The sequence below is a fragment of the Marmota flaviventris genome, chromosome X (genome assembly GCF_047511675.1).
Source record: "Marmota flaviventris isolate mMarFla1 chromosome X, mMarFla1.hap1, whole genome shotgun sequence".
NCBI classification, from domain to species: Eukaryota; Metazoa; Chordata; class Mammalia; order Rodentia; family Sciuridae; genus Marmota; species Marmota flaviventris.
Genome location: NC_092518.1, coordinates 52,515,141 through 52,637,967, shown reverse-complemented (window position 1 = coordinate 52,637,967; position 122,827 = coordinate 52,515,141). Strand labels below are relative to the sequence as shown.

At 39.8% G+C, this 122,827-nt stretch overlaps 1 pseudogene; it reads right to left on the bottom strand.

Moving 5' to 3' along the window:
* Positions 1-11,383: 11,383 nt before the first annotated feature.
* On the bottom strand, positions 11,384-60,577 carry LOC114081485 (protein LSM14 homolog B-like; annotated as a pseudogene).
* Between the last annotated feature and the right edge of the window lie 62,250 nt (positions 60,578-122,827).

Here is a 122,827-nt window from a genome sequence, read left to right as displayed (position 1 = left end):
CAACACTCTGACCCTGTGACCTGGTCACTCTCAGAGGACTTATCCAGGAAAATTAGTACAGTGACGAACCTCTACTTCCCATCCACCAAGCTTCAGCATAATGCAGATTCTCCTGTCCATGAAGAGAACCCACAGCCCACTTCAAATTGATTCCTCAAGCTGACACTCCAAAGCTGCCTTTTTCAACTCCTCTGCCTTCACAGCTCTGTGAAACTGGTTCCTTAAAATCTTTATCTGAGGTGCTGGGGCTGGGGCTCAGCAGTAGAGTGCTCACCTAGCAGTGCCAGGATGGGTTCGATCAAAACACAACATAAAAATTAATTTAAAAAAAAAGTAAAGGTATTGTGTCCAACTACAGTTAAAAAAATATTTTTTAAAAAATCTTTATCTGAACTGGATATGGTGGTGCACATCTATAATCCCACCCCCTTGGGAGGCTGAAGCAGGAGAATCAGGAGTTCAAAGCTAGCCTCAGCAATTTAGCAAGGCCCTAGGCAACTCAGTGAGACCCTGTCTCTAAATAAAATACAAAAATTGGCTGGTGATGTGGCTCAGTGGTTCAGTGCCCCTGAGTTCAATCTCTGTACCAAAAAAAAAAAAAAAAAACTTTATCTGAGCACGTACCATAACTCTTTGACTTTTCTCATTCCTGTGTGCTCTCCGCTTGTACCCTTAGCAAACCATCCTGTAACCCTGTAGCCTGTAGCCTCCTTTACCCCTTTTTTGTCCCTTTGTGACATATTTGTATGTGTGTATATACTTGTGTGAAGTATGACGTGTGAATTGAGAGTTATAGTAAGATTGGAATGAAATAAAAGAACTTTTGATTGCTCGGCTTATGACTATCAGGTGAACCAGAAGTAATTGATGAATTTTTTGCTACCAGTGAAAGTGGTGTAGCTTGTCAATTTCAGTAAATTCTGGCATTTTGTAAAGACACAAATGTGTTTGGTTTATGTTTGTTACCAAAAGCTCGCTCCTTCTCCCCAATGCCAATTCATGCCAATTTAATAATGAGGATACAGTTTTGAGAAAAAGGAAAAAGAAGGCTTATTGCTTTGCTAGCAAAGGAAAAACACAGGGGAATCTAGTCCCAGAGGCTATGGTTCTTCCCATCAGGGAAAACAAAGGGCTTTTAAAGAAGCTCTTCAAAAGCTACATGACAGGGGTCCTGGGTGTGCCATTTTGGTGTGTTGGAATTCACTAGTTAATTTGGGAGACAGTCACTTCCTAGTTCTAATGGTGACATCTCCTTCCTGTGGAGAACCAATAACTCCAGGTAATCTTGTTCCCTGCCTCCAGGTTAGGGAGGGGGAGAGGAAGAAGAGAAGAAAATATGTCCCTTTTAAAATAAGCAGCAAGGGTTATGTTCAAAAGGTAAAGTGAACCACTATTACATGGTGATGGTATAGCTTGCTCATGACACCCCCAACCTGATATTTCATCACTCATGATAATTGATGAAGTTTCTCATTGCCCGCCCATGATGGCTTGTCTTTAGAAAAGGTCTTATTAGGACAGTTTAGCAAGACAGCACTGTCTCTTTCTTCCTTCCCTTCAAGAACACTGTTGGGCTGTGGTTTTGGCTTATTGATAGTGTTGTAGGGACAAACGAGGCAAGGCACCGAAGACAGCAGGAAACAGTTTTATTTGGCTGCAGCCAGGTTCAGAGAACACAGCTTTTGCTGTAATCAATCAATCCCCTGAACCCCGAGTTCAGGGAGTTTCAGAGTTTTATACCCAGCATATAAGGGGAGGGGCTCAGAAGTTCACAGTCTGCAGAAGTTCACATAAAAGCAGCTTTTTCTTTCACTGTTCTGGGCATGTTAACTCTTCAAGGACAACACCTGAGAAGGGGAAAGCTTCTTCTCCCCTTTCTTTCCTCCCCCTGCCAGCTGTTACCATGGAGCCCAGTTGTAACTTATCTTAAAAATGTAGACATCTCTCTGAAGCCCAGCTCAAGGCCAGAGACCTTGTTTGCACATTTCTTCAAAGTACTATACTGGATACGTTTGTGAAAACTAGTAAGGGGGTGTCCAGCACCTGGAGTGCGGTGTCTTCTTGGCCAGTGGCCAAGTAAACAGGGTGACATGAAAATAGGAAGTTTATCTACAATGGACTCTTTTGCTGACAGTCCTAAAATCAGACATGGTGAAGAGGGCTTTTCTGTGGAGAAAGGGGGTGCCACTTCAGTAGAGCACTTCTCTAGCATGTGTGAGGCACTGAGTTCAATCCTCAGCACCACAAAAAATAAGTTAATTAATTAAAGGTATTGTGTCTATCTTCAACTAAAAAAAATGTAAAAGAAAAAGCAGTTAAAAAATATTCTCTTCTCCTTCCTTCCCTTCTCCCTTCCTTGTTTCCTTTCATCTTTTTCTCCCCCTTTGCTGCAGTGCGGCTGCAACAAAATAACCGGGGGTGGGGGGGGGGGGTGGGGTGACGAATAACTTGTAAACGTTGATACAGCAGGAGTGGGAGCCCTTTATTGCAGGACAGGAGCAGTATTTATACATTCCACACAGCTTATCTAATTAGCATAAACTAGATACATCAGTCAACCAATAAGGAATCTCCATACTTAATGGCTCGCTTTTGTTACTTCTCAAACCACTCCCTCTGGCATTTTGCCAGGCACCATCCAGACTTGTTTACGAACTCTAACATTCCCTTGGCAAAATGCCAGGTGTTATTTTGACTTGTTTACACACTCTAACACCCCTTTTTTAAAGACAGGGTCTTACTATATTGCTTGACTAACCTCAAAGACCACTATCCTTGATGTTTTCTTTTAATAATTTAGTAAAAATAATTTTGACTATTTAATAAATTTTAATAAATTTCCTTCACTCTGGTTGTTGGATATAAATTCCCCACAGACTTTCCCTTTTTCAGTGGGCAATCTCTCTTCTCTATTACAATAGAGTTGACCTCCACTGTATAGCATTTTTAAAAAAATTTTTTACAGATTAAATTGTATATGTCTATGGTGTACAAAGTGGTGTTTTGGTACATGTATACATGTAGAATGATTAATCACACTAACATGAATCACCTCATATACTTATGTGTGTTTGTGCATTAATGAGAAACTTTTCTGTTTGGACAAGATTTATTCTGGATTCTGAACTTTCTCCCTAGATGCATCTGTCCACTTCCTTGAATAATAAACTTTTTGCAAAACCCATGCTAAGTCACTTTAGCAAACCACTCCCACTTTGATATGGATCTCTGTTGATCTGATCAGGAACTGATCTTTCAACATTGCTCAAGTAATTCTAATGATCATAGCCTGTCTATAGCAAAAACGCTGTTAGATAAACTAATCAGAATCCTCCTAACTCTTTGATGTTTTCTGTTAGCAGGTTTACATCCCATGACCACTGCCCTGCTCCTAAGCCACAAATTTCCACTGTCTAATACTGTATTCAGAGTTGAACCTAAACTCTAATGAACCCAGCAATCTCTTTGCTGATGTCCCTATAACTATGGTTATGCTGCCAGTTTGTAAAAGGCAATTCATGAAAGTATTAGTGGTCATTTCTACCTAGGGAGTTAGGGTGAAATTTACCTTCTGATTTATATTTTCTGAGTTTCAAACACATGATTCACATGACTTTTGTAAATCTGTGACAAATAATTTAACATTTTGATGGTTAGGATGGCTTTCAAATTTGGTAACTCATTTTTCCTGGCCTGCTAACCAATTTGGATATTTGCCTTTAGATATTTGAGATACAATGATCAATGCTTCCTATGTGCATTGGGTAATTGAAAGATAATTGTTACAATAAGTTTCTATGGTGTTCTAATCTGCAAGATACTTCACTGCCTTCTTAAAATGTCCATAAGAGCTGTTACATTGATCTTATGCTGTGTGTGATGTCAAGAGTCGAATTTGTTTCAATTAAATGTTGTAGAATTTTTTTCACTAACTCCCCCCTCCCCTGGAATGAACTCAAGGGCATTTTACCCTTGAGCTACATCCCTACTCCACCTCCTTTTAAAAAATCTTTTGACACCGGACCTCCCTCGGTTGTTGAGTGTCTTGCAAAGATGCTGAGGTTGGCCTTGAACTCACTGTCCTCCTTGAATGGGCAGAATTAATGTTATCAAAATGGCCATATTGCTGGGTATGGTGGAGCATGCCTGTAATCCCAACGGCTTGGAAGGCTGAGACAGGAGGATTGTGAGTTCAAAGACAGTCTCAGCAAATTAGTGAGGCCCTAAGCAAAACAGCAAGACTCTGTCTCTAAATAAAAAATATAAAAAAGGCCTAGGGATGTGGTGTGGCTTAGTGTTTAAGCACCACTGGGTTCAATCTCCAGTACCAAAAAAAAAAAAAAAGCCATATTACCAAAAAGCCTATACAGATTCAATGCAATCCCCATGGAAATAACAATGACATTCTTCACAGAACATACACACAAATGGGGTGGGAGGAGAGTCCTAAAATTTACCTGGAAAAATAAGACCCAGAATAGCCAAAGGAATCCTGAGCAAGAAGAGTGATGCTGGAGGCATCATAATACCTGATCTCAAATTTTACTACAGAGCTATACTAAGAAAAACTGCATGGTATTACCATCAAAGTAGACATGAAGACCAATGGAACAGAATAGAAGAACAGGGAAAAATCCACATACATACTGTCATTTAAAACTTGACAGAAGTGCCAAAAATATATGATATGTTAGAGAGAACATAGCCTCCTTAATAAACAGTGCTGGGAAAACTGGATATCCAAATATAGAAGAATGAAATTAGATCATTAGATCTCACCTTACACAAAAGTCAAATCAAAATGGATCAAAGCCTTAGGAATTAGAACAGAAACACTGCAACTGCTAGAAAAAAAAAACATAAGGTCAACATTCCATCATACTGATACAGACACTGACTTCCTCCATAAGAACCCTAAACCTCAAGATATAAAACCAAGAATCAATAAGTGGGATACCATCAAATTAAAATGTTTCTGAATAGCAAAGGAAATGAATAAACGTGTGAAGGAAGTGCCTAGATATTGGGAAAAAATCTTTGCCAGCTGTTCTTCTGACACAAGATTAATATCCAGCATATATAAAGAACTCAAAAAACTGCTGGGTGTAGTGGCGCATGCCACTCAGGAGGCTGAGACAGGAAGATCACCAGTTCAAAGCTAACCTCAGCAATGGCAAGGCACTAAGCAATTCAATGAGACCCTGTCTCTAAATAAAATACAAAATAGGGCTGGGGATGTGGCTCAGTGGTTGAGTGCCCCTGAATTCAGTACACAGTACCCCAAAATAAGAGCTCACAAAACTTCCTTTTTTAATAAACACATAGGGTTTTTTAAATTAATTTTTTGTGGATATACACAATGTTGTGATTCACTGTGGTATGTTCATATATGTATATGGGAGAGTTGTGTCCAATTCATTCTACTGTCTTTCCTATTCCTATGCCCCTTCCCTTCCCTTCATTCCCCTTTGTCTACTCCATTGAACTTCTATTCTTCCCATCCCATTCTTGATATGTGTTAGCACCCACATATCAGAGAGAATATTCGACCTTTGGTTTTTAGGGATTGGCTTATTTCACTTAGCATGATAGTCTCCATATCCATCCATTTACCACAAAATGCATAAAGTCATTCTTTTTAAAGCTGACTAACATTCCTTTGTGAATATTTCCCACATTTTCTTTATCCATTCATCTGCCAAAAGGCACCTAGGTTAGCTCCATAGCTTTGCTGTTGTGAATTGTGCTGCTATAAACATTGATGTGACTGAATCACTTTAGTATGCTGATTGCAAATCCTTTATACCAAGGAGTGAGATAACTGGATCAAATGGTGGTTCCATTTCTAGATTTTTGAGGAATCTCCATACTTCTTTTCAATGTGATTGCACCAATTTTCAGTCCCACCAGCAATGTATGGGTGTACCTTTTTTCCCCACATCCTCACCAACATTTATTGTTACTTGTAGTCATCATAATTGTCATTCTAACTGAAATCTCAGTGTAGTTTTCATTTGCATTTCTCTAATTGCTAGAGATGTTGAACATTTTTTCATGTATTTGTTAACTATTTGTATTTCTTCTGTGAAGTGCCTGTTCAGTTCCTTTGCCCATTTATTGATTGGGTTATTTGCTTTTTTAGTGTTTTTCTTGAGTTCTTTAAATATCCTAGAGATTAATGCCCTATCTGAGATGCAGATGGTGAAGATGTTCTCCAATTCTCTAGGCTCTCTCTTCATGCTTTTGTTGTTATGTAGAAGCTTTCTAATTAAGGATTGGCTTATTTCACTTAACATGATAGTCTCCAGATCCATCCATTTACCGCAAAATGCATGAAGTCATTCTTTTTTACAGCTGACTAATATTTCTAATTTGATGTCAATCCATTTATTTTTATTTTACTTCTTGTGCTTTAGGAGTCTTGCCAAAGAAGTCAGTACCTGACCTGGTATGTTGGGGTGTTGGGCCTACATTTTCTTCTAGCTGGTGCAGGTTTCTGGTGAAATTCCTAGGTCTTTGATCCACTTTGAATTTTGTGCAGGGTGAGAGGTAGGGGTTAATTTACAATCTACTACATATGGATTTCTAGTATTCCCAGCACCATTTTTTAAAAGACTATCTTTTGTCTAAAGTATTCTTTTGTTTTGGGTTTTTTTTTGGGGGGGTGGGGGGGTGGGTAGCAGGGTTGAACTCAGGGGCACTCAACCACTGAGCCACCTCCCCAGCCCTATTTTGTATTTTATCAGAGACATGGTCTTACTGAGTTGCTTAGATCCTCACCTTTGCTGAGGTTGGCTTTGAACTCGCAATCCTCCTGCCTCAGCTTCCTGAGCCTCTGGGATTACAGGCATGCACCACCACACCTGGCTTAATGTATGTTTTTGGCACCTTTGTGAAGTATTGATGCTGGTGTTGAGGATCAATCAGGATCTGGGTTCCATTCCCCCAGAATGTTAAAGAATGAACACACAAGAAATCCTGAGGGAAGCATAGAAAGACAGTTTTTCCTCCTCCTCCTCCTCCTCCTCCTCCTCCTCCTCCTCCTCCTCCCAGAGATTGAACCCAGGGATGCTTAACTATGGAGCCACATCCCCACTCCAATTTTTTTTAAGTGGTGCTGAGGACTGAATCCAGGGCCTTATTATATACTCCAGCCCACTTTTTAATATTCTATTAGAGATAGGGTCTTGCTGAGTTGCTTAGAATCTCTCTAAATTGCTGAGGCTGGGTTTGAACTCTCAATCCTGCCTCAGGCTCCCCAGCTGCTGGGATTACAAACATAAGCCACTGCACCCAGCTCACTATCTTCTTAATATGTTTTTGTATGTGGCTTTCAATATTTTAATAAGAATTTTTGCATCTATGTTCATCAAAGATACTGGTCTGAAGTTTTCTTTCCTTGATTTATCTTTGTCTGGTTTTGGTATTAGAGTGATACTGGCTTCATAGAATGAGTTTGGAAGAGTTCTCTGTTTCTATTTCATGGAGGAGAATTGGTATTTGTTCTTCCTTAAAGTTCTGGTAGAACTTGGCTGAGAATCCACCTGATCCTGGGCTTTTCTTTGATGGAAGGCTTTTAATGGCTGCTTCAATTTCATTACTTAAAATTGCTGTTTTATTATTCTATATCCTCCTGGTTCAATTTGGATAGGTTATATGTTTCTAGGAATTCATATATATCCTTGAAATTTTCTACCTTATTGGAGTATAAATTTTCAAAATAGTTGATGATGATCCTCTTGATTTCTATTTTGATTTCTGATTTTGATAATTTGAGGTTTCTCTCTCTTTCTTTTGGTTAGTTTGGCTAAGGATTTATCAATTTTGTTTATTCTTTCCAAAAATAAAAACAGCTCTTTGTTTTGTTGATTTTTTCTATTTTTTTAAAATCTCAACTTCATTGGGCTCTGATTTTAATCATTTCCTGTCTTCTACTGATATTGATGTTGGTTTTTTCTTATTTTTCTAGAGTGTTGAGATGTAATGTTACATTATTTATTTGGGGTTTTTCTATTCTTTTAATGTATTTGCTCAATGTTATGAACTTTCCTCTTAGAACTGCTTTCACAGTGTCCCAGAGATTTCTATATGTTGTATCACTATTCTCATTTACTTCTAAGCATTTTTTTTATTTTTCCTCTGATTTCTTTTTTAATGTTTATTTTTAGTTGTAGCTGGACACAATACCTTTATTTATTTTTACATGGTGCTGAGGATCGAACCCAGGGCCTTACACTTTCTAGGCAAGCACTCTACCACTGAGCCACAATCCCAGACCTCCTCTGATTTCTTCTGCTATCCATTCATCATTCAAAAGTGTTTTATTTAATCTCTAGACATTAATTTTCATTTATTATCTTTTTTAAAATATATATTTTTAGTTGTAGATGGACATGATACCTTTATTTATTTTATGTAGTGCTTAGGATTGAACCCAGTGCCTCCCACTTGCTAGTTAAATGGTCCACCACTGAGCTACATCCTCAGCCCCTATTTTTTATCTTATCATTGATTTCTAATTTCATTCCATTCTGATTTGATAGAATGCAAGGTATTATCCCTATTTTTTTTTTGTATTTGCTAAAATTTGCTTTCTGACCTAGAATATGGTCTATTTTAGAAAATGTTCTATGTGGTACTGAGAAGAAAGTAAATTCAGTCATTGATGGATGAAATGTTATATATATGTCTGTTAAGTCCAAATTATTAATTTTATTTTTAAGAAACTCAAAAAACTTAACACCAAAAAGAGAAAAAAAAACAATCAATAAATGGGCAAAAGAACTAAATTTACACATCTCAAAAAAGAAGAAACACAAATGCCCAACAAATATATGAAACAAAGTTCAATATCTCTAGCAATCAGAGAAAAGCAAATAAAAACTACACAAAGATTTTATATTACTCTAGTTAGAATGGCAATTAGCAAGAACACAAATAATAATAAATGCTGGCAAGAATGAGAGAAGGCACACTCATACATGGCTTGTTTGACTGTAAATTAGTCCAACTACTCTGGAAAGCACTATGGAGAGCCCTCAAAAAACTAGGAATGAAAGCACCATATGATCCACTATTCTATTCCTTGGTATTTGTCAAAAAGAACTAAAATCACCATGTTATAGTCATACAGCCACATTGATATTTATAGCAGTGTAACACAATGTTATGTAAGCGCTGGATGATTTTTGTCTTGTACGCCCAAATAATGAATTAAGCAGACCATGGAGTGTGAGAATTTAGCAGCAGATTTATTAGAAGCAAGCAAGGAAAGTTCCCACAACATGAGACGGGTTCCAAAGAAGGTACCATTGGTGGCTCTCTGTCTAGGGGTTTTTATACTGGTTTTTTTTTTTTAAGAGAGAGTGAGACAGAGAATTTTTTAATATTCATTTTTTAGTTTTCAGGGGACACAACATGTGGTGCTGAGGATCGAACCCAGCACCGCATGCATGCCAGGCGAGAGCGCTACTGCTTGAGCCACATCCCCAGCCCTTTATACTGTTTTGATGAGGAACTAACCTTTCATTGGATAGTCTCTCTTAATTGTTCTCTTTTTCTGACTCAATTTAATTGGTACAATTTTAATTTCTTATCCCAGTAATGGAATGTTTTAATGTGTTTGTTAACCTGAGTTTCTCCTGTACTTGTTCCTTAAAACAAAATAATTGTTTGGGTTTAGATCAACTCTTTGGGGTTGGCTAATGTTAGAGGAGTCAAAGAAGTCTGTGGTAACAGCAGAATGCAGGGGCATCCAACTGTGAGTGGAGCCTTCCAGTCAGGCAGCTGAATACAAACAAACAAAAAAATCAAGCTTTAGCTAGGATTTTAATCTGTGTTGTGGGATTCCATTCTCTCAGGTCTCCATTTCTATCTCATTTCTATCTACCTATAGATACTCCTGTCTCAGCAGTACAATTCACAATAGCCAAGTAATAGACCTAGCCCAGATACTCATCAGTAGATGAATGGATTAAGAAAATGCAGGGCTGGGGATGTGGCTCAAGCGGTAAGGAGCTGGCTGGCATGGACTGGGTGCTGGGTTCGATCCTCAGCACCACATAAAAATAAAATAAAGATCTGTCTCTCTCTAAAAAAAAAAAAAGAAAATGCAGATATATATATAAATAATACAACAGTGAATTCCACCTTTATGTTTATTGATAAAGAACCAATTAAAAATAAATAAACAAGTGAAAGGAAGAGCAGTAGAGGAGGGAGAATATGGGGAGAGAAGAGAGAAGACTATGTGGGGGCCCTGGGGACTAAAATGGAGTAAATCAAATTCCATGCATGTGTGATTTTGGCAAAATGAACCCAATTATTATTAATAACTATAATGCATTAACAAAAAATTTAAAAAGGAAGAAGAAGAAGAGGAGGAGGAGGAGGAGGAAGGAGGAGGAGGAGGAGATGATGATGATGATGATGATGATCAGAACAAATCTTCTGCAATGTGGAATCCAAGATGGTAGGCAGATAATCAGCAATGTCTTCAGAGGAAATCATTCAGAGATGGGTGGAAATCACATGGAATCACTTGTCAAACATCACCAAAAATAAACATGTAGAAGGTTATGGAAAGAGAGTTCTTAGAAAAAAAAAATCCTTCCCCTAGATGGAACTGCTAAATATCCCAAAACTTGCCTCCTTCAAGAATAAGCATCTAACTGCTTATGTTCTAGTTCTGCACACTGGCACACTGATTCAAAAATGGACAGCTAGTCAGATGACATGGAGTCCCAATCCTCTTAAGTTTGAGAAATGAACTGCACAGGAGGGGTATAAAATAGAATGAATTTGGGGACCCTTCTAACATTGAGATCAACTTCATCCTGCTGACAGTAAAGGCGCAGGGGCTGCCCCCACCCTGGCTTGGGGGATGACAAGGAAGCTGAGAATGGATATTGTCCCCTGCCCCACCTGTCTAGCACTGGCTACCTAAGTCTACATATGTATGTTTCCTGCCTTTTCTCCCATTTGTCTGCCTCTTCTCTTTTAAAAGCTTTCTTTATCCCAGAGCCTCTTGAAGATAGAATTTTTCATGCTTTTATTAATGCATTAGTTACAGATAATAATGGGGTTCATTTTGACATAATCATATATGCATGGAATAAAATTGACTCTACTTAAGTCCTTAGTACTTTTTTCCTACCTTACTCCTTTCCCCTGTTCCCCTTCCTTGACTTTACTAGTCTTTCTTCTATTTATCTATTTATTTTATTTTAGTTGGTATTTTATAGGCATACATAAAATGAAACTCACTGTGTTATATTTGTGGAGAGCCACAGCCGAAGCGGCCTCAGCAAACTTCCAGCTGATTGGCTCCTCTGCAGTGAGGCTCATTGGGCTGTTTCCCCGCCCTTTCAGACCACGGAGCTGCTCATTGGGGGACTCTTTTGGCTCCGCCCATGCGACGCAGCCAATCGGCCTCAAGGGCGGGAAGAGGCCGGTTGAGAGGTTCACCAGAAGAGCCGGTGGTAGCAGTTGGGCTCTGAGGGAATTCCTGGAGAGCTCGCTTGGTGCCGGTGTGTTCTAAAAATAAAGTTAGTTCCTGCTTGACAACTGGCTCGTGAATTGTGCCCAGCCAGACTGCAGCATTATTCATATATGTGCATAGGATAATTTGGTCAATTTCATTCTGCAGTTCCTCCCTTTTCCCATCCCTTCTCCCTCCCACTCTATCCCCCACCTCTCATCTACTGATCTCTCTTCTATTTTCATGATATTGCCGCACTCCCAATTTCTTCCCCTTACTTTGCTCTAGCTTCCACATATGAGAGAAAACATTCAACTCTTGACTTTCTGGGTCTGATTTATTTCACTTAGCATGATGCTCTCCTGTTCCATCCATTTACCAGAAAATGCCATAATTTCATTCTTTTTTATGGCTGAGTAAAGCTCCATTGTGTGTATATACCACTTTTTCTTTGTACACTCATCTGTTCATGGGTACCTAGGTTGGTTCCATAGCTTGGCCATTGTGAAGTGTGCTGCTATAAACATTGATGTGGCTGTATCATTATAGTATGCTGATTTTGATTCTTTTTTATAAAAATCAAGGATTAGGTAGCTGGGTCATTTGGTGGTCCCATTCCTAGTCCTTTGAGGAATGAAGATGAAAATTTTGAAATGAAAACTTTCTATTATCTGCTTAAAACCTGCCTCTGAACAAAACCTATTTTCTAACCAATTTGACTCCAAATATTTGTACAACACCAAACAGTGAAGCCTAGCCTCTTCCCCCATGTAGTGCCAAAGAGTAACAAAACTTGGCATCAATGGGTGAATGGTTTAAAAAACAGTGGTGCCAGGTGTGTGCATGCCTGTAATCCCAGTGGCTTGGGAGGCTGAGGCAGGAGGACCATGAGTACACGGCCAGCCTCAGCAACAGTGAGGCGCTAAACAACTCAGTGAGACACTATCTTTAAACAGGGTGGAGATGTGGCTCAGCAGCTGAGTGCCCCTGAGTTCAATCCCCAATACTTCCCCCCAAAAAAACAGTGGTATAGCCATACCATGGAATATTTATCAACAATAAAAATAAATTAATTATTGATAGCACACCTTGGTTGAATCTCATGGGTATGATTCTCAGTGAAAAAAGATAATTTCATAGTGTTACATACTCTATTATTACATTTACATAACTTTTTTTTTTAGTTTTATGGGTTTTATTTTTTTAAAATACACAACAGCAGAATGCATTACAATTCTTATTACACATATAGAGTACAATTTTTCATATTTTTGTATATAGAGTATGTTCATGTGAATTCATGCCTTTATACATGTACTTTGTTTTTTTGCATTACAATTCTTTTTTTAATATTTATTTTTTAGTTGTAGTTGGACACAATACCTTTATTTCACTTATTTATTTTTATGTGGTGCTGAGGATCAAACCCAGGATCCTGCACATGCCAGGCGAGTGCTCTACTGCTGAGCCACAACCCCAGCCCCTGCATTATAATTTTTATTACACATATATATCACAATTTTTCATATCTCTGTTTATATATAAAGTATGTTGACACCCAATTCGAGTCTTCATACATGTACTTTGGATAATGATGTCCATCATATTCCACTGCCCTTGCTAATCCCCTGCCCCCTCCCTTCCCCTCCCACCCCTCTGCCCTATCTAGAATTCATCTATTCCTCCCATGCTCCCCCCTCCGTACCCCACTATGAGTCAGCCTCCTTGTATCAGAGAAAACATTCGGCATTTGTTTTGGGGGGATTGGCTAAGTTCACTTAGCATTATCTTCTCCAACGCCATCCATTTACCTGCAAATGCCATAATTTTATTCTCTTTTAATGCTGAGTAAAATCCCATTGTGTATATATGTCACATTTTTTTTATCCATTCATCCACTGAAGGGCATCTAGGTTGGCTCCACAGTTTAGCTATTGTGAATTGTGCTACTATAAACATTGATGTGGCTGTGTCCCTGTAGTAGGCTGTTTTTAAGTCCTTTGGGTATAGTCCAAGGAGAGGGATAGCTGGGTCAAATGGTGGTTTCATTCCCAGATTTCTGAGGAATCTCCATACTGCTTTCCATATTGGCTGTACCAATTTTCAGACCCACCAGCAATGTATGAGTGTACCTTTTTCCCCACATCCTCTCCAACACTTATTGTTGTTTTACATGACATTTTTGAAATGACAAAATTATGGAGATGTGGAAGATATTTGTGATTGCCAGGTGTTATGGACAGGGTCTTGGGGTAGAAGAAGATTGAGGTGGATATGGTAATGAAAGAACAACATTCAAGAAAACTTTGTGGTGATGTAACTGTTTTGTACACCTACTGTGGTGTTGGTGAACTAGCAAACCTACACATGTGATAAAATTACATAGAACTAAACACACACACATACACAAATGAGTACACATGTAACTAGGGAAATATGAATCATATGTATAAATGAATATCAATTTTCTTCTTGTAATATTGGACTATATACATTTGGAAGATGTTATCATTTGGCAAAATCAGATAAAGAATACATGTGCTTATACAACTGCATGAGAATCTACAATTATCTCAAAATTTAACTTTTTAAATTAAAACAACTTAGAAAAAATGTATGAAAATTATGTATAACTTAAGGTTTGAAGAGACTCAGCCAAATCAAGGGATCAAGTCACAATTCAACTACATGAAATTAGTAATAACTATAGATGGCAAAATTAGCATAGCTGGGCATGGTGGCACATGCCTGCAATCCCAGTAACTTGAGAGGCTGAGACAAAAGGATCATATGTTTGAGGACAGCCTTAGCAACTTAGTGAGAACTTATCTCAAAATTTTAAAAAATGAAAAATAAAAAGTAAAAAGGACTAGGGATGTAGCTCAGTGGTACAGTGCTTATTTAGCCTATGCTAGACCCTGGGATCAATCCCCAGTAAAATACACACATACATATACACACAAGAGTGAGCATGGGCTGGGGATTCAGCAGAGGAGCATTTGCCTAGCATGTGTGAGACCCTGGGTTTGATACCCAGTATGCCAGTACAAAGGAGGAGGAGGAGGAGGAAGAGAAGGAGAAAGAGAAATAGGAGGAGAGGGGAGAGGAGGAAGAAGAACAAAACTAAATAAGAATAACAACAACCAAAGGTGAGCACTTAATTTGGAGAATCAAGAGAGCAAAGCAAGTTGCAGGTACAGTCCAGGTTGTAACATTGGTTATCTGGGATTTCCTAAAGACAGGAACAACAGTATAAAATATTTGTAATCTCTTGACTCATAGATCAAATGGGAATATTTGAGTATAAGAAAGGTCTGGTTTACACTTGGTTTAGCAGCATATGATCATATTCCTAATCTCCTAGAAAATGATCCTCATACTCTAGTAATATATGTTTTATAAGATATGCTATTCTGCTGATGTTGGACCTCTTGTGTAATATCTTGAGGTCTTGTCACTGTAACAAGACATCTGAGAGAATCAACTTAAAAGGAGGAAAGTTTTACTTTGGCTCATGGTTTCAGAGGTTTCAGTCCATGGTTGATTTGTTCCATTCCTTTGGGCCTGGACTGGCACAGTTCCTCATGACTGGAGCTTGTGGTGGAGAAGACCTGTTCACCTCATTGTAACCAGGAAGAAAACATACAGGAAAGGGCCAGGTCCCCAAATCCCCTTCAAGTACATGCCCTCAAGGGCCTAACTTCCTTTCCACCATTTAAAAGTTCCATCACCTCAGGGAGGGGAATAAGCATTAACATATGTGTCTGTGAGGAATCTTTAAGAGCCAAACCATAGCAACTGGGATAATTCACTTACTATAGGAGTATGACCCTGGGCTAGATACTTAACCTCTCTCTTATGTGGAAAATGGGTCAATAGCAGTACCCAACTCACAGGGTTGTTCTGAGACTTAATACCTATAACATATTTAGAATTGTGCTTGGCTCAAAGAATTAAGTAAGGGTTAATACTGGTTGTCAATATATCCATCTAAACTATTAAAATAAATTTATTACTCAGTCTCTTTGTATCAAGTCTCTTCTCCTTTAGTTTACTGTCATACCTGGTAGGTCTGTAATGAGAAAAATATCATTAAGGGAGAAATCCCTAGGATAAAGCACTGCTTGGTTACTTCTCTTTGTCTGATTGTCTTTTTTTTTTTTTTTTTTTTTTGGTAATGGGGATTGAACCCAGGGTCTCCTACATGCCAGGAAAGCACTCTACCAACTGAGCTATATCCCCAGCCCTGTCTGATTGCCTATTTAACTGATACCTTTTCTTTTTTGTACCAGGGATTGAACCCAGGAATGCTTAACAACTGAGTCACATTCCCAGCCCTTTTTATTTGAGACAGTGTCTCACTAAGTTTCTTAGGTCCCAAATTGATGAGGCTAGCTTTGGACTTGCAATCCTGCTTCAGCCTCTGCAGCTGCTGGGATTACAGGTGTGTGCCACTACATCCAGCTATGCCCTTTCATTTCTATTTCCTGCTTTGAGGACTGTTTTAATGGGGGTTATAATGCATACTGCATTAACAGGAGAAAGAAAATGACCACAGGATGAAGTGGCAAGGAATCTAGCTCCAGTTCAACAAATATTCAGATAAGAAGAAAAATAGCTCAAGGGCTAGAGATATAAATCAGTTAGTAGAGTGCTTAACTTGCAAGCACCACAGGGGTGGGGGGAAGATAACTCAGATGGTCTATAAAATAGGTTTCTGAAGTAGAGAGGAAATTGGGGATTTAGGAAAGCCCAGCAGAAATGAATTCTACAGCTTTAAAACTTTTCCTCATGCTCCTGATCTCCTAGGCAACCATGAACGTCACCCTCTTGGGAGATATAATGAAATTATCAGGTGGTTTCAGGAATAAAACTGGGAAAAGTTATTGTGTTTTATGTCTGACTCTTTTTTGGAAGATCTAGGTAGGCAACATTACTTCCTGAATATGTGCAGGGATTAAAGCCCCCGCCCCCTTATTCATCTTAACTTTGCCCTTTACCCTTGTCCTGAAGGTTGAGGGACTCATGTTAGGAGAGAGAAGAAATCAGTTTCTTAGCCTTTAAAAAAAATTTTAAAACTTTTCCGCAGATGGCTGAAATATTCTAGAAGTGAAGGGCCTATTCTTTGTCTTGGCCAGGGTAAACTATTGCCTTTGTAGTATGATTCTATTACTATTTAATCAGTCTTTTTAAAAATTAGTTTGGAGATTAAACATTTGCTCCCAGTTTGTCTCTGTGTTTTTCACTGAAATTTCTATTTGTGTCCTTTATTTTCCTAGTGTGGTTTTATATTCTAAATATAAATCATCAAATTAGTACTATCATCAGCATCCCAGTCCAGAGGTCCTACCAGGTTGCCAACAGACTAGACTCAGTCACCCGCCCACATCAGAAATAAGAGAAAAAAATATAAAAAGGGAAAATGAATTTAATCACAGTTTGGCCCAAACTGGTAAGGTAATTAATCTGTCTCCCTCGGGAACTTTTCAATTTATGGGAACAAAAGTCAGGAAATATACATATGTAGATTTAGTCAGGCTGTGCTAGCCAGAGATAATGTTACAATTAGATTTCCAACCCTTGTTGGCATCTGGACAGACTTTGGGGCCAGTACCTCAGTTTCCATTCTCAGCCTGGGGAAACTCAGTTGCAGAAAAACAATTTATCAGGAAACTGGGGAGGCTGAGGCTTTTTAATTCTCAAGGGGCTCTGTTAAAGTATGTCGTACTTTGTGAAAATTCGAACAATTCACAAATGCAGAAGCTACAGAAACAGTAGTTGTTGATCAATCACTGTTATTATTTTGGTGGACTTTTATGGTGCTACTCCAAAATCATTTTCTCTATTTACAGGTTGGTCAGATAATGACACACACATGAACTCACACAACATAATAAAATGGTGCTCATACCATAGATTTCTATGTAATGTTGAATTAATATGCATTTTTCCATGTCATAAAATTCTTCTGGAACAATATTTCTAGTGGTTGACAAATAATCCATCTACCAGAGATCCACATACTATTCTTTATTTACTCATTCTCTTATACATTTGACTCTTTATATGTCACTATTATTAATAAAGTACAATAACTATTTTTTCACATAATTCTTTGAGAATGTGCTTTACTTTCTAAAATTAGATGCACAATAAGAATATTTACCCTATATCATGTACATAGCAAATATTTTTCAAGTTTTTTAATTTTTTAAAATCAGATTTACTTAAAAGGTAATATATTTACAGTTATCAAAAAACAAAAAATAAGAATAGTTATACAATGAAAAGCATCCTTCTCAACTTAATCTTCCATCTAGCAGTTCCCACTCACCCCCACACATGCACAGTTAACCACTCTTATTCATTTCTTCTGAAAACTTCAAGTACATTTGTGCATATTTGAATAAGGAGCTAACCTCCCATCTGTTTTTGTACACAATATGCACTTCTATGAATATGTTTTACTCCTATTGGGCTCTCCATGACATTATATGGAACAATTCTCATTCTTTTTTATAGTTTCATTGTATAATAATTTACTTAATAAGTACTCTAACAATGGGCAAGGGTTTCACTATTACAAGCAATGGTTCAGTGAACAACCTGGAACGTGTTTTTCTCAAACATGTATAAATAGTGGCATGTCTGTGGGATGAATTTCCAGAGGTGAAATTGCTGGGTAGAGGGCTGGGGTTGTGGCTCAGTGGTAGAGTGCTCGCCTAGCATGTGCAAGGCCCTGGGTTCGATCCTCAGCATCACAATAAAATAAAAGTATTGTGTCCAACTACAACTAAAAAATAAATATATAAAAAAGAAATTGCTGTGTAGAGGCTATATGCACTCAAAATTTGATAGACTTCTTAAATTGCCTTCAACTGGTGTGTCAAATTATACTGTCACCAACAATATCTAACAGTTACCCACTGTCTTGCTAACAGTATTTTATCAAACTTTTTGGGGAGGGTTTAATTATAATTGTTTTTAAAAATTACAGATTTTATTTTTATTTAAGGGTTTAAAGTTTATAATGGCCATTGGTGAATAGTCCTTGATTCTGCCTCTTCCAGCTTCTGACTAAATACCTAAGATGACCCACAGGGGGGAGAAAATTTTGCAGCAGCCTTGCAAAGTAAGACTGTCAAGGAACCAACAGTCAGAACAAGTGAAACATTTCCACTAACTCTAAAATGAGAAGTTTCCAATTATTGAATTCTCTCTCTCTCTCTCTCTCTCTCTCTCTCTCTCTCACACACACACACACACACACCCTTCTCCCTCAGGACTCTTCACTGTGATTCTGTATGTGGTATTATGAGCCATATTTGACAACTGAAGAGTTTGGCTCTGAAAGTTGAGTCACTTAGTTACCTATGGCCACTTCTTTGCTTCAATAACCAAAAGACCTTACAGGAATAGTTTTAGAAGAGGAAAAGTTTATTTAGTGGCTCATGTTTTCAAAAGTCTCAGTCCATTCCTCAGTCTCAAGCTCCATTCCTTAGAGCTTGAGGCAAGAATAAACATCATGGCAGAAGAACATGGCTCAAGACATCACACTAGGAAGCAGAGAGAGAGAGCTCTACTCAACAAGGACAAAATATCCTTTTTTTTTTTTTTTTGGTGGACACAATATCTTTATTTTACTTTTATGTGGTGCTGAGAATCGAACCCAGTGCCTCATGCATGCTAGGCAAGCGCCCTACCACTTGAGCCACATCCCCAGCACCAACAAGGACAAAGTATCTACTCCAAAGGCACACCTCCAGGGACCCACCTCTAATAGCTACATCTAATGGTAACCTACAGTTACCATTCAGTTAGTCCCTAACAGGGGATTAATTCACTGATTGGGTTATGGCTCCCATAACCCAAGCTTTTCCTCTCCAAAACTTCTTGCATTGTCTTACACATGAGATTTGAGGGGGGAGGCACATATCTAAACCATAACACTACAAAAAGGAAGCACAGCTGAGGTGCAAACACACACCTACCTGATCCCAAACTAGAACTCCTTTCTTCGATATACCTACTATAGAATTTAGCCCTGTCTCATGCTTTGATTCCCAGCTCAGAAATAGAAGAATCATAACAGCCAGAAAATTTGCCAACTCCCTTGAAGTTTATGAGCACTGACATATTTTATATATAATAGTGGAATTTATTATACCATATTTATACATGCATATAACAATTTGATCAATCTCATTCTCCTTTTTGCTCCCTCCTACTTCCTCCATCTACTTGCTCTATTCTATTGCTCTCCCTTCTATTTTTTATGATTATATTAATTAACACATTATAATCACACACACACACACACACACACACACACACACACACACACACAATCAGGATTCATTGTAGCATAATTTGATAGATTCCATTCCCCAGTACTTACCCATGCTCTCCCCTCCTGACTCTTTTATTCTCTTTCCACATTTTTATTGCTGTATTATAGTTGTACATATTGATAACATTTGCTATTATATATTTGAATATGCACACAATATAGCAATATAATTTGGCCAACATCACTCCCCAGCAGTTCCCCCTCCCTCCCCTCCTCCCATGCCCTAGTCCCTTTCCTCTACTGATCGATATCCCTTTGATTTTCATAAGATCACTACCCTTCTACCTTTCTTTTTCTTTTCCCTGTCTAGCTTCCTCCCTCTTAATCCCATTCCTTTACTCTATTTTCAAGAGTACTGATTTCTGAGGTAGTACAAAATGCTGTCTCTTCTTCTATTCCTTCCCACCTACAGTAACTTCCTTTCTATATCAATGGAAACTAGAAAATGGGAACTCAAAGGATATGTGCTCCATGGAAAACAGGATGAAGAAGTAAAAACGGGGATGCCAATTTATTGGCCAATTTATTCTGGTATAAGGAAAAAACTGATCCAATATAATACTGATGGTTAATATTCATTAAGCTTTTACAATATTCAGAGAATTTGCTAAATGTTTCCCAGGCATTAGTTCACTGCAACAGTATAATGGTGCAGGTACTGTTATCCTCTCATTATAGATGAGGAAACTGAATCTTGAATGGTTAAATTACTTGTCCAGATCTGCTAAAAATAGGTGGAGCTGGGATGTTTTGTAAAATGATCTTTGGCTGGAAGTCAGGAGACTTGTGTTACACTGCTGCTAGTTTACTTTATGGTTTTGTATGTCACTGGTTCTTTCCCTGTTTCACTGTTCCACTTTGCAAATTGTTTTCTTCTGTGACTTCTGAGAATCTGAGGTCAATGGGAGTAGAATTTTTAATTCAGGGGGACAGTCCAGTATGAACAGGACTGGAAGAAAACATTAATTTAGTTGATCTAGACATGAGCATCAGCTGCACCACCATATGCTATTGCTCTGCATCAACCATTTGTACTTGTTCTGTTAATGGCACTGACTCTCTTCCTTTACCCTGTGAAATATTCAAATTATAAGTCCCAAAGGAACTTAACACAATGGGAAAATGCAAGGGGTTGCAACTTTTGGGGATTACATTCTAAGTTCTTTTGGGTTCCAGCTAACTGTCAGTGTAAGAGTTGGGGAGAAACATCCAGGACTGCCAGAGGCTGTTTCAAGGAAATGGTAGTCCGGTAAAGTTGTGTTTACCATCAAGGTTCTAGGGCTCAAATGTACTTATATTATACGCTAGTGTCCAGTTGAACTTCCTCAAGAAATATTTATTTTAGACCTTGGACCTAGTGTCAACCTACAGATATGAAGCCAATCAAGTACCATATGTTTCACAGTTTTTAATTGTCTGGTGGCAGCGTTCATACCACAGACTTATATTTCCTATGAGACATTAGGCCTTTACTAATGCACCCTGAAATTCTCCCACATTTGGTTTGTCGGGAAGCCAAGCAGTCATGTGAAAAATATAGGGATGCTGTGGGGTTAGGAAGGAAATATTTGGCAGCTTTGGCTTTGAGGATATGTGTTTCCTCTAGAAAGATCTGGCCTGAGAGACAAGGGCTAGAGAATAGTCCACTGCAGTTGACCACTTTGAGGACTTAAGGAGTCTAGCCTGGGCTTCAGGAAATTTGCCTCTAATCCATGCTCAGCCACTAAATATATTCATGATATTAAGCAAAAAACTTCACCTGCCTGAGCCACTCACTTTCCAATATTCACTTTTAAGTAAAATACCCTATAATTTGTGAAAGTTTAAAATTACTGAGAGCCAAGCATGGTGGCAAATGCCTTTAATCTCAGTGACCTGAAAAGTTGAAACAGGAGGATTGCAAGTTCAAGGGCAGCCTTAGCAACTTCGCAAGGTTCATCCCAAGTATCTAAATAAATAAATAATAAAATAAAAAGAAATAAAAGTTCTGAGAATTGTCCAACTCAGGGTGATAGTGGTTTAAGAAGAGAAATTGATGGAATAGGTAAGTGTGACCTTCTTAAGGGACACAAAAATTTTCTTCTAATTAAGCACATAATTCCCAGTGTGGTTCCTAATTAACAGAGCAGGTGTGAGTCAGCCTTGTGATGGGCCTGCATAGATAGGATTCCAGGAAGATGGCAATAGCCCTATTCTGCTTCTACCTTGTCATAGAAAAGGAATGTGGTACTCAGAGCTGAGCTTCAGTTTTTAGGGGGGATACAAAGAGTCTGGAGAGGTTCTAGAACTGTGAAAAATAATAATGTTATATATTTCTGGAGCATGATGCAATGTTTTCAAATACATACACATGTGGAATGCTTAAATGAAGCTAACAAGCGAATGTATATCATGACTCATACTTTTTGTGGTAAGAATATTGAAAATAAGACTCATGGAAAACCTAAAATAGACAACAAATTACCACTAACTATAGTCAGCATTCTCCACAATATGTCACTAAAATTTAGTCCTCTTGTCAAACAGTTTCAGTTTGACAGTTTCAGTATCATTTGACCAACACCTCCCCATTCCTCACCATTTGCCCGACACTCCAGCTTCTGGTAACCATCTCCCTATTCCCGACTTCTATGAGTTCCACATATAAGGGAAATCAAACAATTCTTGTCTTTCTGTGCCTGGCTTACTTCACTTAGAATAATATTCACAAGTTTCATCCATGTATTCACAAATGACAGAATTTCCTCCTATTTTAAGGTCAACAATTATTCGTGGCATATATTTCCTTATCAATTCACCCACTGATAGACATTTAGGATTTATTCACAGATGTGCTTTAACAAAAGATGGCATGCACAAGGGATGAGTGAACTTACATAACCATGATATCTATCTTCCCATCAAAAGTAGATAAAGGATGAGCATGGTGGCACAAAACTGTAAACCCAAGAGCTTGGGAGGCTGAGGAAGGAGAATCACAAGTTCAAAACCAGCCTCAGCAACTTAGTGAGGTCCTAAGTAACTCAGTGAGACCCTATCTTTAAATAAAATACAAACAATTGCTGGGGATGTGGCTCAGTGGTTAAGCACCCCTGGATTCATTCACTAGTACAAAAAAAAAGCTAGATAAAAATGAAAACTTTGTAGCTGTGTTCAAATGCCACAAACCTTTACTACCCTGGGAACAAAAGATTTTGTTCAAAGTAGGAGCCAATTTCATTTTGACTAGGGCAGTAAAGGGGAAAAGCCAGTTGTGAGTAGGGCAGCCAGGGAGTAAGTTAGGTGTTAACCCTATAGGCCCTTACTGGCCAAGGGCTGGCCTTTTACTTCAGCGAGATCTGAAGCCTTTGGAGGGCTTTGAGCAGTTCATAAAATACATAAGGATGAAGATTTCAAAGTTTAAAACATTGGGAGAGAAAAGAAAGTCAACTCAAGGGACTTCTAATCAGAGGACTGATTTGAACAGAGTGCTGGCCAGAGGGTTCTACACATTGACCACTAGCTGGTCACAGATGTGGAGCTAAGTTTCTTAGCTGCCAAGATGTAAAGAGGGAAAAGCAAACCCAGGGGGACTCACAGCACCCCTGAGACCAAAGATGACTAACTAAGGCTGGGGATATTGCTCAGTTGGTAGACTTTTTGCTTGGCATGCATAAGGCCCTGGGTTCAATCACAAGCACCCCCACCCACCCCCTGCCAAATTACTAACTAAGGAAGAACAACTGTGCTTTTCCCTGAAAGAAGCATCTACCATGACTCATCCTAGGGAGGGAACCCTGTCCTAAGTAAAATTCCTCTTCAACTCAGTCCTGACCCTAAATGCAACAAGGAAATGCATGAGGTCTTTTTAATAAAAACTTTAGTGTAAGTGTAGTAAAGCCTGTCAACAGTATGCATTTATTTATGCATTAAGGTGTTTTCTTCATTTCTGTGAATAGCTATGTGACGTGTTACTGTCTATGCTGTCTTTTAAGGGTTTTTCACCTGTTGACAGTCATATGCACAAGAAATAATTTTCCTTGTTCTGGGACATTGTCAATGATACTACAACAACAAGGAGAAATTGAAAGGAACATAATTTTGTGAGGAAAACTCATAACTCACTCTCATTCTTCACTGGATCAAAAAACCAGCCAGGCCGGGTACAATGATGCACGCCTGTAATTCAGTATCTCGGGAGATTGAGGCAGGAGGATCACAAATTCAAAGCCAGCCTCAGCAATCTAGTGAGGCTGTAAAGCAACTTACAAAGACCTAGTCTCTAAATAAAATATTTTTAAAAGGGCTGGGTATGTGGCTCACTGGTTAAGCATCCATGGGTTCAATCCCCAGTACCAAAACAAACAAAAAAGACCAAAAAAAAAAAAATCCAGTAGAAATGAATACATATGTAGAGATGAATATACTGGATTTTTGTTGAATGAATGTATTATTCATTCAATAGATATTTACAGAGCAACTACTACAAATCAGCCTCTAATAGGATAAATTAGTGAACAATCAGACACCCAAACTAAAATCAACAAGAAAAGCCAGCTTCTTGCTGGGCACAGTGGCACACACCTATAATCCCAGTGGCTCGAGAGGGTGAGACAGAAGGATCATGAGTTCAAAGCCAGCCTCAGCAATGGTGAGGTGCTGAGCAACTCAGCGAGACCCTGTCTCTAAATAAAATACAAAATAGGGCTGGAGATATGGCTCAGTAGTCAAGTGCCTCTGAGTTCAATCCCCAGTGCCCAGCCCCCCAAAAAAAGAGTCCCAAGAAAGCCAAGTAAGAGGGAATCCTGTGTTTGATGAGAGAGGGGTGTGGCATTTGAAATAAGACATTTTAACAGGAGGTCACATTGAATAATAACATTAATCAAACACATGAATGAAATGAGGATGACATATGTAGGGCACACATCTAGGACAAGAATGCCCCATGCAGAAAGAAGAGAGCAAAAGCCTCTACCTCTGGAGCAACAAGGACGTGATCACAGCCAGAGCAGGAAGAAGGAGGACAGTACTAGAAGACAGGGTGAGAGAAGTAACTGGTACCCACACCACATATAGCCTTGTAGAGGACTGTAAGGACACCTGATTACCCTGACTGACATGGGGTGTAGGTTTTGAGCAGAGGCATTCCTAAGATCTAAGTATGTATTCACAGAGGTACTCTGGCTGCTGAATTGATCACCAGAGTGGGTGAGGGGAGGGTGAAGCAAGAAGAGAGTCAGCAAAACACTCCCATACCCTATGAGCAAACTTGAGGGTGGCGGGGAACAGGGTGGTACCAGAAGAGGCAGCAAGAAGTGGTCAGATCTCAGATTCTGGATCCATTCTGAGAAGAGAGCTTGCTGGATTTCCTGACAAATGGAAAGTGAGGGAAGAAGCAAAGTGAAGGGCCATCCTGAAATCTATGGCAGGAAGAACTGGAGACATAAGAGACATAAGAGATGCCCTTTCCTGCTTGGAAACTACAGGTGAAAAAGGTTTATGGGAGAAGATGGGAGCATTCAGTTTGGGGCTTGTAAATCTTAGTTGAGTCTTCTGAAATTTTCTCAATGAATAGAAAAGAAGGTTATCCTCCAGAAGTGAGAAGAGGAGGCAGTGTTGGATGTTTGAATGGAGAAAATAAGTTGAAAAACAGAAGGCTGAGTAGGAAGAGAGGTGTTAGGGAAATCTGTAGTTTGAACATTTAGACTGAAAACTTTGTGGAAACACGTTTTAGTTTAAAGAGACACTGATTTTTCTAAGATCAGGCAATGTTTAGTCTTTATGAATAAGTAAGAAAACTGTCACTTTTCCTGCACCTCAAGCCTCAGGATACAGGTTAGATCTTGCTAAAGAGAGTGGTATGTGCAGGTCTGAGAGAGGAAATGAGTGACCTGTGTTTATACTTACCTCCTGGGCCATGTAACTGAGGAACAGATTAGGCTATGGACACCATCCTCTTTGGATGTGGCATAAGAAACCTCAAGAGAGGCCCGAAAGGGCATTCAGAGGAGGAAAAGGTAAACCAGCAATCCCTACTCTCTTATATCTGATGAAGGATAAGCAGGGGTTGACTCACAAACAATATCAAAGACCTTCTAGGCCTGTTTTGTCCAAACTATCATATGGGTACATAGAGCTATAAAATACTTTGTCTAGAACAAAGGAACAAAGCAATGCCACTTCTAGAACACACAAGAAATCTATGACTATTTCAAGTATAAATATGTCTGACCTTAGGAAATTTGATCCTTTCCATAAATTGGAAGTTCTTCTCAAATGATAAAAAAAAAAAATATCTTGGGGTATGTATATCATCTATGTCTTATCTACCTACCTACCTACCTACACACACACACACACACACACACACACACACGGATACTCATACAAGTATGTATGGATTTCTCTTCCATGTTGGACTTCCCTCAAGTCTTCTCACTTATGCATTCACTGTTAGCAAATTAAACACAGTGGAAGGTGGAGGTACTGGTTGAAATATACTTCAACTTGGGCTTATGAACAAACCCCACACACAGGGTATTAAACAAAGAAACAAGAACACAAGGGAAGAGAAAAGGCTATTTGATTCACTGCCTGCCCAGTTTTCCCAAGGAACTCAAAGTCTGACTGCAAAACAGCCTATGAACTGCCTCCCCCACTAACCTAAACTGAAGCCAGGTGCCTAGCTCTACAGGTGGAGGGGCAGCCCTCCACACCAGGTTCTCAGTGGGTAGACCCATTGTCCCTCTCCTGAAAGGACCCACTTTCTCCCTTGAGAGTGCCTCCTTTCCTTTTTCCTATCCCTTCAATAAACTCACTCTTGTTACTGTGTGACATGTCTGAAATCTTTCTGACTTGATTGCAAGATATGGGGTTTGAAGGTGTTCTTTGCATTGCCTCAATTTCCTGGAATGTCCCGGGTCCATAATATTAGGTCCTTCCATCTTCTAAAGTCTTGCCTGGTGTAGTGGAGCATGCCTGTAATCCCAGAGGCTCATCATAGCCTTTATGATGTTGCGGTAAGTCTCTTCTATCCCTTGTTTCTTCTGTGGTTTTTTTTTTAATTAATTTTTTTTATTTATATATGACCGCGGAATGCATTGCAATTCTTATTACACATAAAGAGCACAATTTTTCATATCTCTCTTCTATGTTTTTAAACATGAATGGATGCTTAATTTTGTTAATGGCTTTTTCTGCATCTGTTGAGATGACCTTGTGACTTTCATCCTTGATTCTATTTATGTGATGAATTAAACATTGATTTATGTATATTAAACCACCCTTGCAAGCCTGGGATGAATCCAACTTCATCATGGTATACAATCTCTTCTTAATGTATTTTGCTAATATTTTATTAAGGACTTTAAAATAAGGGATATTTATATGTGGTTTTCTTTCCTTGCTTTGGCTTTTTCTGGTTTTGGTATCAGGGTGATACTGGCTTCATAGAATGAATTTGGAATTGTTCCCTCATTTTCTATTTCATGGAACAATCTGGGGAGGCTTGGTATTAGTTCTTTAAAGGACTCATAGAACTCAACTGAGAATCCAACTGGTCCTAGGCTTTTTGTTGGAAGGCTTTTTGTTACTGCCTCAATCTCATTGGTCACTATTGGTCTGTTTAAGTTTTTTGTAACTCTTATTTCAATTTGGGCAAGCAATGTTGAGAGCCACAGCCGAAGGGGCCCCAGCAAACTTCCAGCTGCCAGCAAACTTCCAGCTGCCGGCTGATGATTGGCTCACAGCGGCCCCAGCAACATCTAGCTGATTGGCTCCTCTGCGGTGATGCTCATTGGACTGTTTCCCTGCCCTTTCAGACCACGGAGCTGCTCATTGGGGGACTTTTTTGGCTCCGCCCACGTGACCCAGCCTATCGGCCTCAAGAGCATGAGGATTGTGGGAGGTGGGGAGAAGCTGGTGGGGGAGAGAGAGGCTTGTGAAAAGCCGGTGGTGGCAGTTGAGGCTCTGAGGGTTTTTCCTGAGAGGCTGTTTTGTTTGGCGTGTGTGGTTCTAAAAATAAAGTTAGTTTCTTTTGACAAGTGGCTCCTGATTGTGCCCAGCCAGACTGCGGCAAAGCAACATATGTCTAGAAATTTGTTAATATCATCTAGATTTTTAAATTTATTAGAATAAAGGTTTTCAAAATATTTCCTAATGATCCTCTCAATTTCAGAAATTAGTGGTGGTATCTTCTTTTTCATCTCTAATTTTGATGATGTAGGTCTTCTCATTCTTTCGGTTTGTTTGGCTGCGGTTTTATCAATCATGTTTCTCTTTTCAAAAAGCCAACTCAACTCTTTGTTGCATTGACCCTTAGTATTTTTTTTAATCTCTATTTCATTTATTTTGACTCCGATTGTAATTGTTTCCTATCTTCTACTAGTTTGGGAATTAGTTTGTTCCTAATTGTCTAGGGACTTGTTATGGACCATTAGATTGTTTATTTGGGATTTTTCTTTTCTTTTCCTTTTAATGTAGGTACACCATGCTATAGTCTGTCCTCTTAGAATTGCCTTGATACTGTATAGGAGACTTTGATATGGTGTATCTCCATTTCCATTTGTTTCTAAGAACTTTTTGTTTTGTTTCATTTTGTTTTGTACTGGAGCTTGAACTCAGGGGCACTTTACCACTGAGCTAAATCCCCATCCCTTTTATTTTTATATTTTTTATTTATTTTGAACCAGGGTCTCACTAATTTGCTTAGAATCTTGCTAAATTGATGAAGCTGGCCTTAAATTTGTGATCATCCTGCCTCAGTTTCCCAGGCATAAAAAAAGTTTTTATACCACCACACCTGGCATCTAAAACTTGTTTTATTTTTCTTAGTTTCTTCTCAGACTTATTATAGGATCTATTCTTCATTCAGAAGTGAATTATAGCAGGGCGTGGTGGCACATGCCTGTAAGCCTAGGGGTTTGAGGCAGGAGGATCATGAGTTCAAAGCCAGCCTCAGCAAAACCAGGCACTAAGCAACTCAGTGAGACCCTGTCTCTAAATAAAATGCAAAATGGGTTTGGGGATGTAGCTCAGTGGTGAGTGCCCCAGAGTTCAATCTCCAGTACCTAAAATAAAATAAAATAAGGCTGGAGATGTGCTCAATGGTTAAGTGTCTCTGGGATCAATCCTTGGTTAAAAAAAAAAAAGGATTATTTAATCTAGAAGTCTTAAAATGGTTTTGTTGTTTATATTGTTCTTTTTTTAAAAAAATATTTTTAGTTGTAGTTGGACACAGCACCTTTATTTCACCTGTTTATTTTTGTATGTGGTGCTGAGGATCGAATCCAGGGTCTCACACATGAGAGGCGAGCGCTCTACCGCTGAGCCACAACCCCAGCCCATGTCTATATTGTTATTAACCTCAAATTCCATTCCATTGGGATCTGACAAAATACAAGAAATAACCTGTATATTTTTATATTTTCTAAGACTTGTTTGTGTCAAAAAAAAAATATGATCTAGCTGGGCACAGTGGTGCATGCTTGTAATTCCAGTGCCTCAGGAGATTGAGGGAGGAGGATCATGAGTTCAAAATCAGCCTCAGCAACTTACCAAGAGGCCCTAGCAACTAAGGAAGACCCTGTCTTAAAATAAATAAGTAGATAAATAAAAAGGCTGGAGATGTGGCTCAGTGGTTAAGAGACCTGGGGTTCAAAACCCCAGTAACAAAACAAATTATATATAATATGTATATAATAGATTATATAATTATTATTATATGATATATAATACATATTATTAATATATTATATACATAAGTATTAGGTTCCATGAGCTACTAAGAAAAAAGGGTGTTCAGCTATCTTGGGGTGAAATATTTATAGATGTCTGTTAGGTTAATTTTCTTTATTTGTATATAATTTATAGTACAAGTGTGTTTTTAAATTTTATATATGGATGAACTGTCTCGTCTTGAGTTGGGTCTGTGGAAAACACCAGGTATTATGTTATTGAGGTTTATCTAGGACTTGAATTTAAGAACTGTTTGTTTTATGTAATAAGGTGCAACAATTCACAGGGCATAAATCTATTATATCTTCTTGTTGTTTTTTGTCCCTTTAACAGGATTTAGTGCCCTTCCTCATCTCTTCTGATTATTTTTTGTTTGAAATCTGCTTTGTCAAATATAAGAATAGCTACTCCTGTTTGGTTTTCAACTCCATTTACAGGAAGTACCTGTCTCTTTCAATCTGTGAATATCTTTGCCTATAAGATGAGTTGCTGGGGATATAGCTCAATTGGTAGACTGCTTGCCTTGAATGTACATAGGTCCTGGGTTCAATCCCTAGAGCCACACATATACAAAAAAAAAAAAAAAAAACTTATCCTTTTGCAAGCAGAATATGGTTGGATCTTGTTTTTGAATCTATTCTGTTAATTGGAGAGTTGAGACCATTTTCATTCAGACTTATGGTGGAGAGATATTTGTTATTTTCTGTCATTTGGATTGTTGCATGGATTTAATTCATTCTTTTTTTTTAAAGAGAGCGTGAGAGAGAGAGAGAACTTTTTTAATATTTATTTTTTAGTTTTCGGCAGACACAACATCTTTGTTTGTATGTGGTGCTGAGGATCGAACCCGGGCCGCACGCATGCCAGGCGAGCGTGCCACCGCTTGAGCCACATCCCCAGCCCTAATTCATTCTTAATTTTCATTTGCTTAATTGCTCTTCTGGAGAGCTTCATCTATTTGAGATCTCTGGGTTTTGTTTTTGAGTTCCTCTCTGTGTTGCATTTCTTTAATTATATTCTGTACTGCAGATTTGGTGGTCCTGAATTCTTTTAATTTATCCTTATTGTGGAAAGTTTTTTTCTTCTTCACTAGTCTGAATGAATGTTTTCCTGGATATAGCAATCTTAGCTGGCAATTGTTTTCTTTCAGAACTTGTATTATCTCATTCCAAGCCCTCCTGGTTTTTAGAGTTTGATTTGAGAAGTCTGAAGCGAATCTGGTTTGTCTACCTCTGAATGTAATCTGACATGTTCCTCTTCCACCCTTTAATATTCTATCCTAATACTCCATGTTAGACATTTGGATTATGTGTCTTGGAGCAGTTATCTTTGATCTGGTCTATATGGGGTTCTATATGCCTCTGGTCTGTGAATTTGCATCTTGTTCCTAAGGTTTGGAAACTTTTATGCTATTATTTTCCTGGAAAATTTAGCCCTTAGCCTGTATTCCTTTGCCTCTTCTATCCCAAAGACTCTTAAATTTTTTGGTTTCTCCCTTCTTTCTCTCTCCCCCCCACACCCCCCATCTCTCTCTCTCTCTCTCTCTCTCTCTGTATATATATATATATATATATATATATATATATATATATATATATATTGAATCCAGGTTGCTTAACCACTGAGCTACATTGCCTGTCCTATTATTATTATTATTATCATTATTATTATTATTTTTAGACAGGGTCTTGCTAAGTTGCTTAAGGGATGTGGCTCTGTAGTTAAGTTGCTGAGGCTGGCCTGGAACTAAATATATTCAGTTGTTGATGAACCTTTAATTTATTTATTTATTTATATATGATGCTGAGAATCAAACCCAGTGCCTCACATATGCCAAGCAATCGCTGTACCACTGAGCTAAAACCCCAGCCTTGGCCTGGAATTTTTGATGCTCTTGTCTCAGCCTCCTGAACTGCTAAGAATAGAGGCATGTGCCATAATGCAATCTTTTGTTTTGTTTTGTTGAGAGTTGTGGCCTTATAGCCCAGCCTAACCTTGAACTTGCAATCCTTCCACCTAAGCCTCCAGAGTATCTGGGATCATCGGAATTCCACTATTCTCAGATGTCTCCTTTTAATGATTTTCCATGGGCTAACCAGGTATACTCTGGTTGTGTACTATAATTCCCCAAAACCTTTCCCTTATCCAGAGTTGTGGTCAATCATTCTCTAGAGTTGGCCTCTGTGGTAATAGTGTTTTTATTTATTCATTCATTTATTTATTTGGTACTGGGATTGAACCCAGGAGTGCTTAACTACAGAGCCATATCCCAAGTCCTTTTTACTTTTTATTTTGAGACAGGGTCTTGCTAAGTTGCTTAGGGCTTCATAAGGTGCTGAAGCTGGCTTTGAACTCATGATCCTCCTGCCTCAGCCTCCTGAGCTGCTGGAATTGCAGGCTTGCACCACTGTACCAAGCTGGCAATAGTGTGTGTGTGTGTATATATAGAGAGATAGATTATATATTGTAGATGGACATGATACCTTTACTTATTGTTATGTGTTGCTGAGTATTGAACCTAGGGCCTCACATGTGCTAGCTAAGCACTCTCCCACTGAGCTACAACCCAGCCCCCCCCCCCCCAGTAATAGGCATTTATTTATTTATTTAAATTTATTTTTTAGTTGTAGTTGGACACAATACTTTTATTTTATTTATTTATTTGTATGTGGTGCTGAGGATTGAACCCAGGGCCTTGCATGTGCTAGGCAAGCACTCTCCCCTTGAGCCACAACCCCAGCCCAGTAATAGGCTTTTAAAAAATAGTTTATTTTTATTGACTGATAAAGAATTGTGTATATAGGGCCAGGCTTGGTGGTGCGTGCCTGTAATCCCAGCTGCTGGGAGGCGGAGAGAGTTGGATTCTCAGTTGAGTTCTATGAGTCCTTTAAAGAACTAATACCAAGCCTCCCCAGATTGAGTTCAGAGCCAGCCTCAGCAATTTAGCAAGGCACTAAGCAATGTAGTGAGACCCTGACTGTAAATAAAACTACAATATGAGGCTGGGGATGTGTCTCAGTGGTCTAAAAAAAAAAAAGTATATATAGTATACAAAGTGTACTAAGTAGTGTTTTGGTATATGTAGAAAATAGTAGAATGATTACATCACACTAATTAAATAATTTCTACTACCTCCTCTATTCATCTTTTGTTTGTGACAAGTTTTATTCTGGTTTCTGAACTTTCTCCCTAGGCCCATCTGTCCATTTCCCTATAATATCAACTTTCAGCAAACAAGCATGTTATGTCAGTTTTGCAAGAACCACCATTATGGCCACCCCTGTTTTTATGACTGTGGATCACTCTTAATATCTGATCAGAACCTTATCTTTCACCATTCCCCAAATAATGCCTAATCACTTTGTCCTGACTAAAGCAAGAACACTGTTAGATCAGTTAAATCAGAATCCTTTTTTTCCTGATGTTTTCTTGTTAGCAGATTTTCCTCCCATGAATACTACCCGGCTCCTTGACTATATATTTCCACTGTCTACTCCTGTTTTCAGGAGCCGAATGTAAACTCTGAAGATCCATGCAAAATCCAATGGCTGAGATCCCTATAACTCTTCTTGAGCTGCCAGTTTTTAAAACGCAATATGTGAAAATACTAGTGGTACTGCCAGAGAAGTGAGAGTGAAATTTATGTTCTGAGTACTCAATACACACTCAGTACCATGAGATTCATTTAGTAAGAAATGAAACAATACAAACACAAGACTGGGATTCTAATTAGAATAAGATGTACTCTATGTTTATATAAATTTGTCAAAATGGGGGCTGGGGATATGGCTCAAGTGGTAGTGCACTCGCCTGGCATGCGTGCAGCCAGGGTGTGATCCTCAGCACCACATACAAACAAAGATGTCCTGTCTGCAGAAAACTAAAAATAAATAAATAAATATTAAAAAGTTCTCTCACTCTCTCTCTCTTAAAAAAAAAAATTAAAAATAAATAAATAAACTTGTCAAAATATACTCGCTGTCATGTATAATTAAAAAGAAATTTAAAATAAAAGAATCAAAAAGCAGTTAAAAATAAGCCATTGTAGGAATCTTGGCAGCATAGCATTAAAAAAAAAAAAAAAAAGCACATGCGAGAAAGTATAAGCAGGCTTGTAATCAGAAAAACGCATATATATATATACTTTTTTTTTTTTTTTAACTATAACTCTTTCTTCCATCAGATTGGCACAAAGATTGAAGTTAAGGCACAAGTTTCCACCCCAGAAAAGTGCTCAAAGTCTTCAGAAAGGAATTTTCCAGTGAGAAGTTTGGTTTTTTTCAAAGGCGCAGGGCGGGGGTAGAGCAGAGCGCTGTGCATCCACGGTGGACTTCTGCCACCTAATGGCCAAAGTTTCACTGGACGAGGGAAAAACTCTGCGATGGCCTTCCGTTTCCAACCGACTCGTATTCCTTAGATCATAAGTAATCCAGTGAGGGAGCAGGTCAAAATAAATGGGAAGGATAAAGCCACAGCTCTCTGAACAGAGGGCCCTCCACGTAACCATTTTGTGTGCCCGGAAGTCCATTTGCTATTGTGGGTGCCTCTCCTGAAGTCCGACCTGGAAGCCATAGCAACCCGGGCCATTTATGGCAGTCATTCCGGGAACCGGGGCACCCTGGTTGTGGACAGTATGGAAGTGTTTGTCAGGGTTGTGAGGGATTTGGGGTACTCCTCCATATCTCCGTCCATTTTAATCTGTTCCCTGTGGTAGCCATTTTACTGCTACGAATGAGAGCAAGGAAGGGGAAACCCTTGGTTCTCGCAGGTTCTAGAGGGCTAATCGTGAGATGTCTTGCCTAGGCATGCGCATTAGCGCTGTACGGAACTTCCCCTTTCAATTGCGTGGTTTATACCACAAAACTACTTGGTGGGAAGTTTCTGCTGTGGTTTTATGCTGTGGTCTTGAGTGAGATAAAGAAACCGCCAGGTCGCCCTGGAACTCCTTCTAAGTGATCATCCACCCAGCTATGGCACAGCCCTCCTGTCAGTGTTATGAATCTGGAGGCCTGCAGGGTTGAGCCCTGACATCCACTGCAATCCTTTGGGTGCAGGATCTTGTGACTTCCTATTAAGAATTCCAGGGAAACAGAGTCATAAGCAAAAGTTTAACAGAATGAAAGAAGAGGGTTATGTACAGCATAGAGACTGCAGGGGCCACTTTGAAGAGAGGGAGTTATGGTGCTCACAGGTGTAGAGTTTTTAAGGAGATTAAGCCCTTTGTTTTTCCCTTGATTTCCCTGTCTCCCCTAAATTGGCTTATTACCCTACATTGTTTACTACCCTCTCAGCAACTTCCTTTGTGAGGGGCTGGATATTCTGATTGACAGAGTTGTTGTGACATACTTTTATTAACAAGGGAGGGTTGGTTGCAAGAGTTAATGACGGCATTTAGGTGAAAATCATAATGCCCCTTAAGGGATTATAATTTTCTGTAACTGGGGTCTTGATGTACCAGACCCCACGTTGTCCTGATACTTTTCTGTTTTAGTTAGGGTACCTTAAGCAGTATGAAATGCCCTTCTTTGTCCCTTCTGATTAACTTTGGCTTGAAGTCCACTTATTTACTTATTTTTTTATGAGTTCTTTGTATATTCTGGATACCAATGCCTTATCTGAGGAGCAGGGGGCAAAGATCTTCTCCCATTCTGTAGGCTCTCTTTCCATACTTTTAGTTGTTTTCTTTGCTGTGCAGAAGCTTTTAGATTTGATGCCATCCCACTTATTAATTTTTAAATTTATTTATTGTGGTTTAGGGGTTTTGTTTAGGAAGTCAAGTTCCTGTACCAACATACTAGAGTGTTGTGCCTACATTTTTTTCTAGCAGTTCCAGAGTTTCTGGTCTTTGATCCACTTTGAGTTTAGTTTTGTTCAGGGTGAGGATTTTGCAGGAATCTTCAAAGTTGAGATTCAATTCTGAATACAGGACTGGACAATGGAAATGTAGTGGCACCCCTTCCTCCACAGAAAATCTTAACTAAGCTTCTCCAGAAATCTTCACCATAATTGATTTTAGGACTATCAGAAGAAGAGTCTCTACAAAAGAGTTCAATGTAGCTAAACTTCCTATTTTCCTGTTGCTCTATTTTACTTGACCACTGGCCTGGAATAGATCAGCACTCCAGGTGCTGAACACCCTTTACTAGTTTTTCACAAACATTTATCCAATATAGAAGTTTATAGAAGTGTGTTTGCAAATGAAAAATGTTCACACAGAGGAAACAGCCTTTTGAAATGTGTGTTAGAAACCTTTAGGAAGGTTTTAATGGTAACTGTGGGGTGAAACTCACTCCACAAAGATTGCATACTCTGTGAATTAGAATGGCCCACCCTAGGTGTGGGATGACTACTGGAAGGATCTTTAGATCAGAGAGTCATTGCTGAGGTTCTTTTAATAGTTGTTGGAACCCCTGGACACCCAGACCAATTCCCTTATATTGATTGCTGGCAAGAGATAGTACAGAAACAGCCCCCTTGGTTGAGAGCCTGTCTAGATGGACAGACCAAGCTGATGTTAACCAGGAGCATAGTGGCCTATAAAACCCAGCGGAAAGCAGCTAGACAGAAAACCTGATGGAGGAAAAACAAGAAGGGAAACAGTTTTCCCTATGATACAGAAGAGGACCCACCCCCTTATGTGCCACTCTACCCAACTTTGCCAAGACCACTGGGACAGCAGACTGTCCCCTCAGCCACTTTGTCCTCAGAGGCAACAAATGATGCCCCCCGCCCCCGACATTGGCTATTCCTTCCTCCGTGATCTCCTCAGAGCCAAAGACTTCCCCAGAGCCTTTTACCTCCCAAGACTAAGATGAGAGATTTGTCCCAGGACCAGAGCTACAATTTAGATGAGAGTTCTCCAGATGCCCCTACAAGGGACTAAAGGATCTGCCCATGTTGACCAGAAGGGTCAACTTGAGAGACACAAGACAGTTTTGAGTGCCAGCCTTTTTCCACTATTGAGCTCATAAGCTAAAAAAATCTCCTACACGGAGAAACCCTGGGCCAAGATCGATCTGATGCAGCCCATTATGCAAACCTAGAATGGGGCCCCAACAAAGAAGGTCTAAAGATAAAGAGATATCAAGAAACCCTCATAGTGAAAGGGTAAAAGTTTCTAAGCTGCTTCTAAACTGCAAAGCCTGAGTTAAAATGTAAAAGACCGGGCATTGTAAAGTTCCTAAGCTGCAAGGCCTGAGTTAAAAAGTGAAGGACTAGGTATTGTTAAGTTCCTCTGCTACACCCAGAAATTCCTGAGGCAGTTAAGACTACGCCCTACTGGCCATTTAGTTGATTAATAGCCTAGGGCCCTGTGCGATCTTGCACGTAGGCATCGCAGGGCCTGGACCAATCAGTTTGAATGTGTACCCCGCTTTAGAACTGACCTATCACCCCCGCCCGACCTGTTCCTGCCAATGAATGAACTAATCATGTTTGGGAGTTGTTGTTTGATTTTCCCGTGGTGTATGATGATTTGTTAAAGGAGACTGTGATGTATGTAAAGTCCCCGCCCTCCCCAAAAAAGTGTACTTAAGCATTGCACAACCCCTGCTCTGGGCTCTGGGCTGCTCTCTCTTCTTGAGTGGGCACGGAGCCCCAGCATGCTGGATCAATAAATCCCCTTCTGCCAATTACATGAGTGGTCTCTTGGTGGTCTCTTTCTCCGACGCTTCGCTGCACCCTTACAATAGGAAGCCTAAAGAAGGGGAAAAGAGAGCAAAATTTTCCTCTGCACGCATGGGGCAAAGATTGCTTTGGCTTTGTCTTCACATCTCCATGCACCACCCTCTCTGGGGGTGCCTACAGGGACTCTGACCCTGCTGCACTGTGCCTGGCCTCCCAGGGCTTTGAAATCATGGTGGAAACCTCCATGAATCCCTAATTCCTGCTTCCTGCATTCCTACAGAACCAGCATCACGTGGTTGACGCCAAGGTCTGCAGCCATCTCAAGGACTCCAAGGACCCTGACTACAAGAGCTTCTGAATGCCTGGGTTGCTGACCATGTTGGAAAAACTTCCTAGACCCCGTAGTGCAAGAAGGGTATCCCACTAGCTCCAAGAGAATTTTTACTTTTATTTCCTTGAGCTGGAGATGGCTGTTGTCTTGCCAACTCCTGAGATGCCCTCAAGCCATCTTTCTTATTGTCTCTGGGCACAGTCCTTAGCATTTCTTTAGTGGAGGTAATGCCTTTAACAACTGCAACTTCCTTAGCCCCAGTTTCACACCTGCCTTTCAAGTCCAGATTTTTCAAATCTTTCTGCTCTTTCTGATCCTAAATATCAGAATAAGTCTGCCACTAGCTGTGCCCCACCAAGAGACATAATTCATTTGAATCCTTGAGAGAAAGCCAATTCTTAGATCTGCGGGTAGCAATCCCAAAGTCTGAATTCATTCCTATAGTCCACAAGCTCGAGGACAGATAACTCAGCCAAGGAAAGGAAAAAGGTTAATCTTGCCCCCCCCCCCGCCCCTTAAGGAGGGAGGTGGGGAGAAGAGGAAGAAAAAAATGTCAGTATTAAAATAAGCCACAGTGCCAGAACTAGACAGGTGACATTCAAAGCATGAAGTGGACCCCTCTTACAAATATGTAAATAAGTATAATTTTATGATTCTACAAAAAATAAATAGACCAAAACACCACCTTCTCCATCATGGATATATATATATATATATATATATATATATATATATATATATATATATATATATATATATATTGGTACTAGGGATTAGCTATATCCTCAACCCTTTTTATGTTTTCTGTTTTGAAAAAGGGCCTTAGGGATTTGCTGTGGCTGGCCTTGAACTTGAAATCCTTCTGCCTCAGCCTCCAGTGTTGCTGGGATTACAGGTGTGCACCAAGGGCACACCTGTCAAAACAACAACAACAACAACAATTTTTCAAATGCAGTTATGGAAGGGGTCAACTTTTGTACAATGAAGATCATCCAAAACTCCCTGAATAAGGGAAAGTCAGTGAGGAATTTATAGGTAACAACCAGAGTGAAGGTGGTTAGTCCATGGAAAATTACTGAAAGGAGTCATCAAGGATAGTGGTATTCCTGTAATCTGAGATACCCTGGAGATTGAGATGGAAGGATTGTGAGTACACCAAATATTCCGCCCCCCATCCCCCCAAAAAAACTGCATAGTGGCACAAACCTATAATCTCTTACTTTAAGACAGAGGACCGGGAGGAAGGAAAAGATAGTGGTAATCTTACTATACTGTCCCTATTAATATTCTTGCCAAAGAAAGACAGAGCTAAGACTTAGATATCAAGGGTGGAAGGGTAGAAAATTCATCAGATATCAGGAGTGATAATGTGAGGAGTAAGTTATGCTATCAACGTAGACCAAACATGTTTGGGGATTTCCACAAAGTAAGAATGGATTGAATATCAATAAACTCACAATCTACACCACTTTCACTAGTTGCAATTCACTGACTACCTGTGTGTCACCTGAAAGACAGAAGCCACAAAATCACAAGTTTTTTTTTAATTTTTTAAAAATTTCATTCTAGTTTTACTATAACATTCAAGTCACACATCATAATATATACATTAAGATCAGCACAGGGTTATAGGATGCCTATGCCTAGAGGCCTAGAGAACAGGGAGAGAGAAAAACAAGAATGCAGAGTCAAAGAATCACTGTAGGAGGTTAGATAAGGATTTGAAAAACAACAACAACAACAACAAAACAGGTCCACAATTATCTAGGAAGAGAATCCTGAGGGAAGGCAGTTTCACAACTTCTATTGAAATGTCAGCATGGGGTGCCAGATTGCAGTGGGCTGTTTCTTCACTGTAGTGATTTTTCCTGGACAAGGCTGTGACAAGTGCCCAGGTGATTGGATCAGAGAGTGTCTCCTTGTCCAGTCATGCAGCATTCCTCCTTTTAGGGGTCTGAAGTGAGAAGTTCATAGCTGGTTAGGTTCATGAGCTCCTGTCCAGGTGCTCCTGCTTTAGTTTGATTAGTTGGCATGGATAAGTGATTTATCAATTTGTGCCTTGTGGTTGTGCACACAAATAGTGTTTACTTGCAAAAACAAGGTGTAGAGTCATTCTACCTTGGCCCTTGTACACAAAATGGAATAAATAACTCATGGCAAAATACTGCTTTACACAATGGAGTAACTCAGGATTAGGCATCACCTGAAAACTGCTTTCTGTACATCATGGAGTAACTCAGAGCACAGCACAGCTTGCTCTCCACAGGGGAATTTTCAAAAAACTTATTACCTGAGACTCATGCTAAAGGCAGACCAAGTTTCAGGCCTAATATAGAAGCACTCAGGGAACCTGGAGCAAAGTGTGGTAAAGGAGTCATTGTCAGCAAACCTCATGATATATGCATCTTATTGTATCCTGTCCACATGGGCATACACCCAGGTATTGACCAATTTTCCCATTTCAAGGCATTTTATTATAATTCTCCATTTTAAGAAAGAGCAATAAAAAGATCTGTGAGTATAAAGCTTTGTTTTTCTATTTCACAACATGTTTTCAACAATGTACCCCAGACCAATAATACATTGAGTGTTAAGGCAAGCCCCTAAGAGCTGTGACAAGTGGGTAATAATATCTGATTCATTCTATTATCATTTCTACCCCCACATTCCTCCCCTCCCTTCACTCTATTCTTCCCTCCCCCCACCCCTACTCCCATTTTGAATTAGCATCTGCGTATCTGAGAAAACAGTCAACCTTTGGTTCTTTGGAATTGGGTTATTTAGTTTAACATGATGTTCTCGATTTCCATCCTTTACCAGAAAATATCACAATTTCATTCTGCCAGGCAAGCCTGCAGGTAAATTGCTTCTTGGAAAAGAAAGCATATGGGGATCAACATGGTGGCCCCATTTTATAGAATTATTCCCTTAACCTTGTGTTCCCACCACTCTCGTCTGTCCCCTTTCAGGATGAGCTTACTACCAAACAACTAACTAATCAGGCAAAAGTATCTCTCCATATTTGTGTGTAGGGCCCTAAGAAATTTGTATTTGGAAAATACCATACGCTTTCTATTGCTAAGTAGACTACCATTAAATAGCACTCACTGCTGGTTTCTAAGACACGTACGACTTCTGGGTAGGAAGATACCTGTTCTCCGTGTTAGATGTTAAAGAGGCCTTCCTTATGTTTGTGGCAAAATAGGACAAGGGAAAAAATGCAATTTTTTCTGTCCAGTGGTGGGGTTGGAGGTGGAGGGCTGCTAGGCAAATAGGGGATGGTGCACAGGCATCTCCATATTTCCTTTTATCTTCTTAAACTTCATGGAGACAGTAACAAGTAATGTGTAAACCAGTAGGAGCCGAGTTATCTGCAGGGATTTCCTTATAGTAGGCTAGAGAGTACAGGGTTATGGGATGCTACTCCCTAAATCTCCAGCCCTCCTGAACAAAGTGCTTCTAAAATTATAACTTGTATCTCCTTGGTTTCTGTAGAACATGTGGAGCAACCTGTATCCTAACGTAGAGCTCTTCTAGCCAACACTATGCTGTGGCCCACCCGTTGTCAGCTATTACAGTTGTCCTCACTGAGGTTCAGTAGCTACATGGGTCTCTGCTCTGGAGTGTGCTGGTGGAAATGGTAAGAAGCAGGACTCTGGGAGGAGCTCAAGGTAGAAGGAAACTACATCAAGCTCAGTGTGGCCACTGCCGTAGCTCACAACAGCACTGACAGAAGTGTGTAATTCTCCCTGGGGTGCCAGGAGCTGCAAGGGGAAGAGGGCTCAGAACTGTGGAATGTCCAGCCTCCCTGGTAAGTGCAACTCAAGGAAGAGACAGACCAAGAATCTCCATCTGGTGGTGAAGAGAAAGAAGGCACTGCCTGGTACACTGCACAGAGGCAGAGAGTAGTCCCAGGGGAATCATTGTGAGCCTAGATTTGGTGTACCCAATGAGAACCTGGTGTGGAGGGCTGCCCCTCCACCTGTAGAGCTAGGCACCTGGCTTCAGTTTAGGTTAGTGGGGGAGGCAGTTCATAGGCTGCTTTGCAGTCAGACTTTGAGTTCCTTGGGAAAACTGGGCAGGCAGTGAATCAAGTAGCCTTTTCTCTTCCCTTGTGTTCTTGTTTCTTTGTTTAATATCCTGTGTGTGGGGTTTGTTCATAAGCCCAAGTTGAAGTATATTTCAACCAGTACCTCCACCTTCCACTGCATCAAAATTAGTAGCAGGCAACTCATAAGTAAGAAGATTTGAGGGAAGTCCAATAGGGGAAAAAATACATACATACTTGTATAAGCATCCATATGTTTGTGTGTGTGTGTGTGTGTATATAGATAGATAGATAGATAGATAGATAGACATAGATATACACACCCCAAGATATTTTCTTTATCATTTCAGGCGAACTTCCATTTTATGAAAGGGATCAAATTTTCTATGATGAGACATATTTAGACTGGCAATAGTCATAGATTTCTTGCATGTTCTATAAATGGCATTGTTCTTCTTCCTTTGTTCTGGAATAAAGCACTTCATAGGATTTCTATACACCCATATGGAGGTTTGGACAAAACCAACCTGGAATCATAAATAAATGTATACTGTTGATAAACAGTTTGGTGGCAGTGCTGAGGGGTAGGAAACAAAGGACTTTGGTTTAACTACAGGGACACTGAGGATATTGTAAAAAAAAAAAAAAAAAAAAAAAAAAAAAAAAAAAAAAACACCTCCAAACTCTCCTTGTTGCATTTAGTGTCAAGACAGAGTTGAAGAGGAAATTCACTGGGAAGAGTGTTCCCACCCTAGGATGAGTCATGGTAGAGGCTCTTGACATGGAAAAGCACAGTTGTTCTTCCTGAGCAGTTAGTTATCTTTGATATCAGGGATGCTGTGTGTCACCCAGAAGGTCACTTTTTCCTTTTCTCATCATGGCAGCTAAGAAACTTAGTTCCATGTCTGAAGCCAGTTGGTGCTCAATGTAGAGAACCCTGTGGCCAGCACTTTGAATCAGTCCTCTGATTGGAAGTCCCTTGATTTGACTTCCTTTCCTCACCCAGTATGTTTTAAAACTTTGACATCTTCATCCTTATGTATTTTATGAACTGCTCAAAGCCCTCCAAAGACTTCAGATCTCACTGAAATACAAGGCTAGCCTTGGCTTACTTTGGCTGTGGCACTCGCACCTGGCCTCTCCCCTTCACACTTTTTTTTTTGATACTGGGGATTGAACTCAGGGGCAGTCAAACACTGAGCCACATCCCCAGCCCTAATTTGATTTTATTTAGAGACAGGGTCTCACTGAGTTGCTTAGTGCCTTGCTTTTTGCTAAGGATGGTTTTGAACTCTCCGATCTTCCTGTCTCAGCCTCCAGAACTGCTGGGATCACAGGTGTGCACCACTGGGGACCCAGCTTGCTTATTTATTTTTTATGTGGTGCTAAGATCAAACCCAGTCCCTCATATATGCAAGGCAAGTGCTCTGCCACTGAGCCACAACCCCAGACCCAGGACTAATATTTAGTGACCTATTGCATAAAATGGTGACTGTTTTTAATAGTAATTTGTTGTTTATTTTAGATTTTCCATGAGTCTTGTTTTTAAGATTCCCACCACAAAAAAGTATGAGTCATGATATATGTATTCATTAGCTTCATTTAAACATTCCACATTGTGTATGTATATAGAAACATTGCATTGTGCTCCAGAAATATATACTATTGTTACTTTTTACAGTCCTGAAATATCTCCAGACTCTTTGTTTTCCCCCTAAAACCTGAAGCTCAGCTCTGAGTACCACATTCCTTTTCTCTGACAGGGTAGAGCAGAATAGGACTATTGCCATCTTCCTGGATTCCTATCCATGCAGGCCCGTCACAAGGCTGACTCACACAAGGCTCTGTTAATTAGGAACCACATTGGGAATTGTGTGCTTAATTAGAAGAAAAAATTTCTGTCCCTTAAGGTCACACTTACCTATCTCATTAATTTCTCTTCTTAAACCACTATCACCCTGAGCTGGACAATTCTCAGAACTTTTATTTATTTATTTATTTGGGTACTTGAGATGAACCTTGAGAAATTCTTAAGGCTGCCCTTGAACTTGTGATTCTTCTGCCTCAACCTTTCAGGTCACTGAGATTAAAGGCATTTTCCACCATGGCTCTCAGTAATTTTAAACTTTCACAAGTTATAGAATTATTTTACCTGGAAGTGAATTTGGAAAGTGAGTGGCTCAGAGAGGTGAAGTTCTCTGCTTAATGTCATGAAGATAGTTAGTGACTGAGCATGGATTGGAGGCAAATTTCCTGAAGCCCAGGCCAGAGCTCCTTTAGGCCTCAAAGGGGTCAACTACAGTGGACTATTCTCTAGCCTTTGTCTTTCAGGCCAGATCTTTCCAGAGGAAACACAAATCCACAAAGCCAAAGCTGCCAAATATCTCCCTCTGACCCCACACCTTCTCCATATTTTGTGCATGATTCCTTGGCTTCCTGACAAACCAAACATGGGAAAATTTCATGGTACATTAATAAAGGCCTAAAGTCTCATAGGAAACATAAGCCTATAATAGATATACTGCCAGCAGACAATTAAAAACTGAGTAGGTCATAAGTCTCTAGAAATTTGTTTATGTCTCAAGTTTTTCTATTTTATAGGAGTATAAATGTTCAAAATAGTTTCTAATTATCTTCTGTATTTCAGTAGTGTCTGTCATCATAGCTCCTTTTTCATGACAAATTTTAGTGATTTGAGTTTTCTCTCTCTTCCTTACCATGGCTAAGGGTTTATCAATTTTATTTATTTTTTCAAAGAATCAACTTTTTGTTTTGGCAATTTTTTGAATTGTTTCAAATTCATTGATTTCAGCTCTTATTTTCATTATTTCCTGACTTTTACTGATTTTGGTGTTGGTTTGTTCTTCTTTTTCTAGGGCTTTGAGATGTACTGTTAGGTCTTTTATTCATTGACTTTCTATTCTTTTAATGAATGAGCTCAATGCAATGAACTTTCCTCTTAACATTGCCTTGATGGTGTCCTAGAGATTTTGATGATTTTTTTCACTATTCTCATTTACCTCTAATTCTTTTTTAATTTCATCCCTGATTTCTTCTGTTATCCATCCATCATTAAATAGTGTATTATTTAGTTTCCAGGCATTAAAGTAGCTTCTATTTTTTTATTCTATCATTGATTTCTATTTCATTCTATTATGTAATAGATGCAGTGTATTATCTCTATATTTTTTGTATTTGCTAAGGGTTGATTTATGGCATAAGATATGTCTGTTTTAGAGAAGGATCCATAGTCCTATGAGTGTTAGGGCCCCTAAAGGACAAACTTGTTTAAGACAAGTTTTAAAGGAACAAGCAGTTGGCAAATTCTCTCCCTTAACTCAAAAAACTATCAAAAAATTACTATCCTCCATTCTGAGTGAGGCCCAGTTCTCCCTCCAATTTTTTTTTTCAATTGGTGGTGGATCAAGACACCCCTGAAATAAACAGGTTCAAATTATTTCAATTAGGAAATTTTCCAGTTTGCCAGAGGGCACTTTGGATGGTGCCTTAGTGGTAAGTGTGACTCAGTATACTAGGCTTGTTCCTCTCATGGTTGCACATGGGACCCTCTGGTTCGTGGGAGACAAGGAATATTGGGAAAGGTTCCTACTCTTCCCTCTGTCTCATAGATAGGAAACCAGGGTTCTACCCCTCTGAAATATGGCAAAAATTACTCTAAATTTGACCCCGAACCTTGAGGAAGAAATGCCTACTGTTTTTCAGTACCATACCTTATCCTGATTGCCAGCTGGGAATGGAGAAAAATGGCCTCTGGAGGGAAACATAAACAATAATACTATCTTATAGCTAGACTTGTTTTACAAAAAGGGAAAAAAAGTGGTAAAAAATGCCCTATGTACAATTTTTTTTTTGCCTCTCATGCTCAAAATGCAGTTTCTTTGCTGAATGCCTGATATCAATCTGAAATGTAAGCTATGTGAGTAAGTACCCAAACCAATTCAAGCCCAGAGGAAAAAAGAGCCCCTCTTTTTTGCTGTGGGACATAAAAGACTATTTCCTCTTTTCTTCTATTCTGGGATTCTGTTCTTTCATCTTTCATCGAATTCCTCCATATCTCCTAAAACAAACAAACAAACAAACAAAAAAAGGAGATAAAGAAGAAGAAAATTCGTAAAGGTCAGCTGCACCAGACCCCACACCTAGCTAACACAACAAACTCAGGAATATCAGGGATGCCCTAATTCCCATGGGGATTTATCTTCTCTCCAGATGGGCACAGTGAAGAAAAATGAGAAGATCCAATATGTATTTTTTTTTCATAAAAACCTTTCCTTAAGGATTTCAGGGACTCCCACATTCTTTTACCATTTAAACTGACTGTAATCTGAACCAAAACTGCACTCTGGCCTGATAAAGATGTTCCATGTGCTCCTTTACTAGAGTAACTGTGCCATGCTATTTTTTCAAAGCCACTCTCTTCTGCTATTCTCAAGATTTTCTGATAAATTTCCCCCTGACTCTGTGCCTTATAGTCTTGTTTTTGTCCAACTGGAGTTTCTAGCCTTCTTTTTTTTTTTTTTTTTTCTGCTGTCTTTAACTCAGTGACCAAATAGTCATTGGTTAACTCTCAAATCCCCTAGAAAAGAAGGGGTCTTCTCTTTTGAAGAGTCCTAAGGAGGAAGCATAATCAGTGGTGATGATGATGGGAGTGGATCTGCCCCATAGAGGATGAGTGGCCACCTGACCCTTTGATTTCAATGTCCATCATGGTTTATAGCCTTTATTCCTTTTTTAAAAATATTTATTTTTTTAATTCTCGGCGGACTCATCTTTGTTTGTATGTGGTGCTGAGGCTCGAACCCGAGCCGCATGCATGCCAGGCGAGCTCGCTACCGCTTGAGCCACATCCCCAGCCCCAATAGCCTTTATTCCTAATGTCCTCAACTACCCAGGCCCTTCCCATGATTGAATCATACTGTAAATATTTGTGATCAGTTCTATTTTAATTTCTAAGTGGTGAAATCTGACAATTTATATAATTAAACATCTTTAGCTCTTTTGTTTCCTACCTGTGGAAATATAATACCTGGCAAAAAGCTATAAAATCTGTTTCCTGTCAGATTTTATGTATATTTTATGTTGGATCTTCATAAATGCTTGTTTGTATAAATCATGTACATGGTACCAAACTTGACATATAGGTCAAAGATTGCTCATAAATTTAAAAAGAAATGGATCCAAAAACTGTTCAATTTATTTGACTTAAATTGGCTAAATAAATAAGAATAAAGATGTCTTTAAAATTGCTAACCCACACATTTCTCTAGTGGCCAATCAATAAAATGTGAGTTTCTATAAAATGTCAAAAGTGTAATGTCTATTTTTTAAGTACTTATTTTTTTAGTTGTAGTTGGACACAATACCTTTTATTCCATTCATTTATTTTTATGTGGTGCTGGGATTGAACCCAGGGCCCTGCACATGCTAGGCTACCGCTCTACTGCTGAGCCACAATCACATCCCCAAAAGTGTAATGTCTATTGTGTCTAGGATTTTTCTTCAGCAAGAAAAATATGACTTAAATGTTAAGTAGACTTGTCAGATATCTTGGTTTGCATGGGCAACCTAAAGCTAAGAGCTAAAATAGACAAATTAGATTGAACACAAATGGGATTAATTTTCATAAGTGTTTGTTAGAAGAGACATCTGACTAATTTTACGAAGTTAAAATTCTTAAATACCGATTGCTTAATGTAAATCCAAGTAGTCTTGTTTTCTTGAATTCTATAAGAGCATATTTTGTTTACAAATACACATTTAGTGTAGACCCAGAGAAAAGGTAGTCTCAAGCTGCTTTCCATTAATCAACAATTGTTATTAAACCTAGAAAATTAGATTTTGCAGCCAGGCATGGTGGCACATGCCTGTAATCCCAGCAGCTGGGCAGGCTGAGACAAGAGGATTGTGAGTTCAAAGCCAGCCTCAGCAAAAGCAAGGTGCTAAGCAACTCAGTGAGACCCTGTCTCTAAATAAAATACAAAATAGGGCTGAGGAATATGGCTCAGTGGTCAAGTGCCGCTGAGTTCAATGCCCAGTACAACCCCCCCACCAAAATTTACTTGATTGTTCATTGAAGGCAATTCAAAGAAACCAGTGACTCTGCTATGTTATTCGTTCACACTTCAGTATTAATTTTAATTACTAAGTACATAACAAAATAAACTTTTAGCCACAGTAAATCAATTTAGCAAACCCCTTCCCCTGCTTTGATATGAATCACTCTTGATCTCTGATCAGGTTCTGATATTTCATCTTTTCCCAAGTGATATCTAATTACCATGACCCATCTTTGGCAATAGCATTGTTAGGTCGGTTATACCAGTTAGAATTTACCTTCCTCCTGATGTTTATTGTCAGCAGGTTTTCATCCTATAACCAACACTCTGTTACATGGCTATAAATTTTCACTGGCCAGTCTTTTTTTAAAATATTTTTTTAGTTGCACTTGGACACAATAACTTTGTTTTATTTATTTATTTATTTATTTATTTTGTGGTGCTGAGGATCCTACCCAGTGCCTCACATGTGCTAGGCAAGTGAGTTACCACTGAGCCACAAGGACAGCCCCAATGGCCAGTTTTGTTGTCAGAGTTGAATCCAAAGTCTCATGATCCCTGCAAATTCCCGTTGCTGAAGACCCTGTAACTATGGTTATGCTTAACTTTGTGAAAGACAATACATGGAAGTACTAGTGCTTGCTCAGTGGAGTGAGATGGGATAGAACTGACACCTCTCTCTCTCTCTCTCTCTCTCTCTCTCTCTCTCTCTATATATATATATATATATATATATATATATATATACACACACACACATATATAGATAGATAGATTTTTTTTCTTCCCTGAGTTTCCCAACACTTAAACACTCAGCATAATGATATCTATTTAATAGACAAAAAACAGTTCAGCCCTTGCAGAAGATTTGATGCCATGACAAAACTGCTGCAGTTCGGCTGCAGCAAAATAACCCAGGGTGGGTGGTGGTGGTGACGAGCAACTTGTGTACATTGATACAGCAGGAGTGGGAGCCGTTTATTGTAGGACAGGAGGGGTATATATACATTCCACACAGCTTATCTTAATTAACATAAACTAGATACATCAGTCAACCAATAAGGAATCTCCACACTTAATGGCTCGCTTGCATTACTTCACAAACCACTCCCTCTGGCAAAATGCCAGGCGCCATCTTGACTTGTTTACAAACCCTAACACAAAACAATACAAACCTGCAAGAAAGTACAAGCAGGGTTGCAATAAAACACACATTAAAATATTTTCTTCTCCTCAGCCAGGCGCCATGGCACATGCCTGTAATCCCAGCAGCTCTGGAGGCTGAGACAGGAGAACAATGGCGAGGCGCTAAGCAACTTTACTGAGACCCTGCCTCTAAATAAAATATAAAATAGGGCTGGGATGTGACTCAGTGGCCAAGTGCCCCTGAGTTCAGTCCCCAGTGTCCAAAAAAAAAAAAAGGAAAAAAATATATATATAATCTTCTCAGTCTTCAATGAGATTGGCAGAGATTGAAGTTAAGAAAAAGTGGGAATTAGAGGAGCCTTAAAAAGCTGTATTAGAAGATTTTTTTTCCATTTTTTTCAAACGCTTCGGGCAGGTGAAGAGCAAAGCAGAAACCATCTGTGGTCTCCTACTGTCCCCAAAAGGCCAAAGTTTCACCGGACGCAAAAGAATGTCTTTAAGGACATTCCCTTTGTACCTGATTGATTTCTGCTCTTTAGACCCAAGGAACCCACTGAGGATCCAGAGCCAGATAAATAGAAAGGATGAAGCCACAGCAGTCTAAGGAGGGAACTCAGCAGGTAACCAGTGGGGGTGCCCGGGAAGTCCATTTACATTGACCAGGAGCGCAGTCTCCTAAAGTCTGACCCTGGAAGTCATAGCAACAGTGGCATGAAGTTCCTTTGGCAGGAGGGCCATTGGTACTGAGCATTAGGGACATTTTATCAGGGCTGTGCAGGATTTGATCAGCTCCTTTGTATTTGTGGCCTGAGCTTATTTCGTGAAGAGTTTCTTATGTTTCCCATGGTAGCAGGTTTTTCTTTGACGAATGGGAACAAGAAGGGGAAGTCTTTAGTACTCATGACCCTCTCTGTGGGTTGTCTCTGGTAGTTATGCTGAGATAGACACGCCCAGTCATGCGTGGGCATGAGCATTAGCACTGTATGCCGTTCTTTTTCCAGCTCTATTTTCTATGGCTTGAAGCTGCTTGGCCTGAAATTTCTCCTGTTCTCTTACTCTATTGGTCAGGGCCCATGTACTTGAGAGGGAGAAAGAGAAAGCCAGCCAGCTCTGGAACGCCTTCTAAGGGCATCATCCACCCAGCTGTCCACACATCCTTTCAGTCATGAAATAGCTATTCATTGAGTGCCTTGTGAAGCAGCAGGCTGGGGACTCAAGACACCTAAAACCACAGGACCCTGTTATCAGAGACCATTCATTCTAGTGGGTGGAGACAGCAATAAGTAAATTATTCACCAAGTTTCAGACAGTGATTAGTGAGAGTGAAAGGAAAGAAAGCGAATGAAAGAAATATAGGTGGCTTAACAGTAACACAGGTTTATTTGGAACAAACCCACAGAGGGGTAGGTTATCAGGGAAGGGTCCTATTGTTTGTCACCTCTATTCTTTGACGCCTCAAAGGTGTCAAAGGTCACCTTAACAGGTCACTGTTTCCTGTTGAGCCAGGTGTTTTCAGGATTCCCATCCCAGACAGCAACTTCCTTTCTTTGTATGATGATGGAGTACTGTTTGGGGTTTCTTTCCATGATGGTAGAGTATTGTATGGGCTTTAAGGTCAGGATGAGTCAGAGTGTCTGTGAGGTGACTTTTGTCCTAAGATGCAGGCTATGTTTCAAAATGGCATTGTCTAGGTCAAGTTCTACTTAATATTCCTTCTTTTTATTTGATAAGAAAGGGGTGATGGGAGAAAGGGTAGCAAGGGATCTTAAACTACTTCCCACGGAGAGAGGGTTCAGTTGAGGACTCCTGTAGACACTGGTATGGATTAGTTATAATGTAGCTCAGCAGGAGGATGTTCTGGACTCTCTGATCAGTAGTGGTATTGATGGTCTTCTATAAAGAGGAGGTGAATAAACAAAACTAGGAGGGACCAACGGCAAGGCTAAAAATTTTTACAGAGAATTGGTAAGAGAAAAAGGGGCTAGGCAAGTTCCTGTTCAGTTAGTGGGTAAACAAATTTAAGTATTGTTTCTGCACAAGTTATTGTCGAGGCAGCCAGAAAGGTGATAGAAGACAACTTGCTTTTGCTGGAGGCAAAATATTTTTTAGGGAAATTTTAATGGAAGTGTGGCTGGTGGCCATGGTGGGCTTAGAAGTATCCCACATTGGAGGAGGAGTGCTGGCAGGGGTGTTAGAGCATAAGGTAAGGCATCTTGTCTGCATAAGAAGATAAAGGAAACAGGAATATAGGGAGCTATGATGGGAATAAGAAGGAATGGAGGCATTGAATTTGGTTAGGATATCTCTGCCAAGGATAGGAGTAGGGCATCCAAGTGTGAGTGGTGCCTTCCAGCAAGGCAGCCATAAACAAATGAAAAAGGCTTTTGATGAGGTTTTTAATCTGGGGTGGTGGAGTCCCATTCTCCCAGGTTCCCATTTCTGTCTGCCTACAGATAATCTATCTTCTGGCTCGATCACACCTCCAAAGAGTCCTTGATTGCTGCTAAAGGACAGGGGCCATGACCGTTCTTGCTTCTTTGAGCTGATGGTGGATGTTGGCTAGAGGGTCTGTCTAGTGGGCCTTGGTAGAAGTTAGGACGCAGCTCCATGGAGGGTCACATTTCCATGACCATTTGCATCTTAATGGGCTGTGGACATCTTGCATATCAGGGCAGTCCAGAGATCCATGATGACAGTTGACAGGTGACTGGACAAGGTATACATGGGGCAGGGATCATGCTAGGAAAACAATAAACAATACAGCAAAGCATTATTTTCTGAAAACAGCACAAAAGTAATCAGTGTTACCAGTCAGCCTCTGAAGACCACGAAGATAGTTCTGACATGTCATTTGTGAGTGAGGCTATTAAAGGCTTTAGAAACATTGGTAGAGTTGCTAGAAACACAACGTTTAATTTTTATAATGCCACAGGTGTCACCTTGAGCTATGGATCTGATGCCATCTGATTTCTCTTTTAGACTAAGGGATAAATATTAGAGCTAGACAACCATAAAAACAGATGGAGTTTACCTATATATGGGGTTAGGATAATTTGTAAGTCTGAAATTGAGAACAAACTTGTTACTCTTCTGCTGGGAGCCATTAGCCAAGTAGGTATGACAATTTCCTTGCCAGCGTACCCCATGTTGCTTAGTGGAAGGACTAGTGGAAATAGGACATTTTGCAGTGACATTGCATGTAGGTGACCTTGCTCAAGGACCAAGGCGGATCCGAGTTTAGGGCGTTCCCGGTTTAGGACTATCCGGGTTTAGGGTGGTTCCAGGTTTAAGATTATTCCTGCTGGGAATAGGGTGTATCCTGCTGCCTGAGTTCCCCTTGAGTTCTCATGGGATTCAGACAGTATTTTTTTGGGAGACAGAAGCCCAGTGGGGGTGGATTTGGGCAGAGAACGTGGATTTCCCCAGAACGTGTTTGTAGAGTGCCGGTGTGAGTTCGGGAATAAAGAATTGTTGTTTGAATCTACAAGCTGTGTGGTGGCTCGTGATTTTGTGCCCAGACAGACTGCGGCACTCTTCTATTGTCTTTTGTAACTCTTTCATTATATCCTCCGAGTTTTGTTTTGTTTTTGTTTTCTTTTTTTGTTGTTTTTTTTTTTGTGTGTGTGTGTGTGGTTTGTGTTTTTTTGTTTGTTTGTTTTTTTTTTGCTACCATGGATTGAACCCAGGGGCCACTTAACCACTGAGCCACATCCCCAGCCCTTTTTATATTTTATTTAGAAACAGGGTCCCACTTAGTTGCTTAGGGCCTCACTAAGTTGCTGACACTGGCTTTGAACTCACAGTCCTCCTGCCTCAGCCTCCTGAGCCACTGGGATTACAGGTGTGTGCCATCATGCCTGGCCCTCTCAGTTTTATTGTGGGAGGACTGATACAAGTGTACATTTCAAGTTACATTAAAAGAGTCATTTCCTTTTTCTTAATGTTTGTGTATGACTGTGTTTGGGTTATACTCTCTTGCTAGGTGTTTAAGACCAAGTTGGTCAAAATTGACCTTTTTCCTATCTACTCTTAGAGGCAGCTGGGATTCCTCAGAGATCAATCTTGGGAACTTTGAGAAGCCTCTTGGCACCTTTAGCTTTTCCTCCATCAGTTGTGCCATCTTCCAGGATGAGTCAGGGCCTTAACACATGTAAAATTCCCTAGGAAGTATCAGGGACATTTCCCTTTCCAGTGATGGTCTTCTTTGTAGAATATGCACTGGGTGGCTTCCTGTTCTCTAGAGTCTTCAGGATCCCCCTGATCAGAAGAATAGGTAACTCACTAGAGTTGCAAGGCCTGTGGAGGGGTCCTGTCATTCCCTGGATACTGGCTGACTTTGGAGGGCAAGGGCCAAAATGTTGACTGCTTTTTCCTTGACCCTTTTACTTCCTTGACTTTGGTCTCCAAGTTTTGGTTTTAAACATTCAGCAGGCCAGTTTCACCAGTCTTAAAGTGGGAGCAATGTGATATGGGTTATAACTTTAATATCTATAATTTTACAGTTACATTTTCACTTAATTGGGATTAGTATTAGTACTGGAAATCAAATATTTACTTAAGTTTTGTTTTATATCCTCTATTTACTTTGAGATCATAATAATCTTTACAATAAAACATCTATTTTTTAAAATATTATTGTATTTTTATACCTTTATTTTGTCATTATTTATTTTTATATGGTGCTGAGGATTGAACCCAGGGCCTCTCACATGCTGGGCAAGTGCTCTACCACTGAGCTACAGCCACAGCCCCCCCCCCCCAAAAAAAAAAAAAAAACAAACTATCTTTTGAATGCCACTTTAAATAAGCTTAATTCTAGCCTATTTTGGAACCATCCCAACAGGGAGAAGAATGAGAGTCTGAGCCTTAACTCAGGTGAGGCTAGCCTTTTGATAAATCTTAAAGTATTTTATTTCTGAAGTTGATATTTGCCTCTTTTTGAAAGTATTATTCTATAAAGTTGTCATGTATTATTTCCTGAGTATAGTTGAATATCAGTTAACATAATACAACATTACATCTAAAACATGAATCAAATAGAAAGGCTGAGAAAGCTCTTAACTTCCTTTTGTGGAAAAAAGTAGCAAAATGTTTTCATGTTCCACATTGTCAATCTTTAAACAAATTAGATTATCTTTATTATCTTACAAAAATACAGTTTAATTGCCATTCCAATGTGAAGAGTAACACAAAATTTTATACAATTTATTGATAACAGGTCACCTTTATCCAGTTACAAAAGTAACAAAACATTAAATGACAAACATACCAATCAAATTTGTTGTTTCTATATAAATATGAAGGAGACTATTGTTACAGACAATTTTCATTTGGAGAGTACCACATTGGTAAAATGTTCTAGTAAGCTGTAAATTTTAAAAGCTTGTATATTTGAAGAACATAAATATATTTAATATACAGAGAAGCCAGTAATGGTTAGAGTAACGATTACACAGATGTCCTTAGTATTTACTAAGTTTTGTTGGGAAAAGTATAAATGGCAGCCATACCCCAGAGAAAAACCCCAACATGGCGCCTAAGGACCTCTTTTTCCTACCTTCTTCTTTTCTGCAGTGGCGCGAAAAGTTCCCGCCCTTGTGAACTCTCCCGCCGGCGCCAATTTCAAATCTCGCTGGCGGGGAACCTTAGCCCCAATGAGAACTAATTCCTGGGCTCCGGAGCTGATATCTGAAAGAACTTGCCAATAAACGGGTTGCCTGCCATTTATCTAAGCCCTACCATCTCCCCCTTAGTTCTATATAAGCACACAGCTTTTTGCAATAAAATTGGAATTCTCCCGGCAAAGTGTCTTTGCGTGGGGAATTCTTTCAAGTTTAACTTTTAAATTAAAATTGAGAATTCATAGTGTATGATGACAATAATCACAAGTCTGCATGGGTTAGTAGTACTAGAAAAAATCAAAAGATTTTTTGTTTGTTTTTGGTACAGGAGATTAAACCCAGGGACGCTTTACCACCGAGCCACATCCCGAGCCTTTTTAAAAGTTTTTTTGAGACAGGTTCTACGTAAGTTTCTTAGGGCCTCGCTAAGTTGGTAAGGTTGGCTTTAGATTTATGATCCTCCTGCCTCAGCCTCCAGAGTTGTTGGGGTTACAGGTGTGCACCACAGTGTCCTGCTCAAAGAATAGCCTTAAATCTCTTATACATTTAGGAAACAGTGTTAATGATCAGAAATTAACTTAGTCAAAGCAAATAGATATAAACCAGACTTTTAAATGGCAATGTGGCCCTTTTGTGTTAGATATAATATATAAAAGAGAGTACTTTGTTACCTTGCCTGTAACCCTATATAAACTTTCATTTTACAAACTTTTTTGAAGCTATTGGCTAATTTCATTTATTATTTGAATGACAGATAACCTGGAGATGGACTTAACGACAAATATTTCATCCTTTCACTAAGCACAATTGTTTTGGATTTCACATGAATTTTCTCATGGTTGACAGCATCAACTTCTTTTCCTGCAAGCATTAAACACAGAGCAGTAGGTACAGGCTGTTTGGCATCTCTGCCCTCATTGTGGGTTTTGACTTTGATGGCACTCTGAGATTCTATCAGACCGACCCCTCGGGCATACACCATGCCTGGAAGGTGAGTCCAGGACAAAGTAAAGGGAGGGGTTGAGGTCCGTAGGGAGGTACTGGGCCTTCTGCTAGGCAGGACCTGCCTAGCAGGTTCACTTGTCAGTGAACAAGCAGCCCTGTAAGTTACCTTAGTCATAGATTAACAATCTCTTTCATGTCATTTTACTGTTGTGAAAGCAAAAAGTTCATTCAATATCAAAGAATATCAAGATTCAAGGATATGTGGTATAAATTTAAACCTCTAGTGTCTCTTGATAATGAAATGGAATATAATCACATTCTTAGCCTTACCAGTCTCTCTTTTTTAAATATATTTTTTATTTGTTGTAATTAGTTTTATATGACAGTAGAAAGCATTTTGACACATCATACATAAATGGAGTATAACTTCTCATTCTTCTGGTTATACATGATGTAGAGTTACACAGGACACATATATTCGCATGTGCACATAGGGTAATAATGTCTGGTTAATTCTACTATCATTCCTAACCCCATGTGCCCTCTCCTCCCTTCACTCCCCTCTGTATAGTCCAAAATACATCTGTTCTCCCTGCCTTTATTATGTGTATTAGCATCCACAAATCAGAGAAAACATTCAGCCTTTGGTTCTTTGGGATTGGCTTATTTCACTTAGCATAATATTCTCCAGTTACATCCATTTACCAGCAAATTCTATAATTTCATTTTTCTTTAAGGTTGAATAATATTACATTGTGTATATATATCACAGTTTCTTTAATAATTCATCTGTTGAAGGGCACCTAGGTTGGTTCCATAGTTTAGCTATTGTGAATTGAGCTGCTATAAACATTGATGAGGCTGCTGTCGTATGCTGATTTTAAGTTCTTTGGGTGTAAACCTAGGCGAGGGATGACTGGATCAAAAGGTGGTTCCATTCCAAGATTTCTTAGGAATCTCCACACTGCTTTCCAGAGTGGTTGCACAAATTTCCAGTCCTACCAGCAGTGTATGAGTGTACCTTTTCCCCCACATCTTCACCAACATTTATTGTTGCTTCTATTGATGATTGCCATTCTGACTGGAGTGAGATGGAATCTCAGTGTAGTTTTGTTTTGTTTGGGGGGATACTGGGGATTGAATTCAGGGGCACTCGACCACTGAGCCACATCCCCTACTCTATTTTTATTTTATTTATAGACAGGATCTCACTGATTACTTAGCGCCTTGCTTTTGGTGAGGCTGGTTTTGAACTTGCAATCCTCCTGCCTCAGCCTCCCAATCTGTTGGGATTACAGGCATGCGCTACTGTGCCCAGCCTTGGTAGGCTTTTGATGGCATCTACTATTTCATTGTTTGAGATAGATATGTTCAAATTGTGTATGTCCTCCTGGTTCAGTTTGAGTAGGTCATATGTCTCTAGAAATTTGTCAATGTCTTCAAGATTTTCTATTTTATTGGAGCCAAGATAGTTTCTAATTATCTCAGTATTTCAGTAGTGTCCATTGTGATAGTTCCTTTTTCATCATGAATTTTAGTAATTTGAGTTTTCTTTCTTTCTTTTCATTAGCATGGCTAAGGGCTTATAATTTTATTTATTTTTTCAAAGAACCAACCTTTTGTTTTTTTCAATTTTTTAAGGGATTTTTTATACTTTTATTTTATTTATTTATTTATTTATATGTGGTGCTGAGGATCCAACCCAGGGCCCTGCATGTGCTAGGTGAGTGCTCTACCGCCACAATCCCAACCCCAACCCCATTTTTCCAATTTTTAAAATTATTTCTTTTGTTTCAATTTCATTGATTTCAGCTGATTTTCATTATTTCCTGTCTTCTTCTGATTCTGATGTTGATTTGTTCTTCTTTATCTAGGGCTTTGAGATGTACGGTTAGGTCTTGTATTCATTGACTTTCTATTATTTTAATGAATGAGCTCAATGCAATGAACTTTCCTCTTAGCACTGGGTTGATAGTGTTCCAGAGATTTTGATATGTTTTATCATTATTTTCATTTACCTCTAATTCTTTTTTTATTTCATACCCGATTTCTTCTGTTGTCCATTCATCATTCAATAGCATATTATTTAGCTTCGAGGTGATAGAGTAGCTTCTATTTTTTTAATCATTGATTTCTTTTTTCTTTCTTTCTTGATTTTTCTTTCTCTTTTTTTTTTTTTTTTTTTGTTCCAGGGATTGAACTCAGGGGTACTTGACCACTCAGCCACATCCCCAGTCCTATTTTGTATTTTATTTAGAGACAGGGTCTCACTGAGTTGCTTAGTGCCTTGCAGTTGCTGAGGCTGGGTTTGAACTCGTGATTCTCTTGTCTCAGCCTCCCAAGCTGATGGGATTACAGGTGTGCACCACTGCATTCAGCATCTATTGTTGATTTCTAATTTCATTCCATTATGATGTGATTGAATACAGAGTATTATCTCCTTTTTTTATATTTACTAAGAGTAGTTTTGTGGCATAAGATATGGTCTATTTTAGAGAAGGATCCATGTGCTACTGAGAAGAAAGTGTATTCACTTGTTAATGGATGACATACACTATACATGTCCGTTAAATCTAAATTATTGATTGTATTACTTAGTTCTATAGTTTCTTTGTTCAGTTTTTGTTTGGAAGATCTCCCCAGTAGTGAGAAAGGTGTGTTAAGTCACCCAGTATTATTGTGTTGTGGTCTATTTGATTCTTAAAGTTGAGAAGGGTTTGTTTGATGTACATAGATGCTCCATTGTTTGAGTCATAAATATTTATGATTGTTATGTCTTGTTGGTGTATAATTCCCTTTAGCAGTATGAATTGTCCTTCCTTGCCCCTTCTGATTATTATCTTTGGCTTGAAGTCCACTTTATCTGATATGAGGATAGAAACCTTTGCTTGTTTACACGATCCATGTGAGAGAAATGTTTTTTTCCATCCTTTCACCTTCAGTCTGTGGATGTCTTTGCCTATGAGGTGAGTCTCTAGGAGATAGCATATTGTGGGGTCTTGTTTTTTAATCTAATCTGCCAGACTATGTCCTTTGATTGATGAGTTTAGGCTATTAATAGTCAAGGTTATTATTGAGATATGGTTTGTGTTCCTAGTCATTTAGGTTTATTTCTAGTTTTTAATTTAGTTTCTCCTTTGATTGACTATTAGTGAACTTCCTCCCTGCGTGGGCTCTGTCTTGTCTGGCGAGGAGTCCTCGGAACAGGGTAGAGGAGAGTGTGGCTGCGGAGTCGCTAGTCAAGACCTCCAGAGACCAAGCTGGAAGCAGGTCTGATTTTATTGTGCAGTTACCATGTATATATACTTGGGCAGTAGCTAAGCAGAATATAGGCAGACAATTTCTTGCCAACTGTCCTTGCAGTGTCCAATTGAGGAGCGGGCCATGGAGCAAGCGCTGGGACTGCAATAGGTGGCCTCATGCCCAGGGCTGTGCCTACAGGATAATCGGTTTGCCACTCATGCGCCTAGCACAAGGGAAGTGGTTTGCCACTCAGGCGCCCTTATTATATGGCACGTATGTAGTACTCCGTGCACTTGTCTCTACACCTCCCTTCACTGGCTTTCACTTTTTTTTTCATTTCATCTTCATGGAATATTTTGTTGAGAATATTCTGAAGTACAGGCTTTCTGGTTGCAATTTTTTTTTTCTTTTGGTACCAGGGATTGAACTCAGGGGCACTCAACCCCTGAGCTACATCCTCACCCCTGGCTGAGTCCTTCTCTTCTCTCTTCTCAACTTTGTCCTCTTTGAAATTCAGTTTCTTCTTGAATTCTTTGTCAAGCTCCCCTTGGTTGAACTGAGAATTTGCACTCTCAAAATCGAAGTCACCTTCAAACTTGATTGTATTCTCTTTGACATTAGCTGGACGGTTTTGTCCTCTAGAGCAAATCCTTCTTCACCTATTGCCTGACCACCTCCTTTGAGGTCTTCTGTTCTTTTTTAAAAAATATTTATTTATTTATTTGAGAGAGAGAGAGAGAGAGAGAGAGAGAGAGAGAGAGAGAGAGAGAGAGATTTTTTTTTTTTGTAGATGGACACAACACAATGCCTTTTATTTTTATGTGGTGCTGAGAATTGAACCCGGGTCCTGCGTGCACTAGGCAAGCACTCTACCACTGAGCCACAATCCCAACCCTAAATATTTATTTTTTAGTTATAGGTGAACACATATCTTTATTTTATTTTTATGTGGTGTTGAGGACTGAACCCAGTGCCTCACGCATGGTAGGCAAGCGCTCTACCCCTGAGCCACAACCTCAGCCCTGAGGTCTTCTGTTCTTGTCATTCACTTGTCTTTGAATGTGCACAGTTGCTGGTGGGACTTTGTCACTGGTGGTCTTGCTGCTTGACTAGCCTGGTGACCATTGAGCTGGGTCCTGGCAGTGCCCTTGCCAACAGGGGCAGAAGGAAAGCCAGCTCCCTTGGAAGTGAGCTGAGGTGGCTCTGAGGGCATGTTAAGCTCTGAAATGGTCTGTGTAGATGGAGAAGAACTAGGGCTGGAAGTAGTGGTTGAGGCTGGAGGCCTTACCAACTTCTCTAGACCTCAGGATGCAGCATACTGCTGGCTGAGCAGGGAGCTGGCCACCAGCTGGCTATAGGGTGGCATCCTTCTGAAGGGGCTATAAGGCACATTTAGCTGGAAGGGCTAGGCAGAGGCAGAGCCCAGAGAAAACTGTACTGCTGACATGTTGAGTGATCCTGGGGGAGTTTTCAATATGGTCAAAGCTGCCTTTGTCCAACCAGTTGCCCCTGAACAATGGCAGATTCCTGAGGTTCACACACAGTGATATCTTTTTTTTTTGGTACTAGGGATTGAACTCAGGGGCACTCAACCACTGAGCCACATCCCTAGCCCTATTTTGTATTTTATTTAGAGACATGGTCTCACTGAGATGCTTAGTGCTTCGACATTGCTGAGGCTGGCTCTGAACTCATGATCCTTCTGCCTCAGCCTCCTGAGCCACTGGGATCACAGGCGTGTGCCACCACGCCTGGCTCACAGTGATATCTTTAATGTCACTTTCCTGGAAAATGATGTACTCATAAATTTCCTGTCTTGGGGGAGCAGGCCTAGGTGTAGGATGATCTTCTGAACCAAAGGATCTCACTTTGTCAAGCACTACGGTGAAGTTGTCAGTGTCGATGGTGTAGACAATTCCCTCGTGGTGGATCTGCACCTTGGCGTTTAGGCTGATCTTGCTGCTGCCCAGATACAGGGTGCCCTAGCAGCTGTTCATGGCAGCTGCCAGGCCCACTCAATCCCGTGTGGTCACTACACCACCCACTCTTGCGCTGAGTCATGTTGCAAACTTACATAACACTTAGACAAGGCTCATACAAACATAGTTCTCAGATGTATACATATCTCTGGTCTCATATATCTAGGATGTCAACTATATTGTAATAACCTAAAATACACTTATTTATTTAACCAGTTAAAATTAATCACTTAAGACTTTAAAGCAGGTAGAATCCTAATTTCTTAATTTCCCTAAGTAATAAAACCTAACAGATATAAGAAATTATCTTGATAAGAGCAGATCAATGTTTTAGACTTTGTTTCACAGCAATCCTTAAATAACTTTGACTGTGTTAATTATAGGCAACTTAATTACATACACAATTTTTTTGAGATTAACCTTTCAAAAATCTTTTGCAACTTATTTAGACATTCTACAACTCGTTTATATCCTTAGTTTTGTCCTCTGTTTTATCCTGGACTTTAGCACAAGAATATTACTTTACCATACAAAATACTTTCTCATTCAGAAAAAAAATATTTTTTCTTCTAATTTTCCATACTAAAATATTATGGCTGTAATTACTCTAGTAAAGAAGCATATGGCACATCTTTATCAGATCACAGTGCAAGGAACTTAATGAAAGAGTAGAATCCTAGAGTATAAGAGGAAACAGTCTACCACAGCAGCTATCACAGCAGCTTGGATTTAAAAGTGACATTATTTCCCCTCAGTCTCCAAGCAGTTTGGGCACTTGCTCCTGTAGCTTACATTTCAGATGGATATTAGGCAGGCAGCTAAGTAAAAAGGAAAGCTGCCATTTTTAGCATGGGAGGCAAAAAGCTCTGGGTGATATCCTCGATCGAGAAGGCAAACAGATTCCCTGAAGTAAGAGAGATAAGTGGTAATTTACAGTATTTCATTGAACTAGAACTTTTGGTCTTTTTCCTGCATGAGAAGAGGGGATATAGAAGAAAAGCATCTTGTGAAGGTCTAATGAAAACAGTCGTGTGTGTGTGTGTGTGTGTGTGAGTGATGCTGGGGATTGAACCCTCTCTTTTATTTCAAGGGCATACCTTGAAGATACTCAGAGAAGGGTGGAGGTTGCACTGTAGAGGGTGATGGGTAAAGAGTTCTGAGATGTCTCTAGCTGTGAGCACAGTAAGTCAGGTGGGCTGTGAGAGTAATCCTGACAGTGAAGAGAAAGGAACTTCTCTGAGTACTGTAACCTTGCAGTAGGGATGCAGTTGTCCTTGGTTTGCTGGGAATTAAAAAATAAAAATAAAAAAACGCCTCACTTATGCATAGTTGACTCATTAGCAGTGACCTCAGCTGCCCAGTGTCTGTGTTCCTTTCAGCAACTGTCCAAATAGAAGTTTATCCAGTGAAGACGAATCAGATCATCAAGTCCTTGTTAGCATGTACTTGATTACTGGGTATCTGGTAACTTTCTGGGATTACAATTTGATGCCACTGACACATATACTTGTAAGAGAACATCTTTCCCAGAGTGCCTCAGACCTTATTGCTTTAAGAGAATTATGATAATGTTTTCATTACTTTTATTATTTTAATGATTTACTAAAGTGACTGAATCTGGTATAGACTTTTTGGGAGTATATGTGAAGTTTTTATCAATCTGTAATATTTGTGAATGGAATGCCTTGTAATATGGATGTTAATATAATGTGCAAAGGGAGATTAAAAAGTTTGATTATCCCCCCCCGCCCCCTCAAAAAAAAAAAAAAAAAAAAAAAAAGAATTTGGTTTCTCTAAGGTCATTCCAGGAAGGATGGATGGAATAATCAATGGGCACCCCTAACAACAACAAGTTGTTGCCACCTAGTGGTGGTGGGTGTTTCTCTCACTCAGCATTGGGATTTGTCAGAGGAACAGTATATGCAGAGAAGAAGCTGCAGCAGGGATTCCAGGAATCCAGAGGACTCACTGGGAGTCACTCACCCAAGAGGCTCTGGCTGGTGGTGGATACAAAATCCAGCAATGTGAGTGGTCCTTACTGGAGCTGCCAGGGGAAGATAAAGAAGAATGAGAGAGGGAAAAAGAGAGATTGGGTCGAGGTCAAAGGAAGGTCTGGAGGGGCTACCCGTGGTGGGAACCTTGAACACCAGTCCTGTGTTTTGGCATCAAAATGTAAGGAAAGGAGTGAATGAAGGAAATAGAGGAGAGGCAGCTCAACAGTAACACAAGTTTATTTGGGCAAACCACCAGAGGGAAGCCCACTAGAGACTGAGACTCATTTTCTCTGGTAGATAAAGGGGCATTAGGGAGTGAGGGAATTTTTGTAGTTATCCCATGGCTAGGGGGTTGACAGGGAAACGTCCTTTTTTCTGGGGGGAAGGGTACCAGAGTTTGAACTCAGGGGACACTCAACCACTGAGCCACATCCCCAGCCCTATTTTGTATTTTATTTAGAAACAGGGTCTCACTGAGTTGCTTAGTGCCTTGCCATTGCTAAGGCTGGCTTTGAATTTGTGATCCGACTGCCTCACCCTCCACTGGGATCACAGGTGTGCACCACCATGCCTGGCACACAGTGATATCTTTAATGTCACTTTCCTGGAAAATTATGTACTCATAAATTTCCTCTCTTGGGGGAGCAGATCTATGTGTGGAATTATCTTCCATACCAAAGGATCTCACTTTGTCGAGCACCACTAGCCTAGCAGAAGGGTCCTTTTGCTTCACTTCTATTCTTTGAGGTGATTATTATTATTCCCTGTCAAACCAGGTATTTTCAGGATTCCAGTCCCAGACAATAATTTCCTTTCTTTGATGATGAAGTACTGTTTGGGATTTCTTTGCATGAAGATGGAGTATTGTCTGGGCTTTAAGGTCAGGCTGAGTCAGAGTGACTTCAAGGTGACTCTTGTTCTAAGATGGAGGATATGTTTCAAAATGGCGTTGCCTCTAACAAATAGGAAATAAAATGGGATAATATGCCAGAACCATGTGGTGAATGTATCTCCAATTAGACTAGGTGGCCAGATTCAGATTCTTTGAAAAATGACTTTGGAAGACATTAGGAATGGTCCTACTTGGTTTTGATGACCTTGATGTGTGTAAAGTCTTCTTGATTTTACATTGTCTTGGGCCTTACCAAAAGAGATTTACATTATCACAAAGTATAGATATGTTTGCTGATTTCTAGTAGAATGGCTTAGTAGATTCCAGAAATGTCAGTAGTAGAATGTAAAAAAACAAAAGTTGTTAGGTTAGGGTTTTGAGAACTTATGTTAAGGCCTTTTTCTACTGAACTCCAGAGAGTCCAGAGGAAGCCTGGTTCCCTTCTAGCCTCCTTTTTCTATGGGTCCTAGTATCTTCTCTTTCCAGACAAGTTCACTGCTGTCAGGGGAGGGCTGTGTCACACACAAACCTTCAGTGCTATCAGTAGAAAGCCAGTGGAATTTTAATTCTTGATAAGAGTTTTGAATGAGCCCATGTTACAGCACATCCTATGTGATGGGTGCAAAAGTACATAAAAGGTAGGAATATGTAAAGGGATACAGTGCTTTAATTCCCTTTTCTATATGCTTTCTTTGAAAAAAAAAAAAGCAATTTATCTAAAGCCATTTTGGCCCCTCTCTGGTTTAAGTCAATATATGTGCTACATTTCTCACCAAACAATGTTTTTTTTTTCTGTAGAACTATTGACAGGGACTCCCTGCATGTGAGAAGAACACAAGTTACCTAAAACAGGGACTTTTTTATCCTTTACACAGACCAGAGATTCCAGTACTCAGGAAGACAGAATAATTCAAAGAAAAGACCACCAAACTTAAAATAACAGTAGCTATTTTAAAATGTGATGCAATCCTACTGTCAGTCAAAAGTTAAGAGGTGGCACTTGGAGGGGGAGTCTCTAGAAAATTAAATTTATATTGAAATGGAGGATAAATAGGACTGCCCATATTAACTACAGAGAAGTAGTTCACATTATCTAAAATGACTACAAAATATATAAGGCATAATTATTATTTAGAGAACTTAGAAACTTAACAATTTAGTTACCTCTATAATAAGTTTAGACAAAAATCATGTTAATGGAATATAAAAATCAAGTTCTCATTTGCTTTTTTTGGGGGGGGGGCGGTTACCAGGGATTGAACTAAGGGGCACTCGACCACTGAGCCACATCCCCAGCCCCAGCCCTATTTTGTATTTTATTTAGAGACAGAGTCTCACTGAGTTGCTTAGCACCTCGCTTTTGCTGAGGCTGGCTTTTAACTTGTGATCTTTAGCCTGCTAAACCACTGGGAATACAGGTGTGCATCACCACGCCCAGCTCATTTGCTTTTAAAAATGGTGTTTTTACACTTCACAAAAGAAGAAATGCAATCAATCAAACATATGAAAAAGTGTTCATCATCTCTAGTAATTGGAGAAATGCAAATCAAAACTACTCTAAGATTTCATCTCACTCCAGTCAGAATGGCAATCATCAAGAATACAAGCAACGCATGGGGTAATTAATGATGGTGGAATGTGATGATCATTATTATCCAAAGTACAGGTATGAAGACACAAATTGGTGTGAATATACTGTGTATACAACCAGAGATATGAAAAATTGTGCTCTATATATGTAATAAGAATTGTAATGCATTCTGCTGTCATATGTAAATTAAAAAAATTAAAAAAGAATGCAATCAACAATAAATGTTGGTGAGGATGTGGGGAAAAAGGTACACTCAAACATTGCTGGTGGGACTGCAAATTGGTGCAACACTGTGGAAAGCCGTATAGCGATTCTTCAGAAAACTTGAAATGGAACCACCATTCGACTCAGCTATCCCACTCCTTGGTTTGTACCTAAGGGGCTTAAAATCAGCATACTATAGTGACACAGTCACATCAATGCTCCTAGCAGCTCAGTTCACAATAGCTAAACTATGGAACCAACCTACATGCCCTTTAACAGATGAATGGTAAAGAAAACATGGTACATATACACAGTGGAATATTATTCAGATTTAAAGAAAAATGAAATTATGGCATTTGCAAGTAAATGGATAGAGCTGGAGAATTTCATGCTAAGTGAAGTAAGCCAGTCCCAACACACTAAAGGATGAATGTTTTCTCTGATAAGTGGATGATGATCCATAGTGGTGGAGGGTAGGGAAGAATGAAGAAACTTTGGATTGAGCAGAGGGGAGTGAGGGGAGGGAGGAGCTGTGGGGATGGGAAGGACAGTAGAATGAGACAGACATTATTACCCTATATACATGTATGATTATGCTACTGGTGTGACTCTGCACCATGTACAGCCAGAGGAAGGAGAAGTGTGCTCCATTTGTGTACAGTGTGTCAAAATGCATTCTACTGTTATGTATAACTAATTAGAACAAATTTAAAAATAAAAAGTAGGGCTGGTGTTGTGGCTCAGTGGTAGAGCACTTGCCTAGCATGTGTGAGGTACTGGGTGCAATTCTCAGCACCACATATAAGTAAATAAATGAAATAAAGGTCCATCAACAACTAAAAATTTTAAAAAGTAAATAATTTTTTTTTAAATAGTGTTTTTAGCTGGCACTGTGGTACACATCTGTAATTCCAGTAACTGTGGAGGCTGAAGCAGGAGAATTGCACATTTGAGACACCCTGGGCAACTTAGTGATGTTATAGGGCATGGGCCTGCTGATGAGCTGAAGCAGCTACAGTTGTCCTTTCTCACCCTGATTCTTGCAATCATGCCAGAAAGATTTCAGACATGTTGCCCAGAGTAACAGGTGTTTATTGAAGGAATATGAAAAGGAGACACTTTCAAGGGAAAGAGCAGGTCCTGTCATAGAGAAGAAGCATGTTATGCCTTCTTGCCCTCCAGTTTTATTGGAAATTCCAGGGAAGTTTCAAGAGAGACCTGCCAGATCCACCTTTTGATATTTGACTGACAGCAGACTTTCAAGTCCCCATTGTGCGTGAAAACTCTAGATCATTTTGGCCCATGCCAACCAGTTCCAATTAGAACCTGTTCTTACAGATTTTATGGTTAGGGGAAATTATCCTTATCTGCCTGGGTTCTTGGATCTCGACTCTGTAAGTATTACAAAAGTCATCTTCAAGGTAACTTGTGTTCCTTTTATTGGCATTTGGGTCTGAATTTCTCCTGCAGATGACAGGTGGTTTGCTGAGAAATGTAACATTTTACTGACTTAAGAACAGGCAGGGATTCAGGTAAATTGCCCTTTTTAAAAAGTATAGCCTAATCTGTATTTGGGGTAAAATTGGGAGTTCATAACCAACTTGAATCTAATGTATGAAATATGTTATGTCAAGAGCTTTGTAATGTTTTGAACAACCAATAAAAAAAAAGTATAGCCTATAGAGGTCAATACAATGGGCACTGTTATAACATTATTCCCTTAATCTCATGTCACTACTGCTCATGTCTCTTTGTTCCTTATCCGTGAGACTCTGTCCTAAATTTAAATAAAAAGGGCTGGGGATGTAGCTCAGAGTTAGAGCCCTGCTGGGTTCAATCTACAGTACTAAGGAAAAAAATATTTGATTCTAATACTCATTATTTTAAGTGACATTATTGATAGGAAAGACCTATATCAAACTTAAAAAAATATTGTAAGGTAAATTTGAAGAGAAATCTTTCTCATTAACACACACAAAAGATAACTACATGAGGTGGTACACAAGTTAATTAGTATCATTTAATTAGTCTACAATATATGTATATACCAAAAGACCATCTTGTACACCGTAGAAGGTGGTTATCCCAGGAAAAATTATTAAAAGCAGACACATCAAGGATGGTGGTATTTCTGTAATCCCAGAAACTCTGGAGATGCAGACATGGTAATTATGAGTTCAAGACCAGCCTGGGCTACAAAGTCAGACTATGTCAAAAAGAAAAAAAAATGCTGGGCTGGGGTTGTAGCTCAGTGATAGAGTGCTTGCCTCGCATTCGTGAGGCACTGGGTTCAATCCTCAGCACCACATAAAAATAAATGAATAAAATAAAGATATTGTGTCCATCTAAAACTAAAAAAAAAAAAAAAATTAAAAAAATGCATACTGGCATAGGCCAGTAATCCCAGTTACTTAAGAGACAGAGATAGGAAGATAACATGGACGATACAGTAAGACCCTATTTAAAAACACACACACATATTTAATACATACAGAAAGACTAAGAAGGAAGGATGGCAGGACAGAAAGAAAGAAACAAAGGAAAGGAAGGGAGGAAAGGAAGGTGCTACTCTGTTAAACTGGTCTAAAATAACACTTGCTGAAGATAGGTGTAAGACTTCCGCTTAAATAGTGAGAGATGAAAAATTTCATTAGATATCAGGAGTGATGGACTGTCATGTTGAGGGTATCGTGAGTGAGCTATGTCATCAACACAGACCAAACATATTTGTGTTTTTCCACAAAATCAGAATGTGTTGAATAGCAATAAATCAAAAAACTACACCATTTTCACTGGTTGCAGTTCACCAAATACCAATAGGTCACCTGATAGTAGTAAACAGGGCAATCACAAATTCTTTTATTTCATACTAATCTTACTCTAATACTCAAGTCACACATCATATTTCACACAAATACATATATGTACATACATACATGTGTATGCATACATATGTACATTTATAATATATAGGGAAAGACTAAGAAAGGGTTCAGGCCCTGTGCATGGGGGTATTGTGCCTAGAGCCCAGGGAGAGAGCACACATGAATGCGAAGAGTCAAAGCGTCACTGTACATGGTCAGATAAGGATTTTTTTAATATTTATTTTTTAGTTTTAGGTGGATACAATATCTTTATTTTATTTTTATGTGGTGCTGAAGATTGAACCCAGTGCCTCAAGCATGCTAGGCCAGCGCTCTACCACTGAGCCACAACCCCAGCCCCTCAGATAAGGATTTTAAGGAAGGAGTTCCACAGAGTTATAAAGGCAGAACCCTGTGGGAAGTTAGTAAAGAGGATCAGCTTGAAGAGTCAACTTGAGGTATCAGCTTGGAGTGGGCTGTGTGTCCTCTTCATAGATAGGAAAAATTGCACTGTGTTTAAAGCCCAGAGGGATAGAACTGGAGGTTTGTCACTGTAATGATTTTCCTATGCAAGGCTTGTGACAAGTTACCAGGTGATAGGGTCAGAGTGCCTCCATACCTAGTCCTGGGGTCAGGGGAGTTTTTTTCCTTTTATGGATTTTAGATGTTGCATCTGGCAAGGCTGATCAGCTCCTGTATCTGGTGTTTCATTAGGGATGCTCATGTTGCCAGGTGCTCCTGATTTAGTTTGATGAGGTGGCATGAAGTTATCTATTAATTTGTACATTATGGTTGTGCTGGGCAGATGGTGGTTGTTTATTTATACAAACAAGGTGTAGAATCATTCCACCTTAGCACTTGTATCCAAAGCAGAGTAACTCTTGGCAAACAACTGGTTTACAAAATGGAGTTGTTAGGTAGCAGTTAGACATGAGTAATGGGTCAGGAGTTTAAGAAAATACAATATAGAACAAATCAGCTAATCAACAGCCCTGCCTCAATGACACTGCAAGGCCTGACAAGATAGCTATTTCAGATCTCAGCCCTATAAACTATTCCTTTTACAACAGGAGGAAGATAGATAAATTCAGGGAAGGATGAATATATGTTTTCTCAGAAAGGCCTAATTACTAAGACATTTTAAGAAGACCCTACACAAACAACACATACAAGAGATTTCCAGACCTAGGAAAACAGGATGATTAAGACTAGAGCTGACTGATCTTAAATTTTATAAAAGAAGTTCCAATTAGGACCTGTCAGCAAGGCCAAGAAGACCAAAAGTTGCCCTTTGGTTGGTTGGTAGTAATGTAGTCTGTCAGTACCCAGCCAGATTGTGAAAAGATCTCTCACAATCTCCCTCCTACCCCAATAAAAGCTTGGACACAAAGAAGTGAGTTGGGTTCTCCTCTTTGATAGGACACACTCTTCCCCTTGAGTGTTCTTCTCCATTTCTTCCTTCTCTTCTAATAAACTACTATACTTTTACTGTCTCACATCTTGCTTGAACTCCTTTCATGTGAAGACACAAGAGCCAAGAACACAAGGCAATCTCAAGTTTGTTTATATATATATATATATATATATACACACACACACACACACACACACACACACTTTATTTATTTTTATGTGGTATTGAGGATCAAACCCAGTGCCTCACATGTGCAAGGCAAGCACGCTCTACCACTTAGACAAAACCCATCAAGTAAGATCTTATCTCAGGTATTACCTTCATTATCCATCTTGGTGCCCAAATGCAGGTATCCTCTCCCTCTTTGAAGAAAGGTAACTGTGAATCCCCTCCCTTCAGGGTAGAGAATTCTCTGCAACTTCACTCACTTCATTGTCTGCATACTTGCTGGTTCTGGAGTTCAATTTTTCCTTTTCCTGAATGACAGCTATTTCTGGGTACATGCTGTGTTAATATGTTTATTTAGGGGGCTCACAGTGTCCCCAAGGGAGCCAAAGGAGTTGTTACCTGCTGCTCAGATACTCAGTGTCTAGGGAAGCATTGTTCCCCCTTTGTCTTTTTCAACAACTCCACTTTTGTTTGACATTATCCAAGCTCCTAATTTGTAGGCCAGAATTGTTTGAAGTTTATTTCAAAGGGGAGCCTGAAAGGCCCAAAGAAGCCTTGTCCTTCCCAGGGCTAATTTGTTACTATGAGAAAGGACAATTATTCCATATATATTTCCAAGCTCATTAAGGGGAAAATTAACCCCTTTCTTGAATGAGTCTTGGATCTTGTGCTGTCCTCTTAAATCCCCATAAATAGAAATAGACTTAAGCCCCTCCCCCTAACCTGATTAAAATTTTTAGAGACCTTCTATGCCTGGGGGTGGGAAACTCCAATCCTAACCACTGGTTTGTTCTAATTTCTAATGTTTTGGAGGTCTTATTTTGGGGGCCAAGCTGGAATCCTTTGATGTCCCTTATTTCAAAACTGGTGTTCAATCCTCACTTTACACCAATTGTGTAGATGGACCTTCTCAAGGCAAACTGTAAATTGAAATGATCATAATCAAAATTTGCACCTTCCCACCCAGTTTGTCAAGCAACTCCAGTGATGTAGGAGACAGATAAGGCTCTCAAAGAATTGCCTCTTTGTTCTCCTCTTCCCATTCCAAGCTGATCCTTTAAGGTGTGGTCCAGAATAGAGTTATCTGCACCTTAGTGGTCTTCTGGGGGATCCCTCAGAGCCCTGGGTTACACAATTTCCATGTAAACAAGGATGCCTGTTTCTGGGTTGCATAGTCCTCCACAAAACTAGGGATGCCTGTTTCTGGACTGAACTAGGATCCTGGACTAGACTACTATCACATGGTTTAGGATCACATGATGCCATTTGAGGGTCAATGGATACCTTGACTAGTGGTGGACTTGTTCTTTCTTTTTTAGATGGGAAACCAACATTTAACTATGGCTACCACCCTTTTGGAATGTATCCTAGGAAATAGATAGATTTGACTCTGAGACATAAATAAGGAAGAGACTAATATTATAATACTGCTTGGCCTAATTAAATTGGGAGAGGGTAAAGACTGGACACTTAATCTTAACACAATTCTTCAGTTAGATTTTTTTTTTTTTTGTAAATGGGGGAAATGGACAGAGGTCTCTTGTGTTCAGGCCTTCTTTTTCCTACAGGACCATAAGAGGTGTAAATTAGATGGTGGGTCTCTTGACCATGTTAGACAATTTTCCCCTTTTCTTTTATACTAAAGTTATAGAATTAATTGCAGAAGTCTATAGCTTTCTGTCTTTCTATTTTATTTCTTTTTCCTTTTTTTCTTCCACTGCAGATACCAAAATAATCTATCATTGAGGGTTAGTTATCTTGATTAGAGCTTACCTAGAATGCACACATCTGTATATTAACTCCCATAAGACCAAGGGAAAAAGTGTGTCTCTTTTAAAATTGAAGCCATTGTAAGACAAATTTATGATCCTAATTTGTTTCACTATGCTAGAAAGTATAATTTGGATATCTCTCACCCTTGACAAAGATCTAAAAACATTTTCTCCTGTTGTTAACTTCTTTATTCTCAGATCATGGGGCTTTTTATCTTAACCCCTTTCTGAATAAAAGTGGGGAGGGGAGCACAGAGTATATTTGAGAGGACACCTGTGGCATAGAAGCTCATAGTAAAAACTTAGGGTAAATGGATTCTTCGTGTCATATGGCTGGAGATCTCTCTAATTTGCCAGACCCCATGCCCCACCTTGTGAACTCTTACTCTGAAATATCTGGACTGACACTAATTTGGTTCAAAAGAGAACTCTGGTCTAATATAAATGTTCTATGTGTTCTTTTACTAGGATAACTACAACCATTTCTTCTTTTTTTTTGGTGGTGCTGGGAATTGAACCCAGGGCCTTGGGCATGCAAGGCAAGCACTCTACCAACTGAGTTATATCCCAAGCCCACCATTTCATTTTTTGACAAAAAAAATTTCTCTGACTTTTTGAGCTCATGTTTTTTTTTTTTTTTTTTTTTCTGGTGAAATCACCTTTGGTCCTATGCACCTAAGTTAATATATTTTTGTTCTGATTTGTTTGTTTTTTTTTCTAACTAGAAGGCTTTCCCTCCTACTGTCTCTCTTTTTTTTTTCTGCTATCTTTATTCATAGGCCAGTTATATAAGGGTTAACTCTCAAATTCAGTTGGAGCTAAAACTGAAGAGATCTTGACCTTTAGAGGGTCCTACAGAGGGAGAAAAACAGGGGTCGTGGTGGTTGGTATGGACATGCCACTAGGGAGGACTAGTGGCCTCCTGAACCTTTGCTTTCAGTGTTCACCCTTAGTGGCAGACCCTGCTCTGAATATCCCCAACTGCATAGGCCTTCCTATGCCTGCATTATACAATAAATTTTTATGACAGGCTGTTTTGGTTTCTAAAAGCTTTAAATCTTGCAGAAACCCTGTCTAATAAGCATCAGTAACTCTCTTATCCCCAACCTTTGGGGATCTATTATCTACTAAATAAGCTATAAAGTCTTTGTTTTCTGAAATATCTGGACTGACACTAATTTGATTTTTTTGACAAAAAAAAAAAAAGATTAAGTGGTTTTTTTGGACAAAAAATAAATATTTTTATATGTTTGTGTACATGGAATCATATGTTGTGTCTACTTAGTACAAAATTGACTTATAGGTAACTGAGTGCTCATACGTTTAAAAAGACATAAGCCAAATGTCTTTTAGTTCTTGTGACTTAAATACATAAATCTCTGGCAAAGAAGTTAATTTAGATTTGCTGGTAAAATAAAGGTAAAGGGGTGGAAGATGGCAGAGCTGATTTAGGCAGCAACCCTTGACCCCTCTACAGCTCAGACAGGAAGCAGTGAAAAACAGCTAACCAGAGAGGTAGGTGACAGAGTAAACACTCTAAAACTCAATATTGAACAGCTTGAGACTTGGGGGGACTTAAAGTTTGGTTATTTGGAGCAGAAAGTAAGAACAGGAATCCTTAACTCTAAACCTAGACCAGAGTGGGGTGAGGGGTGAGGGTCAAATGAGAGAAAAAGAGGGAGAAGAAAAGCACATAAGCTCATTTCCTTAACAACAAACAGCTGAAAAGAAAAGCAGACCAAGTTAAAATGTGATAGGAACGGCAATGACAGTGAAGGACATCTGCAGTTAAACCCAAATTGTGAACTGAAAGCTGTGGGGGTTGGGGGGAGTGGAGGGGAATGGCAGCCATTTTATAGAGTCCACAGGTAGCCAGCCTCCCTAGAAGTAATCTAAGGCATCTCCTCCAGATAGCAACAAATAAAACCAGAGGAAATACCCCTGAAATGGGATGTCTCAATAATATGTCTAGAAGGAATTTATAGAGGGATTGCTGCTAGCTGAAAGTTACTGAAACTCTGTTCAGACAAGTAGAGTTGGATGGTGCAGACCTGAGAGCTAATTGCTCCTGGAGAGCGCTAGCCCTGACACAGCATTCAGCACAGCTCAGGCAAAGACAGCAATTGACATCCCACCCCCCATCACAGTGACCATTAAAATCCCTGTGAATTACACCAGCCAGGATAGAGGCTTTTGTTCCACAGAAAACCCACAAAAGCCTACACCTGCAGACCTGCAAAGTTGCAAATGGGTGTAAGGTGCTTGGATAGAACCACTCCAAGTTTATCACAGCAGAGTGAAACAGGCACCTGTGATTCATGGCTGTGTGCAGTGAGAGCTCAGAGAAAGTCATAGGGACATAACCCTGCAATCTACATCAGTCAGGGGGAATGCTTCTGAACCACAGACCACCCACAGAGAGCCTACAATCACAGTTCCCATGTTTGCAGATGGCCAACAAACTCTATGTCACTTTGAAGAAGACCCTGAGGAGGGGAGCAGGTGCAGTATTCAGAAGTAGAGTGAAAGCCCTGAGCCCTGCACCCTGTGCTACTACACCTCATGGAAACAGCCAACAGAAACAACAGAGCTCACTCCAAGCATGCAGGCTCAGGCCCGTGGGATAACCAAAAAGAACAAGCTGGCCTGGGCTGTCGGGATAGCTCAGTTGGTAGAGTGCTTGCCTAGCATGCATGAGGCTTTGGGTTCAATCCCCAGAATAACAACAACAACAACAAAATCAAGCTGGTCAGTGATCCATAGCAACTAGAAAAATAGCTTCTGGGACCCTACAAACTCTATGGGGGATCTAAAGCTGAAGAGAGATAGACATCTTCTAAAGGTCCCAAATACTGATGAAATCCAAACCAGAAAGACTCAATAAGAATTGTCTCCACCTTGGCATGGATTACTATAAATAGCTCTAATGTCAATCTTGATGTTACATGTATTACTCTTTCCCCCTAGAATTCAGTGTTGTGACCTTAACCCACCTGAGTGGATTTCTTCTAATGTTTAAAGCATTAACTGGAATCATTCTTTGTTTTTCTAGAACAGGTTTATACTTGTTCCTCTTAGCTCCTCTTTTCCCTCTTGCCTCAAATCCCCCACCCATCTCTTTTGGTTTGTATTATTCTTTCTTTCTTGTTGTCCCTTTGCCAGATTTTTCTCGCTTCCTCTTTTCAGCCCTATATAATATTAATTTTAATATCATTAATAACTAATTTCTCAATATATTTAATAACAATTTTGTACCTGGATTAGAGGAACTGTGGAGAGCATTTTCAACAAGTTTTTGTTTTTCCTAAAGTTGATTAGTATGTGGCTTTGCTCTCAAGTGATTGTTCTAGTATCCTCTTCTCTCAAAATGATGCTGATACTGGAAACAGTAGAGGACACATGTTGAGTGAAATTATCAATACCTGGATATTCACACAGCCAGGGGCAGTTAAGAGAAAGAAGGTCACTAAATAGTTCTTGCATTAAGTAGAAGTGATAATCATCCCAGCAGATGGGTAGGCATACAAGCAGTATGAAAAGGCAAGAAAACAAACTACCCCAGTCTATAACACTTCAACAAGTGATCCCAGTCAGTAGGTCAGTAGGTCTGCATAAGCTGTAAGCATATGCAGCTGAAAAAGCCCATTTTCTTTTTGGTGCTGGGGATGGAACCCAGAGCCTTGTGCATGTGAGGCAAGCACTCTACCAACTGAGCTATATCCTCAGTCCTGAAAAAGCTCATTTTTAATATAAGCAGCTAATGAAGTCAGGAGAAGCCTACCAGTATCAGCTTTGATGGGTTGCAGCCAGCAAATCCAGATTCTTCTCCATTACCACTGAGTGGTGTGTTGGAGCTCTTAATGGCATATTGCATCTCTTAATGTCTGGCTATGCCTCCAGTGACACAGCAGACTCTAGCAGACTCTAGCAGCTCACTGCCAAATTTTTTTTCTGGGTTCTTGTCTCACAAATCCAAAGAATGAAATTTACAGAAAATTATGAAAGGCAAGAGTGAAAGGAATAAAATTTATTCAAGTGTAAAGAAAAGAAACAGAATTCTCATAGAGCAAGAAGGGCCCCAATAGCAGGTTGCCACTTGAGTGTGCTAGTCTGGAGATTTTATATAGCTTTTGGGTCAATGCTATTTGTCCAAATTTATATCAATTAGGTTTTAGAAAGTATTGGTTAGCTCTGCAATATCCATTCAGGTCTTCTCCCACTTCTGTTTTTGTGCTGCAACAGGGCATGCCAGGCCTCAGGCCCACAATAGCATGGTGGGCTTCACTCAGCCAAGGCCCATACTCCCACCCATTCTCTAGCATTGCCTGTCCTGCTACCACTTCTCAATAGGGATTGGTGGGCTGGCTGCATGGCTCAGCAGCCAGGAAGACACGATGACCAAGACAAAGACTTAGATTCAATACTAGATATCAAATTATACTACAGAGCTATACTGACAAAAACAGCATGATTCTGGTGAAGTGGCTCATGCCTATAACCCTAGCAGCTCGGGAGTTTGAGACAGGAGGATCACAAGTTCAAAGCCAGCCTCAGCATAAGCCAGTCCCTAAGCAACTCTGTGAGACCCTGTCTCTAAATAAAATACAAATAGGGCTGGGGATGTGGCTCAGTGGTCGAGTGCCCCTGAGTTCAATCTCTGGTACCCCCTATCCTCCCCCCAAAACAAAAACCACATCATGGTATTGGCACCAAAACAGACATGAAAATCAATGGAATAGAATCAAAGTCCCAAAGACAAATCCAGTCATCTGATAGTCAACAAAGGTGCCAAGAAAATACATTGGAGAAAATGTAGGCTTTTTAACAAATGCTGCTGGGAAAATTGTATATCCATATATAGAAGAATGAAAACTGTACATCTATATATAGAAGAGATCCCTATCTCTTACCCTGCATAAAAGTCAACTCAAAGTGGATCAAACATCTAAGCATTATACCAGAAACTTTGCAACTGCTAGAAGAAAACATAGGCTCAACACTCTACCATATTGGCATAGGCACTAACTATAGGGTCTTGATTTAACATCTGAACAGCCGTCTTAAATGTTAACCGCCATCTTATGAGATAAGTTTTGCTTTTCTATACTTCCTCTTACCAGAACTCCCCACCCCCATTAGTGACCTACCCCCATGGTACCATAACTCTAAGCCAATCCCAGAAGGACACAACCCCTTGAAGCTGGAAAGCCCGATGGTACCATCGACCTAAGCCAATCCCATGCTATTCTGTGGCTGCCTCGCTCTGATGCAAGCACCCCAGCCTATCCCACAGCGCCACAGCTAGACTCCAAACCCCCACCCCACAAATGCCCAACACCTGGGGCTGGGGTTGTGGCTCAGAGGTAGAATGCTCGCCTAGCATGTGCAAGGCCCTTTCGATCCACAGCACCACTTAAAGATAAATAAAGATATTGTGTCCAACTAAAAAATATTTTAAAAAATAAAAAAAAAAAGCCCACTCTATAGAGGGATGGGCTTTATTTGTCAGCTTTGACAAATAAAAACCTTTGTGTGGATCTCTGCCTGGTCTCCATCCTTCATTTCTCGCCCGTCTCTTGCTTTGTCACTTTCCTTTCACCAACTTTCTTAATAAGAGACCTAAAGCACAACAAATAAAGCCAAGAATAGGTTGAATGGTATCAAATTAAAGCTTCTTCATTGCAAAGGAAAAAGAACTTGAAGAGAGGGGCTACAAATTAAGAGGAGATCTTGGTCACCTTCTCCTCAGACAAGGGATTAATACCCAGAATATATAAAGACTCAAAACTCTGCCCCCGCCCCAACAACAACAACAAATAACCCAATCAATAAATGGGCAGAAGAACAAAACAGACACTTCTGAAAAGAGGAAATACAAATGGCCAACAAATATATGAAAAAAATTCAACATTCCTAGCAATCAGGGAAATGCAAATCAAAACTACATTGAGATTTCATCTCATTCCAGTCAGAATACCAATTATCAAGAATACAAATAATAATATATTCTGGTGAAGATGTGGGGGGCAAGCTACACTAATACATTGTTGGTGGGACTGAAAATTTGTCCAACCACTCTGGAAAGCAGTGCAGATATTCCAAAAAAAAAAAAAAAAAAAAAAAAAAAGAAGAAGGAGGAGGAGGAGGAGAGAAAAGAAAGAAATATAAAAAAATATAGCTACCACCTTATGATCCAGCTATCCAACAACTTGGTATTTATCCAAAAGAACTTAAAATCACCATATTATAGTGATACAGCCACATCAATGTGTATAGCAGCATGATTTGTAATACTAAGTTATAGAACCACCCAAGTAACTTTTGACACATGTATGAATGGATAAAGAGAATATGGGCCTGGTGCAGTGATGCATGCACTCCTGTAACCCCAGTGGTTTGGGAGGCTGAGGCAGGAGGATCATGAGTTCAAAGCTAGCTTCAGCAAAAGAGAGGTGCTAAGCAACTCAGTGATACCCTGTCTATAAATAAAATACAAAATAGGGCTGGGAATGTGGCTCAGTGGTAGAGTGCCCCTGAGTTCAATCACCAGTACCCCTAAATTTAAAAAAAAAGAATGAAATTATGGCATTTTCTGGTAAATGGATGGAAATGGAGAGCGTCATGCTAGGAGAAATAAGTCAGACTCAGAAAGTCAATTATCAAATGTTTTCTCTCTCATGTAGAAGGTAGACCAAAATGAGGGGAAAGGGGGGAAAAGCTATACTAATATGAGGGGGTGGGGCAGAATCTCATGAAAGCAGAAGAGAGACCAGTGGAGTTGAGGAAAGTGAGGGAGAGAGAAGAGGGATGGCAAAAGGGAGGAATGGCGGAATGAAACTGACAAAACTGTATATTTTTGAATATGCTACAATGAATTTTACCTTTACATATGTCTATAAAGCACTAATTTTAAAAACACTACAAATAAATAGAATGAAGACCAGTAGACTACAGGAAAGGGAATCGGGGAGGGAGGAGGGAGTGAAAGGGGAAGTACTAGGAACTGAATTGGAGTAATTATATTCCATGTTTGTATGATTATGTCAAAATGAACCCCAATATTATATATAACTATATTGCACTAATAAAAAATACAACTGTCTTTAAAATGATTAACCCAGGAGGAGGAAGGAAGATGGCGGCGAGGGGAGTGCATTGCCCCCGTGTGCTGCTTCACTGTGTGGGAGTAGGACAAGTCAGGACGGCTAAAGGATATCTTGTTAGGAATTTCCAGCAATAGTGGGGTGCTCCTGAACCTGGAGGAAGGATTTCCATCGCACGAGGATCAGCTACGGGGACTCAAACGCAAGAGGTTTGTCGCACGGAGGGTAACACTGCTTATTCAGCAAATCGCCCCGCGGCTAGAATCTGCAGCGTGCGCTGGGATAGAGACGCAGGGTTACAGCGCTGCAGTTTCTGCCAGCCGCGCAAGCACCGTACTCAGGGCTGAATTCTGGGTTCGAGACGGGGGAAGGAAGCGGTCCATCTCGGTTCTCCACACCGGTCAGACCACAGAGGAGGCCAGCAGCCACCATGTTGGTAAACTGACGTCACCACCCCTGTTTTCGACTGACCGCAGCTCATTCAGCCATAGAACAGGTAATTTCAGGCTGCAATTCGCCTGCGGCTTGCAGACAGATTGCTAGGGCTCAGCGCCTGGGTGCTTCTTAGAACCTGATCTTATCGGAGTGAATACCGAGCGCGGGGCGGCCGAGTTCTGGCTCCCGGAACCGCCCTGGCCCAGGGCTGCTGAGCCTGCGAAGGCTGCTTCTTGGACCCTGCTCCTACCAGAGCATACAACAAGCACTAAGCAGCCGAATTACGGCTCCCGGAACTGAGCCCGCGGGGACTGCTTCTTGGAGCTTACATTTATAGGAGCTTACACCGAGCACGGAGCGGCCGAGTTCCGGCTCCCGGAACTTCCCTGGCCCGGGGCTAGGAGCCCGCGGAAACTGCTTCTCGGTCCGGGTCCTGCTGAGGGCCGGTCAGGACTCACCCGGTGCTTTGGTTGCCCGGCAAGGGGAACGAAATGCTGCCATTCGCATAGGATACCAACATGGCAGAGATCTGATGTCTGCAGAAAGCGGCGGAGGAGGGAACTTCATCAATACCAGTGGTGACATAAGCAGTTGGTCTCCTGGTAGGGGGGGTGAGGCACAGTCACCCGAGTCTCCTCAATTTGTCGTCGAGCCAGAGGGAAGGAGCCGGGCCGCCGCCAGCGCCCGGAGCAGGCCCAGAGGCTCGCCAGCGTGGTGACCGCGTGACCCCAATTGGAGAGGGGGCGGAGCGGAGCCGCCACCCGCAACCGCAAGGTGGGCAGACCCGCGACCCAGTGGTACATGGGCGTGGTAGGAGGGGCAGGGCAGAGCCGCGGTTCGCGCTTGCAAGGTAAACAGACCTGTGACAGCCTGGCGGGTCAGGCCCAGTGGCCTGCCAGTGTGGTACACACGTCACCCCAACTGGAGTAGGGGCAGAGCAGATCCTTCTCCCACGCCCGGATCAGGCCCTGCCGGTGTGGTGGTCACGTGACCCCAATTGGAGTGGGGGCGGAGCGGAACCACCACCCGTGCCCGCAGGGTGAGCAGACCAGTGATCAACCTGCAGATCAGGCCCAGGGGTCCCCAGGTGTGGTAGGAGGGGCAGGGCAGATCCGCCGCCCGCGCCTCCAAGGTAGGCAGACCTACAACAGACCGGCGGATCAGGCCCAGGAGCCTGCCGGCGTGGTACAAACACCACCCTAATTGGAGTAGTGGCTGAGCAGAGTCGCCGCCCGTGCCAGGAACAGGCCCAGCGTCCTGCAGGCGGGGTAGTCACGACACCCCAATTGGAGTAGGGGCAGAGCAGAGCCTCCACCCGTGCCCGAAAGGTGGGCAGATCTGCGACCGACCAGCGGGACAGGCCCAGTGGCCGGCCGGTACGACAGACACGTCACCCCATTTGCAGTAGGGGCAGAGTAGAGCTGCCGCCCGCGCCTGCAGGGTAGGCAAACCTGCAACCGACTGGCGGATCAGGCCCGGTGGCCTGCCGGCGTGGTACACTCGTCACCCCAATTGGAGTAGGGGCAGAACAGAGCCGCCGCCAGCTCCCAGAACAGGCCCAGTGACCTGCCGGCGTGGTAGCCACGACACCCCAATTGGAATAAGGAGAGAGCAGAGCCGCCGCCCGCACCTGCAGGAAAGATACGCAAGCAGTATGAAAAGACAAGGAAAGAAAGGACCACAAGCAATGCAGGTCAACGCAACTTTAGAAGAGGTAACAGCTGCAGCAGATGGAATGTCAGATAAAGAATTCAGGATATACATGCTTCAGATGATCTGGAGTATCAAGGAAGACATTAAACAGCAAAATCAGACAATGAAAGATCACTTCGACAACGAATTACGCAAACAAATCCAGGAAGCAAAGGATCAACTATACAGGGAGATAGAGGTTATAAAAAACAAACAAACAGAAATCCTAGAAATGCAGGAAGCAATAAACCAACTTAAAAACTCAATGGAGAATACTACCAGCAGAGTAGAACACTTAGAAGATAGAACATCAGACAATGAAGACAAAGTATTTCAACTGGAAAAGAACATAGACAGCTCAGCAAGACTGTTAAGAAACCATGAGCAGAACATCCAAGAAATATGGGATAACATTAAGAGACCAAACTTAAGAGTCATTGGGATACAGGAAGGTACAGAGCTCCAAACCAAAGGAATGAGAAGTCTATTCAATGAAATAATACAAGAAAACTTCCCAGACTTGAAGAATGAGACAGAATCCCAAATCCTAGAAGCCTACAGGATGCCGAATGTGCAAAATCATAAGAGATCCACACTTAGACACATTATAATGAAGATGCCCAACATACAGAATAAGGAGAGAATTTTAAAAGCTACAAGAGAAAGGAAGCAGATTACATTTAGGGGTAAGCCAATCAGGATAACAGCTGATCTTTCAACACAGACTCTGAAAGCTAGAAGATCCTGGAATAACATATTTGAAACACTGAAAGAAAATGGGTTCCAACCAAGAATTGTGTATCCAGCGAAATTAAGCTTCAGGATGGAGGATGAAATTAAAACCTTCCACGATAAACAAAAGTTTAAAGAATTCGCAGCTAGAAAACCATCTCTTCAAAACATCCTCGCCAAAGCATTACAGGAAGAGGAAATGGAAAATAACAATGAAAACCAACAGTGGGAGGTAGGACAGTAAAGGAGGGGGGGAATAATCAAAGAGGAAAACAAACCATGTTTAGTAACAGAAATAAACAAATATGGCTGGAAGAACAACCCATATCTCAATAATAACCCTAAATGTTAATGGCTTAAACTCACCAATTAAGAGACACAGGCTAGTAGAATGGATCACAAAACAAGACCCAACAATATGCTGCCTACAGGAGACGCATTTGATAGGAAAAGACATACATAGGCTGAAGGTGAAAGGTTGGGAAAAATCATATCACTCATATGGACTTCGGAAACAAGCAGGAGTGTCCATACTCATATCAAATAAAATAGATTTCAAGCCAAAGTTAATCAAAAGAGATAAAGAGGGACACTACATACTGCTTAAGGGAACCATACACCAACAAGACATAACAATCATAAATATTTATGCCCCAAACAATGGTGCAGCTATGTTCATCAAACAAACTCTTCTCAAGTTCAAGAGTCTAATAGACCACCATACCATAATCATGGGAGACTTCAACACACCTCTCTCGCCACTGGACAGATCTTCCAAACAAAAGTTGAATAAGGAAACTATAGAACTCAATAACACTATTAATAACCTAGACCTAATTGACATATATAGAATATACCACCCAACATCAAGCAGTTACACTTTTTTCTCAGCAGCACATGGATCCTTCTCAAAAATAGATCATATATTATGTCACAGGGCAACTCTTAGACAATATAAAGGAGTAGAGATAATACCATGCATCTTATCTGATCATAATGGAATGAAACTGAAAATCAACGATAAAAGAAGGAAGGAAAAAGCATACATCACTTGGAGAATGAACAATAGGTTACTGAATGATCAATGGGTTATAGAAGACATCAAGAAGGAAATTAAAAAATTCTTAGAGATAAATGAAAACACAGACACAACATATCGGAATCTATGGGACACATTGAAAGCAGTTCTAAGAGGAAAATTCATGGCTTGGAGTTCATTCCTTAAAAAAAGAAAAAACCAACAAATAAATGATCTCATACTTCATCTCAAAATCCTAGAAAAAGAAGAGCAAAACAACAGCAAAAGAAGTAGAAGGCAAGAAATAATTAAAATCAGAGCTGAAATTAATGAAATCGAAACAAAAGAAACAATTGAAAAAATTGACAAAACTAAAAGTTGGTTCTTTGGAAAAATAAACAAAATCGACAGACCCTTAGCCATGCTAGCGAAGAGAAGAAGAGAGAGAACTCAAATTACTAGCATATGGGATAAAAAAGGCAATATCACAACAGACACTTCAGAAATACAGAAGATAATCAAAATCTATTTTGAATCCTTATACTCCAACAAATTAGAAGATAGTGAAGGCATAGATAAATTTCTTAAGTCATATGATCTGCCCAGATTGAGTCAGGAGGATATAGAAAACCTAAACAGACCAATATCAATTGAGGAAATAGAAGAAACCATAAAAAGACTACCAACTAAGAAAAGCCCAGGTCCAGATGGGTATACAGCAGAATTTTACAAAACCTTTAAAGAAGAACTAATACCAATACTTTTCAAGCTACTTCAGGAAATAGAAAAGGAGGGAGAACTTCCAAATTCATTCTATGAGGCCAACATCACCCTGATACCTAAACCAGACAAAGAGACTTCAAAGAAAGAAAACTACAGACCAATATCTCTAATGAACCTAGATGCAAAAATCCTCAATAAAATTCTGGCGAATCGGATACAAAAACATATCAAAAAAATTGTACACCATGATCAAGTAGGATTCATCCCTGGGATGCAAGGCTGGTTCAATATACGGAAATCAATAAATGTTATTCACCACATCAATAGACTTAAAAATAAGAACCATATGATCATCTCGATAGATGCGGAAAAAGCATTTGACAAAGTACAGCATCCCTTTATGTTCAAAACTCTAGAAAAACTAGGGATAACAGGAACATACCTCAATATTGTAAAAGCAATCTATGCTAAGCCTCAGGCTAGCATCATTCTGAATGGAGAAAAACTGAAGGCATTCCCTCTAAAATCTGGAACTAGACAGGGATGCCCTCTCTCTCCACTTCTGTTCAACATAGTTCTCGAAACACTGGCCAGAGCAATTAGACAGACGAAAGAAATTAAAGGCATAAAAATAGGAAAAGAAGAACTTAAATTATCACTATTTGCAGATGATATGATTCTATACCTAGCAGACCCAAAAGGCTCTACAAAGAAACTATTAGAGCTAATAAATGAATTCAGCAAAGTGGCAGGATATAAAATCAACACGCATAAATCAAAGGCATTCCTGTATATCAGCAACAAATCCTCTGAAATGGAAATGAGGACAACCACTCCATTCAAAATATCTTCAAAAAAAATAAAATACTTGGGAATCAACCTAACAAAAGAGGTGAAAGACTTATACAATGAAAACTACAGAACCCTAAAGAGAGAAATAGAAGAAGATCTTAGAAGATGGAAAAATATACCCTGTTCATGGATAGGCAGAACTAACATCATCAAAATGGCGATATTACCAAAAGTTCTCTATAGGTTTAATGCAATGCCAATCAAAATCCCAACGGCATTTCTTGTAGAAATAGAGAAAGCAATCATGAAATTCATATGGAAAAAATAAAAGACCCAGAATAGCAAAAACAATGCTAAGCAGGAAGTGTGAATCAGGCGGTATAGCGATACCAGACTTCAAACTATACTACAGAGCAATAGTAACAAAAACAGCATGGTACTGGTACCAAAACAGGCGGGTGGACCAATGGTACAGAATAGAGGACACAGAAACCAATCCACAAAACTACAACTATCTTATATTTGATAAAGGGTCTAAAAGCATGCAATGGAGGAAGGATAGCATCTTCAACAAATGGTGCTGGGAAAACTGGAAATCCATATGCAACAAAATGAAACTGAATCCCTTTCTCTCGCCATGCACAAAAGTGAATTCAAAATGGATCAAGGAGCTTGATATCAAATCAGAGACGCGCCGTCTGATAGAAGAAAAAGTTGGCTACGATCTACAGTCGGTGGGGTCGGGCTCCACATTCCTCAATAGGACACCCATAGCACAAAAGTTAATAACTAGAATCAACAAATGGGACTTACTCAAACTAAAAAGTTTTTTCTCAGCAAAAGAAACAATAAGAGAGGTAAATAGGGAGCCTACACCCTGGGAACAAATCTTTACTCCTCACACTTCAGATAGAGCCCTAATATCCAGAGTATACAAAGAACTCAAAAAATTAGACAATAAGAAAACAAACAACCCAATCAACAAATGGGCCAAGGACCTGAACAGACACTTCTCAGAGGAGGACATACAGTCAATCAACAAGTACATGAAAAAATGCTCAACATCTCTAGCTGTCAGAGAAATGCAAATCAAAACCACCCTAAGATACCATCTCACTCCAGTAAGATTGGCAGCCATTAGGAAGTCAAACAACAACAAGTGCTGGCGAGGATGTGGGGAAAAGGGTACACTTGTACATTGCTGGTGGGACTGCAGATTGGTGCAGCCAATTTGGAAAGCAGTATGGAGATTTCTTGGAAAGCTGGGAATGGAGCCACCATTTGACCCAGCTATTCCCCTTCTTGGTCTATTCCCTAAAGACCTAAAAAGAGCATGCTACAGGGACACTGCTACATCGATGTTCATAGCAGCACAGTTCACAATAGCAAGACTGTGGAACCAACCTAGATGCCCTTCAATAGACGAATGGATAAAAAAAATGTGGCATTTATACACAATGGAGTATTACTCTGCATTAAAAATTGACAAAATCATAGAATTTACAGGGAAATGGATGGCATTAGAGCAGATTATGCTAAGTGAAGCTAGCCAATCCCTAAAAAACAAATGCCAAATGTCTTCTTTGATATAAGGAGAGTAACTAAGAACAGTGTAGGGACGAAGAACAGGAGAAGAAGATTAACATTTAACAGGGATGAGAGGTGGGAGGGAAAGGGAGAGAGAAGGAAAATTGCATGGTAATGGAAGGAGACCCTCAGGGTTATACAGTGGAGGAGGTAGAGAGAGAGGAGGTGAGGGGAGGGGAGAGGTGGGGAGGGGGGAGGGGGGAGGATGGGAAAGGCAGTGGAGCACAACAGACACTAGTATGGCAATTTGTAAATCAATGGATGTGTAACTGATGTGATTCTGCAATCTGTGTATGGGGTGAAGGTGGGAGTTCATAACCCACTTGAATCAAAGTGTGGAATATGATATGTCAAGAAATTTGTAATGTTTTGAACAACCCACAATAAAAAATTAAAAAAAAAAATTAAATGATTAACCCATACATTTTTTCCACGTAGCTTGCCAATCAGTATTGTGTTTGTTTCTGTCAATGTGCTTAAAATTCAGTATCCATGACTTGTGGGGTTTTCTTTGACAAAAAAAAAAAAGGCTTAAATTTTTAACTATGTGCCATGTGCAGTGATGCATGCCTTTAACACCAGTGACTCAGGAAGCTGAAGACAGAAGAACTGCAAGTTCAAAGCCAGCCTCAGCAATTTAGCAAGGCTTCTCAGCAACTTAGCAAGACCCTGTCTCAAAATAAAAAATAAAAAGACTGGGGAGTGGCTGGGGTTGTGGCTCAGTGGTAAAGAACTTGCCTTGTACATGTGGGGCCCTGGGTTCAATCCTCAGCACCACATATAAAAAATAAATAAATAAAATGAAGTTATTGTGTCCATCTACAACTAAAAAATATTTAAAAAAAGGTCTGAGAATGTGGCTTAGTGGTAAGGCACTCCTGGGTTCAATACCTGGTTACCCCCACCCTCTCAAAAATGAACTACACTTGTCTGATATCTTGATTTTCATAGGCAATTTACAAATTACTGTTAAAATAAATTAGGTAAATTCAAATAAGAGAAATGTTTTGAGAATGCTCTTCATGCTAGATATGATGGCACATGTCTGAAATTCTAATCAACTCAGGAGGCTAAGGCAGGAGGATTGCAAGTTTGAGGTCAGTCTCAGTAATTTAGCAAGATCCTAAGCGACTTAATGAGACCCTGTCTCAAAATAAAAAATAAAAAGGGCTGGGGATGTTGTTTAGGGGTAAAGTGCTCCTGGGTTCAATCCCCGATACCAACACAAACAAACAACAAAAAAAGCCTCTTCATATAATTTCATGTCTAAAAGTTATATGATAGAAATAAAACATCTAAGACATTTTAAAACAAGTTAATTGTTAAATATAAAATCAAGTATTCTTGGCTTCTTAAAATTTACAGAAAGATAACATATTTGGGTCTATTAAGTGTGATTCATAAATTGTTGATATAATTAAGATTCTTTTTGAGTCTTCACTGAAAAGCAAGATTACTAAGAGTAATTTGTCTAAATTCAGAGTTTTTTTTTTTTGTCAAAGAAAACCCCACAAGTCATGGATACTGAATTTTAAGCACATTGACAGTAAAGATTGTTTAAAAATGTAAGCTCAAAAAAAAGTTAAGGCAAAATGAACTAATAGTAGGAAAAAGAAAGATTTAAAAATTATGAGTATGAGTCAGGCCCAATGGCCCACACCTCTAATCCCAGCAGCTCTGGAGGCTGAGGCAGGAGCATCAGGAGTTCAAAGCCAGCCTCAGCAAAAGCAAGGTGCTGGGCTGGGGTTGTGGCTCAGTGGTGGAGCGCTTGCCTAGCACGCATGAGGCACTGAGTTCAATTCTTAGCACCACATATAAATAAATAAAAGGACCATCAACAACTTAAAAAAAAAAAAAGCAAGGTGCTAATCAACTCAATGAGACCCTGTCTCTAAATAAAATATAAAATAGGGCTGGGGTTGTGGCTCAGTGGTCATGTGCCCCTGAGTTCAATCCTTGGTACCAAAAAAACCAAAACAACAACAAAAAAAACAAACAGTGCCTGGGGGCTGTCACACTCCAGGAGGTGCTAGTGTGTACCCCACATCCCGCCTTGCAAATATTATGAGTATGAGGATATGTTCTTGGATAGGGAAGCATCTTGTATGGTAAAGTAATATTTTGTCCTATAGTAAAATGGCTCCATTGTCCCAAAATGGGAAAAGAAAGATAAGGACAAAATCAGAAGGTAAAAACAAGTTGTATAGGGTCTGAATAAGCTGCAAAAGTCTAGAGGGTAAAGCTTGCAAAAATTTTGTATGGTATATAGTTAGTTGGTTACATTTTTTAAAAAGTTGCTTAAAGAGTTTCTTCCTAAAGTCAAAAACTAAGTAGCAATATATGACTAAAATCTAATTCTCTATGTCCAAAACAAATTTTCTTAAGATATTCGTCTGGTGTTGGTATTAGAAAAACTGGCCTAGGAAACAAAGGTTTTACATCTCATTAAGCTAATACTGGGGGAGTTTTCTAGTGTCTTTATTAGGTTTTAATTTCTAAAATGTTTTAATTTCCTAGAAAACCTAAATCTCTAAAAGCTACTTTTGTTTAACAATCTATTTGTTTTAAAATCCCTTTTTAAAAAAATAGTATTTATTTTTTTAGATGTAGATGGACACAATACCTTTATTTTGTTTATTTATTTCTTTATGTGATGCTGAGGATTAAACCCAGTGCCTCACACATGCTAGGTGAGAGCTCTAACTACTGAGCCACAACCCCAGTCCCAAGTTTTAAAATCCTTTAAATGATAACTTTAAAACTATGGTCAAATTTGTTTTCTAACTTTACATAAATAAACAACTACTATTTATAATGATATATAATATATAGTATTGACATAAATATTCTAAAGCCTTCATAAAACTTATAAAAGTCTGATGTTCCTAGTCTAATGTTGTCAGACATGAATATCCCCTTACAATTCTGTATAACATACAAGTAACTTAATCATCAACTTTTTTTTTTTTTAGCAATTATCTTGCCAAACTGTTATAAAAATAGATTCATGGAAAAGACTGTAACAAATACTCTTAAATAAATCTCCCTGATAAGGATTGACCTATTTTTTTTTAAACAAGTTAGTTTTTCTATAGATATCATTGACAAACTTTATTACTATAAAATTGTTTCTTGGTTTAAAACTATTATACAAAGTAAATGTTTTTGCTATCTAACAAAATGGTCTGGGCTGATGCTTTTTTTTTTTTTTAATGTTTATTTTTTTAGCTGTAGTTGGACACAATACCTTTATTTTATTTATTTATTTTTATGTAGTGCTGAGGATTGAACTCAGGGCCTTATATGTGCTAGGCAAGTGCTCTACTGCCACAACCTCAGCTGGGCCAATGCTAGATGCTAGATATCACCTATAAAGCAGATAAGATTAAAACTGACAATGGGCCCTGTGTTCAGTCCCCAGCACCACAAAACAACAACAACAACAACAAAAAAAAAAAAACAACTGACAATGAGCTCCCAAGAGCCATTTCTTCTTAACTTCCTTGGTTGCTCAAACGTGGCTAAAATGGTTTTGGACACCAGTCATCAGTTACTTCCCTTCCAATGTGGGACCAGATGAGACCAACAACTGAGACAGATATATCCCAGTAATGAGTAGCAATAAAAACACAACTACAGGATAATTGATCAGAAATATCTTTAGGAAAAATAAATCTTTTTTCAAGACAAGAAGGGTATAAGAGTATAAGAGTTGTCCTCAACATCCACTTTTGTAATTTCTGAGTCTTCAGTCTCAAACCAGGGGCATGGTAGGTAGGAGTAAGACATGAGCAGAGGGGTCAGGAGTTTAAGAAAATACTTAGTACAGTTACAAATCAGTTAATGAACAGCTCTGCCTCAGCTATTTCAGGATCCTTGCCTGATCTCAGTTCTATAAACAATTCCTCTTACAACAGAAAAAAGATAAATTCAGAAGAGAAAAATGTATGTGTGCTTAGAAGGGCCTAACTGTTAAAGACATCTTAAGATCCTACACAAACAACATAGATCAGAGGTTCCCAGACCCAGGAAAACAGGATGATTAAGACCAGAGCCCACTGAACATAAATTCTGTAAAACCAGTTCCAATTACTGATAACTAAGATGAAAGGATACCAGAGATAAGATCTTTTCTGGAGATTGCCTTGTGTTCTCTGCTCTTGTATATTTACATTAGAGGATTTAAAATAAGACAAAAGAATTTAGTAAAAGTAAAGCCAAGTTAATTATAAGAGAAGAAGGGGAAAAGTACTCTCAAGGGAGACAGTGTGTCCTCTTAGAGAGGAGAATAAAGGCTCACTTCTTTGTGAGCTCAGTTTTATTGGGGTAGGAGTAGGGCAGTTCTGGAGAATCTCACCCAAGTACTACCTCTTAACTTTTGACTAAGGGTAGGATTGTATCAGATTTTTAATCCCTACTGCACATGTTTCTATCAAAAGACAACTCTTGGTTATTTTTGTGTAAAGGTCACAAATGCCCCCTTTCATCTGGGGCCAGCCCAGATGAGGGTAACATGGGTTTTTTGTTTGTTCTTGTTTTTAATCAATGGTTTCGTTTTTGGACATATGTCTCTATCAACCTTGAAAGGGAAGAACAACCCCAGAAATAAGCTCTTTAGTAAAAAGGGTTGTACTATGTATGGTGATCTTTTTAATCCATGGCTGGGTCAGAAAGGCCCTGTGTGTGCTGCTTTAAAGAAACAATTCATGCTCAGATGTTAGTAGGTAGACTCATTTTATAGAATTAACCAACTCTTTAAACTCCACATACCCACTGATTGTTTCTTCCTGATACCTAACATTAGGACCTGTCAGACCCACAAAGATGACCAAGAGTTGCCCTTAGTTTGCTAGCTAAATGAAGCCTGTCAATCCAGAACTGAGAGGTGATACTTGGGCAGGAACTTCTAACAATCTCCCTCCTACCCCAATAAAAGCTATATATAATAACATTGAATCTTGTTCTCATGGACACGCCAAGTTATTGACCAATTATCTCATTGCATAGCATTTCTCCGTTTTAAGAAAGAATAATAAAAAGATCTCTAAGTATAAAGTTTTGTTTTAGTATCAATTTCACAACTTGTTTTCAACAAGTCTTCACCCCTTGCCAGCATCCCAGACTAGCAGTGAATTGAGTGTTAAGTTAAACCCTTAGGACTGTGACTTTAGTGGAATGTGTACCAATAGGCACCTGAAGATTAGCAAGAATTCCATCTACCAATGCAACTAATATTCAATGGTTATGCTCCAAGATCCTAAAAGGCAAAACAGTAATATACTAGTGGTCCCTCCTGCATAATGAGTTGGGGTGAAATTTACCTTCTTATCTGTTTTCTGAGTTCTCAACACAGACTCAAAATCATGAGATTCATTTAATAAACAACAAAAGAAGAAACAGTTAAAATAAACCATTGCAGCAGGGCTGGGAATAGAGCTCAGTTGGTAGCTTGCTTGCCTTGCAGGCACAAGGCCCTGGGTTCAATCCCCAGCACCACAAAAAAAAATAAATAAATAAAAATAAATAAAAGCACATGTGAGAATGTACAAGCAGGCTTGTAATCAAAGAAACTCACATTATATATATACATACACACACACACACACACACACACACATATACATTTTTTCTGTCAAGTCTTTTTGTTCTTCAGATTAGCACAGATTGAAATTAAAGTGGGGGTTGCAGGCCAAACACAGAAAAACTATATTTTCCTTATAGAAGTATTGAATGAAGAGTGCCGTTTTTTTCGAAACACAAAGGGCGGGGGGGAGAGGGAGCTGCACTATTGTGTAGAACCATACTGCCACCAAATGGCTAAAGTTTGCCTAGGAGAGAGGCGTCAGCGAACATTTAGGTCACTGCTTTACGCCTGGAAAAGAGACACCGAGAGGGTCTGAGGACTAAGGTCTTCCCCCTCCTCGGTCTCGTTCCTCGAAGTCAAGTCCGCTACCGCGGAGAACATAAGAAAAAGTTCACGAAATAAGGTCGGACAGCAGGCTCGGAAGAGCCGGACGAAATCCGCACAGCCCGGATAAAACTCATCCATACATTCCAGCAGCCGCCAACTTCGCGTTCCCCGGAACCGCAGTGCAGGAAGAGCGGGAACTTCCTGTGGCTTTTGCTACAGCTTCAGCAAATGGCGCCCGCAATTGCAAATGGACTCCCCGGTTCCGCCACTGGTTACGTGGTCGGAGTTCTGTCCGTTTATCCTTTAAGTTTTATGGTGTTGGTTCCTCAATAGGCAACTCTGAATCTAAACAGCAGATATCGGGCGGAAAGGGAACGTCATCTCGGACTTTTTCCCTTCAGCCAGTGAAACTTTGGCCACATGGTGGCAGTAAGAGACTATAGATAGTGGCCGCTCCTCTCCTACCCCGCCTTTTGCGTTTGCAAAAAAAGCGCTTTTCTGTCAGAAATTCCTTCTCTTAAATTCCATTTTCAAATGACTATTTCTTTGTCAATCTGAAGGGTAGAGGAGTGACAAAAACAAAAACAATATATATATATATATATATATTTTAATGTGTCTTTGATTACAAGCCTGATTGTTCTTTCTCACATGTGCTTTTTTCTTTCTTTCTTTCTTTTTTTAAGGTGCTGGGGATCCAACCCAGGGCCTTGTGCTTGCAAGGCAAACACTCTACCAGCTGAGCTATATCCCCACCCTACATGTGCATTTTCTGAAGCCATAGTGTCATGTTTCCCGCAATGGCTTATTTTTCACTGTTTCTGGTTTTTTTCATTAAATGAATCTCATGATACTGTGTTTTTAAAGTGTTGACAAACTAGAAAAAATAAAAGTAAATTTCACTTCAACACATTACGCAGGATTGACCACTAGCACTTTTCATGTATTGCCTTTTAAAAACTGGCAGCATAACCATAATTATAGTTACAGGGATCTTGACAGTTTAGATTTGATTCTGGATAAAGAACTCAATGGAGACTTATAGCCAAGAAGCAGGGTCATGGGAGGAAAACTTGCTAATAGAAAAATCAGAAAGAAGGGGGGAATTGTAATTTAACTGATCTAAGAATGTTCTTGCTGTAGAGAGGCAGAATGATTGGACACTACTTAGGGAATGATGAAAGACAAGGTCCAGATCAAAAATGAAGAGTAATCCAAGGGCTGGGGTTGTAGCTCAGTAGTGGAGCGCTTGCCTAGCACATGTGAGGCACTGGGTTTGAACCTCAGCATCATAAAAAAATAAATAAATAAAAGAAGAAGAAGAAGAAGAAAGTAAGGTGTTTGTCCATCTATTTTTTTTTAAGTGATATATATCAGAGTGGGTGGGGATCCTTGCTAAAGTTACAAAGCATGGTTCTTTACTAAAAGTTGATTTTACAAGGAAGTAGACGGACGGGTCTAGGGAGAAGGTTCAGAAGCCAGATTAAATCTTATCCAAGCAGAGAAATCTTTCTCATCACCACATAGACACAATAATAAAATATATAATAATAAAAATATAAGTACATGAAGTGGCACATATGTCAATTAGTATGATTTCATCATTCTTCAATGTATACATACACCCAAAACATCACCTTGTACACTATAGATATACACAATTTTTATCTATCAATGAAAATAAAGGTTTTTTTTTTAATGCTATTACTGAAGTGGGGGTGTTTGAAAAAGACAGACAAGGTAGGTAATAAATGATTGAGTCAGATAGGTGAAGATGGAGGCTACTTGGAAAGAAAAGGAAATAAAATGCTGGTGCCTCCAGAGCCCTTCCCCCTCTACCCCTATTGTCAAAGGTACCAGCCTCCAGGAAACTGTTTCTCCCTATTAGGAGTTGTTAATGAATGTATAACCCCTGGGCTGCTCCTTTCCTGCCTGTACCCCTGGGTAAGGGGGTACAGTACTGCCCTCAGATCGCTCCATCTTCGGCCCACCTTTTTGGTCACCAGTCAAGTAGGCAGGATGGGGAGGAAAGAACACCAGAAAAAAGAATTCTAAAATGTATAAAAGGGGCAGGACACCTCCTATTTCCTAGGACATCCAGCTCTGGGGCCCTTTTTCTGAGGAGCAGAAGTCTATCTCTGTCCTTTAAATAACATTTGCTTTCCACACTTGCCTTGGCATTTCTTGGATGTTCAAACTTCAACATTCTGGAGAAATGGGACCTGGATCCCGATTGAATCTCATCACCTGCATCATTACGTGGGGAGTCAATTTCATAACTGCATTGCAATAGAGGAGAGGGACTCACCACAACCCTTTATATGGGAAAGTCAGAGGGGAATTTATACCCAACAACCACAGTGAATGTTGTTAGCCCATGGAAAATTATTAAAAGGAAGTGAAGGAGGTGGAAATTTACAACCCAGGGTGGGGGTGGGGGATGGACTGAGGACAGTGACCTTTCCCAATTTCCCTTATCTGCCAAAGTCCCCCTGCTTGCCAAAAATATCTGACAAACTCCTCCCTTGATGTGGCCCTGCTAAATCCTATAAAACTCAGACCTTTGTTGTAGCCAGTTTCCATTTAGCTCCTCTGTGGTGTTTCTGTATGATTTGGAATGTCCAGGTGTCCAGGTGCTTCGGGGATTTAGTTTTATTAGTTGGCATGAAGAAATTATTTTTTGATTTCTACCCTATGGTTGTGCTGGACAAATGGTAGTTTTTCACTTGTATAAACAAGGTGTAGGGCTGGGGTTGTGGCTCAGTGGTAGAGTGCTTGCCTAGCACATGTGAGGCCTTGGGCTCTATCCTTAGCACCACATAAAAATAAACAAATAAAATAAATGTATTGTGTCCAACTACAACTAAAAAAAAGAAAAACAAAAAACAAGGTGTAGAGTCATTCTACTTTGTCATTTGTACTCAAAATGGAGTAATTTGTGGCAAACTACTGCTTTACAAAACGGAGTAACTCATGGTTAGGCACAGCCTGAAAACACAAAGTATTGTTCTACACATAGTGGAGTAACTCAGAGCAAGGCACATGCTGCTCTCCAGAGGGGAATTCTCCCCAAACTTATTATCATGATTCATGCCATAGGCAGTCTAAGTTGCAGGCCTAATATAAAAGGGCTCAGAGAACCTGGAGGAAAGTATGGTCAAGGACTCTTTGTCAGTAGACCTCTTGATATGGTATATCATTGTAACCTGTCCACATGGCCATACACTGAGGTATTTACCAATGTTCTCATTTCAAGGCATTTTCCTATAGTTCTCCATTATAAGAAATGCTAATAAAATTCTATGAGCATAAAACTTTTTTTTGTTTGTTTCATTATTTCACAACCTGTTTTCAACATATCTTGCCCATTTGCCAATAATCCAGATTATTCGTGAACTGTTAAGGCAGGCCCCTTAGGGATGTGACTCTTTAAGTGGAGATATTGGCAAGAATTCCAACTATAAATGCAAATAATGCTCAATAGTTATGTTACCTGTGTGTTAAAGGCAATACATACACTAAAGTATTTGTGATCAGTCCTGTCTTATGACTTGATGTGGAATTTGCCTTTAAATTTTTTTTTTAACTTGTAGATGGACAAATACCTTTATTTAATTTATTTTTTTTAATGTGGTGCTGAGGATCAAACCCAGGGCCCCCGCACGTGCTGCGCAAGCGCTCTACCACAGAACCACAACCTCAGCCCTGGAATTAGCCTTCTGATTTGCGTGTTCAACATACATTCAGCATCATGAGATTCATTTAATGAACAACATTACAAAAACAATTAAAATAAGCCTTTGCGGGAGATTTGGCATTATGGTTTAAAAAAAAGTTGCATATGTGAGAAATCATAAGCAGGTTTGTGTATCAGAAAAACTCTCTGTAAATATATATTTTACTGTCACATGTGTTAGGCCAGTAGTGGCGACTTGGTGGCCACTTAGAAGAAAGCAGCCCGCGGGGTAAAGGAACATCAATCAGGCACAGGCAGAAACGCCTGTCAATCAGAGAGATCGCCTGACTAACGCCTGTCAATCAGCAGGACCCCCTGGCCAATCCTTGAGTTCAGCCAACTCCCCTGACCAACTCCAGTGGTACAAGGGACACTAAAAACACCTTTTCTTGTCCCAAGCCCTTCCCTTCCTGTTGTAAGCCCCATAAAAGTCCAGTCCGTTCCCCGCGGTTTCTCCTCAGACCCTTCTCCTGTCCACTCTGTCTGATGGAATTCCGCCCAGGAGTGATATCTCAATTAAGCCTCCTTCAGCGGGCCTTTTAAAACTGCCTCCTTTGGTCGCTGCCCAACTCGCCTGATCTGAAAATATGTCCGTCACATTGGTAGAGATTGAAGTTAAAAAAGAAAAAAAAAAAAAAAAGGCGGGGGGGGGGGTGGAATTGAGAGCCTGAATTAGAAAACTTGAGCCATACTGGAAAAGGAACTTTTAAAGCAGGAATACGCTTTCTTTCAAACGCAAAGGGCGGGGTAGGAACGGAGCGGCACCCATCTGTGGTCTCTTACTGCCCTCTACCGTCCAAAGTTTCAGTGAAGAAAGAAAAAAGACTGCGATGACGTTCCCTTTAGGCCTGATATCTATTCTTTGGACCCGGAGTAGCCCAAAGCAGGACAGAGACAAAATAAATCGGAAGACAAAATCTGGTGCCCCTCCATGTAGCGGGTGGAGAAGCCCGGAAATATATTTGCTATCCCGGGAGCGGTCTCGTGAAGACCGACCCGGAAGCCATAGCAACGGAACAGGAAGTTCCGCCTTTTCAAGGGCGGTGATTCCGGCCACGGGAGGGTCTGGGCTGTTTGGCAGTGATGACGTGTCTTATCAGTGTTGTTCTGCAGTTGGCTTGCTCATCGGAACACGCGTCCTTATCTTATTTTGTGAGCGGTTTGATTTGTTCCCCGTGGTAGTAGACTTTATTGCGAGTAATAGAGTAAGAATAGGGATGATCTTAGTCCTGTGCCCTGCAGGTCATCTGGAGGGGTAATGCTGAGATGGACGCGCTCAGTCCATCTGAGCATGCGTATTAGCGCTTTATGGAATTACCCTTCCAGAGATGTTGTCTGTGCTATGAGGCTCCTTGGACCGAAGTTTCTACTGTTGTTTTTACCCCGTGGGGGTCAGGGCTGGAGTGAGAGAAGGAGAAAGCTTGATAGCCTGGAACCCCTTCTAAGGGCACCATCCACATAATACATTCCTTCATAAAGCATCTATTTGCTGGGCACTCTGTTATGTAGCAGGACCTGGAGACCTGAGGAGCGAAGGACGCAGGACCCGGTTCGAAGGGACTGTCTATTCATTCTAGTGGTGGAGTCAGACAATAAGCAAATAATCTGTTTAATTTCAGACAACGAAAAACGAGGAGAGAAAATAAAATGGGGGCAATTCCATGAGTATATCTCCTTTTACACTGGGTGGTCAGATTGGCTTCTCCCAGAAATTAGTATTGAAGGAACGGCCCTGCGTGGTTTTGGTGACCTGAAAAGAATTTTCTTCCTCATTTTCTGTTGTCTCCTGTCTTACCAACAGAGACATACATTACCACAACGTATAGATGTGGTTAGTATTTCATTACCTGCAGTTGTTCCCAAACACTCAAAACTAGCATCAGAACAGAAACTTATAGTAGTAGGGCCTAGTGGAAACAGGAATTGCTGGTACTATGGGCAATAAAACAATACTAGGTTAGGATTTTGAGCACTGTAGGTTAAAGGCCTCTCTGTACACTGGACCCCAAAGAGTCCAGAGGTTGGGAAAACCTGATTTTCTGTATCTTTGTGGCCAGCCTTCCCATCTGCACTTTTCCCCTAAAGGTTCTGGAATCTTCTCCTTCTAGATTAGGTCACTATAGGGCTTTGCCTTACTGTCAGGGGAAGAGGAGTGTGTTATAAACAGACTTCCAGTACTGTCGGTGGAATTTTAATTCTGCCTGTAGCGTTCCTGAAATTTCCAAGGATTGTACAACCAACCATGACTTTGATATTTTAAACAATCCTGTGACTCAGCATGAAGATGAAACCATGATGAATGACAACAACTTCACAAATTGAGTAAAATAAATTATAAATGCATAGTGGGTTGTGGGCAGCAATAGGCTCCTCTCAGTCTGGAGGATGGAGGGGAGTTGAAAAGCTGTACGGCTATCACTAGATCTGGTATTCTCCTTTTGTAAGCATGAGGTGCACAGTGAAGAGAAACCCAAAATCTATGCCTTTTGTAAGAGTGGTCACTTTAAGATTCAGAATTGGATCATCTGAGCAAGTATCCAGAGGTCGTTGACCACATGACCTGAGAAAATTGGGTCTGAGGCAAAAGAAGTATAACTGGAGGAGGCAGGGTAAATGGCCTGAATAGGTGAGGAAGGATGGGGGCAGGAATTAGGTGGGTTGGTGGTTTGCTGAAGTATAAGGTAGAGCATGGAAAGAGTTCTGCATGTCCTGTTTATAGGCACCTCCCTGTTTACCTTAAATTGGAATATCAAGGGTACCCAGCTGGTTAAGCCCAGGGCAATGGCAAGTCTTTGCTCCTTTATGTTGGTCTAATGGCTCATATGACTCTCAAATGTGTGTGTGTGTGTGTGGGGGGGGGCTCTACAAAATTTGGACCTTAGAAAATACCATATGCTTTTTATTGCTAAACATAGTACTGTTAAAGAACATACTTTGCTGGGTTTTAAGACATGTAGGGATACTTTCTAGAATATAACTGTTCTCTGGGTCACATATGTGGGAGGCCTTTCTTATATTTATGGCAAATGAGAACAAGGGAAATCAGATTTTGTTTGTCTAGTGGATGGGGTGTAGTTGAAGAGCTCCTGGGTTGAATGAAAAGGGCACCCAAGCATTTCCATGTCCCTTTTATTTTCTTGAACTTCATGGAGAAGGTATAAACCAGTAGGAATCAGGTTATCTGCAGGAATACCCTTACAGGAGTCTAGACAGTAAAGGGGATGCTGCTCCCTAAATCTGTAACTGTCCTGGACATAGTGCTTCTAAAATTATATCTCCTTGGTTTCTGGCACTTTGGGGCTCTGTAGAACATGTGGAACAACCTGTATCCTAACGTAGAGCTCTTCTAGCCAACACTATGCTGTGGCCCACCCGTTGTCAGCTATTACAGTTGTCCTCACTGAGGTTCAGTAGCTACATGGGTCTCTGCTCTGGAGTGTGCTGGTGGAAATGGTAAGAAGCAGGACTCTGGGAGGAGCTCAAGGTAGAAGGAAACTACATCAAGCTCAGTGTGGCCACTGCCGTAGCTCACAACAGCACTGACAGAAGTGTGTAATTCTCCCTGGGGTGCCAGGAGCTGCAAGGGGAAGAGGGCTCAGAACTGTGGAATGTCCAGCCTCCCTGGTAAGTGCAACTCAAGGAGGAGACAGACCAAGAATCTCCATCTGGTGGTGAAGAGAAAGAAGGCACTGCCTGGTGCACTGCACAGAGGCAGAGAGTAGTCCCAGGGGAATCATTGTGAGCCTAGATTTGGTGTACCCACTGAGAACCTGGTGTGGAGGGCTGCCCCTCCACCTGTAGAGCTAGGCACCTGACTTCAGTTTAGGTTAGTGGGGGAGGCAGTTCATAGGCTGCTTTGCAGTCAGACTTTGAGTTCCTTGGGAAAACTGGGCAGGCAGTGAATCAAATAGCCTTCTTTCTTCCCTTGTGTTTTTGTTTCTTTGTTTGATAACTTGTATGTGGGGTTTGTTTATATGCCCGAGTTAAAGTCTATTTCAGCCTGTATTTCCATCTTCCTCTGAATCTCATTTGCTTACAGAAGAATCGATGGAGGCCCAACAGGGCAGAAAAATCCATAATTCTTGTGTATGTTTACATATATATATGTATGTTTATATAGGTAGAGAGACACATATATGCATATTCCAATAGATTTTCTTGGTTTTCTTTTATAGGAGAACTTCCAGGTTAAGAAACAAATATGTGTTCCCATTATCTGACATACTTATTCTGGCAATAGAGAGTTCTTATCTGTTGTAGAATAAAACACTTCATAGGATATCTATGTACCTATATGGAAGTTTGGACAAAGAAGGCCAGGAAGGTCTTTGAAACTTGTTTGTGAGCCCTAGTTCTTCAGTCACAAGTCTGGGAGGATTGTGTCTGATAGCCCAACCTTTATAGCATGACCCAGGATGTAAGGATAAGGGTCACCAGACATGTCTATGCCACCCTCTCCAGCAAAAGTAAACCTGTATTCAGAGGCTGGAAGGACAGCACAAAGGAGTGGGTCATAAAGAATGAATATTACCTGAACTTGGAATAATCAATGTCTCTATTTAAACTAAAACATCTTTCTGTCAGGTTTTCAATGCAAATGCTCAAATTACTCATTATCCTTTGCCTTGGTACTTGCCCAGCCTTCTGTTTTTTCTTTGTTGGTTGGTTTGGTGTTATTTTGTTTGGTTTAGTATTAGGTATTGAACCCAGTAGTGCTCTACAACAGAACTTTACCACCCAACCATTTTTTTTTGACACAAGGTGTTTCTAGGTTTCTGAGGTTCTCACTAGTTTTAGAATCTGGTCTCAGACTTGAGATGTCCTGCCTCATCCCCCAGAGTTATTGAGGTTTATAGCCATATGCTGCTGTGTCCAGCCAACTTTCTCTTTTTTCAACTTTAAATTTCCAACACTGCTTCCATGTTATTTACTCCTGGATGATGACCTTTTCTAATTCATTGGGAAAATTTCAGAAGACTCAACCCCAGATTTACAAGCCCCAAACTGAATGCTCCAATCTTGTCCCATAAACCCTTTTCACCTGTAGTTTTCCAAGCAGAGTTTAGGTTGACCCTCCACTTTGCTCCTTCCCTCATCCTTTGTTTTCCATTTGTCAGGAAATCCAGTGAGCTCTCTTCTCAGAATGGATCCAGAATCTGAGATCTGACCACTTCTTGCTGCCTCTTCTGGTACCACCCTGTTCCCCGCCACCCTCAAGTTTGCTCATAGGGTATGGGAGTGTTTTGCTGACTCTCTTCTTGCTTCACCCTCCCTTCACCCACTCTGGTGATCAATTCAGCAGCCAGAGTACCTCTATGAATACATACTCAGATCTTAGGAATGCCTCTGCTCAAAACCTACACCCCCATGTCAGTAAGGGTAATCAGGTGTCCTTACAGTCCTCTACAAGGCTATATGTGGTGTGGGTACCAGTTACTTCTCTCACCCTGTCTTCTAGTACTGTCCTCCTTCTTCCTGCTCTGGCTGTGGTCATGTCCTTATTGCTCTTGAAGTAGAAGCTTTTGCCCTCTTCTTTCTGCATGGGGCATTCTTTCCCTAGATGTGTGCCCTAGATATGTCTCTCTCATTTCATTCATAATTCTGATTAATGTTATCATTCAATGTAAACCCCCCCCCCCCAATAACTTACTTCAAATGCCATACTCCTCCCCAACTCAAACACAGGATTCCCTTTTACTCAGCTTTCTTGGGGTTCTTTTTGAATAGCTTTTCCTCTTTTTACATACTTATTTTCTTGCTGTGGTTGTTTGCTTAACTGTGCCCACTAGTAGATCAGCTCTACAAAGCTGACTTTTGTTGTTATTTTTTAGTTTGGGTGTCTGATTGTTCACTAATTTATCCCATTAGAGCCTGACATGTAATAGTTGCTCTATCTCTACTGTGTTTTTTTTTTAAAAAATTGTGTTTTAATTATAGGTGGACACAATATCTTTATTTTATTTTATGTGGTGCTGAGGATCGAATCCAGTGCCTCACACATGCTAGGTGAGCACTCTACCTCTGAGCCACAACCCCAGCCCATACTGTGTTTTTTTGATCCAGTGAAGAATGAGAGTCGTGAGCTTTCGTCTTACATTGAGCAATTACATTTTTCTCAATTTCCCCTTGTAGTTGCAGGATCATCAATAACATTCCAAGACAAGGAAAATTATTTTTTCTTTTCTTATTTATTACTTTTTATTAGAGCTTTATGGTTACACATAATAGTTAGGTTCATCCCCACAAAAATCCTATGTGGTTATAATTAGATTTCAGTTCACAATTCCCCCTTTTCCCGCCCACCCTGTTCTCCTTCTTCTACTCTGCTAGAATTCCTTTTGCTCATCTATTTATTATATTTGATTGGTTCTTTTTACTTATACATAAAGGTGAAATTCCCTGTGGTTATTTATATATGCCCATAACATGATTTTTAAAGAATGCATTCTACATTTCCTCCCCTTTCCCATCCCTCCAGTCTGCTTCTTTATCTCCTTCTTCTTCATTTCTCATCTTTCTTTTATCTTTATGTTACCCTATCATTCCCTTCCCCTTTCCTTTATTTTACTCTGGTTTCCATATGAGAGAAAATATTTGATGCTTGAGTTTCCGAATCTACTGTGCATGACTAGTAACAGGTGAATAATCCTAAGAAACCAGCATAGACAGTAACATTCTACATAGCCATCCACAGAAATGACGAAAACACCTTAAGGCAACTATAAATAAATGCATGCTGTTGACATTTTGGTTGCAATGCTGAGGGGTAGCAAACAAATTACTTTGGCTTAACTGAACTAACACAGAGGCTGATTCTTTGTTGCAATTAGTGTCAGGACAGAGTTGAAGAGGAAATTCACTGGGAACAATGTTCCCTCCCTAGGATGAGTCATGGAAGAGGCTCTTGGCAGGGAAAAGCATAGTTGTTCCTTAGTAGTTAGTCGTCTTTGATCTCAGGGGTGCTGTGAGTTCCGCCGGGGTCACTTTTCCCTCTTTACATCTTGGCAGCTAAGAAACTTAGCTCCACATCTGTGGCCAGCTAGTGGTCAATATGTAGAACCATGTGGCCAGCAGTCTGTTCAAATCAATCCTTTGATTAGAAGTTCCTTGATTTGAATTACTTTCCTTACTCAATATCTGTTTTAAAACTTTGAATCTTTTATCCTTATGTATTTTATGAACTGCTCAACCCCGCCCCCCCCAAGGGCTTCAGATCTTACTGAAGTAAAAGGCCAGCCCTTGGCCATTAAGGGCATATAGCATTTAACCCCTGGCTTACTCTCTGGATGCCCCACTCACACTTGGCCCCTTTCCTTCTCTCTCTGTGCCCTAGTCAAAAGAAATTGGCAGGCTGAATCCCTCCCCCAAAAATGCGGAATGTTTTCTCTGATATAAGGAGAATGATTCATAGTGGGATAGGGAGGGGGAACATGGGAGGAATAGACGAACTCTAGATAGGGCAGAGGGGTGGGAGAGGAAGGGAGGGTGCATGGGGTAATTAATGATGGTGGAATGTGATGAACATCATTATCCAAAGTACATGTATAAAGACACAAATTGGTGTGAATATACTTTGTATACAACCAGAGATATGAAAAATTGTGCTCTATATGTGTAATATGAATTGTAATACATTCTGCTGTCATATATAAAAATCAATAAAAAATTATTAAAAAAGAAATTTGCAGGCTGGGGTTGTGGCTCAGCAGTAGAGTGCTTGCCTAGCATGTGCGAGGTACTGGGTTTGATCTTCAGCACCACATAAAAATAAATAAAATATAGGTATTGTGTCCAACTATAACTAAAAAAATATTTTAAAAAAATGAAGTTGGCTCCTGCCTTCAACAAAATCTTTTGTTTCTGGGGTGGTAAAGGTTTTGTGGCATGTGACCACAGCCACAAATTTTTCATCTTTTTACCTATCTTTTGATGGGAAGATAGATATTATGGTTCTGTAAGTTCAGTCACCCCTTGTGCATGCCATCTTTTGTTAAAGCACATCTGTAAATGAACCCTAAGTATCTATCAGTGGGTTAATTGATAAGGAAATATATACCATGAATAATTGTTGACCTTAAAATAGGAGCAAATTCTGTCATTTGTGAGTACATGGATGAAACTAGTGGACGTTATGCTAAGTTAAGTCGGCCAGGCACAGAAAGACAGGCACTTCTGTTTTTAGTTGTAGGTGGACACAATATCTTTATATACTTATTTTTATGTGGTGCTGAGGATCAAACCCAGTGCCTTATGCATGCAAGGCAAGCTCTCTTCCACTGAGCCGCAACCCCAGCCGAAGACAAGCACTTCTTGATCTCACTTACATAACAGTAGGAAATAGAAGGGTGGTTCCTGGAAGCTGAGGAGTGCAGCAAATGGTGTGGAGTAGGGAGATGTTGGTTGAAGGGTACAAAGTTTCAGTAAAATAAGAGGACTACATTTCAGTGACCTATTATTCATCATGGTGTTTGTTGTTAATAGTAATTTCCTATTTTATATTTGCCATGAGTTTTATTTTTAACATTCCCACCAATAAACAGTGTGTCTATGTCATGATATATATGTTCATTAGCTTCATTTAAGCATTCCACTTTTTACACATATATCCAAACATCACATCACATAAATATATGCAGTTATCTTCTGTCAATTCAAACTTTAAAAAAGAATGCATATCTATCAATCATTATCCTCCAATAGTGTGTATATTGTTATACTTTCTCCCCATAGTTTCACTGCTGTACCAGTCTGGTCAATGCTAAATACTTGTTCTTTTGGTGGGGGCTACCAAAGATTAAACCCAGGGGCATTCGACTACTGAGCCACACCCCAGACCTATTTTGTGTTTTATTTAGAGACAGGGTCTCACTGAATTCTTTAGTGCCTTGCTGTTGCTGAGGCTGGCTTTGAACTCTCTATCCTTCTGCCTCTGCTCCCTTGCTGCTGGAATTACAGGTGTGCGCCACCACCCGGCTAAATATTTGTTGTACAGTTCACCCTTTGAGGAGAAATGCATTCACCAGCCCCGGTTGAGACCATGAGGTTGATGATGACCACTAACTTTCATCTCATTGCATGCACATTTCCTGCCAGAAAAAGAAGCTTTGAAACTGACTTCCTAGGTCCTTTAAGAAACAAAATAAAACAATAATCATTGCCTTGTGGCCATTCATTTCTGGTTTTCTCTGTCCAATATGAATCTACTGAACTGCTTGAACACCTTCCTTTACCCTATCCTTTATGACTGTCCCCCTCTTAGTTGGATTATTTTCAGCAGCTTAACACAGGGTGAGGATGTAGAATAAAGGACCAAAGAAGGCCTAGACTTTTGATGACACTGTGGTATCTCCAAGCTTTCTTCACCATTTATCTTTGTAGTTGGGAATTGAACTCTGGGCCTCAGGCATGGTAAGCTAGTGCTCTACCACTGAGATATATCCCCAGCCAAAAGTGTACCCTTCTTTACCCTTTAAAGATACTCCTTACAGGGCTGAGCCCATGCATGAATCACCTGAAAAGTGACTTGACCAGGTCCAAACATTTGTAGACTATAAACTCTTGGAAATTCAGGCCTCTAGTACTCAAGCAATTTTATCATTTTAGAAGTCTATGTTTTTCTTTTTTTACCTACCTTGCTGAGAAGCTGCCTTTCTGCTTTGTTGGTTTCATGCCACTGAGCAGTCAGGAAAGTGAAGTTCTCCTATTATTATTATTATTTTTGGTGGTGGTGGTGCTGGGGATTGAACCCAGGGCCTTGTGTATACAAGGCAAGCACTCTACCAACTGAGCTATATCCCCAGTCTGAAAGTGACCTTCTCTATTCCACCATCTTGCTAGATGTTTCTATGTTTTGGATGTGGATGTTCCCCAATGTTCATGTGTTGAAATATCATCTGCATTCTTATGTATTATGAGGATGAAAATTAATCTGACCATGGTTTTTAGAGGTGGGAAATTTAGGAGGTGGTTAAGATCAGAGAAGATCATCAGGGTGGAGCTTCTAGATTGAATACTGGTAGTTTAGTAAGAAGAGTGAGAGAGAGAGAGAGAGAGAGAGAGAGAGAGAGAGAGAGAGAGAGAGAGAGAGACACCAGAGGACACACATAATGCACTCCCTGTCTCTTGCATTATAAACGCTCTACTGCCTGAGAACTCTGTTGGCAATAAAACTATCACCAGATTGAACCCCTTGAATTCAGACCTTTAGACTGTGATCCAGAATAAACTGCTTTATAAAGTATCCTGCCTCAGGTATTTCATTGTAGTAATGATAAACCAACTAATAGAGGTGTACCAGGTAGCTTTGTGGCAAAAATTGTAAGTCATGAATTATTTCCTACTAGTTTAAGGTCAAGGCCCACCAAGTTTCTTTCTCTTGCTTCCTTTTATCTGATGGAATGGCTAAAGTAATGCCTTGGAACCCAGCTTATTAATTCTTATCTCATCAGTACTGTCAGCCTTTCATTTCAGATGTCATTCTGAAAGTAGGGGACAGTTTCCAGAATAAACAAAAAATTACCCATAATTCTGCAACCAATGTATAATTACTCTTAGCACTTTATTTACTTCCCAATCTTCTCTTTCCTATGGGAGCAAGATAATATTGTGTATATCTTACTACAATGAGATTAAATAGTGTCTCTTTCTGTATTCCAGGTATTGATAGGCATGTGATGACCTTATATGAATGGATCCCTCCTACACACCCTCTCCTTCATTTGGGCAATAATTTTTTGTTTCTTTTTTTATTAAAGCATTATAATTATACATATTATTTAGGTTCCTTTTGACAGAATTATACTTACAAGGATTTTGATTTCAATCCCCATTCCCCATTCATTTTCCTCCCCTCCACCCTCCCCCTTCTCTACTCAACTTCCTCTCACTCCTTTATTTATTTATTCTTTTTTTGTTGTTGTTGTTGGTTGGGTACTGGTTTTGAACTCAGGGGCACTCGACCACTGAGCCACATCCCAGCCCTATTTTGTATTTTATTTAGAGACAGAGTCTCACTGAGCACCTCACTTTTGCTGAGGCTGGCTTTGAACTCATGATCCTCCTGCGTCAGCCTCCAAAGTGACTGGGATTATAGGTGTGCACCAACCACTTGTTTGTTTGTTTGTTTATTTATTTATTCATTCTTAATTGGTACTTTCTACATACACATAAAGGTGAAATTCATTTTGATACATTTATATATGCATACAACATTATTCTTTTAGATTAATTTCACATTTCTTTTCCTTTTCTTCCTCCCTCTCAGTCTCCAACTTCTACTCCACTAATCTCTCCTATATCTTAATGATATCTGATCCCCTCCCCTACTGCCTTCTTTTAACATGATTTTCCCGTTTCCATCTATTTATCAGCAAATGCCATTATTTCATTCTTTTTTATGGCTGAGTAATACTCCATTTTGTGTGTGTGTGTGTGTGTGTGTGTGTGTTGATCCATTCATCTATTGACAGGCATCTGGGTTGACTCCATAATTTGGCTATTGTGAATTGTGCTGCTGTAAACATTGGTATGCCTATATTGCTATAGTATGCTAATTTTAGTTCTTTGGGATAAATATCAAGGAGTGGGGTAGCTGGGTCATATGGTAGTTCCAAAATTCCTATTTTTTTGAGGAAGCTCCACACTGCTTTCCAACATGGTTGTACTAATTTGCAGCCCCACCAAAAAGTGTATGAGTGTACCTTTTCTACCACACCCTCACCAGCATTTATTATTATTCATATTCTTGATAATTTATGAATATAGTTTTAATCATGGTAAGATATTGCTTCTTTTTTATCACAGACAAGTTTGATTTAGGGACAGAGAAAGATATGGGAAATGCATCCTAAGAAAGAAATAGCTATGAAGCCTAGCTTGACCCACTAACAACACTACAGATCTTTGAGGGGAATGCTAATTTTGAATATAGGATTATAGTGCTTTTTATGTGTGTGAGCGGGTTTTCCTGGGGCTTGAACCCAGGGTTGCTTTACCATTGAAGTTCATCCCCATCCCTTTTAATTTTATTTATTTATTAATTTTGAGACAGGGTCTCACTAAGTTGCTCAGGACCTAAGTTGATGAAACTGGCCTTGAACTTGTGATCTTCCTGCCTCAGACTTTCAAGTTGTTAGGATTACAGGCATGCACTACTCTGCCAAGCTATTGACTATATTTCCTTTTTGTTAGTTGTAGATGGACACAATACTTTTATTTTATTTATTTATTTTTATGTGGTGCTGAGGATGGAACCCAGTGCCTCACATGTGCCAGGTAAGCGCTCTACCACTGAGCTCAACCCCAGCCCCTTGACTATATTTTTTTATTCAGGTTTGTTTGCTGGCCCAATTCTCATAGGATTGAATGTGAAGACTATAAATAAAAACTGAAATAGTTGTTTCCATGAGTGATGAAGTAGTGCCAAGTCACTTGGCACAACTTAATCTACTCCCTCTCATAGCAGGTGATCAGTACAACTGGTGGTCTGTGCTCAGGGCATTTACTTTTGTGCCATCAGCACTGTGGAGTTCTGCTCAGCAAAGTCTCCTGGAGATTTGGGGTCCAGAGCCCTAAATTTTCCTGTAGGTATGGCATAATTGGAACAGAATAAAAAATAGACCGCAGGAGAAGTTTATCACTGGTGTCATTCCTACCTCTTCTCTGGAGGATCAGGACTTCTAGTGAGTTCTGCAGCAACATACTCAGTATCCCCAACCAGATGTGATGGCTACCAAGGTTACCAGGCTTAGCATGGAGCAGGTTTGATGTCATTCTAATATGCAGTTCCATATCTTCATCTGAAAGATAGGTGTGTTTGAAGCTTCAGAGGGTTTTGAGTGAATAATTGACCTAAATGACAAAATTGTTCTGATTAGCTGGGGTGGGGGGTAAAAACACAACTGAGGTAACAATTTTCACATTTCTAACTGAGAAATGATAGGGATAGAACTTGAATTATCAAATATTAATAACATTAAAAGCTATTTTATGTTTTCATGAAACTTGCTCTGTTATTATTAGAAAGCACATGGGAAGGAAGAAAGAAAAGGAAAGGAGAGAGATAAATATAGAAGAAGGAAAGAAGAGAAGGAGAGAAGGGTGACTGACTATATTTAGAAGCAAACCAAGGACTCAGTTCCTTTTTCCTCCCATGCCTGCCTCTAAAGCCTGAAGTCATGTCTATAACCCCTTGGCACATATTTTTTTTCTGAGTGGAGCTTTTAGAATTTCCCTTGGAGAAAGCCTATGACACACTGAAATAAGACCAGAAAGACTGGGCTCTATGTCCATCCAATGTGATAGCCCCAGCTCACCAAGGAGTTGCAGGTAGATCCATAAGTAGTACCAGGGATAACATTTGCCTATTTACTCCCTTGCTCAATCCAGGCCTCTCACCCACTAGATATGAAACAAAAGTACTGAGCATTTACTAGGTTTCAGGTCCAGTCCTAAGAGCTCATATGTTATTTTATTAATAATTCCATCAATAAAACAGTCCAGTAACTCAAAAAATACTTCTGCACCACAGATCAAATGCAGAGAATCTACAACCAGAGTTCCTGCACTCACAGCCACCAGGATTTTCACTACCATAAAAAGGATCTAGTAAGGATATCAGTACATAGTGACCCACAGAAAACACAGGCGTACTTCAGCGGCTGCATCCTGAACTACTGCATACAATTGAATCAGTCAACCCACAGTACTGCATTCTATGAGTAGTCAGCTGCAGACCTTTGAGCTGACAAACCAGAAGCTGCTGATAGGAGGTTCATAACAACCAGGGAATTGGCTCCTATGTCCCTGCAGCTAGGGAGAGATCCATGGCCAAAGACTGCTAAATGTCCAAACCCCAATGAAATAAAAACCAAGATTCAACAAGAATTTTATTCACCTTGACATGGTTTATTACAAACAACTCTAATGTCAAATTTGATCATATAAATAACTTCTTGAGTGGTAATTGTTAACTCAATATCCAACATTGTACCTCCAACTAATTTTTAATGTATTTCATCTAATGGTTTAAAGTATTAATTGGAATTAATCTTCCTATCTTTGTTCTCCTAGCTCTAGTTTATACCTGCTTCTATTACTCCTTATGCATTCTCTTGCACTATCCACTACTACCTTAAATAATACCATTCATCTATTTCTCCTTTTTACCTTGGTGTAAATAACCCTTTTATAGCTTTTCTCTTTCTCTCTTTTTCCCTCTCCTATTTGTCCAATCTATCTTCTTCCCTCCTTTTAGCCCTCACTTAAGGTTATAATGAGTTTACTAAATTCAACTATTTTTTGACCTGTTTCAGAACTTTATTGTTTATACCTGAATTTGAGGAACTGCAGAGAACAATTGCAACAAGTTTTTATTCTTATAAGTTTGAATAAAATGAGGGTTGGCTCAGACGAGATTATAGTTAATAGGGCTCAGTGGCATCTCTTAAAGTGGTGCTGATATTGGGATCAGAAGAAGTAAAACACTGAATTAAAATATCATTATCAGGATATTCACTCAACCCAGGGCACTTTATAAAAAGAAGCTCACAAAGTAGTCCTTCCCTTAAAAGTAGAAGTCAGAACTCTACTGATAGATGGGTAGATATACAAACAATATGAAAAAGAAGGGGAAAAAAACATTACAAATGTCCCATATGTTTCAAGAATGGACTTCATTGACACCACAGTGGAGGAAATGTCAGAGAATGAATTTAGAAAGTTCATGGTTAAACTGTTGTATGAGCCAAAAACAATGTGAGAGGCAAATCAGAGAGAAAATACAGGAAGTGAAAGATTAATTCAATAAAGATATTGAGATTGTGAAAAAGAACCAAACAGAAATCCTCAAAATGAAGGAATTAATAAACCAATTAAAATTTCAATGGAAAGCATCATCAATTTGTCTCCCTTGTTTTACCTTGGACCCTCACCCCTATCCCCACAAAAACAATGAAAGGCTTAGGAAGAAAGGCATTTATCTGAGCCAGTAGTGGAACTGTGCCTATCAGTGGTCTACAAATACAAATAAATAATATATGCATAGAAGCAGATTATTTTCTTTATAAAAATTTACTATAGAGTTTCTCTATATCAACAATTCCTTGTGCATTTAAAATATGATTCAAAATACAAAAGTTCGACTCATTTTTCCTAAACATTTTTAACATGCCTATTAAATGAGATACTCCTGTAAAGCCCTTAGCATAATGCCCAGTTAACCAGTGCTCAATCAATGGTGTACAGATTCATAATTATGCAAAAAAATGGCCATTCTACCAAAAGCATTATACAGATTCAGTGCAATTCCCATCAAAATCCCAATGATGTTCTTTATAGAAATAGAAAAAGCAGTCATGAAATCCATTTGGAAAAATAAGAGACCCAGAAGAGCCAAAGCAATTCTGAGTGAGAAAAGCTAAGCAGGAGGCATAATAAAGCTGGACCTCAAATTATACTACAGAAATATAATGACAAAAACAGCATAGCATGGTGACTTCACAGCCAGCCACCATGTCCTTGCCCATGCCTAGGCCCCGCATGCTGGTCTTTGAGCTTTCTCCTGCTTTCTGGGAGACTGCTGGCTAGACTCACAAAGCCATCCAATGTAGAAGACTTTGCGAGAGTCCCATTACTCCTGGAATGCTTCTCTTCTCTGGGGCATCGGGCTCTGGACCCACAGGCTCCATCCTTCACACCTTGGCCTCAGCCTGAGTGGCTCCCGATCAGGACCTATGCTTCCAGCGTGTGCGACTCACAGGCCATTCTGGCTTTGTCCAGGCCTTCCTGTGCCACCCAGCTGCTCCACCTCAGGAGGCCCCTGTGCAACACACTCTCCTATGTTTTATTAATAATGATAAATACTTTCTGGAAATAACTTTTTACATTTTGAGAAGAGCTAAAGCATACTTTCTAACTGCACCTTAAATATTTAAGCTTTAAAAATGCTTTATGTCTTTACATTTTCATTTAGACATTTTTTTTGTGATAGGTGGTATATAATACTATTTTTTTTTCTATTTATTCATAAACAAGATAATTTGGGGTACATCACATTGCAAGGATAAGTGAGTTTCCCTGTGCATAGAACTGGGTGCCTGTAATTCCAACAACTCAGAAGGCTGAGGCAGGAGGATTGCAAGTTGAAAGCAGGCAATTTAGCAAGACCCAGTCCCTAAACAAAGATAAAAGGGGTTGGTGATGTAGCTGAGGGTAAGCGCCCCTGGGTTCATCCCGGCACCCCCAGTAAACAAGTGGTGGGGCTCTGCCCTTTGACATGAAAGCTAGCACCTTCCCTCAGTGGTGGAGAGGAGGGGAAGCAGAGTCAGGGCTGATTCTTTCTATTCCTCACTGACCCTGCACTTTAAGGAGGCCCGCCCACCTGGCCCAGATGTCTTCTGCCCTGAATTCCATACACTTGGTCATCAATGGCTTTCCTGTCATCTGTGTAGACTTACTTCTGAACACTTAGATTTTAAGAAAAGGACAGAAGAAAGGGAAGAGAGGAGGCTAGTGGCACTTCAGAAGTCTACCCCACGTTGTTTCCAAGACTTTTGGAGATGAGTTGTTATAACTGCTGTAACTAATAGCTCAGAACTCTGAGGCTTAAAGCAACAAGCACTCCCTCCCGATTTCTGTGGGTGAAGAGCCCATAAGGAGTCAACTGCTTCCCTGAGTGCAAGGCCGCCTGGGCCGTGGCTGGGCTGCTCTCCTCCCGGGGATCGACCTGGACAGGGATGGCTGGCATGCTCACATGGCTCAGAGGAGGCCTGGCCCCTCTGGGCTGGCTGCCCTTCCCCACAGCACTGCCCAGCGTGGAGATGCGCCGCCCTCAGGAGGGGGAGAGAGCAAAATAGGCACACATCCAGCGAAGGCCCAGGACCAAGATCAGCCTCACTAAAACCTAACATTGCAAATGGCTCTCACATAGCCATGCACCAGGGAAGACTGCAGGAAGCAGGGGTCACCCACATACAGAGGCAGAGATCTGAAGTGCAGTTCCATGTGTTTTCAGGCATGGCTAGCAAGAAGCAAAACCAGACCTGCCAGGAAGGGCAAACCGAGGCTGGCTTTCGTCAACTGTCGCCATCTCTGACTCTGCCTTAGCCTGTGGCTGGAAGGTTGGCCTAGGGTGCCTACTGGTCTGGCATCTTCTGCCTTCACTGAGGCTTCTTGGGAAGAGGGTGCTTGGAGGTGAGTGGCATTCACCAGGTAGACATGGCTTCAAGGTCTGCCCTTCTACTCTCCCTTTCTTCACTTTTAAATCAAATCTGCTTTCTAGGGCTTGATTAGCATTGGAATCACATGCATAGATCATGTGCTTTTGTTCTAAGGGAACTCAAAGCAGGTAAGTTTTGAAGATTTGAACTTTTTTTCCATTTATTCATATGGGATCACAAATGTAGAAAAATCCCAGATATGATAAAGTTATATTTGATTTGAAGATGAGGGCAAATACAGCAATACCCTCGAGTATTTTGCTAGTATATTTAAAGCTTTTGTTTAGCCAGAATAAATAATACAGTTGATGTGAATGTAAAATTATAATATCACAGAACAGAGAAAAATAATTGTTAGAAACAGTTACAACTCCAAGTGATAAAGTGGGCATGCCTTATCACAGCCTGACCTGGAACAATGAGGGTGCCTGTTGATGGGCAGAATGGCTGGTCCCTGTATTTTCTGCCTAACAATGCCTGAAACAACCCACAATGTGGTTCCCATTAGTATCCCTACCAACAGCTGAGGGGCAGGTGCTGAGACAGCCACAAGTGCTTTCCAGGGCATCCCAGTGGTAACTGGTGTAGGGCCAACCTGAAACTAGGGACTCTGCTCCAGAACCCATGCCCCTGAATGGCTATGGCAAGCACCTGGCTGGAGTAAGCACCCATGTCACCCTTGTCCACGATCAGTATTTGTTGACTTAACAAATTCACAAAGCTTTGAACAAATGAATGGACCAGATTTATTCTGAACCAAATCTGTGTCATGCCCTCTCTTCAAAAGGTTCTTATCCAAATGAGTGGCACCTGTGGGAAGATAGATGCTCTATGTTATTTTGCATAGCCAACACAAAATCATGTCACCATCTTTTTAAAGGGAAAACTTGGAAAAGCTTGGCCACTCCTACACTTGTCTAACATGCCTAGAGATAGCATTTTGGGCAGAGTGTGAGGTCACCCATCACTGCTGAGATCACTAGTGCTGGAAGTGAGAACTGGTGCTTGCTGAACTAAGGCTCAGACAAACCTGAGCTCTATATGCTTTTTTCCATGCAGTTAGCTGAAGCCCTCTCTACCAATCACATTTAAAGCCCCGAGTGGCTTTAAAGATTTTACAAAGTGGAAAATATTTTGCTTGGACCATGCAAGCTACAGAGAAGGAAGGATTCTGCTCTGTTTGGGGCTGCACATTCATATGGTGATCTCTTAAGTCAGAGTGAATATAAAGGGTTTCAGGTTTGTGACTGAACCAAGCAAAAATGAAAATTCCTGTTTATTAGTATTTTTAGTAAAGTATCTCCCCTTCACCCGAGAGTCACATTTTCAGTAGAAGGAGAAAAGATTTAATTAAGGCTTCTCCCTGTTGAGAAATAGCAGAACTGAACACGGTTGACTGCCAGGCTGGGTGTCATTGGGCAGGGAGCTGGCTACGCCCACCACTGTGCCTTGGCTGTCAGGGTCTGGGGTGGTCCCCCCAGTGGATCCCAGCACAGCAGCAACTGAGCTTAAGTGTTGGATTGGAGGCTTCTAACCAACGGCCTCCTAAAGCTTGGGCTTGAGGTGGATTTGCATCTTCATCTCTTTCCAACCAAAATAAAGCTTTGTGAAACTACTATAAAAACAAAAACAACAACAACAACAAAAAACAACAGGAAAAAAAAAACAGCATGCTATTGGCACCAAACAGGCATGAAGACCAATGAAATAGAATGGAAGACACAGAGGCCAACCCACATAAATACAATTATTTCATACTATACAAAAAATGCTAAAAACATACATTGGAGAAAATATTGCCTTTTTGAGGGGGTAGATAGCAGGGATTGAACTTTGGGGCACTCAACCACTGAGCCACATCCCCAGCCCTTTTTTTGTATTTCGTGTAGAGATAGGGTTTCACTGAGTTGCTTAGTGCCTTGCTTTTGCTAAGGCTGGCTTTGAACTCGTGATCCTCCTGCCTCAGCCTCCCAAGCCACTGGGATTACAGGCATGCACCACTGTGCTTAGCCAAAGGTTGCCTTTTTAACAAATGGTACTAGGAAAATTGTAGTAGAGTGAAATTGTACCCATGTCTCTCCCCTGCACAAAACTCAACTCAAAGTGGATCAAAGACCTAGGAATTAGACCAGAAATCCTGCACCTGCTAGAAAAAAAGTATAGGGCCAGCACTCTAACATGTTGGCTCAGGAACTGACTTCCCTAACAATACTCTAAAGCACAAGAAATAAAATAAAAACTCAATAAATGGGATGGAATCAAATTAAAAACTTCTTCATGGCAAAGGAAACAACAGCATGAAAAGAGAGCTTTCAGAATGGGAGAAGATCTTTGCCACCTGCACCTCAGATAGGGCATTAATCTCCAGGATGTATAAAGAACTCAAAAAACACCACCAGAAAAACAAATAACCCAATCAATAAATGGGCAATGGGAATGAATAGACACTTCACAGAAGAAGAAATACAAATGGTCAACAAATATATGAAAAAATGTTCAACATCTCTAGCAATTACAGAAATGTAAATTAAAACTACACTGATATTTCATCTCACTCCAGTCAGAATGGCAACAATCAAGAATCAAGCAACAAAAATGTTGGCAAGGATGCAGAGAAGAGAGTACACTCATACATTGTTGGTGGGACTGCAAGTTGTTGCAACCACTCTTGAAAGCACTATGGAGATTCCTGAAAAAACTAGGAATGGAACCACCATTTGACTTGGCTATACCACTCCTTGGTATATATTCAAAGGATTTAAATAATAAGGATAGAAATAATGTACAACCACAAGAAGGGGATCCTAACTAGAATAAGTTATACTCCATGTGTTTATAATATGTCAAAATTATAATCTACTGTCATGCATATCTAAAAATAACAAATAAAAAACTTAAAAGAAATAGAATAGCCACCAAATATATGAAAAAATGTTCAGCCTCTCTAGCAATTAGATAAATGTTAATTAAAATATTCTGATATTTAATCTCATTCCAGTCAGAATGACAATTATCAAGAATACAAGCATCAATAAATATTGATGAGGATGCGGATGAAAAGGTACATTTATACTTTGCTGGTGGGACTGCAAATTGGTACAACCACTCTGGAAAGCAGTATGGAGATTCTTCAAAAAACCAGAAATGGAACTGCCTTTCAACCCAGTAATCCCACTCCTTTGTTTATATGCAAAGGATTTAAAATCAACATTAGGGCTGGACTTGTGGCTCAGTGGTAGCACGTTCGCCTAGCATATGCAAGGCCCTGGGTTCGATTCTCAGCACCACTTAAAAATGAGTAAACAAAGGTATTGTGTCCAACTACAACTAAAAAATAAATATTAAAAAATCAGCATTATACAGTGATACAGTTAAGTAAGTGTTATAGCAGCACAATTCACAGTAGCTAAGCTATGTAGCCAAACTAGCTCTGGTGCCCTTCAACAGATAATTGTATAAAGAAAATGTAGGTCTGGGGATGTGGCTCAAGCGGTAACGCACTCACCTGGCATGTGCAGGGCGCTGGGTTCGATCCCCAGCACCACATTAAAAAAAATAAAATAAAGATGTTATGTCCACCAAAAACTGAAAAATAAATATTAAAAAATTCTCTCTCAAAAAGAAAAAAAGAAAACGTGGTGTATATGAACAATGGATTGTTACGCAGACATTAGGAAGAATGAGTTCATGGTTTTTGCCAGTAAATGATGGAATTGGAGACTCTCATGTTAAGTGAAACAAGTCCCCAAAAGTCAAAGTTTGAATGTTTTCTCTGATATGAGGACGCTAACCCCAAATAAGGAGGGGGGATAAAAAAGAATAGAAGAAAAATCAATGGAGTAAACAAAGTGGAATAAAGGAAAGGCAGGAAGCATGAGATAGGGAAAAATGGTGGAATAAATCTGACCTAACAATCCTTTGGACACATATGAATATATCACAGTGAATCTCACCATCAGTGTATATCTGCCAGACATTAATTTAAAAAAATTTATAAGTAAATACTAGAAAGATCAGTAGAGGAAAAGGAATAGGGGTTTGGAGGAAGGGAGGGGAAGGGTAAGTACAGTGGATTGAATTAAAACAAATTATATTCCATGCTGTTATAATTATGTCAAAATGAATTTTATTGTCATGTATTTCAGGTATTCTCTTATAGTACCACAAAATGGACAAAGGCAGACACTATTCTATCTTCCTCCAGTGCCTTGAATGTATTGTTGTTGACCCATTCATTCAAGAAACACTTATGTCTCCTGTTTTAGTCAGCTTTTTTTTCTTCTGTGACTGAAAGATCTGACAAGAATAATTTTATAAGTGGAAAAGTTTATTTGGGGCTTAAAGTTTAAGTGATCCCTGTCCATAGACAGTCAGCTCCATTCCTCAGGGCTTAAGGTGAGACAGAACATCATGGCAGAAGAGTGTGGATGAGGGAAGCAGCTCCCATTGATGATCAGGAAGCATAGAGACTTCACTCACCAGATGCAAAATATATATCCCAAAAGCACCGCCCCAGTGCCTGCCTCCTCCAGTCATACCCTATATATCTTCAGTTACTATTCAGTTAATCCACATCTATTCACTAATTGGATTAAGGCTTTCATAACCCAGTCATTTCATGTCTGAATTTTCTTGCATTGTCTCACACATAAGTTTCTGGGGGACACATCACATTCAAATGGTAACAACTCCTCTTTAATACATGTCAGCCAGTGTGATCCTTGGATCTCTATAATTCTTATTACTAGTATCTTTTTCATAATTGGTGGTATTATTGTAACATAAGATATATTATTGTAACAATATATCTTACTAGAATGAGTGCCTTGTAAGAAGATGTGTAATTCATCAGTACATATCTAGGCCTAGTCACATATGGGCACAATTCTGAGTAGGCTATCAACAAATATTGGGGATTGAAAGAAAAATATAATGAGGTATATAGTGTATATAAGAAATGAGGGGCTGGGGATGTAGCTCAGTATTAGAGCACTTGCCTAGCCTGTGTGAGGCCCTGGGTTCAATACCCAGCAACATAAAAGGAAGGAAGAAGGAAAGAGAAATGAGCCACAGAAAAAGGAAAGAAAATATAAACAAAAATAGGATACAAACCCCACTAAGGATAAAAACAAATGGTGCCACATTAAACGTGGAATACCAAAAGGGAAGTACTCATAATACCCAAAATGCCCTTTGCAAAATAAATCAGTGTCAACACTCAGATTAGAGTATGTCTACTATATTTGTTTAAGTGAAATATTACAAAAGATAAATTTAAATAATTTCTTATTATTATGTTTTTATAAGTTGTTTGTAAAGACATGTCTTATGTGCTAGGACCCCAGTATGTTTAAATACCAGCTGTAGAACATCTAATTACAACTTTAAAGTTTTCTATTCAATGTTTTTAAAACCACTATTATCTTCCAAAGCAAAGAATTACCTGTCAATTGCTGCAGTTCATTATTCATCACAGAGACACAACAATGGTGATATGAGTGTCCATTACCTCCCTGTCACCTTGCGGGTCTTTGATCACTGTGACATAATCAACTAATGACTAGTGATTTCTATGCCCTATAAATCATGTGACTTTTAATACAGTGGCTTGAAGTTTTCAATGTATAATAAAGTTATATATGTATATATATATATATATATATTCAATATATATTCATATATTCTGTTTTAAGCTAAAAAAAGAATGTCTTAGGTAGAATGACAGAATAACATGTAGCCCTATAATGGGAGTTCTCTATTATCAATCTCAGTCTACTTTATGGGACCCATTTTGCCTATCATACTGCTCTACTCAATGTGACACAAACACTAGCATACTAGGAACAGCAGAATCATGCGCCACCATGTCCAGCCCAATCCTACCCTTTTATAAGGGCACATAATCCCGTTAGTGAGTGTTCTGCTCTGTCAACTTCCAAAGGCCACATGTCCAACTATAGTTCCATTGGTGATTAAGTTTCATAAATTTTGGAGGGGATAAAATCATTCAAACCATAGCACCTGTTTTCCACAAATGGAGCAGCTTTCCTAGGTTAGATTATGTTCCACAATACATAATTGATTTCAGAATAACTCTACAAGTTAGGTTTTTTTGTTCTCATAAAAGGTGAGACCCTATTTAAAAAGAGGAAATATCAGAATTAGTATTTGGATTCAAGTTTATTGCCAGCTGGTATTATGGATATTGTGTGATGTTTCCTGAAATTTCCTTCCTGAGAAGCAAATCTGTTCACTAGCTGTAAAAGCAGTAACTGCCTGGCAGCACTTGCTTCCTACAGCAGAAGCTACAGCTGATGGAGGTGGGATTCTGGACATGACACAAAATTAAGAGGGACTTATAGTGACTAAAGAATGAGAAAGGGAGGAGTACTGGTGGCATCTGTGTCATAATTTCAACCCCTGTTGGCTATTGCATCTCAATATGGAAAATTTTTTCAGGTATATGTGAGTCCCCATGTGAACTCCTGTAACAACTGTGTCATGTTGGCCAGAATAGCACCCAGGGAACTATTGTACTTCCTCTGACCACAAAAAAAAATCCTAGAGTATGATCCCTACTCACATATAACTGCTTCACAGAGATGGCACAAGTCATCTCTTTTGCCCATTCGCTGTTACATTTTGTTAATCAGATTTTTTTTTTTTTGTTTTCATAGACTACTTTCTCACAAGATTTCTTTTCTTTTTTTTTGTGGTGATAGCCCTAGTTTTTTTCCCCTCCCATATTTTGGTGACAAACTTGGGTTAGTCAAGTTTACTTTCCTGTCTACATCCCTACTTCACACCAAGTATGACTTGTAACCTATTTGTATGGGTTAGACTTTTTATTACTTTCTGGGATGTACTTTATCACATATTATAATGTAATTATTGTAAGTGTTCACGCATGCTTGAAAATAATGTCTATTATATAATTGTTGGGTTCAGGGTTCAGGATATAGCCATTCAATTAAGTTTGTTCATCATGTTATTAAAATTTGCAAATTCTTGTTTATTGACTATTCAATCTATTAATTGGTGAGAGACATGTAAGACATCTCCTTCCTTTAATACATTTATTTCTACTTATACATTTTTTCAATTTTCCCCCTGTATTATGAGGCTACATTATTAACAGGTGTGTGTGATAAGACACAATCTGGAAAGTCATCCCGAGGTCACTGCTTCACTCCTTCCTGATTATGGGGTGTACCCTATGAAAATTCCCTCCCTGACATCCTGATTCACATTAAACAGCCTTATAAGGTGACATGAGTTATCCCCTGTACATATCATGAATGTCACCTTTCATAGTAACACTTATACTACTATGTAGTAGAATGTATTCTAGTATATTTTCCCAGTAAAATAGCTAATATGATTTTTTACTATTACCCTATTTTTCTTTCCAGCTTTTAGGACCAGTTTCAAGATCCATCAATTGGTCTTTCTGACAGCCATAAAAACTATGTGATCCATATTCTTAGGGAATATCTACATGGTTTGACCACCTAAAAATAGAAGCACTCATCCAACTGCCATGCCATTGGCAAACTTGCTGCCTTCTTCTACCTTATCTCCTAGTAATTATAGCTTTCACCTTCTGTATACTCTTGGGGTCCCTGGCATGGATAGCTCAGGACTGGTGATGCCTTCTGGTTCTACCTGTGGCATAGCTATACCATCTATCTGAGAATGAGGCCGAAGGACAACTCATTGGTGTCCTTCCAAAAGAGAAAATTGTCTCAGTGGATTTCTAGATTGAGTTTTCTTATCCCACCCCAAGAGGTTGTTCCATGATGTAGTTCTTAAAGTTCACCATTTCTCTGCTTTTGTATACAGCCCTTTGTTCCTGGCTCATTACTCTATCCCTTAATTAATTAATTAACTTAGAAATGGGGCTTTGGTATGTTGCCCAGGCTGGTCTTGAGCTTGTGGACTCAAATGATCATCCCACCCCAGCCTCCGATGTAGCTGGGATTATAGAGGTGTGTCATCATGCACAGATCTCTCTCTCTCTCTCTCTCTCTCTCTCTCTCTCTCTCTCTCTCTCTCTTATTATCATCATCATCATCATCATCATCATCATCATTTGTGGTGTGGAGGATCAAACCCAGGGCCTTGTACATAATAGGCAAGTGCTCTACTACTGAGCTACATCCCTATCCCATCTCACTCCCTTATTTTTATAGTTAGCTACTTTGAGTCCATCTGGAACAACAGGTGTGAACACATAGGCAAACAAACAATTATTCTAATAACTCTGCCTGAGCTAGTTCCCTTGCCCAGCAATAAGAAAAGTTCTAGGTGATAAATTTTATCTCCTGCAGTTTTGGGATTAGAAGCAGATGACTTACTCAATATTGGGAGGACCCATTTCCTATTCTCTGCAAGTATCTGAGTAGTTAAGTAATAAGGAATTACTTTATATTTTAAATTAAAGATCACCCTGTTGGGTAGATGCTCAGACCCAGGGAAACAGATTCATGATCCTGGCAGGTGAAAGAAGTTGCAAGACACAGTTGGGACAGTAAATGTGCTTTATTCAGAGGTGGCAACAGCCCCTAGCCAGTCCCCAGCTCTAGCTTCAGCCCCCAGCCAGTTCCATTAGCCCCTCAGCCAGTACTATTTGCCCTCTGAGTCATTTCCATAAGACTTTTTTTATATGCAAGTCAGACAAAAAAGGTGCCTTGTCAACAGGTTACATCAGTGGGTGCTTCCTCACAAGCAAATGTTTATGACCTTGAGTATACATACTAAATCAGAGTGTTTATGACCTTGGCTACATACTAAAAACATAGGTCTCCAGAAGCATTGGTGAGGGAATCTAACTACAGTCATTTAGGGCCTGCCCTACACACCCTAACAAACCAACCATGTACATATTACACATTTTAATTTTTTTGTTAATTTAAAGGCAGCAAATATGCCTAAAACACTAGATAAAGTAAATTACCCATGTTTCCTCAAGTAAAAGGCCAGCTGAGTTTATTGAATATATTTATATTTATTTGTTATACACCAGTTTGGCCATTAGCTTGAGTTTACCCCTCCATGTTATTCTTGTTTATTGACCTCCTGGTCAGGTCTCTGCATTTGCCAACATTCAGCATCATGTGGATGATCCATTTTACATTCAGATCTTCGGGCTACATATAAACTGCTATCTTTACAGAAGCATATCCTCTAGCTTCAGCTGTTCCCTGATAACTTCCCTCTATCTCTCTGTTAGATTGGTTCTTGCACTTCTCTGAGCTGTTGTTCAAGATTTATAAAGACATTCCTCTCAAAACAAGACTTTAGAACTTCCCCTCTTGCTCTCAGCTGTTCTTTTATACTTTATAAAGAAAACAGATGGCACCCGGAGGAAACACTTCAATTTCCTACCTTTCAGTTTCTCTGGCGATACACCTAATTTACCCTCCAGGACAGTGTTTTTTTTTTTTAAATAAGGACCCATTTCCTATTCTCTGCAAGTATTTGAGTAGTTAAGTAATAAGGAATTACTTTATTTTTTAAAAGTTAAAAATCACCATATTGGGTGGATACTCACTCCCGTATTTTTATAGTTAGCTACTTTGAGTCCATCTGCAACAATAGGTGTGAATGCACAGGCATTTCCTCAGTACACTTGCATGTCTCTAAACTTAAAATAATAACTTAAAGTCTCTGAGGATTCTCAAGAATTAAAAATGGATCCATTAACCATCTGTTTAAGAGTATGATCCAGCAATCCCCCTTCTAAGTCTATATCCAAAATAATTGAAGGCAGAGTCTCAAGATGTTATTTGCACACCCATGTTCATATCATTATTATTCCCAGTAGCCAAAAGATAAGGGCAACCCAAATATTTATGGATGGATAAATGGATCAACAAGGTGTGATACATACAGTGGAATAGTATTCAACTTTTTAAAAAATATTTTTAGTTGTTAATGGACCTTTATTTTATTTATTTATATGTGGTGCTAAGAATGGAACCCAGTACCTCACACATTAGTGACAAGCGCTCTACCACTGAGCCACAACCCCAGCCCCAGTATTCAGCTTTAAAATAGAAGGAAATCGTGTCACATGTGGCAACATGAATGAACCTCAGAGACACTATACTATGTGAAATATGCCAGTCACAAAAGATAAAAACTTTTTGATTCCACCTATATGCAGTATCTGTGCAGTCAAAATCATAACAACAACAACAAAAATGAATGTTGATCACCAGAGGCTTGGAGGGAGGGGAAATGAGGAATTATTATAATTATTATATAGAGTTTCAGATTTGCAAGAGGATATTTTGCAAAACTGGAGATCTGTTATACATCAATGCAAATATATTTAGCTCTACTGAACTGTACACTTAAAAATGGTTAAGATGGTAAATTGGTATATCTGTTCTTAACCACAATTAAAATAAAATATCACT